Source organism: Corvus hawaiiensis, chromosome 1 (genome assembly GCF_020740725.1).
Source record: "Corvus hawaiiensis isolate bCorHaw1 chromosome 1, bCorHaw1.pri.cur, whole genome shotgun sequence".
Classification (NCBI taxonomy): Eukaryota; Metazoa; Chordata; class Aves; order Passeriformes; family Corvidae; genus Corvus; species Corvus hawaiiensis.
In genome coordinates, this window is record NC_063213.1 from 92,532,522 (window position 1) to 92,672,682 (window position 140,161).

At 50.3% G+C, this 140,161-nt stretch overlaps 5 protein-coding genes, 2 long non-coding RNA genes and 6 pseudogenes across 10 annotated transcripts in view; 6 read left to right on the top strand and 7 right to left on the bottom strand.

Annotated features, from left to right (window-relative positions):
- Positions 1 to 2,551: 2,551 nt before the first annotated feature.
- On the bottom strand, positions 2,552 to 3,764 carry LOC125330582 (annotated as a pseudogene).
- Positions 3,765 to 5,965: 2,201 nt separating this feature from the next.
- On the top strand, positions 5,966 to 6,866 carry LOC125334618 (annotated as a pseudogene).
- A 2,942-nt stretch (positions 6,867 to 9,808) lies between these two features.
- On the bottom strand, positions 9,809 to 11,021 carry LOC125330575 (annotated as a pseudogene).
- A 2,201-nt stretch (positions 11,022 to 13,222) lies between these two features.
- Positions 13,223 to 14,123, top strand: LOC125334623 (annotated as a pseudogene).
- Positions 14,124 to 17,052: 2,929 nt separating this feature from the next.
- On the bottom strand, positions 17,053 to 18,245 carry LOC125330572 (annotated as a pseudogene).
- A 1,179-nt stretch (positions 18,246 to 19,424) lies between these two features.
- LOC125334628 lies at positions 19,425 to 20,261 on the top strand (annotated as a pseudogene).
- Positions 20,262 to 23,119: 2,858 nt separating this feature from the next.
- Positions 23,120 to 24,009, bottom strand: LOC125330563 (feather keratin 1-like). Its single transcript, XM_048313783.1, has 2 exons — positions 23,917 to 24,009; positions 23,120 to 23,563 (listed from the first exon to the last, which is right to left on the bottom strand). The coding sequence occupies exons 1-2, from the start codon at positions 23,992 to 23,994 to the stop codon at positions 23,237 to 23,239; spliced, it is 405 nt and encodes a 134-aa protein (XP_048169740.1). The 5' UTR covers positions 23,995 to 24,009; the 3' UTR covers positions 23,120 to 23,236.
- A 6,314-nt stretch (positions 24,010 to 30,323) lies between these two features.
- On the top strand, positions 30,324 to 39,152 carry LOC125330542 (gametocyte-specific factor 1-like). The gene is made up of 7 exons (XM_048313752.1): positions 30,324 to 30,552; positions 32,607 to 32,704; positions 34,011 to 34,137; positions 34,790 to 34,876; positions 35,564 to 35,624; positions 36,469 to 36,549; positions 37,370 to 39,152. Exons 1-7 carry the CDS (start codon positions 30,531 to 30,533, stop codon positions 37,419 to 37,421), a joined length of 528 nt encoding a protein of 175 aa, XP_048169709.1. The 5' UTR covers positions 30,324 to 30,530; the 3' UTR covers positions 37,422 to 39,152.
- A 6,450-nt stretch (positions 39,153 to 45,602) lies between these two features.
- GOSR2 (golgi SNAP receptor complex member 2) lies at positions 45,603 to 58,872 on the bottom strand. Of its 3 annotated transcripts, none has more exons than XM_048313742.1 (6): positions 58,791 to 58,872; positions 57,130 to 57,194; positions 55,515 to 55,623; positions 54,088 to 54,220; positions 51,244 to 51,384; positions 45,603 to 47,286 (listed from the first exon to the last, which is right to left on the bottom strand). In XM_048313742.1, exons 1-6 carry the CDS (start codon positions 58,817 to 58,819, stop codon positions 47,125 to 47,127), a joined length of 639 nt encoding a protein of 212 aa, XP_048169699.1. In that variant the 5' UTR covers positions 58,820 to 58,872; the 3' UTR covers positions 45,603 to 47,124. The 3 variants fall into 3 exon arrangements, with proteins under 3 accessions (XP_048169699.1, XP_048169707.1, XP_048169708.1); XM_048313750.1 differs by lacking the exon at positions 58,791 to 58,872 and adding an exon at positions 58,644 to 58,698; XM_048313751.1 differs by lacking the exon at positions 51,244 to 51,384.
- Positions 58,873 to 59,519: 647 nt separating this feature from the next.
- Positions 59,520 to 60,728, top strand: LOC125330607. Of its 2 annotated transcripts, none has more exons than XR_007205639.1 (3): positions 59,520 to 59,806; positions 59,919 to 60,080; positions 60,554 to 60,728. It is a non-coding gene; the product is annotated as an uncharacterized LOC125330607 (long non-coding RNA). The 2 variants fall into 2 exon arrangements; XR_007205638.1 differs by having other exon boundaries at positions 59,520 to 59,700; positions 59,916 to 60,080.
- A 35,114-nt stretch (positions 60,729 to 95,842) lies between these two features.
- WNT9B (Wnt family member 9B) lies at positions 95,843 to 115,809 on the bottom strand. Its single transcript, XM_048313651.1, has 4 exons — positions 115,724 to 115,809; positions 106,996 to 107,252; positions 101,124 to 101,389; positions 95,843 to 100,242 (listed from the first exon to the last, which is right to left on the bottom strand). The coding sequence occupies exons 1-4, from the start codon at positions 115,801 to 115,803 to the stop codon at positions 99,766 to 99,768; spliced, it is 1,080 nt and encodes a 359-aa protein (XP_048169608.1). The 5' UTR covers positions 115,804 to 115,809; the 3' UTR covers positions 95,843 to 99,765.
- Positions 115,810 to 132,287: 16,478 nt separating this feature from the next.
- Positions 132,288 to 137,264, bottom strand: LOC125330615. Its single transcript, XR_007205640.1, has 2 exons — positions 137,101 to 137,264; positions 132,288 to 133,679 (listed from the first exon to the last, which is right to left on the bottom strand). It is a non-coding gene; the product is annotated as an uncharacterized LOC125330615 (long non-coding RNA).
- A 235-nt stretch (positions 137,265 to 137,499) lies between these two features.
- The window catches only part of WNT3 (Wnt family member 3), a 44,428-nt gene continuing 41,766 nt past the window's right edge, over positions 137,500 to 140,161 (top strand). Inside the window, exon 1 of the mRNA XM_048313662.1 lies at positions 137,500 to 137,708. Within this exon, the coding sequence (XP_048169619.1) occupies positions 137,629 to 137,708 (80 nt within the window). The 5' untranslated portion in view covers positions 137,500 to 137,628. The remainder of the gene's footprint in view (positions 137,709 to 140,161) is intronic.

A 140,161-nucleotide genomic window follows, 5' to 3' on the forward strand; every position in this document is an offset into this window, starting at 1 on the left:
AGAATAGAATAGAATAGAATAACCCTAGAACAGAATAAAATTTCCCTACATAGTCCAGGGACAGCCATGCACCTCTTTTCCCTTTCCTCTTTAAGCTGAACAGTTGACACAAGGACTCAGCAGTCAATGTGGCACTGACAAGATGGAGGCACCAGCTTCCCTCAGACTCCAGGAGATCCCATCCTAACCACAGGATTCCCAAAATGAGGGACACAGAGCAGTGGGCTGCCTTCACACAGACTCCTGTTACCATGGAATCACAGAATGGGTTTGATTGTGTTGCCCACAAAATCAGATTTGTTGCCCACTGTGCAATAACTCAATAATCACACACTCCAAAGAGAACCTGATTATTTATGTCAGAGTTGCACAAGCCTGGGTTCTCGGTGGAATTCCCCAAATCAAGCATACCCACCAGACTCTTCATACCATTATTTGTACCCAGAAATTCAGAGGTAGAAGCTTTCCAAGTGCAGCCCCTCTATTGGGGTTGGTTACTGAGTTCCATACAAGATGTCTGGGAGGAAGACATGCTAACTGCAATCTGCTCCACTGGCGCACAACATCTTGATTTACTACTGTTGTGTTTTAGGAATGGTATTCTCCAATTTAGTAGTCCCGCTAAAAAAAACTCCAGGCCAACACTCCCTTCCCCTTCCCCTCCAGATGGAAGCACAAATGTCAAAGGTCACGGGTTGAGATAAGAACAATTTACTGGAAACAGCAACGAGATAAGAAAACTAACAGTAACTGCCACAATATTAAAAACAAAAGGTGTAAGACAAAGAAAATATTTACAGGAAAGTTAAACAAGTCCAGATGGTTTCATCCCCCAGGCTTTTTCCCAATGGAAGGAACACCCTTCTTCCTGGAAGCCAGAGGGTCCCTCTCCCTCTCCCCCCTCCACCTCGTCCAGGTACCAACATGGGCTGGTATCAATTCACATGAGTCTTGCCCATGCCCCCTCCTGCTTACCTGGGCCAAACCAGGACAGCTACATCTTTAAGCCTTGTTAGTTCCCAGATGTCCTTGACTAGGGGAGGCAGCCACTGCCTGTTCCAATCATTAGATCCCCTTTCTTGTTGATTAGGCTGGCAAGTAGAGAAAGATCTTTGTCCTGGTTTAACAGTGGTATTCTCCACTTTAGTGCTCCAAATCCAACCACGTGCTGCTCTGTTCCCTTCCCTTCCTTCTCCACTGTGGAGGGCAGGAGAGGAGAATTGGAGGCACAAAAAGCAAAGATCACAGGCTGAGATAGGTACACTTTACTGGAAGCAGCAATGAGATAAGAAAATGAACTATAATCACAGCAATATTAATAACAAAAGTGTACAAGAGAGAGAGTGAATCACATGCCAAAATGTGACCGTGGAGCTCCCAACCCAACTGCAGCCACAACTGCCCCGACCCCAAGAGAGCCCTTCCTTCCTGAAGAGACTCCCTTCCCTCTCCCGGCCCCAGCAATGACCTGAAGTGGTATAGAAATACCTCCAAGTCCTGGCCGTGCCCTCTCCTGGCTGCTGCAAAAATTGAGCCTGTCCTGGCTGGAACCAGAACTAGCTGACATCAGAGATGATCCCGAATTGAGATAATCTTGACATATTACACATTCTTCAGGAGCTGGAAGAATCCAGTAAAGGTCATCTAGTCCAACCCCTTTCCATGGACAGGGATATCTGTCACTACATTAGCTTAATCAAAAGTCCTTTAAGCCTGACCTTGGATCCTTCCCAGGATGGGGCACCACATCATTCTATAAGTAATATTTTCCAGTGCCTCACCACACTCATCATCATAAATTTCTATCTTTTGTGCCTTCTACATCTACCCTATTTCACATTGAATATCTTGCTCCGTCTCCAATCACTGCAGGCCTTGATATAATGTCTGTCTCCAACTTCCTTAAATGTCGCCTTTCCTGGGTTTTCTCTTTTTGGCCCTTTCTTTCTTAAATCTATTTCAACCAAAAAGTCTGTCTGTCTGTCTGTCTCTCTCTCTCTCTCTCTCTCTCTTGCTCTCCCTGACACTGAGGGCGGTCACCACCATCCTGGGCTGTGTGAGCAGGAGTGGAACCAGGAGAAGGGTGGGAGCGACGATGTCGTGCTGCTCAGCACTCGCCTGCTGCCATCCCCGGTGTTGGGCACAGGCTGCAATGCAAGAACCACCTGGACCAAGTGCAGCGAGTTTGGTGTAAGGTGGCCAGGACAGTGAGGAGGTTGGAGCACTTGGCTGGAGAGGAGATGCTGAAGGCCCAGGGCTTGCTGAGTGTAGGGAAGAGAAAGCTTATGGGGAGACCAAAAATCATCTCTCTTGTCATTATGATCATTGAAGAGCATCCAGCCATGCTCTCCAGCCCCAAGTCAGTAGAGAAAATTAAAAAACAGAGTTACCCATTGCATGACTAAGAATATTTAAATTGAGCCTTTCTTAACATCCTGTGCAAAATCATCCCCCCACAAGGCCCTCCCACAACCAGCCCTGAGCAACATCTCTCTTTCTGGGCATGTTGGGAGAGGATCTTCAGGGGAATAAATGAGAGAAAGACATGGGCTGCAATGCACAAGAACTTTAATGAGTCTAAACAGGAAAATTAGGTCAATCCAAGCTGAGATGCCAATGCAGAGAGCACCAGGGGCAAACAACAGTCCATTGTTTTCCAAGGGGTGCTTTCCAAGCAGGTGCCCACACAGGCGGTGGAGCCAGCAGCTCCTCCCCAGGATGGCTGAGTGCGGCTCACAGCCCAGGGGAGCACAAGGCAACAAGGACACAGGAGGGAAAGGAGAGAGTGGCAGAGGGCACAGGCAGGGATGGGCCGTGCTTCCCGAGAGCCCAGGCTGGCCCTGTCCTTCTGCAAGGCATGGGCTGGGCTGGCTCAGTCCCTCAGGAAGCAACAAGCCGATGCTGCGTCCCCAGGGCGGTTCCACCCTGTGCATCCCTGGCTTCCTTCCCCAGGGCCATCGCCAGCAGCTTTAGCAGGGGAAGCACCTCGTGCCACAGAGGCCACTGCCCAAGCCTGAGAGGCCAAAGCCCCCGGAGCTGATGGGCACTCCCTGAGAGCTGAGGATGCTGCCAACAGCAGCCGAGGTGGAGGATCCCACCACGGTGTTCTGTGGGAAGGAGCTGAGGATGGGCCCGGGCAGCGTCACCACCACAGGAGAGGGTTCGATGATGACGGTGGAGTCCTGGCACTGCCGGACACAGGGCTCATTGCAGCTGTTGGCCAGCGGGGTGGGGCCGCAGGGCTGGCAGGGCCGGCACGGGGTGTAGCAGGACATGTCTTGGGGCTGCAGGTGCACCTGGCAGACAGGACATTGAGGAGCAGAGTGCAAGGAAGGGCTATATCAGAGCAGTCTGTTGGCACACCACGATGAAGAAAAGCAAAGAGAAGGAGAAGACCACAGGAGGCTGCTCAGACAGGCCCAACAGCCTCACTCTTTGCTCAAGCCCCCAAGAATCTCCCAAAGAGCAACCAAGCCCAGACACTTCCACACCTGGGCCAGAACTCAGGAGAAACTTCAGCCAAAACCCAGCCTCTCTCCATGCACAACTTCTGCCCCTTCCCTCTCCCATGACAAGCAGTTCTCAAGAGCCCACATGGGATTAAAGCAAAGAAGGGGATCAGAAAGCTCAAAGGAGCAAGAAAAGAAAGGGCTTCAGACTCACCTTGATCCCAAGGAAATGGAGGTGAGAGGAGTGGATGAGAGAGCGAGGAGAAGGTGCCCCTTTTATACTGCTCCTGCACCGCCCCAGGCCCACAGGCACTGCACAAGGGCAGTAATTTTCCAACACATTCACCTCCAAAGAAAAATATCCTCCCTAACGCCACACGTTGTGGTTTGATTTCCATAAACACTGCCATTTCATTTCCTCATTTCTCACGTGCTTGCTCTGTGTTGCAGCTCCTTTCACGTGTGCCATGCGAGGCCTGAGGATACCCGGGGTCAGAGCGTGTCCATGCAGGCACAGGATGTGCCCCCCGTGCCAGAGGGTCCCGTGCACGCAGGGGATGTTGGCTGGGGGCAGTGCCTTGCCACTGTTGGCAGCTGCTTCTGCGGGGACAGGCCCAGCTCTGCCCTGCCCCGCACAGAGCAGCAGAGCATCCAGAGCCTCCTCTCCTGGCACCACGTCCTGCCTGCTGCTCTCTCCCCGCTCTCACCTCACTCCAATGCCCACTGGCCACTGCTTCTCCACGGAAATGCTTTCCTCTCCCTTCGTCCTGATGCCCTTTGCTGATGCAGAACATTAGCTGGGCTGTCTGAGTATTCCAGGGGCTGGATTTACCAAAGCCAAGGCCCACCTGGAGCAGAATCAGCAAAGCTGGTGGTGGGAAACAAGAAGATCTTCCACACAGGGCAGCAGCAAAAGGGAGGCTTGAGCCAAGGCTGACTGGGGCAGCTTCGCTGGGGACAGGGGTTATGGGAAAGGGGAAGGCTCCCCAGGGCTTCTGGGCTTTGGTCTTCACTGGCAACATTTCTTGTCACAGGCTCAGGATCCTGATATTCCTCAGAAAGAGCAGAATAAGGAGACCTTCCCCACAGTAGAGGAGGAACAACATTCAGACTGGACCGACATGAATGTGTGCAACCTCGTGACAGGCACACAAGTGCTGGAGTCAAAGAAAACACCTCCAAACACCCTTTGGCTAGTGCCAGCAGTCAGGGAATGCAGCTGAGGACAGGGAGGAAGAGATGGTCAGGACGTATATGAGTACCAATGTACAGACCCTGGACTTCAAACATGACAACTTCCATCCAGTCAGGCATCTGGCAGGTCAGATGTGCCTTCACAGGCACCTGCGACGACCAAAAGAGATTGGAAAAGCCAGCAGCACCAGAGGGGCACCTCATGGTCCAAGGAACATGAAAGGTCCAGGCAAAACACAGGATAAAAAGAGAACACTCTGATGGGGGGCAGCAATGGACACAGGGAACTCATCTTCCAGGTCAAAGACATCTGGCTGTGGAGGGGAGCTCTCCTGGATGTTCTGGAGACAAAAGAAGGGGTTTCAGAAAATACCTCCCCACTGCTTGGGACACATCCTGGGCTCCAAAGCTCTATGGCTTCTGCTGGGCATTGGGACTTAAATCCACTCCTTTCCCATGCCCCAAATGCCTCCTCAGCCTAGACAACAACCCAGCACCACTGGATAGGGCAGGAAACCTCCTCCATTTCCACAACACACAAAATCTCTGGGGAAACTGCAGTGCCACATGCCTGGGGATGCTCAGCGAGGGGATGTGCTCCGAAGCGCCCTGGGTACAAAACCAGCTCTCAAAACACACCAAGGAGCACTGCACTTCCCTGCCCTCCAGACATGGAGGCAGCTGGGATGCGACCCAGGAGGGAAAGGGAATGCCTTCAGTAGGCAAATTTCCAGGGAGAGACTCTCCCTACCAGTGACAAGTCACGCTCTAATATTGGGTTGGCCGTGTGTCAGCCTTTTGGTGGGAGGCCAAGGCAGGAGGGTGGGATGTCTGCAGGCTTTGTTCCAGGCAGGGCTGAATTCCCCTTCAGCAAGGGCAGCTCCATCCAGGCACTGGGAAAAGGGTGCTTGGCAGCTCTCTCACATGTCACACGTGTTCTCAGCACTGACAGCACGTATTGGAAAAGTGGCCTGTGCTTGTGTGTCATCCAGGTCAGGCTCCACATTGTGCAGCCAAAGGACATCACAGGTGAGGAGAGAGAGGGAGGAACAAGGAATGGTCCAGACACCCAACACCTCCCCCGGATATTGAGAAGCCCAATGGCACAGGGCTCTGCTTGAGACTTGATTCCTGCCAATGATCAGGGAATTATTGACTCAGAGAATCATGAGGATTGGCAAGGACCTCCAAGATCATTGAGTCCAACCATTCCTCATGTGTTCCTGCAAGTCAAATCCTTGGGCTTCTCATCCTTTAACATGAAAGGGATCCCCATGACCTAGTGGGGATGTCAGAAAGGAGGAAATGAAAAGGCAGCGTTGATGGAAACCAAAACATGCCCTGTGGCATTAGGGAGGATATTGTGCTTGGGAGATGAGTCTGTAGGAAAATTGTTGCCCCTGTGCAGTGACTGTGGGCCTGGGGCAGTTCAGGAGCAATATAAAAGCAGCTCCTTCGCCTCACTCTCTCATCCACTCTTCCTGTCTCCAGCTCCTTGGGAATAAGGTGAGTCTGGAGCATTTCTCCTCCTCCTTGTCCTCCACCAAATGCATTTCTAAGCACATTACTTGTGTTCAGCTGAGCACTGGGGCTCCTTGCCATGGGTGAGGGAAGGAGGCAGAAGGTGTGGCAGAGACAGACACTGGGGCTTGGCTGAGGTGTCTCCTGAGCTACTGGTCAGGTGGGGATCTCCATAGACTTTGTCATGATTTGGGGAGTCTTTGGCACTGAGAGAAACAGGGTCATCCTCATGGTGGGCTGAAAGGCTGCTTCACACCCACTCCTTGTACTCTGCTCCTCTCTGTCCTCTCTGCCAGGTGCACCTGCAGCCCCAAGACATGTCCTGCTACACCCCGTGCCGGCCCTGCCAGCCCTGCGGCCCCACCCCGCTGGCCAACAGCTGCAATGAGCCCTGTGTCCGGCAGTGCCAGGACTCCACCGTGGCCATCCAGCCCTCCCCAGTTGTGGTGACCCTGCCCGGGCCCATCCTCAGCTCCTTCCCACAGAACACCGCCGTGGGATCCTCCACCTCCGCTGCTGTTGGCAGCATCCTCAGCTCTCAGGGAGTGCCCATCAGCTCCGGGGGCTTTGGCCTCTCAGGCTTGGGCAGTGGCCTCTGTGGCACGAGGTGCTTCCCCTGCTAATGCTGCTCCCTGCACGGGAGCCTCCACCTCGATCCCCCTCTTTTCCCTCTTTTGACTCATTAAATTCTGCTGCATCCCAGCCCATGCCTTTGTGTCATCCTTTGCCCTGCAGACCCTCTCCCAAGGCAGAGAGGCTGCCCTGGGGTGTTTCTGGGAGGGGGTTGTTGGGCTGGTTTTGCACTGGCTGTCAACACAGGCTGGCATTGGCTGTGCTCAGTGTGCACTGAGTGACTCTCTGGGTTCTCAGTTTCCCTGAATCCCTCCCTTGTCCAGCTGCCCAAGATGGTTTTGATGTAGCCCAGGACACAGTTGGCTTTCTGGGCTGCCAGAGCACAGTTCTGGTTTGTGACAAGCCTATCATCCCACAGGCACCCCCAAGTCTTCCTTGGCAGGGCTGCATGGAATGGAATGGAATGGAATGGAATGGAATGGAATGGCATGGAATAGAATAGAATAGAATAGAATAGAATAGAATAGAATAGAATAGAATAACCCTAGAACAGAATAAAATTTCCCTACATAGTCCAGGGACAGCCATGCACCTCTTTTCCCTTTCCTCTTTAAGCTGAACAGTTGACACAAGGACTCAGCAGTCAATGTGGCACTGACAAGATGGAGGCACCAGCTTCCCTCAGACTCCAGGAGATCCCATCCTAACCACAGGATTCCCAAAATGAGGGACACAGAGCAGTGGGCTGCCTTCACACAGACTCCTGTTACCATGGAATCACAGAATGGGTTTGATTGTGTTGCCCACAAAATCAGATTTGTTGCCCACTGTGCAATAACTCAATAATCACACACTCCAAAGAGAACCTGATTATTTATGTCAGAGTTGCACAAGCCTGGGTTCTCGGTGGAATTCCCCAAATCAAGCATACCCACCAGACTCTTCATACCATTATTTGTACCCAGAAATTCAGAGGTAGAAGCTTTCCAAGTGCAGCCCCTCTATTGGGGTTGGTTACTGAGTTCCATACAAGATGTCTGGGAGGAAGACATGCTAACTGCAATCTGCTCCACTGGCGCACAACATCTTGATTTACTACTGTTGTGTTTTAGGAATGGTATTCTCCAATTTAGTAGTCCCGCTAAAAAAAACTCCAGGCCAACACTCCCTTCCCCTTCCCCTCCAGATGGAAGCACAAATGTCAAAGGTCACGGGTTGAGATAAGAACAATTTACTGGAAACAGCAACGAGATAAGAAAACTAACAGTAACTGCCACAATATTAAAAACAAAAGGTGTAAGACAAAGAAAATATTTACAGGAAAGTTAAACAAGTCCAGATGGTTTCATCCCCCAGGCTTTTTCCCAATGGAAGGAACACCCTTCTTCCTGGAAGCCAGAGGGTCCCTCTCCCTCTCCCCCCTCCACCTCGTCCAGGTACCAACATGGGCTGGTATCAATTCACATGAGTCTTGCCCATGCCCCCTCCTGCTTACCTGGGCCAAACCAGGACAGCTACATCTTTAAGCCTTGTTAGTTCCCAGATGTCCTTGACTAGGGGAGGCAGCCACTGCCTGTTCCAATCATTAGATCCCCTTTCTTGTTGATTAGGCTGGCAAGTAGAGAAAGATCTTTGTCCTGGTTTAACAGTGGTATTCTCCACTTTAGTGCTCCAAATCCAACCACGTGCTGCTCTGTTCCCTTCCCTTCCTTCTCCACTGTGGAGGGCAGGAGAGGAGAATTGGAGGCACAAAAAGCAAAGATCACAGGCTGAGATAGGTACACTTTACTGGAAGCAGCAATGAGATAAGAAAATGAACTATAATCACAGCAATATTAATAACAAAAGTGTACAAGAGAGAGAGTGAATCACATGCCAAAATGTGACCGTGGAGCTCCCAACCCAACTGCAGCCACAACTGCCCCGACCCCAAGAGAGCCCTTCCTTCCTGAAGAGACTCCCTTCCCTCTCCCGGCCCCAGCAATGACCTGAAGTGGTATAGAAATACCTCCAAGTCCTGGCCGTGCCCTCTCCTGGCTGCTGCAAAAATTGAGCCTGTCCTGGCTGGAACCAGAACTAGCTGACATCAGAGATGATCCCGAATTGAGATAATCTTGACATATTACACATTCTTCAGGAGCTGGAAGAATCCAGTAAAGGTCATCTAGTCCAACCCCTTTCCATGGACAGGGATATCTGTCACTACATTAGCTTAATCAAAAGTCCTTTAAGCCTGACCTTGGATCCTTCCCAGGATGGGGCACCACATCATTCTATAAGTAATATTTTCCAGTGCCTCACCACACTCATCATCATAAATTTCTATCTTTTGTGCCTTCTACATCTACCCTATTTCACATTGAATATCTTGCTCCGTCTCCAATCACTGCAGGCCTTGATATAATGTCTGTCTCCAACTTCCTTAAATGTCGCCTTTCCTGGGTTTTCTCTTTTTGGCCCTTTCTTTCTTAAATCTATTTCAACCAAAAAGTCTGTCTGTCTGTCTGTCTCTCTCTCTCTCTCTCTCTCTCTTGCTCTCCCTGACACTGAGGGCGGTCACCACCATCCTGGGCTGTGTGAGCAGGAGTGGAACCAGGAGAAGGGTGGGAGCGACGATGTCGTGCTGCTCAGCACTCGCCTGCTGCCATCCCCGGTGTTGGGCACAGGCTGCAATGCAAGAACCACCTGGACCAAGTGCAGCGAGTTTGGTGTAAGGTGGCCAGGACAGTGAGGAGGTTGGAGCACTTGGCTGGAGAGGAGATGCTGAAGGCCCAGGGCTTGCTGAGTGTAGGGAAGAGAAAGCTTATGGGGAGACCAAAAATCATCTCTCTTGTCATTATGATCATTGAAGAGCATCCAGCCATGCTCTCCAGCCCCAAGTCAGTAGAGAAAATTAAAAAACAGAGTTACCCATTGCATGACTAAGAATATTTAAATTGAGCCTTTCTTAACATCCTGTGCAAAATCATCCCCCCACAAGGCCCTCCCACAACCAGCCCTGAGCAACATCTCTCTTTCTGGGCATGTTGGGAGAGGATCTTCAGGGGAATAAATGAGAGAAAGACATGGGCTGCAATGCACAAGAACTTTAATGAGTCTAAACAGGAAAATTAGGTCAATCCAAGCTGAGATGCCAATGCAGAGAGCACCAGGGGCAAACAACAGTCCATTGTTTTCCAAGGGGTGCTTTCCAAGCAGGTGCCCACACAGGCGGTGGAGCCAGCAGCTCCTCCCCAGGATGGCTGAGTGCGGCTCACAGCCCAGGGGAGCACAAGGCAACAAGGACACAGGAGGGAAAGGAGAGAGTGGCAGAGGGCACAGGCAGGGATGGGCCGTGCTTCCCGAGAGCCCAGGCTGGCCCTGTCCTTCTGCAAGGCATGGGCTGGGCTGGCTCAGTCCCTCAGGAAGCAACAAGCCGATGCTGCGTCCCCAGGGCGGTTCCACCCTGTGCATCCCTGGCTTCCTTCCCCAGGGCCATCGCCAGCAGCTTTAGCAGGGGAAGCACCTCGTGCCACAGAGGCCACTGCCCAAGCCTGAGAGGCCAAAGCCCCCGGAGCTGATGGGCACTCCCTGAGAGCTGAGGATGCTGCCAACAGCAGCCGAGGTGGAGGATCCCACCACGGTGTTCTGTGGGAAGGAGCTGAGGATGGGCCCGGGCAGCGTCACCACCACAGGAGAGGGTTCGATGATGACGGTGGAGTCCTGGCACTGCCGGACACAGGGCTCATTGCAGCTGTTGGCCAGCGGGGTGGGGCCGCAGGGCTGGCAGGGCCGGCACGGGGTGTAGCAGGACATGTCTTGGGGCTGCAGGTGCACCTGGCAGACAGGACATTGAGGAGCAGAGTGCAAGGAAGGGCTATATCAGAGCAGTCTGTTGGCACACCACGATGAAGAAAAGCAAAGAGAAGGAGAAGACCACAGGAGGCTGCTCAGACAGGCCCAACAGCCTCACTCTTTGCTCAAGCCCCCAAGAATCTCCCAAAGAGCAACCAAGCCCAGACACTTCCACACCTGGGCCAGAACTCAGGAGAAACTTCAGCCAAAACCCAGCCTCTCTCCATGCACAACTTCTGCCCCTTCCCTCTCCCATGACAAGCAGTTCTCAAGAGCCCACATGGGATTAAAGCAAAGAAGGGGATCAGAAAGCTCAAAGGAGCAAGAAAAGAAAGGGCTTCAGACTCACCTTGATCCCAAGGAAATGGAGGTGAGAGGAGTGGATGAGAGAGCGAGGAGAAGGTGCCCCTTTTATACTGCTCCTGCACCGCCCCAGGCCCACAGGCACTGCACAAGGGCAGTAATTTTCCAACACATTCACCTCCAAAGAAAAATATCCTCCCTAACGCCACACGTTGTGGTTTGATTTCCATAAACACTGCCATTTCATTTCCTCATTTCTCACGTGCTTGCTCTGTGTTGCAGCTCCTTTCACGTGTGCCATGCGAGGCCTGAGGATACCCGGGGTCAGAGCGTGTCCATGCAGGCACAGGATGTGCCCCCCGTGCCAGAGGGTCCCGTGCACGCAGGGGATGTTGGCTGGGGGCAGTGCCTTGCCACTGTTGGCAGCTGCTTCTGCGGGGACAGGCCCAGCTCTGCCCTGCCCCGCACAGAGCAGCAGAGCATCCAGAGCCTCCTCTCCTGGCACCACGTCCTGCCTGCTGCTCTCTCCCCGCTCTCACCTCACTCCAATGCCCACTGGCCACTGCTTCTCCACGGAAATGCTTTCCTCTCCCTTCGTCCTGATGCCCTTTGCTGATGCAGAACATTAGCTGGGCTGTCTGAGTATTCCAGGGGCTGGATTTACCAAAGCCAAGGCCCACCTGGAGCAGAATCAGCAAAGCTGGTGGTGGGAAACAAGAAGATCTTCCACACAGGGCAGCAGCAAAAGGGAGGCTTGAGCCAAGGCTGACTGGGGCAGCTTCGCTGGGGACAGGGGTTATGGGAAAGGGGAAGGCTCCCCAGGGCTTCTGGGCTTTGGTCTTCACTGGCAACATTTCTTGTCACAGGCTCAGGATCCTGATATTCCTCAGAAAGAGCAGAATAAGGAGACCTTCCCCACAGTAGAGGAGGAACAACATTCAGACTGGACCGACATGAATGTGTGCAACCTCGTGACAGGCACACAAGTGCTGGAGTCAAAGAAAACACCTCCAAACACCCTTTGGCTAGTGCCAGCAGTCAGGGAATGCAGCTGAGGACAGGGAGGAAGAGATGGTCAGGACGTATATGAGTACCAATGTACAGACCCTGGACTTCAAACATGACAACTTCCATCCAGTCAGGCATCTGGCAGGTCAGATGTGCCTTCACAGGCACCTGCGACGACCAAAAGAGATTGGAAAAGCCAGCAGCACCAGAGGGGCACCTCATGGTCCAAGGAACATGAAAGGTCCAGGCAAAACACAGGATAAAAAGAGAACACTCTGATGGGGGGCAGCAATGGACACAGGGAACTCATCTTCCAGGTCAAAGACATCTGGCTGTGGAGGGGAGCTCTCCTGGATGTTCTGGAGACAAAAGAAGGGGTTTCAGAAAATACCTCCCCACTGCTTGGGACACATCCTGGGCTCCAAAGCTCTATGGCTTCTGCTGGGCATTGGGACTTAAATCCACTCCTTTCCCATGCCCCAAATGCCTCCTCAGCCTAGACAACAACCCAGCACCACTGGATAGGGCAGGAAACCTCCTCCATTTCCACAACACACAAAATCTCTGGGGAAACTGCAGTGCCACATGCCTGGGGATGCTCAGCGAGGGGATGTGCTCCGAAGCGCCCTGGGTACAAAACCAGCTCTCAAAACACACCAAGGAGCACTGCACTTCCCTGCCCTCCAGACATGGAGGCAGCTGGGATGCGTCCCAGGAGGGCAAGGGAATGCCTTCAGTAGGCAAATTTCCAGGGAGAGACTCTCCCTACCAGTGACAAGTCACGCTCTAATATTGGGTTGGCCGTGTGTCAGCCTTTTGGTGGGAGGCCAAGGCAGGAGGGTGGGATGTCTGCAGGCTTTGTTCCAGGCAGGGCTGAATTCCCCTTCAGCAAGGGCAGCTCCATCCAGGCACTGGGAAAAGGGTGCTTGGCAGCTCTCTCACATGTCACACGTGTTCTCAGCACTGACAGCACGTATTGGAAAAGTGGCCTGTGCTTGTGTGTCATCCAGGTCAGGCTCCACATTGTGCAGCCAAAGGACATCACAGGTGAGGAGAGAGAGGGAGGAACAAGGAATGGTCCAGACACCCAACACCTCCCCCGGATATTGAGAAGCCCAATGGCACAGGGCTCTGCTTGAGACTTGATTCCTGCCAATGATCAGGGAATTATTGACTCAGAGAATCATGAGGATTGGCAAGGACCTCCAAGATCATTGAGTCCAACCATTCCTCATGTGTTCCTGCAAGTCAAATCCTTGGGCTTCTCATCCTTTAACATGAAAGGGATCCCCATGACCTAGTGGGGATGTCAGAAAGGAGGAAATGAAAAGGCAGCGTTGATGGAAACCAAAACATGCCCTGTGGCATTAGGGAGGATATTGTGCTTGGGAGATGAGTCTGTAGGAAAATTGTTGCCCCTGTGCAGTGACTGTGGGCCTGGGGCAGTTCAGGAGCAATATAAAAGCAGCTCCTTCGCCTCACTCTCTCATCCACTCTTCCTGTCTCCAGCTCCTTGGGAATAAGGTGAGTCTGGAGCATTTCTCCTCCTCCTTGTCCTCCACCAAATGCATTTCTAAGCACATTACTTGTGTTCAGCTGAGCACTGGGGCTCCTTGCCATGGGTGAGGGAAGGAGGCAGAAGGTGTGGCAGAGACAGACACTGGGGCTTGGCTGAGGTGTCTCCTGAGCTACTGGTCAGGTGGGGATCTCCATAGACTTTGTCATGATTTGGGGAGTCTTTGGCACTGAGAGAAACAGGGTCATCCTCATGGTGGGCTGAAAGGCTGCTTCACACCCACTCCTTGTACTCTGCTCCTCTCTGTCCTCTCTGCCAGGTGCACCTGCAGCCCCAAGACATGTCCTGCTACACCCCGTGCCGGCCCTGCCAGCCCTGCGGCCCCACCCCGCTGGCCAACAGCTGCAATGAGCCCTGTGTCCGGCAGTGCCAGGACTCCACCGTCGCCATCCAGCCCTCCCCAGTCGTGGTGACCCTGCCCGGGCCCATCCTCAGCTCCTTCCCACAGAACACCGCCGTGGGATCCTCCACCTCCGCTGCTGTTGGCAGCATCCTCAGCTCTCAGGGAGTGCCCATCAGCTCCGGGGGCTTTGGCCTCTCAGGCTTGGGCAGTGGCCTCTGTGGCACGAGGTGCTTCCCCTGCTAATGCTGCTCCCTGCACGGGAGCCTCCACCTCGATCCCCCTCTTTTCCCTCTTTTGACTCATTAAATTCTGCTGCATCCCAGCCCATGCCTTTGTGTCATCCTTTGCCCTGCAGACCCTCTCCCAAGGCAGAGAGGCTGCCCTGGGGTGTTTCTGGGAGGGGGTTGTTGGGCTGGTTTTGCACTGGCTGTCAACACAGGCTGGCATTGGCTGTGCTCAGTGTGCACTGAGTGACTCTCTGGGTTCTCAGTTTCCCTGAATCCCTCCCTTGTCCAGCTGCCCAAGATGGTTTTGATGTAGCCCAGGACACAGTTGGCTTTCTGGGCTGCCAGAGCACAGTTCTGGTTTGTGACAAGCCTATCATCCCACAGGCACCCCCAAGTCTTCCTTGGCAGGGCTGCATGGAATGGAATGGAATGGAATGGAATGGAATGGAATGGCATGGAATAGAATAGAATAGAATAGAATAGAATAGAATAGAATAGAATAGAATAGAATAGAATAACCCTAGAACAGAATAAAATTTCCCTACATAGTCCAGGGACAGCCATGCACCTCTTTTCCCTTTCCTCTTTAAGCTGAACAGTTGACACAAGGACTCAGCAGTCAATGTGGCACTGACAAGATGGAGGCACCAGCTTCCCTCAGACTCCAGGAGATCCCATCCTAACCACAGGATTCCCAAAATGAGGGACACAGAGCAGTGGGCTGCCTTCACACAGACTCCTGTTACCATGGAATCACAGAATGGGTTTGATTGTGTTGCCCACAAAATCAGATTTGTTGCCCACTGTGCAATAACTCAATAATCACACACTCCAAAGAGAACCTGATTATTTATGTCAGAGTTGCACAAGCCTGGGTTCTCGGTGGAATTCCCCAAATCAAGCATACCCACCAGACTCTTCATACCATTATTTGTACCCAGAAATTCAGAGGTAGAAGCTTTCCAAGTGCAGCCCCTCTATTGGGGTTGGTTACTGAGTTCCATACAAGATGTCTGGGAGGAAGACATGCTAACTGCAATCTGCTCCACTGGCGCACAACATCTTGATTTACTACTGTTGTGTTTTAGGAATGGTATTCTCCAATTTAGTAGTCCCGCTAAAAAAAACTCCAGGCCAACACTCCCTTCCCCTTCCCCTCCAGATGGAAGCACAAATGTCAAAGGTCATGGGTTGAGATAAGAACAATTTACTGGAAACAGCAACGAGATAAGAAAACTAACAGTAACTGCCACAATATTAAAAACAAAAGGTGTAAGACAAAGAAAATATTTACAGGAAAGTTAAACAAGTCCAGATGGTTTCATCCCCCAGGCTTTTTCCCAATGGAAGGAACACCCTTCTTCCTGGAAGCCAGAGGGTCCCTCTCCCTCTCCCCCCTCCACCTCGTCCAGGTACCAACATGGGCTGGTATCAATTCACATGAGTCTTGCCCATGCCCCCTCCTGCTTACCTGGGCCAAACCAGGACAGCTACATCTTTAAGCCTTGTTAGTTCCCAGATGTCCTTGACTAGGGGAGGCAGCCACTGCCTGTTCCAATCATTAGATCCCCTTTCTTGTTGATTAGGCTGGCAAGTAGAGAAAGATCTTTGTCCTGGTTTAACAGTGGTATTCTCCACTTTAGTGCTCCAAATCCAACCACGTGCTGCTCTGTTCCCTTCCCTTCCTTCTCCACTGTGGAGGGCAGGAGAGGAGAATTGGAGGCACAAAAAGTAAAGATCACAGGCTGAGATAGGTACACTTTACTGGAAGCAGCAATGAGATAAGAAAATGAACTATAATCACAGCAATATTAATAACAAAAGTGTACAAGAGAGAGAGTGAATCACATGCCAAAATGTGACCGTGGAGCTCCCAACCCAACTGCAGCCACAACTGCCCCGACCCCAAGAGAGCCCTTCCTTCCTGAAGAGACTCCCTTCCCTCTCCCGGCCCCAGCAATGACCTGAAGTGGTATAGAAATACCTCCAAGTCCTGGCCGTGCCCTCTCCTGGCTGCTGCAAAAATTGAGCCTGTCCTGGCTGGAACCAGAACTAGCTGACATCAGAGATGATCCCGAATTGAGATAATCTTGACATATTACACATTCTTCAGGAGCTGGAAGAATCCAGTAAAGGTCATCTAGTCCAACCCCTTTCCATGGACAGGGATATCTGTCACTACATCAGGTTAATCAAAACTCCTTTAAGCCTGACCTTGGATCCTTCCCAGGATGGGGCACCACATCATTCTATAAGTAATATTTTCCAGTGCCTCACCACACTCATCATCATAAATTTCTATCTTTTGTGCCTTCTACATCTACCCTATTTCACATTGAATATCTTGCTCCGTCTCCAATCACTGCAGGCCTTGATATAATGTCTGTCTCCAACTTCCTTAAATGTTGCCTTTCCTGGGTTTTCTCTTTTGGCCCTTTCTTTCTTAAATCTATTTCAACCAAAAAGTCTCTCTCTCTCTCTCTCTTGCTCTCCCTGACACCAGGGGCTGTCACCACCATCCTGGGCTGTGTGAGCAGGAGTGGAACCAGGAGAAGGGTGGGAGTGACGATGTCGTGCTGCTCAGCACTCGCCTGCTGCCATCCCCGGTGTTGGGCACAGGCTGCAATGCAAGAACCACCTGGACCAAGTGCAGCGAGTTTGGTGTAAGGTGGCCAGGACAATGAGGAGGTTGGAGCACTTGGCTGGAGAGGAGATGCTGAAGGCCCAGGGCTTGCTGAGTGTAGGGAAGAGAAAGCTTATGGGGAGACCAAAAATCATCTCTCTTGTCATTATGATCATTGAAGAGCATCCGGCCATGCTCTCCAGCCCCGGGTCAGTAGAGAAAATTAAAAAACAGAGTTACCCATTGCATGACTAAGAATATTTAAATTGAGCTTTTCTTAACATCCTGTGCAAAATCATCCCCCCACAAGGCCCTCCCACAACCAGCCCTGAGCAACATCTCTCTTTTGGGGTGTGTTGGGAGAGGATCTTCAGGGAAATAAATGAGAGAAAGACATGGGCTGCAATGCACAAGAACTTTAATGAGTCTAAACAGGAAAATTAGGTCAATCCAAGCTGAGATAACAATGCAGAGAGCACCAGAGGCAAACAATAGTCCATTGTTTTCCAAGGGGTGCTTTCCAAGCAGGTGCCCACACAGGCGGTGGAGCCAGCAGCTCCTCCCCAGGATGGCTGAGTGTGGCTCACAGCCCAGGGGAGCACAAGGCAACAAGGACACAGGAGGGAAAGGAGAGAGTGGCAGAGGGCACAGGCAGGGATGGGCCGTGCTTCCCGAGAGCCCAGGCTGGCCCTGTCCTTCTGCAAGGCATGGGCTGGGCTGGCTCAGTCCCTCAGGAAGCAACAAGCCGATGCTTCGTCCCCAGGGCGGTTCCACCCTCTGCATCCCTGGCTTCCTTCCCCAGGGCCATCGCCAGCAGCTTTAGCAGGGAAGGCCCCTCGTGCCACAGAGGCCACTGCCCAAGCCTGAGAGGCCAAAGCCCCCGGAGCTGATGGGCACTCCCTGAGAGCTGAGGATGCTGCCAACAGCAGCCGAGGTGGAGGATCCCACCACGGTGTTCTGTGGGAAGGAGCTGAGGATGGGCCCGGGCAGGGTCACCACCACAGGAGAGGGTTCGATGACGACGGTGGAATCCTGGCACTGCCGGACACAGGGCTCATTGCAGCTGTTGGCCAGCGGGGTGGGGCCGCAGGGCTGGCAGGGCCGGCACGGGGTGAAGCAGGACATGTCTTGGGGCTGCAGGTGCACCTGGCAGACAAGACATTGAGGAGCAGAGTGCAAGGAAGGGCTATGTCAGAGCAGTCTGTTGGCACACCACGATGAAGAAAAGCAAAGAGAAGGAGAAGACCACAGGAGGCTGCTCAGACAGGCCCAACAGCCTCACTCTTTGCTCAAGGCCCCAAAAATCTCCCAAAGAGCGACCAAGCCCAGACACTTCCACACCTGGGCCAGAACTCAGGAGAAACTTCAGCCAAAACCCAGCCTCTCTGCATGCACAACTTCTGCCCCTTCCCTCTCCCATGACAAGCAGTTCTCAAGAGCCCACATGGGATTAAAGCAAAGAAGGGGATCAGAAAGCTCAAAGGAGCAAGAAAAGAAAGGGCTTCAGACTCACCTTGATCCCAAGGAAATGGAGGTGAGAGGAGTGGATGAGAGAGCGAGGAGAAGGTGCCCCTTTTATACTGCTCCTGCACCGCCCCAGGCCCACAGGCACTGCACAAGGGCAGTAATTTTCCAACACATTCACCTCCAAAGAAAAATATCCTCCCTAATGCCACACGTTGTGGTTTGATTTCCATAAACACTGCCATTTCATTTCCTCATTTCTCACGTGCTTGCTCTGTGTTGCAGCTCCTTTCACGTGTGCCAAGAGAGGCCTGAGGATACCCGGGGTCAGAGCGTGTCCATGCAGGCACAGGATGTGCCCCCCGTGCCAGAGGGTCCCGTGCACGCAGGGGATGTTGGCTGGGGGCAGTGCCTTGCCACTGTTGGCAGCTGCTTCTGCGGGGACAGGCCCAGCTCTGCCCTGCCCCGCACAGAGCAGCAGAGCATCCAGAGCCTCCTCTCCTGGCACCACGTCCTGCCTGCTGCTCTCTCCCCGCTCTCACCTCACTCCAATGCCCACTGGCCACTGCTTCTCCACGGAAATGCTTTCCTCTCCCTTCGTCCTGATGCCCTTTGCTCATGCAGAACATTAGCTGGGCTGTCTGAGTATTCCAGGGTTGGGTTTACAAAAGCCAAGGCCCAAGGAAGGACAAGGGAATGCCTTCAGTAGGCAAATTTCCAGGGAGAGACTCTCCCTACCAGTGACAAGTCACGCTCTAATATTGGGTTGGCCGTGTGTCAGCCTTTTGGTGGGAGGCCAAGGCAGGAGGGTGGGATGTCTGCAGGCTTTGTTCCAGGCAGGGCTGAATTCCCCTTCAGCAAGGGCAGCTCCATCCAAGCACTGGGAAAAGGGTGCTTGGCAGCTCTCTCACATGTCACACGTGTTCTCAGCACTGACAGCACGTATTGGAAAAGTGGCCTGTGCTTGTGTGTCATCCAGGTCAGGCTCCACATTGTGCAGCCAAAGGACATCACAGGTGAGGAGAGAGAGGGAGGAACAAGGAATGGTCCAGACACCCAACACCTCCCCCGGATATTGAGAAGCCCAATGGCACAGGGCTCTGCTTGAGACTTGATTCCTGCCAATGATCAGGGAATTATTGACTCAGAGAATCATGAGGATTGGCAAGGACCTCCAAGATCATTGAGTCCAACCATTCCTCATGTGTTCCTGCAAGTCAAATCCTTGGGCTTCTCATCCTTTAACATGAAAGGGATCCCCATGACCTAGTGGGGATGTCAGAAAGGAGGAAATGAAAAGGCAGCGTTGATGGAAACCAAAACATGCCCTGTGGCATTAGGGAGGATATTGTGCTTGGGAGATGAGTCTGTAGGAAAATTGTTGCCCCTGTGCAGTGACTGTGGGCCTGGGGCAGTTCAGGAGCAATATAAAAGCAGCTCCTTCGCCTCACTCTCTCATCCACTCTTCCTGTCTCCAGCTCCTTGGGAATAAGGTGAGTCTGGAGCATTTCTCCTCCTCCTTGTCCTCCACCAAATGCATTTCTAAGCACATTACTTGTGTTCAGCTGAGCACTGGGGCTCCTTGCCATGGGTGAGGGAAGGAGGCAGAAGGTGTGGCAGAGACAGACACTGGGGCTTGGCTGAGGTGTCTCCTGAGCTACTGGTCAGGTGGGGATCTCCATAGACTTTGTCATGATTTGGGGAGTCTTTGGCACTGAGAGAAACAGGGTCATCCTCATGGTGGGCTGAAAGGCTGCTTCACACCCACTCCTTGTACTCTGCTCCTCTCTGTCCTCTCTGCCAGGTGCACCTGCAGCCCCAAGACATGTCCTGCTACACCCCGTGCCGGCCCTGCCAGCCCTGCGGCCCCACCCCGCTGGCCAACAGCTGCAATGAGCCCTGTGTCCGGCAGTGCCAGGACTCCACCGTCGCCATCCAGCCCTCCCCAGTCGTGGTGACCCTGCCCGGGCCCATCCTCAGCTCCTTCCCACAGAACACCGCCGTGGGATCCTCCACCTCCGCTGCTGTTGGCAGCATCCTCAGCTCTCAGGGAGTGCCCATCAGCTCCGGGGGCTTTGGCCTCTCAGGCTTGGGCAGTGGCCTCTGTGGCACGAGGTGCTTCCCCTGCTAATGCTGCTCCCTGCATGGGAGCCTCCACCTCGATCCCCCTCTTTTCCCTCTTTTGACTCATTAAATTCTGCTGCATCCCAGCCCATGCCTTTGTGTCATCCTTTGCCCTGCAGACCCTCTCCCAAGGCAGAGAGGCTGCCCTGGGGTGTTTCTGGGAGGGGGTTGTTGGGCTGGTTTTGCACTGGCTGTCAACACAGGCTGGCATTGGCTGTGCTCAGTGTGCACTGAGTGACTCTCTCGGTTCTCAGTTTCTCTGCCTTTTTGGGTGAGGATAGAGCTTCCCCACACATTCCAGGGACAAACATTCACTTTGTTTGCACTTCTTTTTCTTTTCCTTTCTCAGCTCAACACTGTGACATAAGTACTCCGCAGTGAATATGTTACTAACCAGACAGAGGTACTGGATTCCCTTCAGACTCCAGGAGATCACACGGATCCGAAAGGTTTCTGAAAGGGAAGGACACAGTGCCATGGTCTGCCTTCTCACAGACCCATGTTATCATGGGATCATAGAATGGGTTTGATTGGAAGAGATTGTTAAAGATCATCTCGTCCAAACCTCCTGCCATGGGCATGGGTACCTCAGCTCCAGCTAGCCTATTCCAGTTTATAACTCCTGCCCCTTGTCCAATCACTTGATATAATGTCTGTCTCCAACTTCCTTACACCACCCCTTGATGTACTGAAAGGCTGCAATAAGGTCCCCCAGACCCTGCTCTTTTCCTGACTGAAAAACCTCAACTGCTTCAGCTGCCCTTCAGAGCAGGGGTGATGCATCTGTGTGACCATTTTTGCAGCCCTACTCTGCGGGGCAGCTCTCCATCCATGCACCCCACAGTCCCTATTGATTTCCAGGATTGCCCAAAGCAGTGGCAGGACCTTGCACTTGGCTTTGTTGAAGTTCCCATGTTCCACATGGGACCATTCCTCAAGTCTGTCAAGATCCCTCAAGTCTGTCAAGAGGATTTAAACCCTCCCCTCTAGTGTAGCTGTTGCTCCCCTCAGCTTCGTGTCATTGTTGAGAGTCACAAATCATTAAGGTTGGAAAAGACCTCCAAGATCATCACCTTGGCCGAATACCCCTATGGCAAATAAACCACATCTGAAAGTGCTACGAGGGTGTACCTAATGCCATTGTCTGTGTCACTGATGATCACAGACACTGAGGGCTGTCACCAGCATCTTGGGCTGTGTGAGCAGGAGTGGAACCAGGAGAAGGGTGGGAGCAATGATGCTGCTCTGCTCAGCACTCGCCTGCTGCCATCCCCCGTGTTGGGCACAGGCTGCAATGCAAGAACCACCAGGACCAAGAGGCGCAAGTTCACTGCAGGGTGGCTGGGAGGAGATCAGACCATTTGACTTAGGCAGAGGCACTGCTGAGCATGAAGACAAGAATGGTTTGGTCAGAGAGATAATATTCTTGGAGTAGACAGGGTCAGTGGAGAGGTTTGGTTCATTCTATCCACCTGTGAGACACTGAACTCTTAAGGGATAATGACTCAAAACATTCCCCCATTTGTGGAGACCAGGGTGCTTTGGTGAACTGGGGGAGGTGAGCTTTGGATGGCCAACCTCTGATCTAATAAGACAGAGGGTGAATGATGGGCTTCAAACAAGATAGGAGGTGGATGCTGGTGCCTCCTGTCACTCTAAGTTGCCCTCCCTTGCACAGACCACTGGGTTGTGGGGGTCCATCTCCTCCCGCAGGGGAAGCACCAGGACATTCGTGTGTGGCCTGACTGTTCATCTCTGCTGATGAGCCATATTGGGCCAAAAACAATGCAACTGAGCTGGGTGTGATGGGCAGCTGTGTTGTCTTAGAAGTGTCAAGGGCTCCTGAACATTACATGATGCAGTGTGAAGTTCCCTGCTCCAGGGGAGGAACCTGGGCATATCTGAAACAGAGTGAATATAAACCCAATAGAAACCCAATAGATTTTGTGTTCTGTGGATTTTCCCAGGGACTTTTCCGCACCACTTCTTTGAGACTTCCCCCACAACCTGACAGGTCCAGTCTGCAACCACTTTGACCAAGACTGCGCAGCAACCAAGTCTCATCACAGGGCCTATGGTTGCAGAGATTTTCACAAGCTTGCCCTTTATCTCTCTTCCTTTATTTTGCCTTGTGCACGTCCCTGGGTGATGTGGTTGCATTTTCATCTTGCAGTGCTTTCATGTTGTTGTGTTGCTATAGAGAATAATAACCAAAATGGCTACAGACGTGTCTTCCTGTGCAATCACATTGTTCTACAATAAACCCTCCATGTGTGAACTTACAAACACGGAGCATTCAGTATTGGTTCTCTCTAATCAATCTCAAGGGATGTATTAGCAAGAACCTGCGTTACCCCCCACCTTCTGCAGTGGGTCGTAACACAGACACATGGAGAAGGTTAGAAAGCAGCAATACTGTGATAAAGCACATTTAACTCTCCTGTCCTAAAAGGCACTGAGACACCTTCTCCTGAATCTGTCTCACAGAACCATTCCAGAGCAACACTTCTCTCCCTGGGAATCTTGGGAGACCAATAACAGGGAAAGGATGACACAGAGGCATGGGCTGGGATGCAACAGAAATTTAATGAGTCAAAAGAGAACAAACAAGGTCACTCTGAGTGGAAGCCTCAGTGCAGACAACACCAGGGTCACCTAAGAATCTCTATCACATGTCTGTGGCAGAGATCCCAGCAGAGATCTGCCTGATCCAGAGAGGGAGCAGGGCCAGCAGCTCCTCCCCAGGATGGCTGAGTGCGGCTCACAGCCCAGGGGAGCACAAGGCAACAAGGACACAGGAGGGAAAGGAGAGAGTGGCAGAGGGCACAGGCAGGGATGGGCCGTGCTTCCCGAGAGCCCAGGCTGGCCCTGTCCTTCTGCAAGGCATGGGCTGGGCTGGCTCAGTCCCTCAGGAAGCAACAAGCCGATGCTTCGTCCCCAGGGCGGTTCCACCCTCTGCATCCCTGGCTTCCTTCCCCAGGGCCATCGCCAGCAGCTTTAGCAGGGGAGACACCTCGTGCCACAGAGGCCACTGCCCAAGCCTGAGAGGCCAAAGCCCCCGGAGCTGATGGGCACTCCCTGAGAGCTGAGGATGCTGCCAACAGCAGCGGAGGTGGAGGATCCCACCACGGTGTTCTGTGGGAAGGAGCTGAGGATGGGGCCAGGCAGGGTCACCACCACAGGAGAGGGTTCGATGATGACGGTGGAGTCCTGGCACTGCCGGACACAGGGCTCATTGCAGCTGTTGGCCAGCGGGGTGGGGCCGCAGGGCTGGCAGGGCCGGCACGGGGTGTAGCAGGACATGTCTTGGGGCTGCAGGTGCACCTGGAACAGAGAGCAGAGAGGACCAGAGTACAAGGAGTGCGTAAGGATCCAACTGTCATCACACCATGAGGGAGCAAAGGCATGAGCTGGGAATAAGAGCTGGAGGCTGTTTGTGGAGGCACATGAGCTCTTCCCCTCACACAAACCCCATCAAGAGCTCAAGCCCAGGGACATCCCCAACCAGCCCAAAGCTGGGGCAATACTTCTGCTAAGACCCAGCAGTCACACACCTCCCCCTCCTTTCCTCCCCTCACAAAAAGCATCTCCAAGATCCCGCATGGGACAAAGTCACAGGTATGTGTAGAGAAATCGCAGAGAAGAAGGAGAAAATGAAGTATGGGCTTCAAACTCACCTTGTTCCAAGGAGATGGAGGTGAGTGGAGTGAATGTGAGAGTGCGGAGAAGACCCTGCTTTTATACAGCTCTTGCATTGCCCCAGGCCCACAGTCCTGCACAAGGGCAGTAATTTTTCAACAGACTCATCTTCAAAGGAAAATACCCCACACAGTGGTAGTGATTCACCTTTGTTTCCATCTACGCTGCCATTTCATTTCCTCATTTCTGACATTCCTGCCCTGCATTGCAGGATCCTTTCATGTTCTGTGATGAGAAGCCAAAGGATATCCCAGGCAGAGTCATGTCAGTGGGGGCACATCACCCAAGTGCTGGAAGGGTCCCACGAAGGCAGGGAATGTTGGTCTTGGGCAGTGAAAAGCAACTCTTTGCAATATCCCTTGCAGGAAGAGGCCCTGTCTTGCACCGCATGTTAGAGAGCATCCAAATACTGCGCTTTTTATGGACATTTCACTTGCTTCTGTCTTTTCCCTCTCTCTCTGCTCTCTTCAAGGGTCACAAGCTGCAGCATCTCTAGGCAGCCAGGCCATGCCAATGTTTCATCTCTCTTCCTCTTGATGCCCTTTGCTCTGGAGGGGATGTTTGCCAGGCGTTAGGAAAGCCAAAGCCCACCTGGAGTTGAAACAGGCAAAGGAGGGGCAATAAGAAGGTCTTCTCCAGACAGGTCATCAGTAAAGGGAGCCTTGGCCAAAGGCAGCCCCAGTATTCAACAGGGCAGCTTCCCTGAGGGCAGGGGATACAGGAAAGGTGGAGATCCTCAAAGGTTCCTGTCCTTGGTTTTTACCATCAGGAATTGCTGTCAGGAATTGAGGCTCCTGATACTCCTTGGAACATCTAGAACAGAAAAGGCTTCCTCAAGCAGAACAGAATCCGATGGGGGAACATTCAAATACACTGGTCTGAAATGAGTGTCTGTGAATTGATGTTATGTGTTCACTGGTTCCAGTACAAAGCCTTTCTCAACTCCCTTTGAAAGTCACAGCAACCATGGAATGCACCTGAGAACTGGAAGAAAGCCAGTGAGTGTCTTGTCTTCACGAGGGGCATGAAAGAGGAGTCAGGGAATAACAGGCCAGTCAGACTTGCCTCGATATCTGGAAAGGTGATAGAAAAAATCACTACGAAATCCAACATGAAGTGCTCAGGGACATGTGCGCAGCAGAAGCACCCTGGATGCAAATCCGGCTTTCAAACTACACCAAGGACTGATGCACTTCCCTGCCCTGCAGACATGGAGGCAGCTGGGACGCTACCCAGGAGGGAAAGGGAATGCCTTCAGTAGGCAAATTTCCAAAGAGAGACTCTCCTGACCCATGGTGAGTCAGGCTCTAATTTTGGTGTGAGGCCAAGCCAGGAAGGTGTGATGTCTGCAGGCTTTGTCCCAGGCAGGGCTGAATTCCCCTTCAGCAAGGGCAGCTCCATCCTAGCCCTGGAAAACCATCTTCAAGCACTGGGCTGTGCCCAGACCCACAGCTCCAGGCAGCCCAAAGGCCATTGTCCTCAGCCTGACCTGCTCGGCAGCACTGCCACAGCTCAGGGTGTTCTCAGAATTGACAATGTGTGGCAGGACTTTCTGTGTCCTCTACGTCACGGTGCAAAGAGTGCAGCCAAAGTGCATCATGGGGTGAAGAGAGGGGGAAGAGAAGGTGCTGTCTCAGAGCCAACACATCCCTCAGGCAGTGAGGAAGTACAGAACTCCACATGGGTCAACTTGAGCCTTGATTCCTGCCCATACCGATGTGTTCCTGCACAAGAAATCCTTGGACTTGTCATTCCACTACATGATAGAAGCCTCCATAATTTAGTGGGAATGTCAGAAATGAGGAAATGAAATGGCAACATAGATGGAATCCAAACTACAACCTGTGCCATTGGGCAGAATGTTTTGCTTTGAGGTGAGTCTGTAGGAAAATTACTGTCCTTGTGCAGTGACTGTGGGCCTGGGGCAGTGCAGGAGAAGTATAAAAATGGGCCCTTCTCCTCACTCTCTCATCCATTCGTCTCGCCTCCATCTCCTTGAGAACAAGGTGAGTCTGAAGCTTTTTCTCATCCTTCTCCTCCTCCCATGGGATTTCTCAGCCATGCATGCTTTTTTATCCTATATAGATTCTTGCCATGGGAATGGGAAGGGGGCAGAAGGTGCGACATGGGGAAAGCTGGGGCTTGTCTGAGGTGTTTCCAGAGCTATGGGCCAGGCAGGGATTTTCCTTGGTAGCTCTTGGCAGGGCTCTTCTGAGGAAAAGGAGAAGCCTGTGGGTCTCTCTATACAGCCCCCAGGGCTTGTCTCCTGTTCATGCCTTTTGTCCCCCATTGTGGAGTGACAGGTTGATCCTTACGCCCACTCCTTGTACTCTGCTCCTCTCTGTCCTCTCTGCCAGGTGCACCTGCAGCCCCAAGACATGTCCTGCTACACCCCGTGCCGGCCCTGCCAGCCCTGCGGCCCCACCCCGCTGGCCAACAGCTGCAATGAGCCCTGTGTCCGGCAGTGCCAGGACTCCACCGTCGTCATCGAACCCTCTCCTGTGGTGGTGACCCTGCCCGGGCCCATCCTCAGCTCCTTCCCACAGAACACCGCTGTGGGATCCTCCACCTCGGCTGCTGTTGGCAGCATCCTCAGCTCTCAGGGAGTGCCCATCAGCTCCGGGGGCTTTGGCCTCTCAGGCTTGGGCAGTGGCCTCTGTGGCACGAGGTGTCTCCCCTGCTAAAGCTGCTGGCGATGGCCCTGGGGAAGGAAGCCAGGGATGCAGAGGGTGGAACCGCCCTGGGGACGCAGCATCGGCTTGTTGCTTCCTGAGGGACTGAGCCAGCCCAGCCCATGCCTTGCAGAAGGACAGGGCCAGCCTGGGCTCTCGGGAAGCACGGCCCATCCCTGCCTGTGCCCTCTGCCACTCTCTCCTTTCCCTCCTGTGTCCTTGTTGCCTTGTGCTCCCCTGGGCTGTGAGCTGCACTCAGCCAGCCTGGGGAGGAGCTGCTGGCACTGCTCCCTCTCTGGATCAGGCAGATCTCTGCTGGGATCTCTGCCACAGACATGGGACACAAACTCATCTGCCCCTGGTGCTTCCTGCACTGGATTCCTCTTTTGGATTGACCTGTTTATCTCTTTTGACACATTAAAGTTCTTCTGCATCCAAGCCCACATCTCTGTGTCATCCTTTCCCCTACAGATATGATCCCAAGATGCCCAAGCAGAGCAGTGTTGACCAGGGGTGGTTTTGGGAGGGTATTTCAGGGATGTTCGTGCAGGGATTGTTCACATGACGATTGTTAACTCTCCATGCAGGGTCCCTGCCTCTTGGACACTCCAGACACACAGAGTCAGGAGGAAGGGTGTTTGGGAAGGTTAGGGGTGCATGGGGCACATGGAGAGCCTTCACTATTCCCAGAGGGAAGGATGGAAGAGTGTACTGAGCCCTTTTCAGCCTTCGCAAATGAGTAAAGCACCACTGCAGATCATGTGTGCAGGAAGACACAATCCTTTGATAGATCTAGTCCATCTTAGGCTTCTGGAAACAGTTTTTTACATATTTTTTGCAGACAGGACAGGAAGAGACAAGCTTCTCTGTGCTTGAAAAAATCTTTTGTTTATATTTCCACTCAAGAGAAGCCTACACTGTTCTCCTGATGTACAGTTATGATTCTAAGGTACACTATCTCTTGTACCTTAAGATGATTCTGCTCTTGCTGCTACCAGAGAGCACTAGTAAGTTTTCAATCACCTGCTGGAATTAAATTAGGCAACTTTCAGGTGAGCTCAAGCTGGTGCAAAGAAATCCCCAGGCAATGATGTCCCTGTGACTTGGGCACCTGCCCCCCACATGTGCTCACACACACCTCTTGGTTCAAGTTTTGGTCCAGGGTCTTCTAACACCTTGCTGAGTTCCTTCTCCAAGTCAGTGCAGGGGGACATCCGGAGCTTACAGAGGTGCAGCTTCTGCTGAGGCTGCAGCCTCTTGATCTCCTGCTCTGGCTTCTGGCGCACCGGGGGGCTAAAACAGCCCCAGACACAGGATAAACACAACTGAGCACCCAAACCATCACTGTGTTATTGTTGCAAAATGTGGAGTATATAAAATTTTCTTAAGAAATGATGTTCTTTGATGTGTGATCTTTGTATACTTTCAAGCCTAATCGACAAAAAGAGAGATTTAGTCTGTGAAACAAAGAGCAGCCAGCAAGCTGTAAGTGACATCCAGGTGTTAGAAAGACCACTTGTTCCTAGAATTGCCTTGCTAAGGTTTAGAGTTGGACAGGCTTCACTGATCTCATACCTAGGGAGAGGTTAACAAAGCTTGTGAAGGAGGACGAACCACTGATAGCGGGCACAAGGAATGCAGAATTTACGGCCTTCAAGGACATCTGGCAGAACTCCCAAAGTAAGGAAGAAACCAACAAAGCCAACTCAGCAATTGTGTTGAAATCAGCTCCAAGTCAGTAAAAGGTAATTCTGGCAGGGGCAGATCATGGCCACCAATGCACGGACCACTGACCCAAGAAACCCCCTGACCCAAAGGAAGAGAAAGACTGAGCATGTGGACTAATTAGCATGAGAAACGAGAGAATCATTAACCAATGGAAGAGAGAATGCTAATTAATAAGAGAACTGTGTTACATGTAGCCAATGAACACTAATTACTTTGTTTGCTAAAACGTATAAAAAGTTCTGATTTTTGGTGTGCTTGTTCTGTGGAATTCCACCGAGCATCCAGGCTTGTGCAACTCTGAAATAAATAATCAATGTCTCCCTCAAGTGTGTAATTATTGGCTGGTTACACACCAGGTAATGAACGCAATATTTGTGGACAACATTACCAATGTTCCTGTCAGGAAAATCACAAACGCCAGAGGTTTATGTCCAAAAAGGAGACAGAGAAGTCCTTGAACTTTATTCGAATAAAGGGAGAGAGGCCACTGGGGCACACGCCCGCGGGCTTTTCTCTCTCGAGGTTTCTGAGGGCACGGCCTCCCTTTTATCCCAACTCCCGGCCGCACGTTGCCCTCTTCCTTTCCCCGTCGGCTGAGGCACCAGGCAGGTACAGCCTTCCCGAGCCGCCTACCACAGATCCCCCCTTGAACCTACTGTTTTACCCCAAAGCTCAGAGGTTCAGCCTCGTGCAGACCCTCGCCTATTTCCGGAGCCAAGCTGTCCGGGCCCGGTAATGAACCTGCTGCCCAAAGTCTGCAGAGACATGAAGACCCATTTCAAAGACCTTAACACCCATCAAACTGTTTGTAAAGGCATTAGCACACATCTTTACTCTCATTCCCATACTAAAGTCAAAGCACAGCACTGTGACAGCTACTGGGAAATTACTGAGGGAATCAACTCCATTCCAGCCGAAATAAATTGTATTATGAGGAAGGGCTGAGGGAGGGGGGTTTGTTTAGCCAGGAGAGAAGGTTCCGGGGGACTTTGTCACTCTCTACGACTCCCTGAAAAGTTGTGGTGAGGCGGGGTCAGTCTCTTTTGCTGTGCCTGCAGTGAGAGGACCAGGGGAAACGGCCTTGAGCTGAGACAGGAGAGATTCAGATTAGATCAGGGTGGTCAGGCACTGGAAGGGGCTGCCCAGGGAGGTGGTGGAGTCACCACCCCTGGGGGTGCTCAGGAGGTGTCAGGATCTGGCGCTGGGTGATGTGGTTTAGGGGTTTAAGGGTCACAGTGGGAGGACAGCTGGACTGGATGACCTCGATGATCTCAAAGGTCTCTTCCAAACTTGACAATTCTGATTCTCTGTCTGGGGTCAGTCCATAACCAGTGCCTGAGCCTGCAGCAGGCCCAGTCACAAACACCAGAATGAGCCTAAGTCTGGCTCGTTCTACCTAAATTGGTTTATTTTGGCTGTTATAAATGTATTGTGATGTTGGCTTTTTGCATGTTACTTAATGCTAGAAAAACTTTACCTAGGTTCTGTAATGTACTATATGAAATAGAATGTCTATTGCTTAGGTATTCAATTTAGAAAAGATAGGCAGAGAAAAGTCTTCACATTCCTGGAAGATCTTATCAGAGGAGAAGACCCGAAAACAAACGGAATGGAGCCAAGGAGAAGGATAAGGCTGATGGGATGATACTTAGCAACTCCAAAGAATTAATGAATTATGCATGATGATAATGAATATGCAATAAGCGATGTACTTTTAAAGACGATCTTTGGGATGTACAGGTGTGCCTTTGGATCTCTGCCAAAGCACCCGGCCGCAATACTTTTTTTTTTTTTTTTTTGCTGTTGTCTCCTAATTGTCCCTTTTATTAAATTTTTCTTAAAATTTTACAAAGAGTGAACCTCGTTTTTCACACGGCCGAACATTCCCCAGCACCTCAGGGTGGTTTAAGGGGCCCGGCCCGGCCGCGCTCGATGGCGCCGCGCCCGCGGCTCTGGCCCGCCAACCGCGGCTGGGCGGGAAGGGCGGAGCCGGACCGGCCCCACAGCCAACCCCACAGCCGGCCCCGGACCGGCCCCACAGCCGGCCTCGAGGCGGTGGTGGACCAGTCCCACACCCAATCCCACAGCCGGCCCCGAGGCAGATCCGGCCTTGCCCGGTCTCACCCCATATCCCGCTCCGGAGCAGACCCGGCTCAGCCAGTCCCACACCCGACCCCAGGCCCAGCGCCGCCATGGAGTTCGAGGAGGACTTGGGTGAGGCTTGGGGTTGGTTGGGGAGAGACGGGGAAAGCGCTCGTCGGCTGCGGGCAGGGCCCGGGCCTGACCCGCGCTATCGGGGTCTGTTCCGTCTCGGGCCGGGTTTGTTGCTCCCCTCGGGCCGGGCCCCGTCCCTTCTCGGGCCGGGTCAGTCCCCGTGCCCAGTGCCGAAGCCGGGCGGGCCCCCGCGGGCCCTCTCTCGGTGGTTCGAGCCCAGGTTGGCACAACAGGGGCAGCTGGTGCGGGTGGGGTCCGGCCTGCAGGATTTACCTGAATAAAGCGACTTTGTTTAGTTCGAGCGTGGCTTCCACCCGTGTCTCCCGGCTCAGCCGCTCCAGGCGGTTTTGGGATCCGTTTCCACGCAGTGTGGACAGGGACAGGTACAAGGATCTCCCTGCACGTGGCATTGTTGTGGTGCCTTTGGTGGTTTCAGCCGTGTATAAATTGCAGCTTCTCGGCTGCCCGAGCCGCTCCTGTGCTGTTGGTGTTTGGTGCTGAGGGCTCTGCTCCTCCTCTGGTGCTCGACATCTGTCCCCTTCCCTTCATTGGCAACGTACTTGATCTTGTGCGGAGCCAGTTCCGAGAGAGAGAAGCTTTTGGAAAAACCTCTAACAAATAGTGTTTAGTCTCGTGAATTCCTTAAACAGATAGTGCTTAATTTTGTATTTACATATATCAGTGATTAATGTGCACAAGTGGGTAACTTAGCCGTGAGAATAAAGACTGTGTGCCTGATAAAATCTCAAGATACATCTTGGCCAGACCCCGTAGTTGGAATGCATTAAAGGATAAGAAACCCTCCTCGGGGGGAGGAGGGGTCGTTAGGAGGAGCATCCCCCGTGCACCCAGTGCCAAAATAAAGTAATGCTGCTTTTTAATACTAAAATTATAGTGTTAGAGAGTTTTATTTTTCACAGCGTTTTTGGTGGCAAAACCACTTGTGATTGCTCTTCAAGGGCCAGCTGGAACAGTGCAAAGCCAGGTGGGTTTTCAGCTGCTCTAATGCCCTGCCTGGGCTGTTGAGGTGAGAGGTGCTCAGAGGCAGCAGCACTGCACAGCCCAGATGGCAAAGAGGATCCTGCCTGTCCTTTTTCTTTCCAAGTGGCTTTCAGCATGAATTCTGCTCGTTGGGACTTCTGGAACAGCATTTTAACAACTGCCAGCCTGGGGCCTGATGGAGCCACACATGTGAGAGAGGAGGACAGAGGCAGCAACAGCCAGTGCCTAGACCTGGTTTAACTCCTGTCTAATCAAATCCTAAAGTGCTGAAAGCCTGGGCAACAAGAGTGGCTGAGCAGAAAGGATGGGAGCAGTCCAGGCTCCCTGGTGTGTACCCCACAGACAGACCCACAGGCAGTAGTGGGGCCTTGTGTCTCCTCCTGGCTGCCTCTCATCCTCACTGAGAATATGCGTATTTATCAATATTTATATTTTAATATATTTTAAAGACAAATATTATGTATGCATGGATTCACACTGCTTCACTGTTCAGTATATTTGTTCCTCAGTGTTTTTCCTGGTTTAGTAATGCCTCAGCTCCTAAATAACTACATGATTAAAAGCTTCATTTAGAGTCTCATGCACCATGTTAGGCACACTGCTACCTCCAGAGTGTAATTCAGTTCCCTCACATTCTGCCTCCAGCAAAACAAGCTGTTGATGGAAAAATGATTTGGTTCAGCTTCTGAAGGCTCTGGTGGGTGTGACAGGATCCCATTGATCCTCCTCCAGGAGAGCTGGAAAGCGCTGCTGGCTTTCCCTTGGAGTAAGGGTGGTTTTCTCCCTAATAAGGTAACCTAAAGAGTTATTACACTCAGTGGTACTGACTCTCCTCTGTTTTAAGTAATGTCCCAGTTATGAGAACTTCAAGTTTAATTAATTTGGTTATGCAAAGCAGGTGCCTGCCTTAATGAATGGTTTCAAACTAAGAGCAACTGGTTTAACTCCCTCAGACCACAGCCCTGATGTGGTGGTGTGGGGTTTTCCCCATTGCACTGTGTGATTCTTGCCTTTCTAACCAGGTGCTTTTCTCTGTTCTCCTGTTCTCTCAGATACATTGGATCCAGAGAGGTTGATCCAGTGTCCGTTGGTTAAACACCATCGGATCAGAGCACGGCGGTTTCCCTATCACCTGGTGAAGTGTAAGGAGGTGAGCTGGACAGGCAGTGATTGAGTGACTCTGTGCATGCAAGTGCACCCTGTGTTCCTGACAAATAGCCCTGTTTAGCCTTTATTTCATATAACTTTGTGATTTGTTTAGTAATAGTTCCAGGCACACATGAATTCACCCAAGATGGGTGTGGCTCTGTTGGAAGGAGACAGAGATCTTTCTTGGTTAGTTCAGGGAGGAGACTCCAGTCTCTTCCAGCAGCTCACAGGGAGGTCGGATTCATTTTTCCACTTTCAGCTGAAGAGAGGACTCTGTTGGAGTTCTGAGCACCCCTCTGGGCCCCTCAGAGCAGAAGTGCTTTGATGTTGCAGTTTATTCTTTAACTGCAGGGTGCTGGGCAGTTTTGTTTTGTCAACAGCTGTTTAATGGGCATCTGGCAGAAACTGCACATCCTGGGCTCAGCATGTTTGGGAGAGGTTTACTCCCCTCTCCATCTTTAATCAAGAATTTGATTACAAGTCATTTCATAGGACACACTTCCTCTCTTCTCCACTGTTGCCCTCATGATTTGGTTTCTTTAAACCTTCTGAGCTTTGGGTTTTTTCTGAGACTTTTGAAAACCTGATTGTCCCCTTTTTAAGTTTGCCAGTGTGTTTTTAAAACAGTCCAGCATTGCTGTGCCTTCCACTTAAGATGCAGTTGTAGACAGTGTGTCCTGGCATCAGTACAATAAATTCATTTTGGTGGAACTGAAGCTTTAAAAATATTAATTAGCTAGTGAAAGTGGGGGCCAGAGCTAAGTGGCAAGTACCAAATATTCAAGAGGGCTGAAATTTTCTGTGTTGAGCCCCTGCACGTTTTGGTAGGAGTGTGCATGTAAGCTGGGTGAACAGTGTTAGTAAGTAAACCTTTAAGCATGTTGGTTTTGTCCTGGTGTCCTGCTGAAAGGTTTACAGAATTTCTCTGCCTTTGTGCCCACTTTAGTTAAAATATATCTGAAGGGTTTAGATTTGCCTGATGTCTCTCCCCTATTGGTTTGAAAATGGTTTCATTTGTGCTTTAAGCCATGCAGTCGTATCAGCAGCACTACAGGGAACTGTAGGGAGTTTGCTGAGGGTCTGTTTCACTTCAGTCAAGGGTGGCTCAGTGTCTGTGATTTGTGTCTGGAAGTTCATTTCCCCTTTTGTTTTTAGTGATTGTCTGATCAATACGTTGCAATTTCTTGTTTATTATTGTATTTTTTAAAGCAACACCACAAATATCCCAGTGTTTTTTGCCTTTTTATCAACAAGAGATAAGTGAACTTGAGAGATGTGGCACATAATTTTGGTTTTCCCTTGTCTAGAGCAACCCTGAAATTGCAAAGAAATTGGCCACGTGCCCCTTCAACGCTCGTCACCTGGTTCCTCAGGCTGACCTCAGTGACCACATCACAAAGTGCAACGACAAAGCCTTCATGGAGCAAGATGTGGGTAAGAGAACCCCTGTGCTCCCAGGTGTCAGTGCACCCTGGGGACTGAGGTCTCCTCTCGTGAGGATGGATCATGGAATAACCCAAAAGTGGGAGGCAACATGTTGTCTGTAGTTTTGTGTGACACAGCAGCTTCAGGAAAACTTGATCTCATTTGCTTGGCTTTATTGGGCATTTTCTTGAGAATATGGCAGGTGCTCTGGGTAGGCCTTGCACGTATTTTGTTACCGGGCTTGTTGAATAGAAAGGTTGTACCCAACACCATGCAGGAAGTGCCTCTGGAAGGAGGGGTGGGATGCATTAATGTCCACAAGGATGGGCCACTCCTCTTGCAGAGCTGATCTCCCTTTAACTCTTGCACACCACAGAGCACACAGTTTTTTCTCTTCTGTAGAGGTGCACAGGCAGTGATGCCTGCAACCATGTCAGCAAGTTTCCTCTTCACTCCAGCATTCCTGCTCAAAGTTCCAGGGAGCAGAGTCTTCTCTTTTTCATTGAAAAAGGCAAATTTGAAGTTGCTGGATTTCAGCTGTCCCCAACCTGTTTGCATCGGGCAGGGCTTCCTCTGAAGCCCAGAGATGTTTTACAGCTTGAGCCAAAGTGTTCAAGGGATTTAAGGACTGCTGGTCACTGTGTTTTCTCTCTTCCTGAAGTGAGCCAGTCCTGTGAGCCCCCAAAGGAGCAGTTGAATAATGGGAGCACATGGCAGGCACCTCCATGTGATGAAGACTGGGAAACAGGTGAGGAACTTCCCCATCTGCTGCCTTCTCCCTGGCCATGTCCTCCAGTTCCTCTTGGGACAGTGTGAGGCCAGGGGTGCTGTTCACTCAGGGCTGCCTTGTAAGACACTTTGCTTATGCTTGTTCCTAAGAACATGGATCTCTCCCCCCAGCAGGCTTGGCTTGGTATAGAGAACAATCCAAAATGCCTGCCAGAATGAGGATGGGGAGAGATTTCCAAGCATCCCTTCATCCCATATGAGCTTTTGTACCTTATGTGCAGTGACAGCAATGGAAACATGTTCCTCACTGGAGCACACACATTCATCATAGGTCAGCTTTTCCTCCCTCTTGAGCATGTGAAAATATGACAGAGATACAGATCATAGAATTACAGAATCCCTGAATGGTTTGGCTTGGGTAGAACCTTAAAGTTCATCTCATTCCATGGGCAGCGACACCTTCCACTATCCCAGGTGGCTCCCAGCCCTGTCCAAGCTGACCTTGGACACTTCCAGGGATCCAGGGGCAGCCCCAGCTTCTCTGGGCACCCTGTGCCAGGGCCTCCCCACCCTCACAGGGAGAATTCCTGCCCAGTATCCCATCTAACCCTGCCCTCTGGAAGTGGGGAGCCATTTAAGCCACTGATCTGATGGTGGTTTCTGGGGTTTCTTAGTTCTGAGCCACAACATCTGCTTTCTTTCACAGAGCTGCTGGAGGGATCTGAGTCTCCTTTTGTGTGGGGTGTGATCAACTCTGCCATAAACAGGTAGGGAATGCAAGTTTGATTCTTTACACCAGTGTTTGTTTAAACAAATATTGCAGCCTTCTCTCAGCCTCACCTTGATGGCTGCACAGGAGCTGCCTTTGCTGCTGTACAACCCTGGGAGGAGAGATGCTGCTGGTGCAGTGTGACCTGCTTCCTCATGTGGCCTGGACCAGAGAAGGAAACCCTCAGGAGCACAGATACTGCTCCTGTATGCCTGTGGCAGGCTGCTCTTCCTGCCCATGGCCTGTGTTCAGGGACTGATGGATGTCTGGACAATGTGCAGGGGAGAAAGGTGGTCACACCTCGTGATCCCTGTGACTCCTTGGGAGATCCCTTGTGAGCTCCTGCCTCCTGGGGCATGGCAGATGTGCTGGAGTTGGGCCCTGTGTCAGCAGAATCCTCCCGTTGTGCCTCTTCCAAATTATGGTCACAGTTTGGGGCAGGGGGAGTGAGGAGCTCAGTGCCCAGCTGTGAACTGGAAGGGGCTGCCCTGGCTGGTTTCACTGATTGTGGGCTGGCTACAGGATGTGATGGCACCACCAGAGCTGCCCAAGGTGTTTTAAGGTTTATCTAATGGGTTCATTCAGGGTTCAGCAACACTCCTGCCCATGGCAGCTCCGAGTTCTGTGTGAGCTCTTCCACGGGGGCTGACAGCAGCACTGCCTGGTTCCACCTGTAAGACTCTTTAAAAGATCTTTTAGTGTTCAGAGCACATCCAGCTCTCCTCAGCACCACCACCACCACCATGGTGGCACAGCACCATCCCCCAGGGCCCTGCTGCAGTAAAATGCATGAATGTGAGCCAGTGCATTTGCCAGAAGTAACCAAAGTCATTTAATTCCAGCACCATCAGTCACCGGAACGACTCCCTGCCCTCAGAGATGCGGCTCCCCGGGACCTTCCCGTACACCGTGTCTGCAGGACCGTGAGTACTGAGCATGGGGCTTTGGCACTGTCAGTCCAGAGCTGGGGACAGCTCCTAAAATCTCTGGCTGCAGCAGCACTTTGTGGCTCCCACTGCACGGACAGGAGGGGTTGTATTGAGCACTTGCTCTTGAGAGCAGCTTCTGAGGGAATCTGCTGCTCAGATCATCCGCTTTGTCCATCCTTTGAAGCCTCTTCTATTCTTTTCTTGCTCCATTCCTGTGGCCCAGGTTAGGCAGAGCTGCATCCTGGCCACATTGGCTCAGTCTCGCTAACCAGGCCCTTCCACAGCATCCCCATTACCCCTTTCACCCAACATCCTCCCCCTGACTTAAACCAAATTGTTTCTTTGCTTTCTGCTCTGTTCACTGTCAGGCCCAGCTAAATCAGAGCTGGGGTGAAATGGGCTCCTTAAACCAGCACCACTGGGAGAAGAAGCCATCAAATTCCATCTGGGGGAGGGATGGAGCTCCCCATGGGAAAGCATCTAATGCTGAAATCAAAGACTATTGTTTGTCTTTAGCAGCAAAGCAACAGCTTGAAGATGCTTTGAGGAATGACTGTCCTGATTCCCACTGGGAGCAACTAAACCTGGTGCTCTCAGGGCACTGCAGACACAGCTCCTGCACAGACAGGGACTGTGCAATTGCCACAGTGTTGAGCTGAATCTGCCAAACCAAACTGAAATGTTAGTTGTAGACAGGCCTTGTTGCCAAGGGGACAAGTGCTGCCTCTGCAGAGGCCACTGTCCCTTGGGGCAGTGGGAGAAGTTGTTGTATCTTTGTCCATCTCAAGCAAAAATTATATCTTTTCCTTTTCAGAATTCGGAGTATTAGTTCCTCCCCCTGGAACTTGGTTTTGCCCCAGCAGTAAGTGTCTCCCTGTTTTGGACAGGAGAGCTCCTGCAGATGACAGACACGCTCTGGACCTGATGGGAGGACTCCTTTACACTTGGCTTTTGTTGCATTATGTGTTTCTTGCAACATTTGAATATGTGGAACTGTCCTTGGTTGCCAGATGTTTCCCCCAAGCAGTTGTTTTAGAAGTTACCCTCACCTTTACTTGGTGAATTTTGTTACTGTTCTTGAAAAAATAGACTGATAAATTTACAGACTCAGAAACCTTCCCTGCCCAGCCCTGGATCCTGATAACTCCCCGTGAACAGGAAAAACACAGGAATTGGCAAGACTCTGTTGTTTAACTTGTCAAATGGCAGGTGATGAATTGTGAGGCTGTTCTGTGTGCTCCAGAGACTGGGAAACAGCAAGAGACCCTTCAGAAGGCTTTTAAGGAGTGGGGACTGAGGGAGTGATTTTAAGCAGGGGAAGCAGGGTCTGGTTAGGTTTCTAATTAGAGAGGAGACAGTGGGAAACAGAACAGTTTGGGGGGCTGAAAATACCCCCCAGAATCTTGTCCCTTCACTTGATGCTTTAAAACAAGTGTGTGCATGTGGAGGTGCCCCTTGGGAGCTGGGTGCTCATGGTCAGTGCTAACTGTGAACAGCAGATGCAGGAATGGGAGGGGGAATGTCCTGCAGGAATGGCAGATTTGGGAGAGTTCAGGCCTGGCATAGCAGAAATTGTTACAGTCCCATTTCAGTAGAAGTCAGGAACCACCCAACAGTTACTTCCAGGAATTTCTACCATATGCCTTAAGCATCTTGTTGTTCTCAGGAAGCCTGGAGGGATTATGGAACTTCTGCTGGACATTTGGGAGAAGTTTTGGCTATTTGCTGGGGAGCTGCTGCAAACTCCCTGCCACTGAGGCTTCAGGAGTTGTGTTTGAGGGCCTGTTACAGCCTGGAGAGCACAAAGTGCTGAGTTTCTCCAGGCTGTCAAGAGGCTGAGATTAAAATCATCTAGAGCAGCCAAACTTAAAAGTATTTTTTCTGTGCATGCACTTTTTGTTTCTATCTTGTTGGAGTCTGACTGGACTCTGTCCACTCAGAGTGTGGAGAATGTTCAGGTTGGGTTTTAAACTGTGTTGTCATTTACAGAGACTGTTTTGAGAGCATTCTGACCTTAACTTTTGCAGCTTCACACCTTCAGCCTTGCCTTTGTCACCTTAGGCCTTACCTTTGCCTCCTGTGTGTGAGGGGCTTCCCCAGGCAGACCTTAACAGAGAATCCTCTGCATTCACAACTCCAAACAGGGGAAGTTTCAGGAGGACACTGAAGTGCTCGTCTAGTTTCCATTAGAGTTTTGCAGTTTTCTAATGCTTAAAACATGTTTGAGAGCTCTCAGGTACCTGTTCTGTATTGGGGGAGGGGAGGAAGGGAGTAGGAATGGTTTAAATCAGTAAAAATATGTGTTTAGGCCTGAAAATGTTAAGATCAAGCAGTAAATTTCTAAACATACCAAGTACAAAATGGGATCCAAATACACAACCATAAACAATTAAGAAGCCAGACATGGTGTTTGTCTAGAAAGAGATTAATGCCTTCATATTGTCCTCTAAAAACTGGATTCCCACCATCTGTATACTACCACTAGAAAGTAATACATGTTGACTGGAATGTGCAAAATTAGGATTCTTTTAAAATTCTGTCAATTTATGTCAAGGTTCTTGTTGGCAGTTTAGAATAAAAATGTTGTAAATGCCCTACAACTGCTTTTCTTTGAAGTCAGCCAGTGCTGACATGAAGTTCTCCTTTCCACTTTCATTTATTTTTTGTCACTTGGGATGAAAGTGGTGACAAACACCAGCTGTGATTGTTTCTGGTTTGACAGCAGCAGCTCATTTGCAGGTGTTGTGGGCCAGAGCACTACAATTTTACAGGTAAATGCCATAATTGGGCTCCATTAGCCTGAGCTCTTTTAACTGGCAGTGGGTGAAAGCTGCTCCTCACTGAGGCTCTTATGTGTCTGCAGTCTGGAGGAGGAGAGCTCCTCCACGTTATTAACACTGGGGGGAACATTATTCCCCCAGTCTGGGGTGAATCCAGTACCCCGGCCTTTCTGGAAAGGACCAGGCTTGGAAAGTTGTGGTTGTGACTTCAAACACCCCCAGGCCACAAGAACTGAGGGTAGGGTCCATGAGAAGGGGGTTTGTTTTGTAGGGTGGTGTTGGGGTGGGTCACTCTGCTCTCTGGCTGAAAGCATCAAATGTCAGTCACCAGAAGAGATCACTGAGATCTGGGTTACCTGCCCCTGGGTGGCTCCCAATCCTAAATTACCTCCCCCTGTTCCAGAAAGTTCTCCCTTTTTTAGTTATTAATTGGTTCCCTGTTATGACTCCTGCCTCCCTGTTTTCCCCATTTGTTCTGAAAAATTGTATCCTCCCCTCTGCTTGTACCCCATTGGTTGTTTTCCCTTTCCCTGCCTTGCTCCACCCCCCCATAAAGGGGTGAGTCCGCGTCTCCTCGAGGCTTTTTCTCTGGTTCTGGGACTTTCGTGCAAATGAACCTGTTGGAACTCACACCAGAAGCCCCTCCCGCCTTCTTTGCCTCCGGGCAAACACCAGCCGGATCATCGGCCACCCGACGTGTTTCCTCTGAGGAGGAGCCAGGCACGCACCCATCCCACGCCGATTCCACTGAGCCGTGCAGCGAGGACGCTGTGGAGGCCAACACTGCGTCCCCTCTGCCCGAGGGCACGCCGAGCCTTGCGGCTACAAGCCCCCGGTTGCGTTAGGGTGGGTGCAGCCCACCTGTGATTGACATCTGAGATCTCACATCCCAGAGATCTGAAACCCCATATCCTTCTGGACAAGGTCTTCAACATCCTCAATGTCATCACATCCTGCACGTGCCACCTCCTGTGAAGGGCAGAGAGGCCGTGGCTCTGCTGCTCCTGCAGTGCTTTGGGAATGCTGGGTGAGAGGCTGGCAGGGTGACCCTCCCCCAGCATCGGGAATGTTTCCGAGGCTCTCGGCTCCCTCTGCTTGTTTTGTATTTACCACAGGACACAGAATATTTTTTAAAGCGTATCACAGGGCACCTCCATCCTGGTGACAGAGTGAGGACTTTGGTGTGACAATTCCTATGTTAAATCCTCAATCTCTTGTGCTGGGCAGGTTGTGCAGTGCCAGAGCCTTCACCCCATTCCCTGGAGGCTGGATGTCCTTGCCAGGAGCTGATGGGATGTAGAGTCAAAATCACAGACTCCTTTGGGCTGGAAGAGACCTTAAAGCCCATCCAGTCCCACCCCCTGCCATGGGCAGGGACACCTTCCACTATTCCAGGTTGCTCCAAGCCCCATCCAGCCTGGCCTTGGACACTCGCAGGGATCCAGGGGCAGCCCCAGCTGCTCTGGGCACCCTGTGCCAGGGCCTCCCCACCCTCACAGAGAAGAATTTCTTCCTGATATCTAATCTAAATCTCTCCTCTTTTAGTTAAAAACTGTTCCCTTTGTCCTATCACTGCCTGTGTAAGAAGTCCCTTTCCCTCTTTTTTATAAGCCCCCTTTAGGCACTGGGAGGGGCTCTAGGGTCTCCTGGGAGCCCTCTCTTCTCCCGGCTGGACACCCCCAGCTCACTGTCCATTGCCACCATTTCTCCCTTCAGTTCCATCAGGAGGGTACACTCTCCTTGGCCCTTCTGTTCTGACCTATGTCCCTTGCCAAGTCCCATTCCATGTGTGCCTTGGCTTTCCTGACTCCCTCCCTACACACCCAATACAGACATCCCATAATGGCCCCGGGCAGCAGCTCCCTGTTGCTGTGTCCAGCACAGCCAAGGGCTCTGACAGTACTCCTGCCCTATATGTTGCAACTCCAGTATCATTTACAGTTCTGCTGGGCTTTATTTTCTCCTGCCCCTTTCCAGGACATTGACATGACTTGGCTCCCTTATTCCCCTCTACCCCTTCCTTTCTCTTGGCCCTTCCCCTCCCTAAGCAAAGGCACAAAGATATCCAAGAGTGGTGGAACAGGAGCCCAACGATGCCTGGTGGGTAAGAAGGAAACTCCCTGCCAGGAATCCCCCGGGACTGGTGCAGGGAGAGCTCAGGGGGCTGGGAAGGGAAGGGCTCCATCACCTGCAGGCCTTTGGGAGAGAAAGTGAGGCAGGAGCAGGGAGCTGACAGAGCTTTCCCTTTACACGGGGCCGGGAAACCAGGACACCTTCACCTGTGATGGCCCAGGAAAAGACATTTTCCTCCTCCTGAGACTTCCAGCCCTGGGCAGTGTTACCATGGGCTGTGTGTTGCACTGTAGGAGGTTGATTTTTAACACAGCCCCTTGTGCTCGGACATTCCAGGGTCAACCTGAGGAGGAGTGAACAGCGAGAGGCACACACAGAGCAGGCTTTTGTTCCCGGCCGAGTACAGACATCCTCTGGTACTTATCTACACTGTCTTCCTTCTAAATTAATTCTGTCCCACCCAATCATCATCGCTTATCACTCATTATCTCCCCCTCTATTCTGCACATACCTTACCCCAATTGCACTGGTTTTAAGTGCTCAAATGGTTTAGTCTCTTTGTTTAAAAACTTTTCCCTCTCAGATCATCACAGATCGCTGCCCTCCAGGCAGGGAGATGAGGGAATCAGGGGGGGAAAAAGTAAAACTTGTGGGTTGAGATAAGAACAGTTTAATAATTGAAACAAAGTTAGAGATTATCAATAATTAAAAAAAAAAAAAAAGAGAGAGAAGGGGAGACATAAACAAGACAGACAAGTGCTGGCCTGTACAGTTGTTCACCACCCTCTGACTCCTCCCAGTGTATATACTCGGAATGACTCTGTGGTGTGGAATATCCCTTTGGCCACTCTGGGTCACCTGTCCTGGCCCTGTTCCCTCCCAGCTTCTTGAGCCTCTGCTCACTGGCAGAGGCTGGGAAACTGAAAATCCTTGATTTAAAGTGAACACAAACCATCCGTCTGTTATCAACATTATTCCCATACTGAATCCCAAACACAGCCCTGGACCAGCTGCTGGGGAGAAAATTAACTCAATCCCAGGTGAAACCAGGACATAAAATCTTTCCTGGATTTCTTCCCCGTGCTCAGTCCCGCTCAAACACGCTCCTGAAGCATCAGTCCCATTTCCAGCTGCTGCTCACAGTATCAAAGCCCCTCAGGGGTCCACCCTGGACAGGAACTTGCAGCAGCTTGGAAAAAAACAGAGACCACTGCTTCTTCTAGCAGGATCCATCTTTATTACACACACTTCAGTATTTATGTGTTTCTACCATCGGAAAGTTTTAAGAAAGTTTTTGGAACGTGCAGAGGGAAAGACAAAACAGCTGCACCGCCGAACACCTGGCAGGGCAGACTTTGGTGTCCCTTAGCAGCCACTCACGCAAACATGCCAGTCCCAGCGTTCTGGGAGATAAAGGAGAAACATTCACACCTGGTGCTTATAGCTGTGGTCATTTCCCTGGTATGCATCTTCCCGAGAGAACAAAAGGCCTTGTTATAAATGAAGTCTGTAATTCGTGCTGTTACGTATAAAAATGAACTGTAATAAAACTATACAGAGCCAGAGTTTCAACCCCCCCCGCCAGCCTGGCTGAGAGGAAAATTTTACAACACTGGAGCAGTTGAAAAGGAAGTTCTTTCAGCACAGATGTAATCAATAGGTGAGAATTCCACCCCAGGTGGGATTGGATCTTATCACCGGGACATTCACACTATGATGACTTGATCGCTATCTTCTGATATCTACGTCTCAGCTGATAAGGAATTGGACATTCCGGGAACTAAAAAGAACTGTTCCAGAAACCAGAGATGGACCATTCATCATCCAGGATGGACAATTCATCAGACCCAGGAAAGGCTTTGTGCAGTCCAACTTCAGGACAAGAAAACATCATGAATATGCTAAATTGCGAGAAGAATAGAATTAATTCGGACTCTGCCCAAAAGCTGTATGAGAAGGAACCAGCCGAAGCAGCACCCGTGAACTTGGGAGCTCTGGTGCGATAGAGATCAGATCTGTGCGTGTTCACCCAGCTCCGACCCCGGGCTCGGGGCTGCTTTTCTCCATCGTGGCTTTCTGTGTGACCGATCCTTCAGCCGTGGAATAAAATCTATTTCTTTATTAAATTTAATTTGGCTGAATTTTCTTTACTTCAGCCTTTATCAAAGGTAACATAAACAAGTTGCTCTCTACACGGGGTTCTCGTTAAGGGCAGGGTGGCTGCCGCAGGCCTCTGCAGAACTGCTGCAGCCCCATCCCAGCACTGCCACAGGCTGCTCCCACCTCTGCATCAAGCTCCTACGTACAGCACTGACAAGTTTCGGCATTCTTTGCCGGGTATTTTCTGATTTAATAAGTGTTTTGTAGCTGTGGGGACTGGAATGACTTCAAAACAGAACATAAAAACAAGAGGAAGATAATCCAACCCCTTGCTCTCACATTTTAATTTCACAATCTCTTTATCAAGAGACACATTTCCATCTTTCTTCACTACTCTTAATTAGAGCCCTTTCACCTGCATCACTGGCTGGTAGAGAGGGAGAGGAAGGTCTGGCCCGTCCAAGGGCCTAAGGGGAGGTGGGCAGAGCACAGCAAGGGCCTGGATGTGCCCCCAGCTCCTCCCCACTCCTGTTCCATCACCCACCCATTTCTAGCCCCTTTTCTGAACCCCCACCAGCTCTGGGGCTGTCCCAGCCAGCCACATCCCACCAGTCTGACCAGTGAGGTCTGGTACAGACAGCACAGGCTCCCACTCCTTCCAACCCCAGTGCAGTGGGACCCATTTCCTACTGTGACCCAAATGGGAGCCCCCCACAGCAGCCCCGTGGCCCCCTCCCCCACAGACCCCTCCTCCATCCACACTGAACCAGGATCAATCCTGGAACTGGTCCTGCTTGTTTATTTTGGCCCCAACATGGTGGTAAAGGTGAAAAAAAAACCTCAATTTTGGTTGAAAAAAATCTTTATTCACAGAACATCACATGAATCACCTCCCACCCTTGCTCCTTTATGTATAAAATACTGGTAAAAAGTTTTATTCCAGAGGCAAATGAATTCCCACAGAGTCCCCTCTTGAGAGAGCAGCTCCTCCCAGAGCTGGAACTCGTGCCACAGTTTGGAAGCAGAAGTGAGGTGTTCAGTGAGGAAGGAAACACCACCGAGTTACAGCAGCAAAGCCTCCTGGCCTCCAGTTCACTTCCTTTGGCAGGGCCCACAATCCCACCAGGGCTCCAGCTCATCTCCCACTGCATCCAAAGGGGAGAGGTGGGGCTTGAAGGAACCACAAATGTCCCTGCCCTGTCCCACTGCAATGGAGGCTTTTGGAGTTTCACACAAACCACCTGAGAGCACGGATGCTCTTGGAAATCTCTTTGGATTTCACAGGCACTGCAAACATGTTTGATGTCACACATCCTCAAATCCAGTTCCCCAGGTGGTTCCTTCAAGCCTCACGTGTCACCTTTGGATGCCATGGGTAGCAAGGACACTTGGCTCACCAAGGGGAAATCAGCCTGTGCAGGGACAAGGAGAAGGCAGAATAAATCAAGAGGAAAATGTCTATTAAAATGCCAAGCTAGGCTCAGAAACAGAAAAAAAATCCAGTTCCAAGTATGTTATGGCTCCTACTGCAGCCCAGAAGATTGGCCAGAGTCCCAGCCTGGTGTAAGATAAACCCTGCTACACCAGGTCACAGCTACAGAAACTTTAAACAATAACAGCTTTAAACTCTAAACACCAACACTGTAAAATCAAGTGGAATTGGATCAGTTCATTGGAACTGAGATTTGCCAGGGACCCCCTGTAAGTGCTCAGCTGCCCTCTCAAGGGCTGAATCCATCAGATTTCATATCCAAAATACATTTCAGGCAAATTTGGATTTATGATTTCTATTACAGACACAGCAACACAGATGCTCCATCACTGCAGATTCCCTCTTTTCCTTTAATTCCTTACTCCCTTGGGCTCAAATGAAAACCAGTTCTGTATTTGCTCTGCTACAGTATTTCCTTGGAAAACCTGGACAAATAGGGAACTCCAAGAGCAGGAAACACTCCAGAAGTATCAAATACATGGAGAAGTCCATGGACAGGGGCCACTGGTCACACTGGGGGTCTGGCTGGGCCCCACCCCAGCTCTGGTCACCAGCATGGCCCCGTCTCATGGTCCACATTCCCTAAAATTCCTTCTAAAATTCTTTCAGTTATTAAAACCCTTTCTCCCAGTTTGCAACAAGCCACATAATGAAAGCAAAGCTCAGTGCAGTGAGGACAGAATGCAGAACTTGTGATTAGTTACTAATCCAGAGACCCACAACCATTCCAGACAGAAAACAAGGAAGGAATTGCCAGCATGAGGCCACATCATCTGGATATGACACATCTGGGCCACTGTCAGACATCAGGGAATGCTCCAGACTTGCTGCACATTGGGATGGGAATGGCTCTGTAGGGTGACAGAAATGGATGATGCCCAAAATCCCAGGATGGCCCCTCTGTCAGACATGCCCAGTCTGCAGGGAAAGCAGTGCTGGATTGAGACAAGGATCTCACAGCTCCAGTGTTTCACTGAGACAGGGAATGACCCCAAGGAGACGAGTCCCAGCCAGCACCACCCCCGGCAGGTGACATGTCCCAGTGTCTTTCACAGTAACTCCACAGGTGCAAAGGGTACCACAGGGAACACCCTTCCCAAGGATGGGGACATCACCATCCCAAGGCACAAACTTGAGGGAACTCCCCATACCAAGCTGATTTTCAGTGCCAGGCCTGTTGTGCTGATCCCACCATTCCTCCGGTGTGAAGAACCTGTTCCAGCTCTGTGAACAATCCCACACCTCCAGGCAGTACAGGGGGACTCACCTGCTCTATCCACGTAAGTTCCAGCTCCAGAGCCCCAAACCCAACCAGCACCTCAGGAAATGAACGCAGCTCCCCAAATCTCTGTGCTTCAGCATTAGAAATGTCAGTTTAGGAGGCTGGATTTGGCAGGAGACCCAGGGAGATGCCACAGGCCTGATGTGCATCCCAGTGGAAGCAGGAGGGAGCACAGCACTCGGCATCCCCTGGGAAGCAGCAGGGCAGAGAGAGGTACCAGAACATCCCTCAGATGAGCAGAGCAGCATTTCAGCCTAAACCAGAGAGATCTGTGCTGGTTAATACTGTGTGTGAAGTTAACTGAGGTTATAACCGTGCTCTAAGACTCTTCCCCACACATCCTCCTCCTCCAAGCAAATGGAACCGCAGATGGGAGCCCTTCACCTCCCAACTCTTTTTGCACACTCAGTCCCACAGGCTGAACTCAGGCCCATGAACACTGTGAAATTCTCTGTGCGAAGTGCAGGGGTCAGGTCAGTGCTGGCCAGCACAGGAATGACTCGCTGCATCCTATGCTGTGCCTTTGCATCCTCCCATCCCTGTGTGCCCAAAGGGACATTCCTGCCTTGCTACAACTGGGCACAATGTTCACTTCTGCTTCCTATTAACCAGACTGTTCAACCTGCAGGCTTGAGGTGAGAGCAGTAAAGGCCAGGGGTTATTTTCACAGGGCCATTCTCAAGCACAGCATCCCCGGACACATCCATTTCCCGACGTGCTTTCCACGTGACACTGTCCGAGTGGGATTTGTAAACTCTGAAGTCCACGGGAAGGGCTCATCCAAAGCAGCACCCAGAGGAAAGTCAGTCCTGGAGACACTCCTCTTGCAGGAGTTCAGCAGCTCATGTCAGGTACTGCACGACGAGGAACATGATGAGGCAGGTCACGGCCATCCCCCCCAGCATGAGGAACTTGTCCTGGAAGGCGCGTTTCTCAATCAGCCGCATCACCGTGTTGGACAGGCCCAGCATGTTGGCAACGTCCAGGATCTTCTTGTGAGTGCCCTGAAGACAACACAGCAATGACACAATTACACTCATGCTCTGAGCCTTCTTATTCCACAGTCCACACATATTTCTGCGTGGATTCTAGTCCACGGACTTCTCCCAGCCAACCATCCCTACCATTCCACAGGAGGTGGCCACAGGACCCTGGAAACAACTGGATGTTTGACTAATTAATTCATACACATGAACAGGAACATGGTTAAAGACACAAAACAATCTGTCTGGACAGAGACAAGATAAAAAGTGTCTCAGAAAAATGCACTCCCTAAGCAAGAGTAAGAATTTTCCTGGTCCTGTTCTAGTCACAGTCTAAAAAGAACTTCAAGCTCTGACCAGGCAAGGTTTTGTGCAGAGCTCCCCTTGCTGAAGTACAGTTCATACCAACAGAGATTGACTGAGAAGGTCCAGACACTTGCAAGGTAAATGGCAGAAAAAAGGAAGATAAATGTGTAATTAATGCCATTTGCTGAAATCCTTGCACAGAAAAGCGCAGGGTGCTGCAGGCAGGACACTTAGAATTAGGAATGTGGATCCCACGATTACATCAGCAGCAGGGACACAACAGGAATGCTGCTTTATTTCAGGGCAGTGGTTGGAGGAAACAGTATGAAATACTGGCACATAGACGTGCTCCAGGCACAGGTCAGGGTGGGATATTGTCCCGAGTGGGGAGAAGGGAGAGGACTCAGGGCTGCAGAGTCCCAATGGCACAGGAGGTGAGAAGGACCCTTCCAGGAAAGCTGTACACACCTGTGGGCAGGCAGAGCACTGAGCCACAGCCAGACACAGGCCAGGACCCTCCTCACACCCACGTGTGCTCAGGGCAACTGCCAGGAGGGGCCCTGCCAGGCCAGGGATAATGGACAGTCCCTCACGGTGACATCTGGGCTGTCCCTGACAGAACACCCCACTACAGGATGCTGTAACACTGGGTTCATCTCTGAGCCAAGTCAACAGCACAGATTCCCATCACAGTGCTGAATTCCATGCTTTGACTTTGAAATAAAATCTTTAGCCTCCCTTCTTCAGTCCACGTTATTTTTGGTCTCAAAAGGGTGAAAATGCGGAAATTGGGAACTGTCTTGAGTATAAACTTGACTCAAGATCAGGAAGGCTCTCCAAGGAGAGAATTTAGATCAACTATATTAGACCCACATGGAAAAGTGTCTCAGTTCATAAAACACAGACTTGCAGTGCTGAACTACATCATCAGTGTTCAAGGCAGTTCAGGCCCTTCACTGGTCAGGTTGTGTCTCTGCTAGTTCCACATAATCTGTTTTCTCCATTTCCCACACCTCTCATTAACCTCTTGTGCACTGCTCTCAGGCTCAGCACCTTCCTGTCTCCGCAGAATCCTTTCACACTGCTTCAGAACAAAACCAAACCGTGCTGGGAGAACAGAAACCAAATATGAAGCTTTAAAATGAAAGCAAACCATAGACAGGGAAAGCTCTTCAATTCCTGCAGTCACAGAACAGTGAAATTGTAGAACCGGATCAGTTCTGGGAATACTCATTCCATACCTGTCTATTTATACCCAAAATGCACAAAGTTACAGAGAATAAAGCTATTAGTGTCCAGAGGAGGGACACGAGGGTGGGGAAGGGTCTGGAGGGGCCACAGGAGGAGCAGCAGAGGTCACTTGTTCAGCTGGAGCAGAGGAGACTGAGGGCAGAGCTCAGTGGGGGCTGCAGCTCCAATCTCTGCTCTGTGACAGGGACAGGACCCCAGGGAACAGCTGGAGCTGTGTCAGGGGGGATTTGGGATGGAGATCAGGGAAAGGATCTGTCCCCAGAGGGTGTTGGGCACTGCCCAGGCTCCCCAGGGAATGGTCCCGGCCCCGAGGCTGCCAGAGCTGCAGGAGCGCTGGGACAGCGCTGCCAGGGATGCCCAGGGTGGGGCTGTTGGGGGGGTCTGTGCCCGGAGTTGGACTCAGTGATCCTTGGGAGGCCCTTCCAACATGGGATATTCCATGATTCCACATTAACCCATTTCTCTTTGTAGGCTGTCTCTACACCAGCTGCTTCTGCCAGATGTTCTCAGTGTAAGAAAAACTGAGTAAGGGGAAAAGGAACATAAACAGACATTTCCTCACCTGCGAGGGAGAAGCAACATCCCCCAGGAACACGATGGCCCCAAAAGCACAGACTGTGTGTATGAGCAGCCATAGACAAGACACCCAGCAATTCCCTGCTGCAGGGCTGGCCCAGAGCTCACGTGCCTGGCAAAGGCTGGAGGAGAGCCAGGAGGCCCAGAGAGATCCAGCAGGAACCAGGCAGTCACTGCCAGCCAGCCAGCAAAAGCAGCCACGCAGGACTGGTGGTGCTACAAGAAACAGCATTTCCTTATCTCTGCAGGGCACCAGGTCCTGCCAGGGCTTCTCTATGGCACTGGCCAGCTGTGGTTGAGCTCTCCTGACCTGTGATGGGATGCACCTCCTTCTCTGGGACCCTCCAGAATCCATGTGCTTCATCTAGTCCCTCATCAGAGATTACCTTGGATCAGTGATATCCCAGCTTGGAGAATCAACTCCAATTCCCTGTGTGCAGCACAGGAACACTGATGATTGGATGCCCCAGGCCAATGTGATCAGCCACCAAAGCAACCCAGTGCTCAACACCGAGGACAAATGTCCACAATCCTCTCAGGAATGCAGGAACTTCAAGGAAGGTGCTCTTTCCAAAAAGCATTCACAAACCCCAGTCCTCTCCCAGCACTAGTAATGAGTCCTTCCAGCCCTTTCCTCATGAACTGGCAGCAGAACCCCTCCCTGTCCCCACCAGTCCTGTGGCCAGACTGCTCAGCAACACCATTCCTCTGCAATGAACACTGAACTACCCACTGAGGTTTTTCTAGTAATGGGCCTTGTCTTAAAACAAATCCATATTCACCAGGTCAGTGAACAATTGACCTGAACCAAGAAGCTAAACCTCATCTTGGAAAGAACTCAGCTTTAAACTCTGCTTTAATGTCTCTGTGTAACATCTGTGGGTGCAGGGCCTGGACACCAGACTAGGGAGCAGAAAAGGAGCTGCAGCCCTGCTTTGGACCCTGTGCTGGTCCTGTGCAGGGCTCAGGGAACACCAGGCAGCCAAGAACCCTGAGATCAGGGCAGCAAAGTGCCTGTGCACATCCAGCTCAGCTCCCCATGTGCCAGCTGGAGTGCAGACCAGGCTTACACTGCCTGCCACACCATGGAGCTGCAGGTGTGACAGACCTGACCAAATCTGGGATTTATGTCATTAAAAATGCCTAAATCTGGCAAATACATCCCAAAACAAAGCAGTGTCACAAAACTGACAACAGTGGTTATCCCCATCAGAAGATGGATACAACACAGGCATTCCCCTGCATTTTTCAAAAGTCCAATTTCTCCCCACACGCTTCTTATTAAAAAGCTTTTTGTATCCCTGAGCTTTTCACTCAAAATTTACCATCACTTTGAGCAGTCTGTAAAATAAAAGACAAATATTTGCTATGAAGAGACATGCAGCAATGCATACCAGCAGGGAAGGAGGGACTGTTGAGGTGCAATATCTTTATTACTAATCTTAACCCCAAGTGCTCTACACCAACTTTGTGGCTGCTCCAAGGGATGTTCATCTGAACCAACATTTCCCTGCCAGCCAGCTACTGCCGCTCCTGAACCTGAACTAAAAAACAACAATCAACCAAAGAAAAACAAACATAATGGAATAAAACATAACACTCAGCACTCCAGATGCTGCCCTGCAGGTGAAGGCCAGCCAGCCCCAAGAGATCTTAAGGGTATTAAAGGTATTAAAGGATGATAAAATGTAAAGATTTCTGGTTGTTTAAATGAATTTTGGGCCTTTCCAGCATCCTCAGCTCGGAGCAATGTACTGAAACAACACATATATTGATTTTACTTAGCCTGATCAGCATAAACACAGAAAAACGTGGGGTCTTTCTGGTAAAAAATGATGCCCCCACCTTTAATGTGACTCTCTGGTCCCTCAGGCCCTGCAGGATGTTGGTGCCACTGCCAATAAGCTCATCCATGCCACGGTGGGCACTCTGCAGGGATTCATTAAACTGCAAGGTTTCGTCGATCGGGATGGTGGTGTCAGAGTCCTGTGGGGAAAGCAGGGACTCGGTTACCTGCTCACTCAGAAACACAACATGCACCAGCAGACACTGCAAAAACCCAACAGGACTTGGAGGACTGCGCTTAAACATTTTTTTTCATAATGATTTTAAATACAGCATTGATGTTTGAGTGAAAAGAGTCATTTAGAGAAGACAGGGAGGAAGCGAAAAGGCAAAGCTGAGCAGATGCTCAGCTGCAATGAGATCTCAAGGACGAAAAGAGCAAAAGCAGAGAATTTTTATAATCTCAGTAGGAAAGGGGACTGCAAGAGAGAACATCAAAGCTAACAGAAGGTGTTTAACAAGGTGTTAAACACCAAGAAGGTGCTTAGTCACTGATCACTGCAAATGAAAGACTTGTGGAAGATTTCACACCACATTTCTGAGCAACAAAAGGCCTGAAAAACAAAATGTTGGAGATGACATCTAAACATTTACAAAATAGCGCGAATTTCTGGCAGTGAGGGCAAACAGACATGGGCCTGGTTCCCTGAGCTCTGGCTCACTCATCACCCAGGGACCTCATTTAAAAAAAAAAAAATTATTAAAAATTAGTATTGTTCAAGTTTTTCCAGAAAAGATGCATTCAACTAGGAACTAGGAATCTTGAAATGGAAATAACAGGGTAAAACTCTAATCTGGACTGCACAAGAGGCCAGGGATGGGATCACCCCTGTCTGCCAAAGGCCTCCAGGTCTCTGTTTTCTGGACACCACTCCTTCCAGAGGGGCAAGGAAATGGCTCACTGCTCCCACATGGTTTAGAGCAGGAATTGGGATACTGGTAAGGGAGAAGTGTTGGGAACACTGATCACCTGCTCCAGGTATTCAGAACAAGAACCACCCAAAGGCAGAAATCAGTGAGAGATGATGAACACCCTCCCTGTGCCCAGCAGCTGCAGGTGACACACAGACACAGCAGAACGTGCTCTGAACAGACTCTTTGGTAATAACCCCAAATGTTCATCTGAAAATGCCACGTAGGACCCAGAGTCTGGGCAGGGGTTCTGCTCACTGTGGAAGAAGGAAGAATCAGGGACAGAGCTCTCAAAGGCCCTGGATGAAGGGGCTGTGGCAGAACACACAACCCTGGCCCACTGTGAACGCAGCACCAAGGCTCACGCACGTCTCTGAGCAGAAGCACTGAGATTTCCAAGTGAATGGCTCTTATTCCAGAGATTTAACAACCTCCAAACCAGCAGATTCCATTTCTGTACAAGGTTTTTTTTTATCCACTATAAGGCAGCAATTAAAATAGAGAAGTAGATTTGTGACCCCCCTCCCGAGGAGATGAGATGGCACCACAGCTCTGTTTTGCTGCTTGTGATTTTCTCCAGGTACAAGGAAAGGCTTTAAAGATAAAGACCATTTAAAACTCTGAATTAAGCAAACTGTTCAGAACACTGCTACAAGCTTCAAAAAGCTGTTCTGGATGTTCCACTGATTTACACACTCAGCTGACATCTCTGGTAGAATAGGGGAGTACATGAATAGGAACTGTGTAAACCTGTAACCAAGAGAGGCTGATAACTGACAAATAAATCATCATTTTCCTATTAAATGATCATTTTAAAGCCACATTCTTGTAGCAAGCTAAAAAGAAATACAAAATAATCGTGTCTTTTTTTATCTGTGATACCTTTCAATATCTGAAGGATAAAATAACCCATTTGCTCTATACTTTGCATCTGTAAGCCTGCTACTGCTCTTTAAAACTGTTCCACTTACACACCTTTTGTTTCTGAACAGCAAATTTTCCTGTAGGAAAAACCTGTCCCGACTTGCAGGGAAACACCACAATGTTTCAAAAACAACAAACTGCAGTGTTCCTTTCAAGCCTTGTTTATAATTTTGAAATAGCCAACACAATACCAGACATTATCTTTCTGGCAGGCTTTGAGAAATGCATCGAACTGCCCAAATCTCAGTTCATTAGGACTGCACACTTTCTTTCTTTCTTGCCCTGACAGTGACTGACAACACAGATAACGAATGTTAGGTGAGATGCCTTTAAAAAGGGGAAAAAAAGGAGAATATTTTTTTTTAAATAAAGAACAGTAGTATAAAAAAAGCCCCAACAACAACAAGACTAACTTTCTAGTTGCAGAAAAGTAAAATCTGAAAGCAAAGCTGCATTATTCAGAGCAAAATTCCTCCAGGAATTTGCACTGGGGGGGCTTCCCAATGCAAGAACTAAGAATTAACAAGAACAGGTGGAATACATTCATGTTATTACAAACTTTTTGACTCATTTCCAGGCAAAAAGCAGGCCTTCGATCCAGCTGTGTGCTTTGTGTTTGGCTAAACTGAAGTTTGCTGACACCTGCTGCCAGTGGGGTGTGTAAAGCCAGGCTTTTCACAGCTCTCAGGATCTGGCAAACATTTAACACAAATCCAAGTAAATGTACACTTTGGTACCTACCTCACTGACCCTTTTACAACTGCTATGTAAACCCAGGTGGAACTGCACTGGATAAAACAGGAGCAGCAGCTTCTGAAGCCTTTCCCTGCTGCCTTAAGAGCCCAGCTTTTCCTCATGAGAGCTGTACTTGATCCCCACATTTTTTGACTCTTCTCTACCTTTACTCACACTCACAGCAGCTCCCAACAGTCCTGTTTACATCCTGCCTGACACCCCCCTGATGGATTTGAGCTGTGGAGCACTGGGAGCCCAAGCACAGATATTTACGTTGGTGGTGAAGGTGCGAGCCAGCAGCTCCTCCCGCTGCCGCTCCTGCTGCTCCCGCAGGTACCGGCGGTGCTGGAAGTTCCTCAGGGCTGTCTGCAGGTGCTGCACATCGTATTTCAGCTGGTCAACTCGCCTGCAAAGGACCAGCAACATAAAAACACTCTTCTTTTCTGGTGGTTTTTGTATCAGCAAAGGAGCATCATAAATTAACAGTGATGAACAACAAGGAATGACGGGTTCTACTTCTCTAGAAAATGCAGGGCATCCAATGCTAGGCCGAATTCCACACTTACATCTTCCCTGTCTCATTTTTCTACTACACAGGTGATTCTTTCATGGGTGATTATTTATTTTAATCAATTATTTAGCTTCCAGGCTAATGACAGAATGTGAAGCAGAACTCCTGAGCTCTCTTGGACATCCTATCCCACGGACTGTCTCCTGAGGAGTTATATAACAGTATCTGTTCCTCATTTAACACAGATTTGGGAAGATGGTAGGATTTGTACAGGTTCTATTTAATGACCCCTCTTCACAAAGAAGATGAAGCTTTCCAGTTTCTTTAATTAGCACCATGTTCTTAAGTTTGAGGGTTTATTAAAAGGAGCTCAAAAGTCAGTGGGCGATACAAGAGACATCTCAGACATCTCCACTGGGCTGAAACAAATCATGTCCAGAACTCCACTGGCCCTGATTAAATGATTGGTTAAGTTTAATATTTGATTACCCGATTATCCTGACCTAGTGGAAGGTGTCCCTGCCCGTGGCAGGGGTTGGAACTGATCTTTAAGGCCCCTTCCAACCCAAACCATTCCAGGATTCTATAAAGAAATCAATGAGTATTTCAGATACTGACCTCTTTCTTTAATACAGGTGACATGAAATCCACCCCTACTATCTACAATGGGATTTTGGACTAAACATTAATAACTGAGTCACAGAATTAATTAAGAACAGCAAGTCCTGATGTTTGTGGTCCAAGCTCCTTGCTCAAAATATTGCTCACTTCAGAAACCTCTTTGTTTCTGTCACCAACAGCTTGGAAAATAGCCCAGAAAAAATGACACCAACTGAAGGAATTTTACTCTCTACCTCCACAAATGCCATTAAAAGCAAGTGAGAGAGAGAGAGCATCCAAGTGCATGTTCTGCTCATCTGAGAACAGAGCCAAGAATCCAGCTGCATCACCAGTCTGACTTGATGATCTTTGAGGTCTTTTCCAACCTTAGTGATTCTCATTATCCTGTGGTTAAACAGAGGAAAGCAATTTTGCCTCTGTGCCTCAATTTTGCTATTGTAGAGCACAGAGATAAGTTATGCAAAATACAAAGATTTCACACAAATCAAAAGGCAAAGGGCTTCAATAAATTTAATTAAAATAATTACAAAGACTACCCTGCATAATCAAAGCAAAGCAGTGAACTCACAGTTTGGCATTCTGCCGCTTGTTGGGAGGTTCTTTGCTGGACAGGATTTCCAGACGTTCCAAGTTGCTGAATATGTTGTCTATTCTTGCCTGAATCTCATTTTCTACCACTGCAAGGAAATAAAAAGAGAATTTGATTTGAATTAAAGAACTACAATCTGATGAAGGTAAAAGATCAAAAGCATTCAAGGCAGTATGTAAAACCTGACATCCTTACTGGATGAAAATAATCAGGTAACTGGGAACTATAAATATCATGAAATGTCACTTCTTTAGCTCAGTAATTTGACACTCTCACCTTTCCCTCCTGCTCTGAGGAAAGCCCCTGCTCTTTTCATACATCTGAGCCTCTTTCCCCATCAGGTCCATGAATTAGGATTTCAAGCCCCTACATTCCCCCTGCAGCCCCCTTCCTGCTCCCTCGGCAGGATTTGCTCTCACAAGAACACAGAGAAGCATCATCAACCACCTGCCAACCACTCCACATACCAGGACTTCCCAGAAAACCACATTCAGCAGTCTGGGAAGTATGGCATTGTAGGAGGAGTAGTATAACCACCACAAAACCCACAACCTGGATTAGTAAGTCATTCTTTTTTGATAGGAAATTTATCACAGCCCTTTCTACAGCCCAGACGTGGTTCACAAATGTGTTCAAGGTAAGAGAAGTCAGTGAACCTGTGCAGAAATGCATCCAGTCAATGCAGTGTCCTTTCACCTCAGAAGTTCCTGATGAAACCCATTATTAGTGACTCATGCAGGAATTAAGGGTTCAAGCACAGGTCCAAAATACACGTGCCAATTCTGCACTGGGGTAAAAAGTCCTGCCACACATATCAGAGCATCTTCTTATTAGTCATTTATGAGCACAGGGTTATAGTCCAAATTTACTGAGGCAATTTCAGACCTAATGGTTCTACACATTTCCCATAAGCAGGTGGAATTACAGGTTCTGACTCTGCTGCAGCAGCAATTGTCAGGATCATCCTGCTTAAGTTCCTGCACACAAAATCACACAGCATGTTCCCCAGAAACTACACTGAGCATCTTTAGGGGAAAGCTGCCAGCTGGTGGATGCTGAGGGGATAACAACACAGCAGGGCAGGCACAGTCACATCTCTCAGCTTTCTGAGCTTCTAACAAACTGGCCCAGAGATGCTCTCAATTTGCAGTTCCATCCACACCAAGCTGTTCATTAATTCAAAGTGTCCAAAAAACCTCCATCGATGTGGGGATTTTGATCTCTCTGTGCCGAAGGCCTGCACAGACACCCCGAGCATGAGTTCGAAAACCTAACAGCACCAAAAATCTGGCATTCTACCACGACATTAAAGAAGCATCCACAGCAAGCACTCTCTGTCAGTTAAAGGATTATAACAGGAAGATGAGGTAAATTCTTGTCCTGTCTTTTCTGCTCTGTCCTCATACAGAACATCACCTTATTGAGGTTAGACAGTACAATGATTTCAGTGCATTCTGAATTGGTGATGTGTCTCAGCAGCTGATCACAATGACTCAGGAGCTAAATTTGTTACAATAATGACTGTAAATATGAGAAAGCATATAAGGTTAAAGATGCAAACTAAATCAACCTCCCTCACTCACTCATTACTTACAGTGCACTGACTCTTTGTCTGAAGTCTCCAGGCGCCCCATGTAAGACTGGACCTCATGGACCTGCCTGTCAGGAGAGAAAGAGAAAGAGAAAAGGAACAGAGAAGTCACTTAACAGCTATAAAATCATTTCTCAGTACCTCACTTTTCAGCTTTTTTTTCTGAAATGTACTTTTTAGAACAGCACAGGAATCAGCAACACAGTGTTAAGAGCAGACAGCCCATCCCTGACCACCAACCCAGGTCCTCAGCAGGAAGCAAACTGTGCTCTCACTTCATAACCACCTACAAAGTAACTTTATTTAAAAACAGAAATCAACATGAAGATTATGAAAAGCACAGAACAACTCTTCTACAAGAAACAGCTGTTCAGCCTGGTCTGGAGATGACAGCGGGGAGACATCCAAGAGGAAAAGATGAATAAGGAATGATTTTGACTCTCAACAACATGTGAATTCACAGGCATCAAGTGAAATTAAAAGCTTTTAATTATAAAAAAGTACTGTTGCTGGACAAGCAGTGGCAAAGAAAAACAAAACAAAATACTGATGGTTGTTAAATTTTTCTGGAACTGGATGGGCTTTAAGGCCCATTTCAACCTGAACCATTTGATGATCATAAGGCACTACAGAAACGGGAACAGGACAAGATCATTCTCCATATCTGTAACAGCTGCCTCCAGCAGGATGTCCTGCTCTTCCCTACAGGGTCACTCTGCATCACTATTCAATGATAGAGAAATGATGATTCAATACAAGATCTAACTCAAGTCTCTTACCACCCCACCTCCCTGAACACAGCTCCACAAAGAAGCAAATTACCATGGAAGTTCAGAATATTAGATTAACCATGTCCTTTGGCCCCTTTCCCGTGAGTTACTCCATATGTTGTAATAACAGAACCGCGAGGTTTTTTGCCTTATTTTGCAATTCCCACACCACTCCTCTCCTCTCTCCCCAGACCAGCACTACCTGTCAAATGTGGGACTAATCCTTAAGGAGCCACACGCCTCCAGAGGTGGTTTAAACTGCGGCAGCCGGACCCCTCAAACTCTGCTGCCGCAGAAATCCTTATAAACGGGCACGCTTTAAATAAATCTACAACAACAAACGGGAATCATCGCCAAGCCCTCGGGGCTGACGTGGCACACGCGGCCCGGGGCTCTGCTCCCGCCGCGGCCCCGCTCCGGGATGGGGTTTTATGGGGGAAACGCTTTTAAAGAGCGCTGAGATCTGTGGGGTGTCGGCCCTGGGCTCCCGCACACCCGGCCCCGGCCTCACACTCGGCGTGCGGGTACAGCCCCTCACACCCAGATCCCTCACACACCAGCTGGATTGAGGGTACAGCCCCTCACACCCAGATCCCTCACACACCAGCTGGTTTGAGGGTACAGCCCCTCACACCCAGATCCCTCACACACCAGCTGGTTTGAGGGTACAGCCCCTCACACCCAGATCCCTCACACACCAGCTGGATTGAGGGTACAGCCCCTCACACCCCCCGAGCCCTCACGCACTTGTTGGTTTGCTGGTACAGCCCCTCACACCCCCCGAGCCCTCACGCACTTGTTGGTTTGCTGGTACAGCCCCTCACACCCCCCGAGCCCTCACGCACTTGTTGGTTTGCTGGTACAGCCCCTCACACCCCCCGAGCCCTCACGCACTTGTTGGTTTGCTGGTACAGCCCCTCCATTCCGCCCCAGCTCCGCTCCGCTCCGCACACGTCGCCTCCGGCCACTTCCGGCTCCGCCGCCTCTCGCTGCTTCCGCTTCCGCCTCCCTGGCCGCGGTCCCGCCCCTACGCCGCCGCCAGGGGGCGCTGCAGGACAGGCGTGGCGGGGCCGTGAGGGGCCGTGGCCGGGGCCGTGAGGGGCCGTGGCCGGGCGGCCCTTTCCACAGGGATCGTGCCGTGGCTCCCTCCGTTCGCAGCATGGAAATAGTGGCTGCGGCTTCTCGGTACCGTCAGCGAAGGTGGTGTCAGCTACGAAAGCCGCCTGGGTTCGCGGAACTGCATCCCCTGCACCGGAGCATGGAATTGAGTCATGGTATAGTCCCACCCGTGCCATGGGCAGGGACACCTTCCACTATCCCAGGTTCCTCCAAGCCCTGTCCAGCCTGGCCTTGGACACTTCCAGTGATCCAGGGGCAGCCACAGCAGCTCTGGGCAACCTGTGCCAGGGCCTGCCCACCCTCTCAGGGAACAATTCCTTCCCAATATCCCATCTATTCCTGCCCTCTGGCACTGGGAAGCCATTCCCTGTGTCCTGTCCCTCCAGGCCCTTGTCCAAAGTCCCCCTCCAGCTCTCTTGGAGCCCCTTTAGGCCCTGGAAGGGGCTCCGAGGTCTCCCTGTAGCCTTCTCTTGTCCAGGTGAACACCCGCAGCTCTCCCAGCCTGGCTCCATGGCAGGCCCTCTGTGGCCTCCTCCCCTGAGCAGCTCCACATCCTGATGCCGAGGAAGGGCTGGACACAACCCCAGAGGTCAGGTCACCTCTAGAAGTCCAGGTGACCAACACACCTGGAGATGCAGATACCAAGCAGATACCTTCTTCCTCGTAGGATGAATCCTTCATCAAGGTATCCCTTCTAAAACAGCTCTTTCATCATCATTACACCTGTCCTGCCCCATACCTTGCTGTCCCATTCAGTGTTTCATTGCCAGAGAACTGCCTTAACTTCACAGGTTTGTTTGCACATGATCACGGTCAGTTTAGGGCATCCTGCAAATAGTTTTGCTTTCTTAATAATCCTGGTTTTTCTCCCTGCTTAGAGATACACTACATTCTCTCCAGCAGGATATCACCCATTCACGGTGGAGCTGCAGGTTCCTGTCCTATCTCACACAGCCTTGCTCTGGGGCTCGATGAGAGACTGCTTTTCAGTTCACTCTTCTGAACATGGTTTCTTCATTGTTTGGACTAGATAATACACTACAGTTGAAGCCAGAACTCTTCCTTGTATGTACTGGGCCACAAAACCCAATATCTTTATGGTCAGAGTCTGCTGAACCACCTGAACTCCTGTCACCTTTTAACTTCATGGGAAAAGCAAGGAGAAGGTGGATTATTAAAAAAAAAAAAAAAAAAAGGGGGGAGGTATAGCCCAGTTAGTCAGGGCAGCAGGATGTCAGAGGCACAGGTACAACTGCACAGGTACAATCACTGATTGATTAAACAGCTCAAATTAGGACCATGACTCTGTCTTGTCACTGTGGTATAATGGAAAACAGTTCTTGTCAACAAATGTAACTTCATGCTAATAAGAGCTTGATTGGGGAAAATCGGGAAAAGCTTGTATTCTTTAAAGCATTCAACTCTATACCACAAGATCAATCATTTAAAAGTCTCATGGCCCTGACAAGCACTCAGCTCTCTCCTTCTCCACTATCTCTTCCCTCTAATAATGTTTTCATTTTTCACTTGTTCCTCAGGCTTTGAATTCCCCTGATGTTGAGCTGATTCTGCCCTTTTCTGGGTGTGTGATGCCTGTCCCACCTCTGGTGTAAAGGGAAACCTGCTTTATCAACAAGAATAATGTCTTAAACTGGGTCCATCCCGATAAAATGCTCTAATACAGTTGAATAAAATACAATTATTTAAATCCTAGACTTTCTTCAGCAGCCTCAGCCTTGTCCTGCACTTTACTTAGGTAAAACCTAAATAACTGTGCAGCAAAAATTCAGGCTACTGAAGGATGACAAACGTTGGAGGAAAAGTGAGAAATTATTTTCAGAGGTGGGGAAGCTGAAGGCAGACACCTCCTGATGTGAGACTGGGCGAATTGGGAAACCTGGAGGCTGGAACAGTCTCCAAAGTGTTGGGTTCTTTCTGTTGTTGCTCATTTGCAGTTCAGGGTGAGCACCTGAAGAATGCAGCCTTGTCACAGGAGAACACATTCCTGAGCATCACACAGCTATAAAAGAGGGAAACAAGAACGCATCTTTAATTAATGAGAGATTCTGTCCCTGTGGGTCCATCTCTTGCGTTTCAGATGATGCATCAAACTTAGTCTGCCCTGCCCTGCCATGCAGCCAGCCAGGCCTCTGGCAAGAGATTATCCCCTGGATGTCAAACAGCAGCTCAAGCCCCAGAAATCACATCAGCCCAAGGATAAACAGCACATCAACAAAACCATTAACTGCAGCAGTAACAAACACATTCGCTCCCCGGCCTTTGCTCTCCCTTCCCTGAGCCATTAGACCCCAGTTTCAGACATTTTCTGGAAATAAGTTGAATGGCAATAGACCCTAGGATTTCCCTCCTGGCCAGGGCTGTGAGAGGTATCACAGGAGCCCTGATGAAATGGCAAGCACTGAAATACAAGAACAGATTTCTGTTCTTTTGTGAAGAAATTGATTTTTGCCAGAAACAACATGCTGCAACCCAGCGTCTGTTCTTGTTAGACTTCAAGGCCTTCCAGGAGGAGTCCTTCAGCAAATTGGCTCATTTAGACACAACAGCCAGGAGCACGGAGAGGAAAAAAAGGGTTTTGTTCAAGGAAAGCCTCTGTATTGTAAACAGGATAAAAGGGGATGGAGAGAGTCACTTATCACTGTCTCTCATGTCCCCAGGTCATTCCTGTGTAGCATCTACTGGAGAAAAAGGAATTCATATTCCCTGCTCTCCCAGAAACCCAGCTGGGGGATTTTCTCTATCACACCATCTCCAGACCCCATGTGCATTCAGCAGCAGTTTTCGAACCCCGTTGCTGTGTTCCCCATTGCTCTCCTCTGCCTTGTGAAGCCTGGCAGCACCCAAGGGAGAGCTGGATCCTCACAGGGTCTCCTTTGCTCTGCCTGCACCAGCCCCTGTCCCCCTCACAGCCACGGGACTTGGGGCTCTCTCCAAAAACACTGATGCTCTGTTTAATACCAGACTCCAATAATGCATCTCTCCCTCTTTCTCTGAGCATGATCCCATCAAGCACAGAAACTCTCTGCCCCCCTCTCTCTTTCTCTTCCCCCTCCCTCTCTTTTTGGGGCACTCTTTGCATGCTTTGCTGATACAAATAACTGTGGCTTTCAAAACAAAGGAGTGCCGAACCCCAGGGCATTCCGCCGGGGAGAGACGTTTGGATGAGTGCTTGATGGAGACTCCTCTGAGTCCAGCTGCAGGCCATGGGCTGTGTGTCCCAGCTCTGACAGGCTCACGGACACAAGGCAGACCTCACAGCATGCCTCTCAGCACTTCCAGCCCGGGGAAGGGGGCAAAACAAGAAGGGGAGACATGACAAGAATGTTGGAGACTCATCTATCAAATTTCTCGGGCTCTTGGGTGATGTGCTGGACCCAGGTCTCCCTGGGCAAGGAGCTTTTTAAAGACACATTGCACCTTCCTGCTCATCTTCCCAAATTAAGAACATTTCTGCACGACTGTCACAATCAGCTTTGAGACTGATCAGTGGCCACGAGAGTCACAAACACTCAGACCATCATTCCCTTATGCATAAATATCCCAGGGAAACGGATATGGAAAGGATGGGGAAGGCCAGGCCAAGGGAAGAAAGAGTCAAGGAGCATCTCTGCAAATTCATTCCCTCCCTCCCTTCTGTAACGATGCCAGGGAAATATGGCAGAAATAGAAAAAGGAATAGGAATAGAAGGAAAAACAAAGATGTACCCGGTGGCAAGGAACACTGCAGCATCCCCCAGCCTGAGGGATCTTTGAGACACAAACGGCTGAAGGTTTGGAGAATATCCTGGGCAAGTGTATTTTCTTCATGCTTTCATCCTTCCCTGGTGGCAGCCACACGGGGCTGCTGGAGGTGAAATACTGACTTTGATGGATTTTTGGTGCAGGCACTGCATGGCTCTGTTGGTAACCCCACACCTCCACTGCACTATAAATGTTATATTATCATAATAATGATTAAACACAACTCAGTTCTCCATGCAGGACTGAGTTCCTCATGCCTTTTTCCTGCTGATCCTGCCTGTTTGACCTTATCAATGAAATTCAGGAATCAGGAACAAAGAGCCTCCTCCAACAGAGCCAAGGAGGCAGAAGGGGCAAGAAATAACATTGCCTTCTCCAGACAGTGAAGAACTGAAATTCCAATAACCCTGCCACTACTCCTTCCTTTTGCCCAGCATCAGGAACCTGTTAGGAGCCTCAGCTGCCTTCAACTGAAATGGCATCCCCCCTCAATTCCAAATCCCACAGAAATCTCTGAGTTTCAGCCTTAAAAGCTCTGGCTTTGAAAATATTTTGAATTGATTTACTGGGCAGCCCTGTTTGATACATAAATGTATTAGGGCAGATTCTGTCTGGGCACTATTAACCCTGGACTGGATGCATAATGTAACACTTACATAAGAAAATCTTAAAACCTGTGAGCAAAACCATGTGCCATTATCCTGATTTTTCCAGGGGTCAGTTCCCTGACAGTCAGTCTCTCTGAAATGCGTCAGGTTAAGAATTCCATCGGAATTAGACAACATCATTGATGCCTGAAGAGGCCTCCTAGAAACAGAGACTGGACAGGAGTAAGGGAATAAAGGCAGGTATTTATTTGAAGGGCCTTCAAAGGTACCCCTGGGGAGCCAGAGGCCACTGCCGAGATGGACCCCAAGATGGACAACAGTCACGAGTTCTTCACACTTTTATAGGTTTGGTTCATTTACATAGCAGGGTTAATTCTCCAATTAAAGCTTCAGTTTAATGATGTGATTTCCCCTCCACTTGCCCCCCTTAGAGGCTCTTTGGTTTGTACTTTTTGGGCCTAGGACAGTCTGGGTGTCCTTGAAGAGCAGGCCTGGAGAGGTTTTGTTATGTCTCCCTAGCACAAGAGAGCAGAAGTGAACAGGCTACAAGGAACTTCAGAGTTACACACTAAGCGGTACAGAATTTGAAAAATATAAAAGTTAAAACCTAAGGCATCATCATCAGCTGCTTTGGCAAATTTTAGGGACAGACCTTTTATATTCTCTTTCCCACTGAATAAACAGCCATTTCCTGGGTCTAATTTTGGCAAACCAATCCGGATAACTGGAGTTCATTAGCTGAATAGGTTAATGCTGAACTGCTTCCCAAGTCAAATCTGGGTGTCAATCTGCCTCATACTCACATTTTGTCAATATGGGGGATCTTAAAATGGAAAAGAAAAAAAAAAATCTATTTCATCTGCATTTCATCCACAGGGTAATCCAGGCATGAGGAGCTGGCCGTGCCGGGCCTCTCTCCCCATGTCTCCCTGGCTGGATGGGATGCTGCAGGGGCTGTGCTCTGTTTGTTGTTAAAGCAGCCTGACGCAAAGAGGCCCCAGGAGCTGCGTGCACCCACAGGATGGATGTCGTCTCCTGTCAATCCAGCCCGAGTCCCCCAAGAGGGAAAATGGGATTGTCTGCAGTGGTGAGAGGGAGAGTTTTCTCAAGAATGCCATAGAGGAATTTTCCTAAAACCTTCCCCGGTAATCTGAACAAAACCTTCCCAAGGCTCTTGTGTTAATGGAGACCAGGAGAAAGTGTGGGGACTGGATGGAGGCATAAAACATGGAATTCACCATTCAGTCCAGCCTGGCAGCTCCTGTGCCAGAGTCACAGAATCATGGAACGGTTTGGCTGGGAAGGGTCTTTAAAGCCCATCCATTTCCACCCCCTGCCATGGACAGGGAACACCTTCCACTATCCCAGGTGGCTCCAAGCCTGGTCCAGCCTTGGCCTTGGACACTTCCAGGGATGGAGCTTCTCTGGGCAACTACTGTGAGCCAGCCTGGTGTTGCTCAGTTTAACAACAGCAGGCTGGTGTTTTCCAGGCCATTTCCCAATGCCCAGGTAAGTCAGGTGCTCTGTGAGAGGGGTCCCAGGAGTTTCTGATAGCCCAGGAAGCTCTGGACTGCAGTGGCACTCAGAAATGCACAGCACAGGCATCCCTTAGGAGGAGTTCTCCTTACCAAGCTTGCACACAGTACCCAACACACCCCACTGAAGAGAAAATCCATCTCTAGCACTGACTCTCCTGGTGCTTTTACAAACTTTTTTCCTCAGGAATTCAATTTTGCCATCTTCCCACAAGATGGTTTTGGTACCTGTGGGTAACATGAATCGTATTTCCTTGGGGCTGGAAAACACCTGCCAAGGGATGGAGAGGCAGATTGTGTCTCAAGAGCTTTTATATTCCCTAAGATTGAGGCTCCCACCAGAGGCTGAGGAGCGTTGTTGGCAGTGGTTTGGCTCAGCCTCCTCGGCAGCAGGGCTGCACCAGGCACTGCTGCCCCAGCTGGAGCTGCACATGTCCCCTCTGACGTGAGGTCACTCCTTGGTGCAGCGGCATTTCCCCACCTGCCGGGATGTCTGCAGGGACAGGGACGGTGCCACAGCGGGGGCTGGGAGCGTGCCTGTGTTGGAGATCTTATCTCCAGTGATTAGCTGGCCCTGTTGCACTGCTCCTGCTATCCTGAGCCATCTGTCAATTTGCTGCTTCTATTTCAAATTCAGAGAAGGGCTTGTTTTCCCTCAAGCTTATCTGCTTTTTCTGACCAGACTAAATGGTCTAATCACAAAAAAATCTACCTCCAGCAGCCAGCCTTGCAAATCTTACCTCACACTTCAGACTCCTCCCAGGTCCAGTTGCATTGCCCACTCCAGTCACCGATTCCACTGGCAGCAGGGTTTTATCTGCCCCACTACAAGGCAGGTGGGTTTAACACCAAATGAAATCTGCAAAATTACATCTACCACTCTTCCTTGTTTTAATGAAATGGATTTCCTTTATTGCTCCTTCAAGTTTGCCAACACTGTCCCACTGCACCAAGCATGATGAGGCAGCAGCTGGGGACATGAGAAGTGGCACAGGAGCTCCAGGATTTATTGCTCTCTCCAAGTGTTTTGGATTATCCCATAATCACTTTAGTCCCTGGTAAACCAATGTGTGCTCAGCCTACTCAGGTGTGCTCACCTCCCTGCCCACAGCCAGGGCAGCCCCACTGACAGCAAAGTGACCATGCATCATGAAGAGATTAATTTTTTTTTAACATAGTCCTTATAATTTTTTCTTCTTAGTTTTGGAAAAATATCTGAAATTCAAGAACACTTTCTGTTGGTCACATCCACCACTGAATTTGCTATAGCTTACTATCCTTGTGGATCTGAATTTTCTAAGATCAAATTTTAACTCCTGCTGGACAATTTTATGAATTATAAAAAATATATAATATTATAAAATCATATGCTATAAATATATTATTTTAGAATATCATGAATGTGTGTTGGTAACAGGCACTCACAGCTTATCCCTACCTGTTCGGTCACAGATTTTTCTGCATCACTTCCCTGCAGCCTCCAAACCAAATAAGACCTTTGTTCACAGCAAGTGATGCAAAATCAGCTCATCTCCACTGATTTCAAAAGACCTTGGTGCATTTCCACCTGCCAATACCCTTTTTCAGTGTCCATAGCACAAGCTGAAGAACCACTCTTGCTTCCCCCAGTCACTTTTCTGGTACAGCTGTTTTAAAACACTGCATTTTTGAGCATTTCGGATGCCACAACCTTCACTTGCATGGCTATGAGTTAAAATTAGAACTATCACATGTATTTTTAGGGAATTTTTATATTGAAAATAAAAATATCATTTGCATTGCAGGTTAATTCCTCTGGCCTGTGTCAGTGAGGTGATGCCTCAAATCTGTGTGAGAAATGCCATTATCTGAGTTGTCAGGCTGAATGCAAGGATGCTCACAAAGTCCCCACTTTGAATCACCAACCCTCTGTCTGAAGGGAGACAGAAGAACAGCAGAGAGAAATGTGCCAATCTTATGTAATTACCAAGCACATCACCCTCAGCAAGGAGAGCTGGGTTTGCCAAGACCACAATAATGATTTTGCTGGCCCCGGGTGCTTGAGCTCAGCCTTGCGTGGATTTGCAATGTAAATCCCTGCCCCTGCTCCTGCCAGCCCAGCCTCCCTGGGATCCACAGCAGCAGCAGCAGGGCCATTCCTGCATTCTGGCAGCTCTGCTTTCCCCGTGCCCCAGCTGACACTGCTCGTGCCCACACTGCAGGGCTGGGCACAGAGGGGCTTGGCAGGCACAGCAAGCTCTGTCTGCCTGGGCTCTGCCATGAGCAGGCAGGACATGGCTGAAGGTGATTCAGTGTGGGGTCCCTCACTGTCCAGGGTGGAGTGGAGCTCACCTTGGGGTCCCCTTGTGGAGCAGAGCTCCCCTTGGGATTCCCCACTGCCCATGGACAAGGCTCAGTGAGGCTCAGCAGGAGCCCACCATGGCAAACCATTCATGCCTCAAACTGGTCACGAGGCTGGGCAGGGACAGCACACCTTCCCTTCTCCATTCCCGTCTTGGGAAGCGGGGATGCTCTTCTCACCACGCAGCCCCAGAGTGGGAGGTTGCTGGAGTGGAGGGCTGGAGGTGGAGCTGGTCAGCAGTGTCCTGACCTGGGTGGCACAGTCACCTTCTCCCCAGTGTCAGCCCTGGGGGTGCTGCAGCACGTAAGAGAGAGGGACAAACAGAGCAAGCACAAGGGCAAGGGGAAGCCTTTGAGAGGGGAAGCTGGGACCATCAGCTCTGTGAACAACTGGAGACCAGTGGTGGGCTTGGGGCTGAGGGGTTCAGCACAGGTCTCCAGCTCTTCTTCAGCTGCTGACAGCTCCTGAATGTAACCAGGGAAAGGCAGAATCACAGAGTCATAGAATCACAGAATTATTTATGTTGGAAGGGACCTTTTAAGCTCATCTAGTTCCAATCCCCTGCCATGGGCAGGGACATCTTCCAGTAGAAAAAAATCCAGATTGCTCCAAGCCCCATCCAACTTGGCCTTGAACAGATCCAGGGATGGGGCATCCACAACTTGTCTGGGCCTAGTTTTGGACTGCTGGTTAAGGCCTGCCTGTACTGGGTGGGAAGAACTCAGGAAAGTGAGGGAGATGGGACTTCACATGCTGCCCAGAGCACAGGAACATCTCTGCAGTGTTCCCACTGCCTTTTCCTGCTGTGCTCCTGCCGCCAGTGTCCATGAATGCTCCTGCACAGCTACACCTCCTCTCATCTTTACACTGCCCACAGCTATCCAAGTGCTCTCCCACAGATAGCAAAGTTCTATCAATTTCTTTGCTGGAGGTTTTGAGGCAGAAGGAGATCCCAGTTGCCCAATAGTAGATTTGAGGAAAGACTTGAGCACAACTCTCTTGGCCCTGCTGCTCTGACCACTGATCCCCACTGGTGTCTCCTCCTCTCATCCCTGAGGTGCTGAGTGTACCTGCAGCCCTGACTGGGATGTTTTGCCCAGTTGCAGACTGGGGAGAGCAGCACTGCAGGTCCTCCCAGGGAGCTCAAGGAGCGGCAGTGCCTTGGGGCACTCGGTAAATGAATAAAAAAACAGTCAGAACTGATTAGGGAGCTCAGGTTTTGGCTCGGACTCTCTAGAGCCTCCAAGGCATTGCAGAGGCTCAGAACCTCATTACTTCTATAAAGTGAATTCAGTAATTAGCTCAGGTCAAAAGTTTACAGCTTGGAGGCTGCTGCTAGGGAATGGTTCCTCCTGGACATGAGAAACCAAACTGCAGAAAGCAGGAATTGGCATCAAGGCAAAACACTTAATCAGGGGTCTTTTGGATGAGATTGTCTTGCTGTATAGGCTGATTGGACAGTGATGTCCCCTCAGAAGGAGAGACATTGCACTGGAGAAGCAGACAGGACATTGCCACAAATCTTTGTGAAGCTGGGAATTGCCTCCCTGGGTGTATCCTGGGTTAGCTAAGCCAAAATCCTCCCATGGCCAGAGCAAGGTTTTTCAGGCAGGCTGCAGGAAGCTGCTGCAGGCTCAGTCCTGTCCTGTTCCCTCCACACAGCCCAGCTGAAGAGCAGCCGAGACCTAAAGCAGGAACTCATCCCAGTGGGACAGGGTTGGCATCAGTTTAAGTAGCCAATCTCTGCTTAAATGTTTCAATGTTCCTGATTTCAAATATACCCCAAAGCAGCAATTCCACATTCTCGATTCATCCTACATACAAAAGCCTTCCAGTGACTGACAATTTTTTATTTTCCAATTTCATATAATGTCCCTCACTAATATGTTATGAGACAGGAAAGCCCAGCACCATTTGCTGTTCAATCATTTTGATTCTGTTTTAAATGATTCACCTGACTCACAGACAATTCATTTTCCTTGTAATGATCAGACCTCCAGGTCTCATCCCACTCTTAGTGGCTTCTGCACCTCTGCTACGTCCCATGGGATGCCAAGTCCAAACTTCCAGCAGCCAGAGCTGTGCTCTGGCATAGAACTGGGGAATTTTCCATCCCTGCCTTTCCCAGGACTCCCACATCCTGCCCACCTGGAGACCAGGACCCAGAGACTGCCACAGTGCCCAGCAGGACACCCTGCCTGCTGTCCCCTCTTCCTGACTGTGCCAGAGAGAAAGTGGGACAGGGAGGAGGGAAGGGAGGGGCCGAAGGATTAAACAAGACAGACCAGAAAGCTTTGCATTTTTCCCCTAATACTCAGCTATTTAATGACTAGTTTGATGATAAGCATGAAATTAAATAGACAAAGAAAATTCTCTCATGTCTAAGAAGTCAGCAGATAATTAGGCTTTGATGGGGACATTCTGAGGCAGTTTCTACTTGTTTTGTGAGGCTGATTTAATGCCGGGGCTGTCTCAGTTGTCCCTGCAGTCAAGCTCTGCTGATCTCTCCTGGCCAGAGCTCTGAGATGCTCGTGCTGGCTGACACCTCCTTATCCAGGAGGTGCTGATCCCCTGGAAGAGCCTTCCTCAACAGGAAAAAGCTTTCTGCCCCTCTCAGTTTCCATTTCCCATGTTCATCCTCTTTTAAACTCCATAGAGCTCACTTCATCCAGAGCAATAGTAACAGAAAGCTGTACAAAGAATTTGGAATGCAGATTTGTCTTCTCTCCTTGTGAGGATAACAGCAGCAGCAGCAGTGTGAGGAGCAGTCCTTCAGCAACTTTAAACCCAAATTCATTCCTTTTGTACCTATTCACACATGTAAGTGCTTCATTTCAAGTCCAAAAGTTTTGAAATCCAGACAGTAATCAGCTCAAAGTTTCAGACCCAAACCCACCAGATCTGAGAGCCTGAGGACCTAAATAAGAAAACCATTGCACATCAGACAGTGGGAATGCACAGTACCCTGGTTCCTCCAAAAGCAGCCAGAATTTGAGCACTCCTAAATGTCAGGAAAAAAAATCCCTTTTCTCCAATGCAAACACTCCTAAGGACATATTATGCTTTATTTTCAGGCAGATACTGGCTCATTTTGGCAACACTTCAAGCCAAAATCACAAATGCAAACTGGTTCCAAAGTAGGAGCCATGAAATCAGAGGTGGCCAGGGCTGCCAGCAAAGCGAGACTCATCAGGTGTCTGCCAGGAGCATCTCTCAAACCTTGAGGTAGGACAGAGGTGGTTAAAGGAGGGAAAACTGGAAAACAGGGGAGAAAGGAGAGGAAGGGGGAAACGTAAGAAATCCCTTTTGTGAAGCGAAAGGGAGCAGTGTGCCTTTACACATGGGACTTAAAAAACAAAGCAAAGCTGAGAGCATGAGAGAGTGAACCAGGGCTGCTGCTTCTGCACTGTAAACTTCGGGGTTGGGGAAAAGGAAGAGGATTCTTAGCTCTGGAACCCAGCACTGACAGCCAAGGGTCATCTGAGAGTGTAGATGGCACAAGCTGTGATAAAATCACTGTCCTTAGAGCAACATCTCCCCAGGTTTTGAGAAGAAGTTGTTATCATTCCAGTTAAAATGTTGGAATTGGATCCAATTCAGTGTTAAATTCTTAATTCTGGCTGTCCACAAGGTTTCTTTGTTTTTACAGGTTAGACATTAGCATGTATTTTAATTCAACTATGTGCCTATTTCCACTGATATACAATAATAATCACAATAACATTAATAACAATCATAGCAACAAATTGTTGTTTATATTGTTATTGTTTTTCTGCCTCTCTTCAGGCCTTAAAGTGAAGCCTCTGCTTTGTTGCCATATCCAATCCCATACAGTAAAAGGCTTTAATGGAGCCATAAGCCTAATCTTAAACGTTTAACTCCGTTACTGAGTCAGATCTTGAGCTTCTTGTTCAGTCTCGAGTGAGGCAAAGCTTTCCCTGAGCTCTCTGCAGCTTTGTCAAATCCTTTAGGATCTTTCTCACAAGCATTTTCCTTTTCTCTCTTTCTCCCTGCCGGACATAAAGCACCGTCCTGATGTGCTTACCATCCACCAAGTTAGATTTAAATGACAAATCTGATAGACCCCCCTGAAAAATCAAACTGACACTCCACGATTTCAGCTTTGATCACAATATATGATGGGAAAAATTCCAAATCTTTGAAAACCTGCCTCTCAAATGAAAGAAAACCATTTAAAACTATTTCCTACTAAGCTCTGATCTCAAATACATTTTGCTGCTTATTTTTGGAGGGAGAAGACCAGCAAACTTGACAGTGCCCACAAGGAATGTCCAGCTGCCAGCAAGCTGTTCACGGCTCTCAGGCTGCTGGACGAGTGATGGGAGGCGGAGGGAGCATCCACTCCTGGAATGCCGCCCTCCCGGCACGGGCGGAGCGGGGTTGGACATCGAGAGACCCCCGGAGAGGCAGCGAGCCCTGTGCATCGCCTGCAGCTATCCAGGGACTCAAAGCTCAAACATCCCGTGGAAAGGTTAGCTTTTAATGGATGGTAAATGTTTGGGGAGACCTTTGACCAGCGCTAATACTGCAGCTGACCGGGCAGGAGTGGGGAATGAATGACCCGCATTAGGCCGGGCTGCTCACTTTAATGAACAATAACTGTCAAACCTCCTGCTAAACCCCCTCCCTGGGCCCTCCTGCCCCTCAGGTGCTCCCTGAACAGGTATCGAGGGGGTGAGACCTGGCTTTGTGTTGCCCTTGTTCTGTACAACCATCAAACCAGCCCAGAGCACCATGCTGAGTTGGAGAAGATGCAGGAATACCTTCAGATGCCTCCAAAAATTCTTTTTACCTTATTCTTCAAAGCATCCAAATTTGTTTCAGCCCTGGACATTGTTAGTAGCTTCATCTGCTCTGGCAAAGATAAGAAGGCAGTGAGTATGGAGGACTTGGATCCCAACTGGGTCGTTCTGAGGAAGGCAAGAAAGAAGACATTTTGCTTTCCATGTCCTTAGCATACACTACTGGGCTCAAATTCCCCTGAGAATCTCACACTTTAGGATGTTCAGCGTTCCCTGAAAATATTCACAGTATTCTCTGCAGAAATTCCCACAACCATTTTTTTGTCAAACTGGAAACTCCTGGACCCCCCGAGTAGGACATTACTCACAGTAGCCCTATCTTGGTGCTCTGTTCACTACTTTTCCATGTCAGACATTTCAATTTTTCCCTCTTTAAAATTTTAAACTCTTTCAAGAGACTTTCAGCTTGGCAAAAATCATTTGGATGATCTGGGGCAAAGCTATTGATGCAAAATGAGTGTCCTCATCCCCACTGCTGAGCAGTGTCCACAGGGCAAGAAGGGCTCCAGTTGTAGTCCTGTGGCTGTGAGGACTGGCAGGACAGCAGCTTCCATGGCTTTCTGCCCAGTGTCTTCCACTGGGAATTTCAGGGGAAAATATTTCCCAGAAAGGGAGTTGTGACTGGCTCATTAGGAATGAGTGGGAAAGAAGGCACCATATTCCATGATGATGTATTGTGGAGGAAATGTGATTAAAATGAATATGAAACAGCAGAACCAAGGCTTCAGGCCTTGGGCCAGTTCCTCAAGAGCCCCTTGAAGCAAATCCTGGATTTGCCCTCTCTCTGTGGTTACAGATCATTGTGTGGGTTCATGATCCTGTTGCCAGTTTTCCATGGTCCTGTTGCCTTGGGAATAGGAGAGAGACTCTGTGCGTCTTCTGAAGTACCACCATGGGAGCAAAAAGAAGAGGCTGGATTAGGGTCAGGGAGCTCACCCAAAACTCCCAGCAACTACACGAGCTATTGTTGAGTGACCCTGGTTTGAGAACAGGGAAGGAAAATCATCATGACTGATTTACAGAGACACCCTGATGAATGCTGCCATAGCCTGACATTTTGCATGGAGCGAACAGAAACAGTAAACTTGTGATTTTGCTACATTTCTTATTGTCAGGTGCTATTTTCCCCTGCAGGCCCCTGGATCAACCCTGCAGGTTCTGCCAACCAAGTCCTTGTGACTTTTCAAATCCCAGTCACAGAAATAATCTTAATTCTCATGAGAATGGAAGTATTTTCTGTCATGGCAGTGCTAGAACCAAAGCTATGCCCAGAAGTTGACTGGAGGGGAGAAAAGAGCCTGAAGGGTCACTCTGCAAGAGTCACTGCCATGAATGCACAGAGCTTTGTGGTGGTTGACTTTGTTTTCTGAGCCCAAGCCAGATCTGACTGTAGAAGGCACATGATGGGAGGGGTGATGGTCCTATGGAAATACCCCATATCAGGCTGTATCATAGTCAGAGGCCAAGCTGAGTCTGATTCAAACAGCTCTGAAATGCTTCACCTTTCCAGAAGGGCATAGCCTCCCCTTCCCATGGACTCGCCATCACAGGTAGCTTCTTCCTTACTCCAGAGGTTCTCCACACAGGCTGTGCATCCACTCTGGGACAGTGCATCCCTATCCCCAGGAGTCCAGCCACAGGTGTCACTGATCTTTAGCAAGAGAATGAAAGTGGTCACCAGAGTCTTCATAGCTTGGGAAACGAATCTTTCCTCCAGGTAGTCAACAGATCTCTCATCATGACCTTCTTTGTTCTGTTTCCAGCTATGGTGGTAGCAGGTCCTATTTGGATGTCCCTGAAATGAGTAAACTTTGGTCACATATGGGAAAGTCTGTACCTGGCCTGGACCTCGGACCTGTGCTTGCAGGATGAGTGCTGGGATGGATCCTTGGTGGGACACAGATGTCACCACACACCCACGGCCCTGCCCTGACACCTCTGCTGCTCAGGGAGCCCCAGGGGCTGGATGCCATGGCTCTGGTCCAAACTAACCTCCAGCATGGTGAATAGATGACAAGTATAAGAATATGTCTTGTCCCAGGAATCCTGTGGGCATTGCTCCTGGGCATTGCTGCTGGACACTTCACAGCTGGTTTGGGTTTCTTTTAGGCAAGAGAAGGATCCAGGGAGACCTTAGAGCTCCTTCCGGTGCCTAAAGGGGCTCCACGGGAGCTGGAGAAGGAATTTGGACAGGGACAGGACAAAGGTGTATGGCTTCCCACTGACAGATAGCAGGGTTAGGTGGGATATTAGGAAGAAACTCTTGCCTGTGAGGGTGGGGAGGCCCTGGCACAGGGTGCCCAGAGCAGCTGTGGCTGCCCCATCCCTGGGAGTGTCCAAGGCCAGGCTGGATGGGGCTTGGAACAACCTGGGACAGTGGAAGGTGTCCCTGCCCATGGAATGGGGGTTGGAGTGAGATGACCTTTAAGGTCCCTTCCCACCCAAACCATTCTATGGTGTGATACGTGCCTGTGCCTGTGTGTGTGAGTGACTGCACATGTGCAGGTGTGTGGGGTGTGTGTGTAAATACGTGTGCAGACACATGTGTGAGTGTGTGAGTGTGTGTGGCTGTGCCTACATCTGTGCATAGGCATTGATGGGCACATTTTGGACAAGAAAGGAGAAGCTTTTCTGGGAAAAGGGTGAAAAGTAAAGCTCCCGGCAGAGGTCTCAGTGCTCTCAGTCTGGAATTGCTCACTGTGGTGGGAGGCAGTGGGATGTGTCACAGCCCTAACCAAAGCCTGGACAGGAGCAGAAGCCCAGTCTCCAGCCTGACACAGGCCCTGGGAGCAGCAAAGCACACAAAGATCTGGAAAGTGCTTGCAGAATGATGGAACAGGAGAACACATCTGGCTGGGAACAACTAAAGAGACTTTTGCATCATCATTCCCAACAGTGTCGGTGGCAGGCTGGGAAAATCTGGGCAGGAAAAGCAGAAAACTCAGCTGAACCTGGAGCAGACTGGCTGAGCTGCAATCCTGCTGCCAAAGGCTGCTGGTGATGGTGGATGCCAGCGTGAAGATGAGCTGGCAGTCACTCACTGCAAACAAGACAAGCTGCCTACTGCAGTCTGTGTGGAGAACAGCTGAAAGCAGGAGGAAGTCCTTGTCAGTGCTCAGTGCCCCTGGAACACTGCGTTCAGTTGGGAGCTGCCAGTTCAGAAACAATGGGGAGAAACTGGAGAGGGACCAGGCAAGGCAACCAAGATGGTCAAAGCCTGGGGCACATGGTCTGCCCAGAGAGGTGGAGGCAGAGGCTGCTTTGGCAGAGAGGTGGAGGGAAGGTCTCACCTCTACTGCTGGGTGAAAGGAGACTGAGAATATCTTAGAGCAGCCTGGGACCTTTTGAAAGGCCAATATACAAGGATGACAGAGCCAAACTCTTGTCACTGATGCCAGACAGTATAGGAAGGGTCAACAAATACAAACTGGAGCTTAGGAGGTTCAGGTTAGGCATTAGGAAACACTCACTGTCCAGGAGGGTGGTGCAGCCTTGAGCCCATTGCCAGGAGAGTCTTTATCCCCTGGCGTTTGCAGGGTTCAGCTGCACAAAGCCCTGGTTATCCTGATCTGGTCCTGGGCTCATCCTGCTCCAGGGAAGGCTGGGCTGGAGACTTCCAAGGGTCTCTTTCCACCAGCACTGTTTTGATTCCTATGGCTCAGTTTCTTTGAGAGTTGCTTTCCCGTGGATGCACACTCCTCCCCAGGCTGCCACTCTTTCACAGAGGGGAAGGAGTTCTGTTAACACTCTTGAAAGGCTTCCCACACACTCTCCATGCACGCCTGTCACAAATTCCATCTAAGATCCTTGTTGTGCAGACAGTAATGAGGGGCCACCAGTATCCTTGTCCTTCCTATAGGCTTTTCCCAGGGGTTTCACCTTGGTCCTACACTTCTCCAATGTGGCCCCACAGCAGCACCCACACATGAGACTCTGCCTGGATGTCGTCAGTGAGCAGAATCCTGTCTGCAGGAGGTGAAAGATGTTTTGCTCACAGTGGGACTCACTGTGGCTGGGAATCTGGCTTGGGGAGGACATGGTGTGGGAAGGTCGGTGTTGTTGTGACAGTGGAGGTGATGCGGGAGCACCAAGGCAGGCAAGGCCAGTGTGAAGGTCCATGACAAGGACAAGGAAGGTCCATGACAAGAAGTTGAATATGCAAAGTGGAAAGAAACACAGAAGGCTGTGATCTGCATCTGGGGGGGTGTGATGATGTGTGGAGGCAGCGACTTGAAAGCTCTGTGGGTGGGAGGAGAGCACCAAGGGCTGATGGAAAGACCCCCAGACAGGCCGAGCAAGGTTCAACAAAACTCTGCTTCTCTTTGCATGCTGATGGCACGTCTGACATGAAACAGGCTGGCACAAAGTTAGCCAATCAGCCCTATTTGAGCAAAACGGAGCTGGCACGAGAAGTTTATTCCAGCTCAGCTCCCTGAGTCGGGAGGCTGGATCACGGAGAGCCCTCAAGTCAGATTTAGCTATCACTGAACTGCAGTTGTAAATCACAACCTCCCATGTACGCCTTCCTTTCAGAAAAAACAAGCATCAAAGGACTCTCTTAGGAGCTTCCCCTCCTACTCCTTCTATCTCATTTTTCGATTTGAGGGAAATCATTGTATGGTAATTTCACCTCCCTCCTCTCAGTCTCTTCCATTCGGCTGATGCCTTTGGACACTGCTCCAGTGACAGTGAATATGCAAATGCCACTTTGTTTGTCTTGCCCTGGGACAATGAAGGCTTTGAAATGTAGATGTGGGAGCTTCAATTTGTCTTGCTAAGAACCTACTTTCCCTTTAGCTCTTATGTCTTTATACAATTCAATAGAAGGACTCTTTCGATCTCACTCCCAACTAAGCCGTTCACTCTCATTTAGGCACAGGAGAATATATTTCATCTGGTCACTGGTTTTGTTCGCTGAACTACATCACAAATTAGATGTTTTTAAAAGCTATTTCATTCAATCCTGAGCAGCATGACAGCTGCCTGGTTTTTCCCAGAATTACATGAAGTGTGTACATTACACCTAAATATAGCTGAGAGATGCACAGCGTGTACAGAGCCCTCCTGGTTTAGACATGAGGACATAGGATTGTCAAATCTAAATCAAGCACAAGATCCTTTTAGCTCAGTGCTGTGTCCCTGGCTGTGCCCAGGTGAAATCCCTAAGGAAGGTGACAGGAGCAAGTTGATTAGAGAATGAAGCCCAGTCAAAGAAGTGCCAGGGCGCTTAAGTAGCAGGAGGTACCTGTGTTGTGCTTTAACCCCAGACAGCAAATAAACACCCCAGAGCCTCCCACTCACCCCACACACACCCCCAGAGGGCAGGAGAATCGAAAAAAGTAAAACTCATGGGTTGAGATAAGAACAGATTAATAACTGAAACAAAATAAATGTAATCAATAATGATGATGATAACAATAATAGTAATGAAAAGGGGACAAAGGTATAAAACCCAAGAAAAACCAGTGATGCACAACACATTACTCATCACCTGCTACCCACTGCCCAGCCCGTCACCCACAGCAATCATCAGCTCCTGGGCAGCTCCCCCAGTTTATATCCTGGGAATGGCATTCTGTGGTGTGGAATATCCCTTTGGCCAGTTCAGGTCACCTGTCCCAGCTCCGCTCCTTCCCAGTTTCTTAGCACCTTCTTGCTGGCAGAGCCTGGGAAACAGAAAAGACTTTGATTTAAGGTAAGCACTGCTCAGGAACAGCTCAAACATCGGTGTGTAATGAACATTGCTCTCACAGCAAATCCCAAACACAGCACTAAGGGGAGAATCAAATCCATCACAGCTGAAACCAGGAGGACCTGTAGGTTTGGTGCCTCCATAAATGCAGTGAGTGTGTAACTGAGAAAGGACCAGTGCAGAACAGGGCCCCAGGTGTCAGCAGAGACCTGACCCTGATGGCAGCGCCTCATCCCTCCAGAAACACCCACGTGGAAGAACTGTCAATCCCTGTGGTGTGAACCACGCCCCACCGTGTGTGGGTGTGGGATACAGCCCAGTGCCCTCTGGACAGTGCTTACAGTCCTGTTTGAATTAACAGTGAGAGCCGGATGGCCGCACTGAGATTGAAGTCCCTGTGGCCATACCATGAGTCTCTCCCACATTTTCATGCGGCTCTTTCCAGGAAGGACAATCCCTCTGTGCTGAGACAGTCTCCTGGTGAGGCACCTCGGTGTGGTGGAGGTTCAGGATGAGGAGCTGCTCTGGCAGCTGCCACCTCAAGAATGAAGCCACAGTGTCGTGACTGCCCTGATCCAACCCTTCAGTCCCACCCAAAGCCTGCCCGGTGACACAACTCCAGTGACCCAGGCCTGCCCTCCTCCTCTGCTTCTACAAGTGCAGAACAACTTGCTACAAACCATCTCCACTGTACCCTCCTCCACAGCCACCCTGACCACCACCAATGAATAATTCAGTCCTTAACATTAACCTTCACAGGCGGTTTCACCCTACCTGCCCATGTCTGATTGTTGTGATCTATTTTTACTCTTAAATGACAAGGTTTCAGTTACTCCAGAAATGTTTTCCTCCTTGAGCTCCTCAACTGGAAGTTGTGGAGACTGGAAATCAACCTGTGGCAGTCTCCTACCTGCTTGCCCTGCTCACATATTCATTCCTGAAATCTTCAGGTGTTCTTTCAGTCCAATATAACTGTTAGGCCCTTGTCTGCTTGGTTAACTCACAAAACTTATTCTGACAAGCACATGTACAGGTTGTTTTTAGTCCTTGGGGAAAAATTTGTCTGTATCTCATCATCCATGCAGAATCATTGTAAATTGGGTTAATTAAAGAATGTCACAGATTGAATTCTTAGTCGAGTTCTAGCTGGATTTTTTTATAAGTGCATTCCTCTGTGTGGCAAACCAGGTTTTATTTCAAGTGCGAGTTTTACCTGTGGGTTCCAATGTTCTAAGGCAAGCTTTCGTGCTTCTGCTTATGTGATGAAGTGTTTGAGGAGGCTGGGGGAACTCAGACATGGGCCAGGCAGGGCTGCAAAAAATACATAGATTGAGATCCACAGCATTTATTATGGTTTGACTGCCAGAACTGAAGTTCACTCCCAAAAGCTCCAATAGGCTACTCTCCACCATGTAGATCCATCATAAAATTTTAGGTTAAAAAAGAACCTCTCACCCTTGATTCCTCCAGGAAGATGTACCTAAATTGAATTGTTCAAACCTCCCATGGTAAGCCTTGGCCCACACAACTGACTCCCCCACCCAGACCTCTGAGTGATCCAGCCTTGGAAGAACTCTTTTGATTGACCTGAGAAAAAAAATTACACAAATGACAGTGTGTGATTGAGCAGGATGAGCCCAGAGTCAGAAGTGGCCATTCAAGCCCCTGTGGAAGAGCTGGGTGCAGATGTGATGGAAGAATCTCCCCACATGTGTGGCCCTTCCACATCTTCACTCTGAGGCTCTCAGAGGGTCCCAGCAGAGCCAGTGGAGCTTCTGAGGGCTCAGGGTTGTACAGGGCACAGCTCTGCCATTTGTGCCGCTCCATCTCCTCACTGATAAATGGATGCCTGCTGCAGGGCCATTTCTGCTGCTAATTCACAACAACCTACTGGGAAATGCTGAGACAATTTGTGGTTTCACTCTTGGCTTTCAACCCCCTTCCCAATTCCTGTCCCAACTTGGCTCATGGTTTCAGTGCTGGCCCCACGGCCTATGACCCCACAGAGACAGAATTCAGCCTCACTTCTTTGCCCTACCATTGCCTGATTCATCACCCCACGATATCCTGTTTTGTGGGTAACTCCTCGAAAATGCTGGATTTGGGATTGTGAGTGACGGAAAACCCCAAATCACACATTGCACAGTTCGGTCACCACTGCTTGAACCCCTCACAAATCTCACCAGAAGTTTATAAAAAGACCCATGAGTGGATTTCCAGCACAAGTCAGGACTGGAGGAAACAAAGACTACAACAGGAAGCAGAAAACAAAATCTGGCAAGTAAAAAGCGCTTAAAATTAACATACAATAGCAGATTCTTTTCAAAGATAATTTAGGGAAAGTTTTCATGAGGTTGTTATCTTTTAATTTCTTGATACGTTTGTTCATTGTTGCTCCAAGTTCTCCAGGATTTAAGGATGCTTGGAACACATTCCTTAGAAGAAAAGGAAATGCTCTGTATCTCACAGTGAAATTACAAAACCTCTTAAATATACTTTCAAGAATAGAAACAGCCTTGTTAAAAGAATGAACTGCCAGTGCACTGAAGGGTGAAATGCAATAGGAAACTGACTTGATAAAAGGATAATTCCAGTAAATGAATAACACTTCCCTTGTATCACACAAAATACATAATGCTCAGTTGATAAAAATAGCAACGGCAGCCCATGTTCTGAGCAGCTTTTCTGGCAAACTTGGGTGGGAGCCTGTTGAGAGGAAGCTTCACAATCAGTCCAGATGAGGAGTAAGAAGTCTCGTGATCCAAAGCAATCCTAGATGATCAGCAGAGCTAAAAATTGTTTCAATTAATGTCATTCTTGCCATTGAAAACACCATCCCCAGTAGCAAGGGAAGGGTGCAGGTGAGTGTCCAGGGCCTGACACTGCGTGGATGGGATTCAGCTCCTTTCTGGAGCTTGGAAGTCAAGGATCAGCCAGCCACCTGGCTGCTCATGCTCAGAGAAGGAAAAAGGCTTAGGGCAACTCACGTGGCCCTTCTTAGAGAGTGTTCCTCCTTTGTGGGCCTGATTCTTCCACTGGCCAGAAAGGGAGCGCAGAGCTCAGGTGGGGCATTGAATGAGCTGAGGAAGCTCTGATTAAGAACCCTCACTCTGTCACACAATCACAGAAACACAGAATGTCCTGAGTTGGACAGGATCCACAAGGATCATCCAGTCCAACTCCTGGCACAGACACCCCAACAACCCCACCCTGGGCATCCCTGGCAGCGCTGTCCCAGCGCTCCTGCAGCTCTGGCAGCCTCGGGGCCGGGACCATTCCCTGGGGAGCCTGGGCAGTGCCCAGCACCCTCTGGGGGAAGAACCTTTCCCTGATATCCAGCCTAAGCCTGCCCTGGCACAGCTTCATGTCAGGACTCCTCGGGAAGGATCCCCGACTAAATGGCAAGTCTTGAAATGGATTATCCTTGAAGTTCTTGCCAGAAGGAATGGGGAGTGCCACCTTTGCTTCATGGCTGTAACTCTGATCTAGCACTGTACTCTATTTGTATTCCAGTGAGGACCAGAGTTGCAGTGTACTGATTTTAGAGGCTGGAGACATTAGGAATGAGCACGGCAAGCAAGGGGACCATTTAATCCTCCCATCTTGGAAGAGGTGTCCAGGTCCTACAGTAAATCTCCATGGCCTGGTGCTGGCAGGTGACAGGCACTCCTGGGACAGAGCCAACACTCTGCCACACTGTGTGAGCACTTAGGCTGAAGGGGGAGCGAGGAAGAAGAAGGCTCTGTCCTGCCAGGCCCTTTGAAGAAATGGGCTTCTCTTTCAGCATGGCCAACCTCTGAAAAACTCTTCTTCGAGCTGCTCCGTTGGTGGCAGAAGCAGCTGGAGCCCTTCTGAGGTCAGATAGTGGAATTTTAGCTAGAGGCATTTTTTGTCTCAACAGAGATGCCGCCAGTTTGTTCGGCTGAAAGATCTAAAGTCGGGGCCGCTGCAGCAGAAATCCACTTGCTTGGGCCAACCACTGCCCACCCACCCTGGAATGACTCCAGCACACTCCCTAGACCCCCCAGCTCTTGTTTAATCTTTAATGCACCTCCAGTCGCCCTGGGCTGGACAGCACAGCGAGATAGCAGTGATGATTAGCTGCTGACCCCTGGGCTGTGCTGGGCACTGGGAAATGCTGCTGACCCTCCATCGATCCCGGCCGTGTCCTCCGGGCAGGAGGAATCATTAGTGGCAGCTCCCAATGGAGGGGCCTGCGGTGCCTCTCACTCTGCTGGGTGCAGGCACACGGAAAAGCCACAGGCACGGCAGACCCGTCCTACCTGTTCCTGCTGCCCTGACTCTCAGCTGGACTGTTCCGAGGTGTCTGCTGGAGTAAGGGATGGGGGAGGGATTGGGGAGAGTGCCCTGCACGCAGCCCCTGCGATGAGTCCCTGTGTCCTGCTCTCCCTGTGCCACCCGTCCTATGCCGAGGGGAGCCAGCACAGATGGAACTGTCCCATCGACAGCGGGTCTGTCGTGGGGACCACACCTCGGGGATTCCTGGAGACCACTGCACTACCCAACCCCTGCTATCTGCACTCAGCTTTGGTGCTGGAATGGAAACACACACAGGGAGGGAAAAGGATCAGGAGAGGCGTGGCCCCACCAAAGAGGAAGTTCTCCAAAACTGGAGAAACCCAAGATCTAAGGTCAAGCATCATTATATATGACAAAAGGTGGGGTTGACAATGACAGTAAGGGAACTCAGATCAGAAAAGGCAACAGAAAATAGAAAAAGTAATAGATGTTATGGCCAACACATGAAATAAGGGAACTTCTACCAGTGAAAAAAAGGAACATTTGGGACAACAAGAGAAGGGATTGAGAACCCAACTGTAGAAGAAGGAAGTAGAAAGAAAATTAAGAGATGAGGGAGCTTAAAGATAACTGGGTAACTCCACTGTGATCATGTTCCATGGGCTGGACACCAACAGGGCAAAGGCTTCCCCTTTTTTTCGTTCATCCTTAGATAATTGAAAAAAAAAGTTTTATGATAATAAATAATTATTATTTATAATATTAAATAATTTATATTTTTAAATGACATCCTAAATAAGTTAAAGGCAAATTCCCCTAAGGGAAATAATTTCCCTGAGGGAAAGCAACTGGTTAAGCAATACTGAGAATGTGTTTTGTGCAGGCTCTACCCAGGGTCCATCTGGGGGTACTGCTCTGGGTAGGGATCACGCCTCAGTGGTGATATGAGAATAGACTAACATGGCAGGAAGAAATTCCCCAACTGAAAATATCATTCCAAATTCCAGTGCAGGAGCCTGGAGGAACAAGGACTTTGTTGTGAGAGATTTACTGAAGTCGTGTGCGGCAGAACCAAGATAAGTAACACATGAATCAATTAATTGGCTGCTGAAAGAGAAATGAATACCTGGAAATGGTCCTGCCCAAAGCAGCCTCAGGCAGACAGGCCTGGCATGGGGAGGGGGACGTTTGCAGCAGGTGTCAGACCCAGGAGAGGACATGTCCTACGAGCTGAGTGCCCATCCCAGGGCAGTGACTGAGCCCCTGAGGATATGCAGGGCATGGCCTCTGATTTACTCTATAATCTTGGGGTTCTCCACACTCGCTTCTGGTCAGATCAATGTCACACCTGCTCCTCTGTTCCTCCTCCGTGTGAAAAAGGATGGCTGGGGATGGCTGGGCCCTTATTTGTCATCCAGCAACACACAGAGAATTACCAAGGGTCAGCCATGCTTGATTGAAAATATTTATCAGCAGTGTGTTCAGAAAACTTCCTTCAGGGTTATAGTCCTCTCCTTGTACAGAGAACATAAGAAATTACCCTCCTCAGTCCCACCAAGGACAACAAACTTACTGACCACAAGGCACAGCCAGACTGGAGCAACCTGACGGTGACAAAACTTCTACATCTGTGCGGTTCCTCTCTTCTTTCTCCTCCCCTACTCTTCCCACCCTCTGAAAATCTCCCTTCTGGATTTCATGGCTGCAGCATGATCTGTTCAGTAGCTCACTATACTCATAAGCTTTTCTTCCCCCCGATGCTTTCCAGACACAGACTCCAAATTGACAGCAGAATGGGGTGTTAGGAGCTTGTAAAGGTGCATCATGCATCCTCTACTCCAGAATTACAGCTCTTTGCTATTACACGCTGTCAGGGACACGGAGAGATGCCCCAGGATATCACTATTGCTTCTGTCTTGGCAATGCCTCCCAGCTTTGGGCGATTCATATAAAGATACAGCCTACGTGGATTTTTCAAGAAGCGATCCCACCGAAACTGCTCAGCTCCAGGGTGAGGGTTTTGTTACCTCTCTTACCTGGTGACTGTGAGAGAAGCAAGTGGATTTATAGATCTGGTTCTCACTTGAGTGACTGAAGTAGGTTAGAAAAACATAGGTTACCTCTGATAGGTATCACAAGGGAGTGATTATGAAGCTTCATTACAAATCTTCATGCACCATCCCTCATGTTCTGGTATTATGAGAATTTGAACGAGTTAATCATTAGGATCCTCAGATAAAGAATTCCTTTTCTGAATCGGTACGTGATGGAAGCCAAGGGGTCTTCTTCTCCATGTTAAAAGAGAAGAGGTCAAATTCATTTCAAATTAGTTTGGAATTCAGGGTTTTTAGGAAAAAAGTTGCTTTATCTAAGACTTTGATTCGTCTATGACAATTGTCCTTCTACAAATCAGTTTTAGCCCAATTCCACTTCTTCACTGACCTATTCCATCAAAATCCTTTGCTTAAATACAGAGATCAAATATCCAAACCTACAGCCACTCACATCATGTTTTTTCTCTTCGTTTTTATCCCAAGGCACCTATCCTCTCAAGGCATGCAGGACACTTTGATAGGAGCTGAATGGCAGTGTGATACAACCACCCAGAGTTTGCCTGATGTAGGACACCCAGTATGGGGAATTATAAGATAGAATTGGGTTGTGAGCTGTAAAACCTGCCTGCAGAGGCACATGGCAGCACAAAGGAGCACATGGTGGCACAGAGAAGCTTGTCTCCACCGGACCCTGAGGGGAGGAGGTGTCACAGGGCAGACCCCTATGGAGAGGAGCCTGCCAGGAGCTGATGGACGGGTGAACAGCGAGGGATCATCGGAATGTGTGTTGCTGATGTATAGAACATATAGAACACCATACAGAACAATACTGTGCCTTGGAGAAGTGTATAAAACCAACTCACTCCTTGGAATAAACGATTCCGTTTCCCTGCCGGTCTGGGTCCGTCATTCAATCACCGACAAACCAGCACAGCTCCATAATTCCCTCCAGGATGTGAATAATGCAGACAATGGAGTGAGGAGGAGCAAGGGCAGAGGCTCAGCTGCAGCTGAGAGAAGATCGAAGGACTGATACCTTGATGTCCACATCGCCCATGGCCCCAGGCTGTTCCCCAACAAGGAATTCTCTTTTTCTCCCCACCTGCTTGTCCAGATGATGTAATTATCCATTATTTTATCCTCCTTTACCTGACCATCTCTTCCAACCATGTAGTTCACACAAGAATCTCCCAACTTTCTCTTCCATCTCTTGCGTGTTTTGACATTTGTCCGAGTCACCCTGGGCTTTAGCTCAAAAGGATTCCCTGCACTTTGGTTTATCTACTGGGAGGAAACTGTTTTCAATAAATGCACTCTGAGGGTGGAGCACCAAAAACCATTTTCACATCATCAAGTCTGAAATCAGCTGTGGATTTTATTGGTGTGGTTTACCCTTCTTCCCAGAACTGGGACTTCTATTCATGGCCACCTCCATTTCTCTCTGGGTATGTCCTGCTTTGGCAGGAGATATTCACTCCATCCCAGCATTGCTGAGGACAATGATGGATACTTTTATACCCCACTACTACTTTAATCACCTTCAAATCCACATTTCGTATTTCATCCTTACTAGATGTAACACTTCTAAATTTTTTGAAACTTCTTTAAAGAATTACCAACTTGTCAAATTCCCAGTTAGAAATGAATCTCCAGTGCACAGAGACTGCAACAGAATTAATGCAGAGATATCAACTTAAATCAAGAGTGGGCTTGCTCTGTAAAATGCAGGTGCTCAGCCTAATCCAGTATCAAAGTCTGAGGCTGAGAAGTGGAACAATTGTTGTCTCAGTCAGCAAAGCAAACCCAAATGGAGTTACAACCAACACCCTTCATTTACAGGGAACACACATCTAGAGGGAAAGACAACACTTCAGATGAAAATATGTCTGAGACACAGAAATAATATTTTAAATAATCAGGAAATGAGGTTTTAACAAAGTAAATGCCACATCCATGTTGTCTCCCACAGGAAAGCCAGAAGGTATAAATCCCATGAGATAAATGTGGCGTGGGTGCTTCTCCAGATACGTGATTTACAACTGCTTCTGCTCCAAGTTGAGACAAGTTTGGGGTCTTATATTCTTCAGAAATTAGTTTCTGAGCTGCAGGAGTTGCAGTGGCAGCTGATATTGTGAAGTCAGGGCAGAAGCAAATGTGTTCCTCCAGCAGAAGTCAATCAGGATTTCTGTTCCCATGTCCAGTCACCCCATCACAGGAAATTTCTTCCTCTCACAAAGAGAGTGAGAGGCAAGGGACTTGCATTTCCATAAAGCAATTTCAGCAGGACATTCAGTTCTGTTTTAGGTGTTGGGTGGGGGTTCTTTTCTCTAACTGGAATGACAGAAATTGCCTAGATAACCGTAGAAACTCTTTCACTGTTATCTCTGCTCAAGCCACAGGCTTGTCTTATCTCTCCCACAATACCACACTACGCAGCTCCTATGAGCTCCCTGTTCCCCCCATACTGTTCACTCCCTCCCTATATTTGTGCTTTTCACTATGTCCTCAGGAATCCAATAAAGGCTCCTGCAGGAATCTGTAGCAACACATTCCTTTTCCATCATCATCTGCACTTTGAGCAAAGCTCTTCTCTTATATATCTCTTCTGACAGAATATGAAACCACAAGTATTTTAAGCTGAGACAAAGAAGGCAGAGGGCTGTAATCCAACCTGACAGCAACGTTATTAATTGGGGAAGAAGAGGTTGAGCAGAGCAGATTGCTCAGAGATCTAAGAAATGGCATTGTGTTGGGAGGGGGCTCCCAGGTAGTTCTGGGCACTGTGGATGGGCTGCAGAGCCTCTCACCCAGAGGACACACAGCAGTCCCCAAAGGCAGTGGTAGGAACAGAGATAGGAGACCACACAGGGCTGAAGTGCACCCAGTCCCACATCTGCTTTCCTTCAGAGCCTGCTCTGAGTGCTCTCGCTTTGATCAGGGGGAAAAGGGGGGCAGGCACTCTTTTCAGAATGTCTTTGTGGGATTTTTACCAGCACAGGGCCCTTTTCCTGACGGTGCTCAGCGCTCTCCTGTGTGCAGGTTTAGGATCTGGGTGCAGGTTGTGCCATCACTGCATCAACTGGGTCATGCTCCCTCTGGGAGCTGGGCTGAGCTGTGCTGAATCCACAGCTGGGAAGGGGATAAACACTGTCCACTGCATGGACTCACCCTTCACACTCCACACGCTCAAGCACTTGGATAAAACCCACTCCTAAATACTTGTTACAGGTGATGGAGAAATAAGGGAGTTGCATTCAAGAGGTGCTGGTTGGGGACCTGGTGAAGAAGCTCATGTTGAAGGGTCTGCAGGGTTCTGGCATGACATGGATGGTCCCCAACCATGCTATTCAAATAATTTGGTTGTGATGTAATCCAAACTGGCTTCTAGTTTTAATTACACATTTAATTACACAAGATTATTTGGGTCTTCTGCAACTTTTGCTGATAATAATTTATACCAGTCCGATCACCAGTAGGAACAAACCCTGCCATGAATGTCCCTATTAGAAAGTAATTCCTTTGCAATTCCTTTATCAGTCTCATGTATATTGATTCAGAATGGGCAATCTTTGTTTTGGATTTTTAAAACAGAATATATTCTGTCACTTCATCAAATGAATGACAGAAAGTATCCTTCATACCTAGAAAAAAGCAGCATATCCTTCTGAATTGATCAAAGAGGGAGATAAATGGCAGACCTGGAAGAAAGAGACTTCCGAGATCTGTTTATTCTAACAGGGAATGGATGATGTGAGGTAGCAGTTTGCAGCTGAGGCTACACAGATTTATATTCTATCTCCTGTCAGCTTTTCAATCATCTCCTGGGCATCAGTGAAACCAGCCCACGATTCCACAGGACCTTTTCCCCTCCTCCCCACTTTTCCAGTAACCCAAGGTTTGTTAAACATCATTGCTAATGACCCCAAGCTTCCCAGACATCTCCTTTTAACTTCACAGCAGCAAATTACTTGACCCAGTCACTACAAAAAGACAGGAGACCTTGCGTGCAGCCCAAAGGGACTGGGAGGAGCTGGGTGTTGCAGATGAAGGAAACTGCACCTTCACATCACTGGTTGCAACTCTGGCCTCAGAGAAGGCTGTCAAGTTATTGTATTTCCATTTATTAGCAGGGAGTTATTTCAATTGAGAAAAGAGTCACTCTACATTTACTTCTCTTCATATCACAGAAACAGAAAATTAAGTACAGGACAATTAAGGAGCTGCTTCCAGTCACTACAAACCTCTTTGTTCTTGCACTTTAGAACCTCTATTTTTCTTTTTTTGCACTTGATTGCTTTTTAAAAGACCAAATTCATCCCTTGGGATGAGTGATGTGGACAAGGTGGTTACCTGAACAGTCTGTAAGCGACTGTGTGACAGGTTTTACCTTCTCAGGGGCTGCCTTGGAGGACCATGGGGACATGACATGGTGGGCCCTGCAGCCAAGCCAGACCAGCCAGAGTTAAACTTCCAGGCCAAATGAGGTTGGAAAGTTGTGCCTGGTTCACAGCTGAGGCGCTGGCTCAGAGCACAGTGACAGCTGATGGGTGAGGCAATGAGGGTGGTCTCCTTTCCCTTCAGAATCCCTTCAGTCACTGTGGAAGTTGAGCTTTTTTGAGGTTTACATGAATTCTTACTGAAATTATGGAAAACACTCCATGGCAATGGTAGACAGCCCAGCATCAAGTGCTCCTACAGTGTTCATTACCCTTCCCAAGCCCCAGGGTGCTCTTAGGCCAAACTGAATTCCACCTGCACACAGATGTAGACTGGGACAACATCACTCCTTCAGCTGGAATTCAGACTTATCCTCCAAAACTTCCACAGGAATGCACATGCCCTCACTTATTAATGCTAAAGGCAATTGATACCTGTGTTATGTGAGCATCTGGAGGCCTCCTATGAGCCGGGACACCTTTGTGCTGCACTGCCCAAAACACAGCAGGGCCTGGAGGAGCTGCCCGCGGTCTCAGACACATCAACAGCAGAGCTGGGGAGGTGACATTGGAGTTTTGCCTCAGAGGACATGAGGGTGGCCCATCCTGCCCATCCCCAAAACCTCTGCTTGGGTGCCGGGGGCTGAGGCTCGGGGAGGGCGTTGGGCTATCTCTGTCAAAGCAGCCCAAAGGTGGGACATGTCACTGTCTGTCTCACAGAAATCTCATTTGACCTTGGGCTACGAGCCCCAGACTAAACCTCCTGTTCAAACCTGACCCAGCTCCCTCCACAGCCGAAACGTGAGACCTGGCGCTGGCAGCTCCGGTTCCTGACGTGTGTCACCCCCTCCAGCAGCCCCCCCATCCCTCCAGGAGCCGGGCTGGGAGCAGAGCCCTCCGTCCTCCCAACACCTGCGCGGGCTGCGGCTCCTGGAGCCCCTGGGCACTCGTGGGGAGCAGCTCAGCACAGGGGAGGGAAATGCGCTTAAGGAGGGTTTTAAAAAAAAGAAAATGTGCTGGTTTCAGGTGACCTCAGGGTGTTTTTGGATAGCAGGCAGGGGATCCTTCTCCCCCTCTTCCAAGTCAGTAACACAAAAGTCACAGCCTGGATCAGTACAAGCTACTGATCTTTATTTCCGTGTCTTCCATGCTGCTGGGCTTGTCCAGGGAAACAGGCAAGCCTGTCCTGGCAAATGTGGTTGGGAAAGGCTTTCCCACCTCACCTGCACTTGTGCCCTGGCTCCTGCTCTCCCTGTGGATCTTTTGTCTCCTTAGCTGGGTGATGCTGCAGTTCCTTAGCCAAGAGGAACTTGCTGCTCTTTTTCTTTTCCTCTGTTTCCTTCTCTCCATCTCATGACCAGCAGTATTCAGGGAGTGGATTAAACACCAGGAGAACTTGTCCCAGAACTGAAAGAGAGGAAAACCAAAACAAGCTTGATTTTAGACTGCAGCTGAGATACTCAGAAGGGGACAAGTACCTGTTTCCATCTCCCAGCTCTGACACCAGGTGACTCTGGTGGGAACAAGAGTGCCTGTGTGAGTACTGACATCAGCCCTGCTGATAGCTCTTCTCACGACAAGCACAAGTCCCAAAACATGGAGAGAAGGGCCCTGCAGATGAGTGTGAACCATAGCTGTGGCCACACCAGGAGCTGGCAGACCCCCAGCAGTCCTCTGTCTCCACACGAGGCCTTTTTCCAGCCGCCTGTGTGCAAGATCTGGCTGTGGCCCTGCCTGCCCTGCTCACCCCAGCCATGCCCCCGTGCTCCCAAGGTATTTTTGTGCTGGAGTTTGCCTGGGGCAGTGCAATGCCATGAATAACTTCCCTGCTAAAAGCAAGAGGGGATGGAGAAATGGAAGAGGCAGGTGGGTTTTGGCAAGAGCAGCACAGAGGGAAAGATAAAGAATTTGGGTTGAGTCAGGGGTGGGGGAGGGAACAGAAACTGGATAAAAAACAAAGGGTGGTAAAAGACATTGGAGGAAAGCCAAATCAGGCCAGGCAGCAGGCAAGGAGAAGGTGGTATTGAGGCAACTCCAGGGCATGGATTTGTGTCTCTACAACAGGATCAGGCAGGATCAGATCCCCAGCAGAGCCTTCCAAGGGCCAACAGGTGACTCAGAATAACTGATTTATCGAGCAAGAGCTGAATCCAAGATCTCTTTATGGAGACATTTCAGCAGCGTAGGGTTGCCTTGCCCAATTCTCCATCCTGCCCATCCACGGAGTTGTGTCTCCAGACCAACCAGGGTTGGGTGGAGAACTCTGCAGAGGAAACACCTGGAGCAGTGGATGCAGCTGGGGAGGTGTGGGGTGGGATGGGGGAGACACAGCAGAGCTGTTCAGCAGAGTTCTGCACAGCCATCTACAATTTCTCTCCATAAGCACAGGTCTATCGAGGTGCCAAGCAGCGGAAATGTGAGAACTCTCATTCCCCAGCACATGATACTGCACCTGGTGCTGCAGCAAATGTCTTCTGGCTCAGCACATGCTGGGCCTGGGATCCAACAGCCAAAATCCATTCCCAGCTGCTTGTAGGGCTGTAGGAAAGCAGTTGGCAGCAGATGGAGCAAAGGTGACAAAATCTAAGGACCGTGTTGTACATTCAGCTAAAAGCATCCCTGTAGGAGAATATCTGCAAGGGCTCTGAACAGGGCCAGGGCTGAGCACTTCTAATGTGCCATTTGGGACCTTTCCCATGGAGTCTTGGGAATTATTTCTGCATCCAAAATATTTCACCAACAGGTACTGACAACATCATCAAGATCTGGTAGATCCAAGGCATCAGATTCTACAGACCTGATATCTACTAACCAAGACAAAAGGGAGAAGAATCTCCAAAATTCTCTGGAAAACATTTGCAACCCTGGGTTTAAAAAAGAGCAGAGAAATGTCATTTCAGTGGGAAAATACCTTACTAGGAAATGAAGATTATCAGTAAGTACAGAAGTCTTGGGATATGCCTCTATCCGTGGACAAAAGGGATACAAAGATTTCAGCAATTTATATTTTGATGGGTAGTTTCTGTCTAGTGTGGCTGCCAAGATGCCTTGTCTGTAGCCATTAATAGTTCAGATTCCTGTGTCACGGGGGATGCTGACAGGAACAGATCATTTGGCTGGGAGCTGGCAGAGGTGATCCCTGCAAACACACGTCCCAGGTCTCTGATCAAACCTTGGGACAAGGTGCATGCTGGAAGTCAGAGCTAGGCCAGGCCCAGCAAAGCTGGCAGAAGGTCTCATGCATTTCAAAAATGAGGCCTGGCAGAAACTTTTCCCCAAAGCCTTTCAGACAAGTGCAAAAGAAAGGCACTAGCAAACACAGCACAGGCTGCAGAGGCCACTGTCCCAGGCATGGCTGTGGGATTTAAAACCTGTATAAGCTGGGAAAAGTAGAGTGGAGTTCACTTGTCCTAAACCTTTAATAGAGATGCCCTGCTTGGGAGATGCCTCCTTCTTTTTCTGGGCTCACTCAGATTTTCAGCTTGAGTTTGAGACAGGCAAAGTTAGGCTGGAAGCCACTGACGTGATCAGTTTTAGAAAAGTAGAGCCTGGAGCACACACAGACACGTGGCCAGGGACATGTCCTGGCTTTGCCACTGCACAAACCAGGGCACAGAAAGAGGTTCTGCAGGGGCAGTACAGGGAGCAAAGGCTCTGAGTGGGCACAGGGATCTCAGCCAGCCATCACCCCCACGGGTCAGAGCAAACGCTGGCCCTGAACAGCCTTGGGTGGGGTTTCAGCAGCCAGGTTGAGAATGGGGACAGTGGTGAGTCCACGTGAAGGACACAGAGCTCACACTTTGCTGCTGTCTCTGTAGGGGATGTTGGATTTACACAATTGTTTAGATGCAGTTGTGGAGGAGAGGGGAAAATTGCTTGACTGGGAATTGCCAGAGGTCCCCAGTGATGGTACCACCCTGGACAATAAACAGGATTGTGACCTGTGCTATTTATTAAATGTTTCCATTGAGCTGCTTGCTCCCAAAGCAATGGTACTTTGGTCATCCATGATGCTGCTTAGAGAAGGAACCTGGCTGGGAAGACACTGATGTGTCAATAAAAGCTATTTCCAGCATTTCCTATATTTAAGGTGTGACTTGCAAACTACCCTGTGTTTTCTCACAGGATCACAGGAATGTTTTGGTTGGAAGGGACCTTAAAACCCTTTTTGTGTCCAGGATCCTGCTGCTCTCCTGTGACTTCAAAGACCTTCCTGGAGTCACCACTGCCCAGGAATGGCTGGGAGCTGCCACAGCATGTCTGCCCCAGCCCAGCACAGGACCCGAACCTGAAGGTCTGCACCCAGCCAGGCCAGGGATTTTCAGCATGGCCGCACAAAGGAGCAGGGATCCCACTGGCCTGCTTTGCCAGGAGCTCTTTCCCATGACATTTTAATCCCACTGTGACAGTAACAAGCAGCACGAGGAGGTTTCACTGCACCCACCCAGCGCTCACACAACCCCTCCACTCAACACCGTGAAGAAAACAAATTCCTCACATCACCATTCTCCCAGGAACAGATGATCTCAGGAAAGCTATCCCCCTGATAACACTGGGCTGGCCCCTTGTGTGCCCAGGCTCTGTGTTGTGGCACTGCTGAGGAAGGGTGGGACACCTCCCCATGTTCTACCACCCAGGTCCCCACCTTTCCTTCCAGGACCTTTCCCTCTCACAGCAAGACCTGACTTTTCTGTTTAGTCCTTGGACCTAAAGTACTGCTGCCTTTTGGTGCCCTGGAAGAGCTGAGAGGCAAAAATAGCCTGGGAGGTTGTGCTGAAGGTGACACTGGGACAGTTGGGCCCCAGCAGGGAAGTAAAGCCTGTCCCTCCAAAGCCCAGCTCATGTTTGCCTCGTGCTGTGCCCTGACACCCAGGAGAGCCTGGAGCCACTGCTGCTTCCCAGGGCAGCAGACCCAGGCTGGGTGGGGGCTCTTAATGCACCCTGGCACCATCTGTCCCCAAAAAGCACCCCAGTCAGCACCCTTCCTCCACCCAGGAGGTCCTGCAGGTACCGCTGCCACACTGGGGCAGGAGAAGCATTGACTGGGGATAACTGAGGATACAAAAAAAGCCCAATGCTCATCCATGAAGCAGCTGAAGAGACTGTTACCCAGGACCTGTGTGGCTTCCCTGAACCTCCAGGGATGGAGGTGACCCCATTTCAGTTGTGATGGTTTGGGGGAGAAGGGACAGTCCTGGGGACCCCAGGCTGACCCAAGCCTGAGCTGTGCTGGTGCCTGTGACAGACAACATTCCTGGTGCCTGTGACAGACACACACTGCAAGGTCTGCTCCCCTTGGCCTCATCCAGTCCCCAAGAAAATGCCACTGACCCAGCTTAGCCTGTCCAGAGAGTTCTACTGCTGCTTTAGCTTACCAGGGAAGCAGATGTTTCACGAACTGCACCACTCTGGGGGACAAGCTGGGCAGACCTTAGAAAACAACAGGGAAAAGTAGAGTAGAGCCTCAAGAGTCAGGTGTGGGAAGAGGGTTAGAGAGGACCTGTGCGTGTTTTGAAATATTGATCATGCCCAGTTCACTGGGATGCTTTAGCCAGGAGAACCCAACCACTTGGAGGGGTAATTCTGACACAGTACAGGCCAAAGAGCTGGACAGCCACGTGCTGACATTTAGGGCTGGCAACACCCTTCTAACAGGCCAGAAGTGAAATTCTGTGCAGAGGATCCAACTGGTGGTGGGGAAAGAGAGACGGAGTAACAGGATCCCAACCAGAAGGAAAACCACAGTGTGAAGTGGCTCTGGTGTGGCCGCGATTGGCAGCTCTGGACCTGGCACACGTTGGCTGTGGATGTGCCCTTAACCACGCTGAGCTGCGCCTGGGCATCGGCCACAGCCGTGGCCAAGGCCCTTCCTCTGGCCTTGTGGTGATGTTGAGCACCACAGTGTGAGATGTCACCATGCCATGGTGGCCTGGTGCCAAACCAAGGTCTGGAGGAGCTATTTGGGACCACCTGGTTAAAGTCATTCTCAGCCGCGGCCGGAGCCAGCAGCTCCTGTGTGCCCAAGATGAAGGGCAAGGAGCCACTGGTCTGGCATGGTCACTGCAGCACGAGGCCAGCCCATCATCCCTCCCTGCAAAGACCGAGCTGGGGCTCCACAGCTTCCCTGAGCCAACCTTCCCAGGGAGACCCTGCAGAGCACAGGGCACCTTGCAGTCATGTCTCTGAGGCTCAACAAATCTGCCCCAGTTCCATCAGCCCAGTTCCCAAGTTGCACAAGTTGTCACATCCAAACATGTGGCACAGAGTCACCAGGCAAAGGTGCCTCATTTGTTTTGCTGCTCCAGGAAAGGTGCCACTGACATGTCCTGGATGAGGTTTGGCTCACTGGAGTCACATTTCCTCAGGGCAAACACACCTGAGCTCAGCCTGCCTGGGCAGCCCTTACGGTTGGGTGGGCAGGAATGGGCATTCCCAGTTATCTCCTGCACAGGGTGTGGGGAAAGGAGAACTACAGGAATGACATCACTGTGACTGTGGAGGAACGGGGTTATTCAAAGGTATGTCCCAGGGGTGTTCCTTGAAAGGCAGAAATGAACATTCTTAGAAAACAGCTGGTATTTATTGCCTGACAAGAATACAGCAAAGCAGACACTTGTGCAACACTGGACAACACAAATATGCACATTATAAAAAGGAATATCTAAAAATTAACACAAGGTACAAGCAGGACTGCAATGCAACTTAAACCCCGTAGCACCATTTTCTTTCTAGAGGAAATACAAGAAATATAAATAACATCCATACTTCTTGTCACACAAATTGTACATCTTGAGGTAGACAAAAGTTTTGTTTCCCTTAAAGCACAGACTTTTTTTCCAAGTGACATCTTTATTATATTGCTGCAAATTGGCCTCCAGGTCTGACACGGGGTGTAGAGTGACTCTTGCAGAGTGGGGTTTGTCACCCCCCTCATTGGTGGGTTTTGGTTTACATGGCTCTTTTTGTTGATCTAACAAAGCCCCCCCCGCCCTGCCCTGCCCTTCCAGCAGAGCAGCAGCTGCACGGATCCCTGGATCAGCCTCCAGGAATTGCTGGGGTATAACCATTAGATGGGGCAGCCTCCCGAGATGAGATTCCTTCCCAAGCAGGTTCAGCTCCTCTCTTAGGGATGGTGGGATCCATAAACATCAGAAATGGTTCAGTAAAACTTTTTCTAGAATCCCAGAATGGTTTGGCTGGGAAGGGACCATAAAGCCCATCCAGTGCCACCCCCTGCCATGGGCAGGGACACCTTCCACTATCCCAGGCTGCTCCAAGCCCCGTCCAGCCTGGACTTGGACACTCCCAGGGATGGGGCAGCCAGAGCTGCTCTGGGCACCCTGTGCCATGGCCTCCCCACCCTCACAGGGGGGAATTCCTTCCCAGTATTCCATCTAACCTTGCTCTCTGGTGCTGGGAAGCCATTCCTCCTTGTCCTGTCACTCCATGCCCTTGTCAAAAGGGAAGGATGGATGGATGGATGGATGGATGGATGGATGGATGGATGGATGGATGGATGGATGGATGGATGATGGATTTCTATTTCCCCCCTGCAACAAGCATGCTGGACCCATGACTACCAAGCCCAGCACCACAGCACACCAGGAAAGGTAATAAAAGCTGGACTAGGAAGTCCACAGCAGGACAGGGCCTGGGCCAGGGACTGACCTGTGTGAGCACTGTAGCCCCTCTGTGGGCAGTGAGGACCTTGGTTAGGGGTATTGGAGCTATGGCTATTCCCAGGTTATTTGAATTTTAGGTGCAGAGGAAAAGATTCAGTCCAAACCAAACCACTCCCAGCAAAGCCTGTGCAGCTCAGACTTTGACCATCAGTAGCCACTGAGGTACATTTGCACTTGGAAAATGTTTTTTTTTAATAGGCAGGGTATGAGCTTTCAACTTTGCTGCCAAGAAGATTTTTGTCAAGACTTAAATGTGATCTCCTTGTATCTCCAGCCTGTCATTCCAGTAATTTACACATCTAACCAAACCCACAGGATTTATAGTACATTGTAAGATGTGTGGCATGACTAAAAAGCTCTCCCAGGTCCAAATGGACTCCCAGGTCCTCACAGCCCAGATCTCCAGGAGGTGGCAGAAGAGCTTTGCTCAAGATGATGCTTGGTCTTGGTTCAGAGGAAAATACAATTCAAGCCTAAGAATATCAAGGGCCAAACACAGGTTTTGCTCCCTGCTCCCACTGCTGTCAGTTGAATTAAATCCCATTTTGGAATATCAACCCAGTAAAACCCCCCTGGGCAACTGAATGAAAAAAAAACCCCAAAGCCACCAAGGTATCTCTCCCAAGCAAACTTTGTCCCTCCCTTATCCATAGCACCACCTCTAAAAACCTTGGTGCTGAAGGACACCAAAAGGACTGTCATCAGTGTTGCCTCAAACTCAAACTACGCTCAAGTCTTTCCCCCCACTCCTCAAATCAGACATTGAAATTACTTCTTTCCCATCAGTGTTCATCATTTGGCTTCCAGTGCCTGAGGCTGTGCTGCCTGGCAGGGGTTGGACAGGAAGGTTTGCAGTGGTGTCAGGAGGGGCAGAAAAGGGCTCTGAGTTAACCAGAGCAAAGCTGGGGGACATCAGATGTCCTTGTCCAGACCTGGCTTAACAGTGAACAAACCAAATTCACTCCAGCCCGATGCCAAACCTCCACATCCCACTGAGCCCAAACCCACCCCAGGGTACCAGAGAATGAACCATCCCTTCCTCAGATCTTCTCCAGCAGCTCTGAGCCACACAGGACAAAGGATTTCTAGAAGTTCCCTTTGGTACCTGAAGAAACTTAATTTTCCCTGAAATACAGTTTTGTCCAGTTCTTATTCAGCAATTCCTGCGCAGCTTTGATAAAAGCAAGAGGACAGAGTGGTGTCTTCTCCACTTGCTTCCCAAGGAATGGGATCCAGCTGTGCTCCCACCTCCTTCCACAGAGCCCCAGTCCATGTTTAAATGGGAATGATCCATGTAATTGGATGGGACCCAAAGGACCCTCCTGGGATGGGGTATTCCCTTCCCCTCTGATGCTAGACAAGGCTGGAGGTCAGTGGGGCAGAGGTTTTGGGATCAATAGTTCAGCCAGAGTGAGTTCCCTGCTCACTTCACCCACGATGCCAATTTTAGCTTATTTGGAAGCTTTTTCATTGAGAGCTCAAAATTGAGACTCGTGGGAAGATTTCAACTCCAAAAGGATTAGAAGCAACATAAAAATAATGGTCTCCTCTTGGGTATTTAGGAGGTAAAAAAAATAAGGCTAATTAAGCCTATTTGCAGTATTATGTCTGTCATAAACTCTTTAATTCAGTTCAAGTCAATTTGAGCCAGAAAAGGGATGAAAAGGAATAAGCCCTTTAAAAGACCTGTAGCTGGTGAGAGGGAAGCTCTGAGCGGCCTCCAAACAGCCAGTTAATGGCTTGATCTGCTCTGAGACTGTTCTGTGCCAGCCCTGGAGGGAGCAAGAGTCAAAAATAGTTGTAAAAACCAAAAGGGCAACAAAGTCAGGGTAAAGAGAGCATGAGCTGACACTCCTCACTGCGGGGGAATTGCTCGGAGCAGATGGAAAGGAGCGGCTGAGCTGCCCAGCTCCAGCAGATCCACACTGCAGAGCTGAGCACACAGGGCACATCCCACACCTCTGAGGAGAACTCCATCCCATTGGAATTCAGCACAATTCTGCCTGTGGATGAGCCTGTCTAGCAACCCAAACCAGCATCTTCACCCCGTACCTTGCCACTGAATTTTGAATTGAGCTTAAGGATTCCCATATTCTTTGCAGCACCAGCCCATCTCCACTCTGGCTGGTTTGTGCCCATTGCCAAGACTGAGTAAATACAGCAGATTTTTTACCTCAGGGACGATCCAGAGCTGCTGCAGGATTAACCAAGAAAACCCCTGGAGCAGGAAAATACACTGTCACATATACACTGTGAGCTGAACACCCACAGAGGTTGTGCCACACACACCTGCATTTACCTGGTGGCCAGGTCAGGGGGTGCCTCACTGCCATTCCCAAAACTGCTCTCTAAATCACAGCCAGAGGAACTAAACAGGCTGTGTCTGGCGTGTTCAGCTAAAAGCCCACTGGAAAAACAAGGCTCAAAGTCAGGGGCTCATGACTCCAAAGTGGCCTGTGCTCTTTCCCCAGGTGACCTTCCCTCACACCTGCAGGGGCTGCTTATACCCAGCTCCTCAGGGCAGGGATTGTCACTCATGACCTGCACATATTTCAGACAGCCCAGTTCCCGTGGTTCCTAATTCCCTTTCAGAAGCTTTACCTGTCACTGGCACAGGGCAGGATGTGGGATGTCACACACCTAGGGCACCAGGTAGAGTATGCTGCACATAGGACAAAAAGGTGATTGATTGATTGATTGATTGATTGACTGGGGGAAAGGAGGGAGAGAGATGCATAACTGGCACCATCACCCTGGATCACCACCCATAAATACCCCTCTGTGAGGCCACGTGCTGCAGAGGGGTGACTTCACAGCCCTCAGCTGAGTTCCTGTGGCTCAAACAGGCTGTTCCATGTGACCTGGAACAGCAAGGTTAAAACGTGGTGAAAATGCACCTGGAGTCCAACATCCGAACTACAGACCTGGGAGGTGATGGACGTGAGCTCCCTTTGTTTGTAAACTGGTACTTCTGAGGCACAATTTCTGTGTCAAAATGAGATTATTCGGCAGTGTGTCTGTGAGCTCACAGCTCCCAGGGAATGGCGCTGGGAATCCCCCACTGCCAGAGTCCTTCTGTGCCTTGGTGCGGGAGCACGGCTGTCCCTGCTACGTCTGGAGCCAGTCTCTCTCTGGTTGTGGCCTCCCCAGTCCCTCAATTCTCTTCTCTCCAGGAGCCAGGGCACAAGCCCTCAGAGTCCCAATGTCACCACCCTGATGCATTTCCAGGACTGCACCTGAGGGATGGAGGAGGAGGATATTGCTGTAGAGATGAGTACAAGTTTGAACTTGAGGGATATTTGTGGCTGCATCAGGGTTTCTGCAGTCCCCACATTCCCCCTGCTCTCTGTCCCTCCTTCCTGACCCGATACCCCACAAAGCCTCTGCTTTTCCCCCCTCACGCAGGGGCTCTCCCCAGGCTGGAGCATCTCAACAGCGAGGCGAGAGGAGCACAGCACGCGTTTGGTGCTGGCCTTTGCCCTCTCCCCGCAGCAGAGAGTCGTGTCCCTGTCCCCCTGCTGCTTCCCTGCACTTGCCTCGCCCCTCGGGCGCTGTCCCTACTGCTTGCAGCTGTAGACCACCTCCTCCTGCATGCACTGCTGGCACTCCACGTAGCAGCACCACTGCACCTGGCAGTGGCACGAGAAGGTCACCAGCCGGCTCTGGGTGTTGTAGCCCCTCCCGCAGCACATGCTGTCGCAGTTGCCCTCCCGGGAGCAGGTCCTCCCCGCGGTGCCCAGGGAGTATTTGCTGGGCCGGCAGAAGCTGGGGGAGTCCTCCACGTACACCAGGTCCGTGGGGCGGGGCAGGGCGGGGTGCTTGGCGGAGTGGCCGTGCCTGTGCGGCCCCGCCAGCTCCGAGTGTCCCACGGCGTCGTTGCTGGTGCTGAAGACCTTGACGGCGTCGTCGTAGCGCAGCTTCAGGAGCCGCCCGATCTCGTGGAAAGGCGAGAGCTGCTTCCAGCACGTCCGGACGGCGCAGGAGCCGGACACGCCGTGGCACTTGCACGTGGTTTTGAGGCCGTTCTTCACCGCCTGATGAGGAAGAGGAGTGGTGGTTATTTACCTGCCAGGACCTAGATCTGGTAGAGGCAACAGCTCAGGTCGCAGACAGCTGCAAGCACTTCAGTTTTATTGGCATTATTTCTATTCCATGGAGGGAAAAGTGTTAATAATTTTTAAAAAACCAGAGGAATGGCTACAGAGTTGACTGGTGAGCCAGGGAGTGAATAGCCTGAGGATAACCAGCTGAACACCAAGTAAGTTCTTAAATAAGTTCTTATTAATTCTATTTGGCATAGTAGGAGCAGTCAGCCATAAAACCGAGTATCTCCAGCATGGTGGACTCCTTTTGGTATATTCAAAGGAAGACAGTGCTCTAATTAAACAGTAATCGGACTCAGTAAATGGGAGACAATGTAAGTCAGTAGCCTGTAACCTACAGGTCAAAATGCTCAATCTGATGGTCTCCCTGACCCAAAGCTGTGACATGACTCGTTCCATAGCAGGTCACCAGCAGACTCATAACTGATCTCAAGAGTTTCAGTCCATAATCTGCTTCACACATGCCACCAGCTCTAAGCTCCAGCTGTTTTGAGAACCCCCTGTGGCCCTGGCGTAACCCCTGGAGTCATTCAGCTGTGGAGTTTCACAGCTGTCACTGTGCCGTGTGTCCCTGGCACCCACCCTGGGACCACTGGAGGACACAGGATGCTCCTCTGCCACTCAACACACAACTCCTCACACCAGAGCTCAGGAGACTTCCCAGAGACTCTCAGCGCCACAAGGCCGAGGACACACAGGTGAACAGGTCTGGTTTGTGAGCAGGGCAGCGAATCCCCTCTCACACCCAGGATGGGTTGGAAGACTTGCGCTGAGTCCAAAGTTCATCCCAAGCCTGCCAGTGCAGCTCCTACCTTGATGCCCACGTTGGTGTTGTGGATGTCCACCTTGGCCCGCAGGTCTTTGCCGATCCTCTTCTGCCCCAGGAACTTTTTCAGGAACTTGGTGCTGTACTTGAGGTTGTCCCCGCAGACGCCCCACTGCCAGGCCTTGCGGTTCTCCAGGCCCGGGGAGTCGTCGCAGGTGCAGCGCTCCATGCGCCCCGCGCTGCACGCCCGCGCCAGGGAGTGCGTCAGCGCGGCCGAGGACACGGCGTACAGGAAGGCTGTTTCCTTAAAACCTGCGCAGGAGAAGGATTGGGAGATGGGAGGAGCAGGAAAGGCACCTCCCTGGCCCTCCTGCCTGCCCATGGACCAAACCCAAGCACAATAATTAGAAGTACAAAGAGACAAAATTCCTCTGGTGTTCCCGCACCATCCCCCGCAGAGGAACACAGATTGAAGTGACCGGTGTAGTGACACCCCAGTCTCACCCATGACTGGTTCAGTATGGACAAGGGGGGGTGGCAACAGACAAACAGTCCTGGGAAAATACCCAACTGCAAAAAGTGATTGCCACCAAGCTGTTTGTGCCTGGCACGGAGCTGATTGGTGCAATTAGAGACCATCATTGAAATCATGTTGTGGCATAAAATCAGGAAGTCTGTAGTAGAGACTCAAAAAAAGTGTCTTAAAATCCAAGGTGTTATTTAAAAATGTTTTTAATTGGGGCTGTACTAGTATTTTCTATGAAAAGACCACATGTAGTTGGAATGGGAAGGGTTCCGTGTTGAAGGACATCTTGGCAAGAAGGAAAGCTCACACACGTCTGTGGGTTTTCTGAATTCCCTGGAAATTGTCTACTCCCGGGGACTGTGGGGGTGTGTTCTGAAGCTGTTCTCCTCCCCAAAGCAGGATTCCCAGCTTGGCTACAATCCCTGAGGTCATGGTGTGACTATGACACTTTAACCAGGAAACGAAGTACAGTGACTGAATGAAAATTCAGTGTGGAGACATGAGATCACACAGGAATAGGAATGTTGATACCCACAAGATTCACAGAAGTTTCAGAAACTCTGATTGACACAAACCTGACCCAAACCACAAAATATTTTTTTAATTTATTTATATTTACCTCCTCTCCTATTCAATCCTGGGGAAAATCTTAATATTTCCTCTAGAGTTCATTTGCAGAAAAAAAACCACAAACTACTAATGGGAAATTGCTTAACAAGTCCACAATTTAGGAATTAGTGCAAGGAAGAGAGGGACAGGTGACTGATCAATAGCTCTGAGGGCAGGAATGGGCAAGACTGGCCAAAATAGAAAAAATTTGGTTTATGGAAGAGAGAGCACTTATACATTGCATGGAAGAAAACACAATGAAGCAAACAAATATTCCACATGCGAAAATTCCAAATGTCCTTCCACATGAGAAGGAAAATCTGTTTCCCCCAGTAACAGAAGAGACAACCAGAGAGACTTGATCTAGATTTGCTCTAAGCCCTGCCTGGAGCAGAGGTTGGAAGCCACCTCTAGAATTCACCAAGTCCAACCTCAAATCTCTCCATCATTCTGTTCCTTCAGAGAACTCCCATCCAGCTGTAATAATAGACCACAACACTGAGTGCTGAGATCTGAGTGATGTCCACCATAAACATGACCAGAGAGCAGGACAAAGAGTTCTCCTGATGGCTGCCAGCAAGAAGAACAAAAAATGTGACTAATCATGAGCATAATGGAGAGGCTTCATTAGCAACTTCAACAGACTTCACAGGAGCTCTTTGGAATTGCAGAATTTTAGGTAAAGATCTACCAGCAGCATGGACATGAGGGGAGAGTCAGGAAAACATGGAGGGGATCAAGGAGGTCAACCAACAGACTGCTTCCTGCCTCACCATTTTGGTTGCTGTAACCACTGGGGCAATAATTTGCAATTCATCTCTCTGGTTGATGATCCTCAATAAAATTTCTCAGGGTACTCTAAAAATAATGGAAGAATATCACCAAATCCACCAAAAGTTTTGTAAAAGCTGGTATGGGACGTGGTCAGTGCAGACTGTGGTGGCAGCACGATGCTCACATTTTCAAACAGTGTCTAACCTACTCCAAAGGAGCTAAGAGAGGGTAACTGATACTTGAGATCCTAAATCTGCTAAATCATTCCAGCAGCCAATCTCCAGATGCTCACCAGATTCCCAACATCCCCTCTGACACACTGATCCCAGAAGAGAGGAGGGCATTCCGGAGGCCCTTTCCCATGCCATGAGGAGCCAGCAGGCCCCGGCGGCTCCACAGCCCCTGCTAAATCTGACTCTGTGGATCACCACATTGCTCCTGCTATTTCTGATGCTTTGGTTTCCCCATGTAAGTCCTGGCCAGTTTTCAGCCCACTGGAAATCGGAGGCCGCTGCTGTGGTCAGGCCACTGCAGACAGCAGCAACTGCAGAGACCCAGCAGACTTTGAAACGTCTCCTTCTCCTTCAAACAAAGCTTCAACATCGCCAGGCTGCCAAATGCTTGTCTGAAAAGTCTAAGATGATTCCCTCTACTTCATCATGAGGACTCAATCACCATTTCATTGCTAATTCACAAAACAAGTGAGGGAAGTTAAAGCTGTCCTTCAGCCCTTGTGGAATGTGGGGCAGAGCAGCTGCTGGAGCTGGATTTTCAGGAGGACACACCACAGATGGCAGCAATCAGCTCCAAGGAGCACAATTTGGGATCTGAACAGAGGTTTCTCCCTGTGCCCTGGTATCTCTCCTCCCACAGTGACAGCAGAGCTCCTATCACCACAGGCAGGGAGGCCTGGAGCCGATTCCCGGCTCTCAGGGCCCAGGTTGGGGATGGGTCACTCCCCTGACCCCACTGAGTGTGTTGTGAGGAACAAAATGGAATCTGAAACTCAGTGCAAGGGAAACATCTGAGTGCAGATGTCTCTGCTGGGCAGTTTGGCTGCAAACATCCAGCGCAGAGATGAATTTCAGGAGGCTGCAGCAAAGCAGCTCCTGCTGGTAGGACCTTCCATGTGTCCAAGCCTTGCCCTGAGCTCTCCAGAAGCATTTCTTAGCTCAGCAGCCTATAAATACAGGAGGACTTTAGCTGTGATGGCAGCACTGTTGTGTGCTGTGGTGTGCTCCAGACCACAGGGAGAATTGTAACAGGAGGAGTTTGGCTATGGGGTGACTCTGCCAAAGGAAAGGTGCTCAGGGTCAGAGGCTTTTCAACGCTGTAGTGAAGGAGTGTGAGCATTTCAGAGCAGGTGGAGGAGGCATCTCTCTGGAAACAACAACAGCAAAACCAACCAACCAAAAAAAGCTATAGAAGTATAGAAAGATTTAGGGTGGAAGGACTCCCAAGGTCTTTAGAACAAACTCCTGCTCAAAGCAGGGCTGGCTCCAATGCCAGCTGCCCAGGGCTTTGTCCAACTGACTTCTCCAAATCTCCCATCATGGAAATTCCATGTCTGTGAGTCACCACTCCTCTGTTGTACCATTCCTGGATTCCTCGTGACATCAGTGAAACCACTGCTGGAAGGTCAGAGTCCAACCAGCAGGAGGCAAAGAAATGGATTACGGGGTGGAAGGATTGAGCAGGAAATGAGCAGAGAGCTCATTTCTCAAGAAGCATTTTGAGAGTGGCTGGCTCTGACCTCTTCACTAAAGGTATTTATTTCCCCAGATCACTGAGTGCTGGGTGAAATCCTGCTTTACCTGACTTCCAGCAGCCCTTAATGGCACACCCAGGACACCAAAAGGCCATCACTGCTTTGCATGTTTTTATAAAGACACCAAGTGCCCCCATGTAACAAGGTGGCTTGAAATCACTTAAAATCTAACCCTTTCCATGGATCTTTAAAGAAGTGGAGAAGGAATGCAGGAGGACTTTGCGTGGAGAAGGAATGCAGGAGGATTTTGCATGGATCACTGAGGAGTAGTAGCTGTCATAAGTGACAATGGCCACAGAAAGGTTGCAGATTATGCAAAAGGAGTTTCCCAGTTGTACCCAGAGAAGTATCAAGAGCATCAAATGGTGCAGACTGGTAAAATAAATCTGGCATTTCAAGAACCAGAAAACTCTTGGCTCATTTTTTGTTTGTTTGTTTGGCATCTCTAGAAGCAGGAAAAGCACTGATGATCCAGATCAGTCACAGCAGTTTGTCAGTGGTGATTGCAAATTGAGTGTGGCTTTTCACCTCTTACAAAAATGCCCCATCCCACTGGGAAGGATCTTTTTCACTCTCTTGCACTCTTAAGACCATTTAGGACTGCTAAAAATGGGTATTTTTCTTTATGGTTTCTCTCAGAGCATGGAGATAGCAAATGATTTAAACGTTTCGAAAACGCTTCGTCGCTACCTGGGTGACAGGGGAGAGTTGCATGACCAACAATCTCCAAGAAAATTCCAAGAAATGTCACAAACAGATCAAAAGTGGCAGCTGAAAGCGTTTGTGTTCTTTATGAAAGAAACAAACCCCTTTGCAAGCTAAAGGAAAATGAGAACTGATAATTGCTCCCAGCCAAGTGTCCTGTCACACAGGGGCTGCACACAGCATACCTGGCTGTATTAAATCATCACTTGATCCTTAAGATTCTGTAATAAAAGTTTTCAAACACTTATCCCCATCTGCCAAAACAGGTTTGAAATTACAGGTGATATTTTATTTTGTCAGTCAGGAGCCCATGGAAATGCTAAGGCATGCCACTGCCAGATAATTAAATGTTTTCCAGCTATTTGAAGATGAGGATTATTCAATTGTCATTTTTAAGTTCTTTGAGGTTGATGAAGGTGCAGATGTCAGAAAGACACTCAAAATGATCGTGAACAGCTCCTTCCACCGCCTGCTAAAAAACTCACAGTTGAGCCTTGCAATGAAGAAAATCTGATCTTGTATGTGCTGACTTAATAAAATATTAAGCTGATACTTAATGTAATAAAAATTGATAATTTTTAAAGGAAATATTAAAAAGTTTCGATCCCAATGTTAGTTAAAATTAGCATTGATTTTCATCAAAATTAATATTGGCTTCTTCAGGCCCTTTTTTTAAAAAACATTAAGTTGCTAAGTATTATCAAAGGACTGAAACTCAAATCTGAAGTCTGAAGTTTAGCAAGTGCTAATAGAAGTTATTGAAGGGCTGAAACTCTGTAACAGTCAGGTTTTGGTTGGAGCAGGACAGGTTTGGCAAACCCTATATGCACTCTCTGGGAACTTTTATTAAGAAATAATTTCGGTGTCCATCTTCATTGTATTTTTCTCAAGCATTGGAAGGATTTATTATGTTCCCTTCTACCTCAAAGCCAGACCTTATGGGACAATTCTTTCATCTAAAGCATTTTGGGAAACAAGAAACCAGTGGGTCTTCTGTCCACTCTGCCCAAATGTCTCCAAATTTATGTAAAAGAGGAGAGATTCGTCAACGTGCACTGAGATGTCTGCATGCAGATAAATAGCTTTTTCAAACAGTAAATAGGTTTAAATTTTGGATTTGAGAATTACAGAGGTTTACACACACGAATACCCAAGGAACTAAAAGGATTCCTTTCTTAGGCTGCCCCCTGACATCAAGCACTGACCCTGCTTTCCCACAGCATCACCCCAGCTGAGGAGGGTGCTCAGGGTAAGGAACTCTGCTCTCAGAGAAGAAGCCACCAGCCAAGGATGTGAACCTCCTCCCACCTTCCAAACCCTCCTCCCGCTTTCCAATCCGTGACAAACCGTGCTGGGAAGATGTGGACAAAGCTTATTTTGTGGTAAAGGAGCCCAAACTGCCCAGCTCCCACTGCTGGGTGAAACAGAGATCTCGGCACTCCCCGTTCGCCGCCTCTCTTTGCTCCACGTGAGGTTTAATTTGGGACATCCCGGGGGCTGCAGCGAGAGTTTCCCCTCAAACCAACTACCTTGTACCTCTCTTGAGCAGGCTGGGCCGGCCCTCCAGGCTGCAGTTCCAGCGCTCGCTGCGGAACTGGAACTGGCACTCCAGGATCCCGAGGCGGATCGCGTCCCGCAGCGTCTCCGCCAGCCCCGGCTCCCTCCGGCACAGCCGCTTCTGCTTGCGGGACAGCTGGAGCAGCTCGCACTGCTTCACGTGCCCCTTCCCCGGAGCAGAGCCCCCCGGGGCGCCCAGCGAGGGGAAGTGGGTCAGAGCTTCTTTCCCGGTCAAGCTGGAAGGAGAGAAGCAGGAGAAGCGGTGAGTTATGGAAGAGATCCCTGGGATCATTCAAGGTCACGTTGGACAGGAGCTCTGAGCCACCCTGAGGTGTCCCTGCCCATGGCACAGGGTGGTCTTTAAAGGTCCATTCCAACCCACAGCAGTTTGGGATTCTGTGATGATTCTGAGATCAGAGTCATGGAAAAGGTGAAGAAGGGAAGGATATTTAGGAAGCTGCAGGTCGGGGCATTTTAGCAGCTCGGAAGATTAATCAATACAGATTGGTTAGATCTGGTATCCTATTCCCATCACCCACCAGGGCAAAGTCCCAGACTGATGCCATGGGGAGGAGGAGAAACCCACGTCTGTTGTCATCAGCAGCACCGTGGGAATTTCTCTTGGCTCCATGGAGAGAACATGACAACACTCATTCGTGGCTCAGAGGTCAGCAAAAGTCTGGCTTAGGGAAGTTCAGACTGCACCCAGCTCAGTGGGACAGTGCTGGTTATGTCAGTGGTCAATGTTGCTGTTATGTCAGAATAACAACCCTCACCCAGAACCTGGACTTTGCCTGGCAGTGGGATTCCAGCACTGACATCCCAGGAAATGTGATTCCTCTCCCTTTGCCATGCAGTGTCTGTGCTCCCAGGCACCAAAGTTTCCCAAGCTCCTGGCTCAGAGAGAGGAAATAAGGAAGTGGGAGCTGGCACTGAAGAGTTTAAGAGCCTGATGTAATAACACAAATCACTCACTGAAAGCACAGCTGCAACATTCCCAAACTCATGTACCAAACTACTGACTGTCCACATGCCGACAGACCTGCCACCCATGCCAGGCATCCTACCTCCCCAAAATCCCTTCCTTCCAGGCTCCATCCTCATTTTAGTGCCCTCCATCCCAGCTAAACCATCATTCATCCCTTGTCAGATATTTGAGACAGCAGCAGTGGCTTCACTCACTATTTAGACCAATCATCTCCTTCCTAGGAAAGGTGTGATCAGCTCTGAGCCCTTCCCTTTCACAGGGGTTCAGAAGCAGCAGGAGCTCAGTGCAGAGGCTCGCTGGCTCTGACTCCAGAGGAGTCCCAGGGTATGACCTCAACTGGGAAAAAACAGAGAACTGCAAGATAACTGCTCTCTGTTTGTTCTTGCCGTTACAATTCCATATCCCAAGGGCACAGGATATTGGCCAAAAATCCATGAATCCCTTCTCCTGGGGGACAGAGAGAGCAGGCAGTGCTTTAGTCCAGTGGCAAACAGCAAAGCAGGAGCCGTAGGGTGAACACTGAAGTCAGAAATTCAGCCCTTGAGCAGACACAGTTTCACTAAAGGCTGTTGAGCTCCCCCAGATTTGTTGGGGGGGTTGATGAATTTCAAATGGCAGCTGTAAAGCCAAGACTGTGAAGCTCTTTTGTAGCCCAGGGGTGTCTGATTCACATCCAGGTGCTGACTCAGGAAGGAGAACGTGGTGCAAAGGTGTTGCTGAAACCTGTGTGAAAGGGAGAAAAGGTGGCAAAGGGATCTTCAAGATTTACAGGAGATGTGATGAATGACACGACCCAGGGAAGAGCTGTCCTGGGCAAGCTCAGAGGAACTCTAAAACCAGAGTGGAATTGGTGGGCAAAGGTTAAATACAGAACTGTGGAGAAGAGTCAACACAACTTCTGTGGAAGGTGGTCAGGCCTCTTAAACCTGAAGGAGTCACTGAACAGGCAGACCAAGGACAAGCCAGATGTTACTGTCTGCTTGGACAGGTACAGGTGACAGATTTCCAAAATTGCTTGTGTAAGAACACAGGCTGGATACCTTCCACAGTTCCCACCAGGAGAAGAAGGGATACCAGGAGAACACAGGGCTGTGGAAGCGGGACTGGCCTCCAAGTGAGTAAAGATTATTCCAACCTCTATTATAAAAGAACCAGGGGAAATGACAATAATTTATTAATTGATAGACTTAAAATAAATGAGGCTGTAGTTAAACTTGCAGCCCTTCTCAATGCAGAGCACCAGGAATGCTAAAATATCCATATATTCATACAAACCATGGAAGACAAGTCATAAGGGGACCATTAAACACAAAGATACTTTGCCAAAGGAAATTCTGGATGTGCAGACTGCCAGAAGCTGGAAAAGATTCTGACGGAGCATCTCGGTCTGCCACCCTACTCCTGTTTATGCTTTTGCCTTGGCGTTTGTTATTATCCAGGGCTGGTGAAGGTGGTGAAGCCACATAAACCCTGAGTTCTACAGTCCTGGACAGGGATTATCTCAAGGATGTCCTTTGGCCCAGCAGTGGCCAGTGGGAATTGGGAGAAGGTGGCTTTGCCATTCTCCAGGCTCTGAAGGATGTTGGGTGTTGATATTTGTGGAAGAAAGGCACCAAAAAAACCCCTGAAGAATTTGATTCCACTTCCAGAGCAATCTCAATAGTGTAAATACAGCCTGGGACCACACACAGAGATACCGAGTCTAATTCATCATTTTCACCATTCAAAGCAAAAGCTTCACAGGAAAAACACTTCCTAAAACTGGATCCAGCAACACTTTAAATTCTGAAAGAGGTAATGCAGCACCCTGCACAGATAGTTGGTTGCACAGGCAAACTTACTAAATATTTATTATTATTTTTATTATTATTGCTGTTGTTGTTGTTGAATTTCTGAAGTTGCAACATATGGAGTATCTTGCTTTTTCTCTAGAAATGGAGGGCAGAAATAACCAGTTGGAGAGAACAAAGTTAATGAAGTAAGCAGCCAATTAATCCAAGGTTAATCCGAGTGACTAAAGGTACCCAGAACACAGCTGTCTGTGATAGTCTCCCTCGTGCAAACTCTCACACTTGTCACCTGAGGCAGGGCAATGTCAGCAGGAAATAATTATATAAATGACATAAATTATGTAAATAATTCCACCACTGTGTTTGAGGCTCCCAGGATCAGGAGTCACACAGTCAGAGCACAGACACAGCTCCCAAAACTCCTCTCTGACACAACTTTCAATTTAGACAAGCAGAAAGGAATTCAAGGAGGTGCCCAAGGCCATGCAAGTGACAGTGGCACAGCTGGGAGCAGGAGCCACTCTCTGAGCCAGGACAGCCACAGCGATTGCCCGTGTGAGTGGAGGCTCTGCAGGCTCCCACCACAACTGTGTTTTATCAGGGCAGAGCCAACACAGGATCTGATCAAGATCAGAGTACGCAAACATTTGTACAAGATTAAATATAAATATGCAGATATCTGCAGTCAGGCAAACTGCATCGTTTTAGATGATTTAGAGTTTATTATCTACAGATCATACAGCAAAGAAAGTGAACTCTTTGAATTAATGCACACCTGCTCGCAATCTGAAAGAACAATAAGGATCTCCAACTTTATTTCTCTCTCCTTTTCTGTCTAAGCACTTTGCTAAATTCATCTATTTCCTTTAATCTCCTTCCAGCCACATTCCAGCTGCTTAAGAGACTTTTAATGAGAGCCTGTTCCTGTGCAATGCCCAATGTCCTCTGGATCTGAAAGGTCTTAAAAACCAGTAAAAATATGCCTTTCCTACCTCTCCCAACTAAGGAGAAAAATCAAAGCAGCCCACAACAGGACTCCATATCTGATTTCAGGCGCCTTTCATGTTCCACAGGAATATCTACACCCCACGGAGAGCTGCAAGAAGCCTTCAGGAAAGGCTGAGAGAATGTGGGACACGACAGATGGAACCAAGGCCTGTGCAGGGCACAAAGGTCCCCAGCTCTCCTCTGTCCCCGGCAGCTCTGTGAAACAGAGTTTTCATCCTTTCACAAACAGCACAGTTTAATCCTCCCCATTTGTCCCTGGATGAAAGGATGGCCTGTGAGTGCTGTGCTGTTGTGACTTATCAGGATGGTTCCTCTGCTTTGTACCCCCACTGCCTGCAAAGGAGGTGCCAGAAATCCCCAGAACATCTGAACTATAAATCTCAAGAATCAATATTGAGATTTAGCAGTTGATATCAAAGCTTTTTACTTTCCTCCGTCAGAGTTGTCATTTCAGCCCCTTGGGCAGGTGTCTCTCTACCTGCTATCCTCCAGGTTTTCTATCAAGTTTCTGCTCCTCACAAAGAGAAAAAGCTTGAATTAAAACCTCAGGTGAGTTCACATGACATTGTGAGTCAGAATCCTTTGAGATGGATTGTTTGCTGTTTGCTGCCAGCCCTGCCTGGGAGCAGTAACAGATGATGTGTCCAGATCCAGACTCATTTTTTAAAAAGAATTCTCACGAAGCTCCACAGAGAACAGGATATAAAATTCCTTCATCACAAGAGCTGCCAGTTTGGGAGGAGAGGCAGTAACCAGGTCAGGCTTCTGCACAGGGTTCTCCATCCTCACCTGCTCTGGGCTCCCACAGTCTGGACATCCTTGGTTTGGCTCCTTCCACCTCCCAGCTCAACCACATGAAATATCTCCATGTGGATCCCGACTCCAGGGCAGTTCCAGGGCTGACAAGTCCCCAGCCCAGGGCAGCAACGGGGCAGTTGTTACAGGGGAGAGCAGATTTTCAGTCTAACTCTGGACTGGCCACATTCCCCAGAACCTTCCTGGCATGAAACACTCAACACCCAGTGGGATGGGTTTTTAGAACCTGTGATACACTGAGATAGTGACTGAAGAGATTCTGGGAGCTGAAGAGAATCAAAAAGCATCCATGAAAAGCTTTTCCCTCTGCAATGCGTCTGCAGCCCCACAGCCCCTCTGCTGTTTCACCACAGACTCCATCCTCAGTCTTCCCAAATCTCAGCTGAAAGTTTCCTTCCCTCTCCATTTCTGCTCTTTCTCTCTCTTTTTTAATACCCCAGTATTCTGTGTGACCAAAAATGACAAAAATGATGCTGTAACAAACCCTCCTGAAAGAGGATTTGTCCTTTGAGGAACAACAATGCAGCCTGTAAATAATATCAGCATTTAATTATCGGCTCAACAGGAAGAGAAATATCCTCAGAAACCTTTCCAGGTGCACTCAGAACTGGACAGCAGAGTTGCTATTTGAGGTGCATTTGGTCCATTAGATGTATCAGGGAAATGCTGCAATAAAACAGTGCCAAAGAAAGCAATGGAATGTGGGTAACTGGGCTTGCTGGACTTCTCCAGAAGGATACAGGGGATGTGAGGACAGCTTTTTAACGATGATCATATTTACTTTAAGGTATCATTTAACACATTATTCTGTTTCCAAACCTGTGCAAGGCCCAGGTTCAATAGCCCTGCAAGTCACATGCTGTTTTTACTCTCTAACAGCCCCAAAAAAATCCTTCCATGAGAAAATGAACAATCGTGGCTCTGGCTTTGATGGAGCAGAACCAGCACTAAAGACAGAGGGCACAGGTAGGGCTGAATCAAGAGCAGCTGTGAGCCCAGCCAGCAACATCCTGTGGGATCCCAGGCACCTCGGCAGCCACCAGAGGCATTTCAGGATGAGTTATGAGGAGCAGGGACCAGCCCCAGTCATGGAGCAGGGGCCAGCCTGGCCCATGGATGAGACATGTCCCAGCGTGTTCCACAAAGCCAGGAGAAGGCTTTGATCAGGTTTGGTGCTTCCACCTTCCCACCGACCTCCTACCTGGGGTGGGTCTGTTCTGGATTCTGCCCCGGGAGAAGCTCTTTGCCCTCCAGCACATCCTAAATGACTTTTCACCTTGTGAAACACGAACAAGAAGACAACAGGAGGCTTAGAGCTTTTAATGAGGTCTGGAGACATTCCCACCACCTGAGGAGCAGAACATCCTGAGAGGAAAAGCACGAAAAGGAGGGGAAGCTTTACAGGAGGCTGCAGGGTGGGGGAGGATTGAAGCAAAGGTGGAAGCAAAACCAGCACAAAGGGAGTCAGGAGGTGAGGACTGGACACTCCTGGATTCCTGCATCCAGAGAGCCAGGCAAGCCCAACACAGTCCCAACAACAGCCGGGCCACGTTTCACACAGAGCTTGTTTTCGCTGCCTCTCCTAAAAGCAAGTTTTAATTTACCCCCTGTGGACCCAGCACCAGGAGTTCAGGATCTGCTCAAGCACAGCCAGTGCACAGACACCAGTGAGCCAACAGCTCCAGGTACTGGGAATGGGGTCAGAGCTCTGCTGGACAGGGCTTGGAGCAACCTGGTCGAGTGGAAGATGTCCCTGCCCATTGCAGGGGGTGGGACTGGGTGATCTTTAAAGGTCCCTTCCAACCCAGCCCATTCTAGGTTTCTCTGAATTTGTCCATTGTAATGCTGTCTTCACTCTGGCAAAACTTTGTTTTCTGTATTTAAAGGTGAGCTGCGTCTTTGCCAGGCCCTTGGACCATTTTTGCTGGACTATCCCATACACTTCATGCTTTACCTTTGTCCTGATGGAATCAAACTTGGCATTTCCTTCACCCTTTGAACCAGCAATAATTCACCTCTGCCACTTCCACAGCAGAAAGGGCTCAGGTTGCCACCCAAAAGCCTCCTTCACTTTTTCTTGCATCTTTGCAGGTTTTCTCCATTAAGTGTTTGGAAAGCCAAGATTTGGCTCTCGTGCCTAAGCCTCTCCTATTTGGCTAAACTTAGACCACTGATCCAGGGTCCCCAGTCCCTTCCAGTTCAGTAATAATTTAGGTGTGAGGTTGCTTTTCTCCCAAACCAAGCCACATCAGACCACATTCACTTCTAAAATATTCAAGTTCCTCCCAAGTCTATCAACTCAATTTTGTATCTGAAAGCACCCATGTATCACACTGCTCATCACCACCAAACTCCCTGAGTTCTTAGGCTTGGGTTTCTTCTTTTGACTTTCAGATGAAGAGGTTCAGAATTCAGAATACGCAGGACACACCTGTGTCAGACCCCTCGAGGAAAAAAACCACACTGAAAACTGAACCTACAGCCTGAGATCCTGAGCTGGGCAAGGTCCAGAGGCAGCACACACAGATTTCATGTGCCCAGAAAGCTGCTCGTACCACTTAGATCATTGACACGGAGCAAAGGATCACCCAGGTCGCTTTAACAGAGTCCAGCTTGAGCAATGGTCAGTGACAGCTCTGTGTTGTTATCTGGAAGGGCAGCACAAATTCATTCACTTCCCCTGGCACAGCCACGTGCACATCCCTGTGGCTGGAAAGCCAAACTGTCCGTGCAGCCCAGCCCCTTCATGGAGTGACTGCTGACACAGGCTCTGAGTGACTGAGAAAGGGGAGCCCCCGCCCAGCACGGGCTTAGGTGTGGATTAGGCTGAATGATACTGAATTAGGCTGAATTTAAAATCCAGATGATTGAAGGAAGCTTCGCAGCAGAAATGAAATACCAGTCATGTCCTAGGTGAGAAGTGGCAAGCCAGCAGACACTTCCCAGCAAATATAGGAAGAAGCATCTGGCATGTGGTGGAAGGATCAGTGGAGAGGGGACAAGACCCTCCACGTGGGTAAGGCAGCCCAGACCAGTCCTGAGTGCTACAACCACTGATTTACGAATGCTTGTGTCTGTTCTACCCTCACTGATATGGGCACCAACAGCTCTGGTTACCATAAGGGTCTGAAAATCCTTCCTGAGGAGCAGCTCACACAGAAAACCAGACAGAAACCCCCAGAACACCGCATGGGAAATTCTGCGTTGACCCAACCTGTTCCAAACCCATCTTTGCCTTTATCCCAAGCAAACTAAAACGCGAGGGGAAGACACACACCCAGGGACAGCTGTGCCCAAGTGATCCTGATCCTGCCCCCCGGGCTGGAGCAGCAGCTCTGCCTCTCTGTGCCCGAGCACACCCTCTGTTCCTGGGCTGGCTTTAAGCCATGGAGCCCCGCAGCACCTTCATGTCCCCATCCTTGCCTGCTGAGCCCTGGCTCCCTGTGTCAGCCCCGTCCTCCCACCTTGTCCCCCCAGGGAAGCAGCCTGCAGGGAGGGATCAATGCCAGCCGCTGCCGGAGCTAATTCGCACCCCGAGAGACCCGGAGCACACTTCAGGGGTATAAATCCAGTTTTCCTCCCTCTTGCTCCCAGCCAACAGAATCTCCCACCCATTTCCACATCCCGCTCTTGCACGGTTGATCGTCCCCTGGTCCCCTCTATCCCGCGGGGGCTCCTGCGACCCCAGCACAGGGCGTCCCCTTCCCTCACCCCCTGCCCCGCATCGCCCCGCCGGCACGGTCCCCTCGGCGCCAGCGCTGCCCGGGGCAGTGCGGGGGATGCGCGGGGCGCTGCAGGTGCGCGGCTCGGCGGGGACCCCCTCGCAGCCACGGGGACGTGCCCGGGGACCGAGCAGCCCCGCGGAGCCCCCGCGGCCCCTCCGCAGAGCATCCGCGAGGAACGGCGCTCGCACGGTGCCGGCGCTGTCCCAAGGACGCTCCGAGCTGCCTGCGGACACTCGCGCTCGTCCCCTGGTCCCGGTGCTGCCCCACGGACACTCCGAACTGCCCCACGGACACCCCGAGCTGCCCCACGGACCCTCGAGCTCCCCCCGGGTCCCGGCGCGGAGGCAGCGCCGGGGCCGGACCCCGCGGGCGGTGCTGACCCGAAGTAGGCGGCGGCGGGCGGCGGCGGCAGGAGGAGGAGGAGGAGGAGGATGCGGCTGAGTTTGGCGGCGGAGCGCATGGTGCGGGCGGTGCCGGTCCCAGCTCGCTGCGGGCCGCCCGGCGCCGCGGCTCTTTAAGCGGGAGGCGGGGCGGCCCCGTCCCGTCCCGTCCCGTCCCGTCCCGTCCCGTCCCGTCCCGTCCCACCGCCGCCGGACACCCCCGGGGCTCCCTGGGGACCCGCCGCCCCCCCAGCCCTCGGGGACACCGCGCCGAGTCGCGCCCCGCCGGGTCCCTCCATCTCCTCGGAGATCTTCAGTCCCGGCGGGATCCCTTCATCCCCGCTGGGCCTCTCTGTCCCCGTGGGATCCCTCCATCCCCGTGGGATCCCTCCATCCCCGCCCGCTGCCTCCTTCCCCGCGGGATCCCAAGGCGACCCCCGGGGCTCTGCGCTCCCAGACCGCGGCGGGACACAGCGGGGCTCAGCGCCAGGCTCCGGGATGCCCGGCAGTGCCCCGTGGAACGATAGCTGTGGGTGCAGCAGGGGAACATATCGTTTCCAAGCCTCAGCACTGCCTTCGAGCAGTTGTTTGGGCACGGAAGAATCAGAGAAGAGGTGAAGAGGCACCTGCTGGGGCACCCAGCAGCCCCAGCACATCCCTCCTTCTGCTCGGGCTCACTGCTCTGCTGTTCATGGATGTCCCGGAGCACGGAGCAGCTCCCACAGACACGTGTAACCAAACATGCACTGCACAGGTGACATCTCCCAGAAATGCTGGGGGGAAGGACCCTTTGGAGGTGTCCAGACCAACCTTCTGTCCCAAGACAGGCTGCTGTCAGATCTAGACAAGGACGGCTGTGTCTTTGGCCAGAGCCCCAAGGATGCCTGTCCCCACACCTCTCCAGGCACTCATCCTACAGATGCACATCCCTCCAGGGAAAGGGGGTTTAACACCCAGCCTGACCCTCCCAAGTGCAATCACACAAACTTTCACAGAGGAGCTCAGAAGCAAATTTCCAGAACCCAGGAGTGGCCATGGGGACAAAGGTGCAATGCCTGCCCTCTGAGAACACTCCCAGGACCGTGGAGCCACACGTGTAGAAGGGTCTGGACAGGTACATGAAACCAGCCCCCCCAGGCAATGAATGAAGGGCTCTGTGCCGAGCTGGAGGTGCCCTGATGCACGTCCCACCCTCCTCCAAATGCCTTTGGAGGTGCTTTGCAAACAGCACAGAGGTGTGTGTGAGGCTGAGAAACCCAGCACTTCCTAGAGACAAAGAATCCCAGCAGGATCCTCAGGTGCCTCAGGATGGGGAGGGTAAAGGCCTGCTCTCTGCTACTGGGACCAGTGCTGTTCTCCAGTCTGTACCTGGGCTTGTCCTTTTTGTTTCCCTTCTCCCCAGGGCAGACATCCCTCAGCTCTGTCCCTGCCTGGCTGGCAGAGATGGGCTGTCAGGGACTGGTGGTTTCAGGAGAGGGATTGAGGTCAGTAGGGATGACAGGAGCAGTTGCCATCTCACACCAGTCCTACTACAGCGAGAAGAGGAAGCCCTGCTCTCCTCCCGTGCCCTGTCCTAAGCTGGGCTATGCCCCCCAGCCCTGGTGGCACAGGAGGTTGAGCAGGGCTGTGGTTTGGGAAGGGAAGCAGAGGAAGGTGTGTGGCTGAGTGTCACAGACGTCTGTGGCTTCATGAAGGGGGTGAGATGGGAGCATCAGATACCATGGAAAATGGGGTGAAGAAGGGCGATGTAACTGTTTCAGCCCTTTCAGAGCTCCCCAGCACCCAGTGCTGTCCTAGGACCCTGCTGACTCCCCATGAACTGCTCAGCTGCAGCCTCAGCTCAACCTTGTTGCCCAAATATTCAAGGAGCAGCAAAGTTCCATCTCCCTGCCCCTCTGAAAAGCTCTTCTTTCCTGCTCTTGGCAGGGCTAATCAGATGAGACAGAGACTTGCTGATTTTGTCACCCCTGTTCAGAGGTGTTTGCACAGGAAATGCTTTTATGGCTATTTTCCAAAGAATCACAGAATGGTTTGGGTTGAAAAGGACCTTACAGACCACCTCATCCATGCAGGGACACCTTCCACTATCCCAGGGTGCTCCAAGCCCTGTCCAACCTGGCCTTGGACACTTCCAGGGATGAAACATCCACATTTCCTCACAAATTGTATAGGAATGACTGGGAGAGGGGGTTGTTTTTGATAACCCTCTCATTTTTTGACTCACTTCCTGCATCCACAGCATTATGCAGAGGATACAAGCCTGAGCATCAAGGAATTATGGACATCAGCATTTTCTGAGAGCACGTCAGGGAATATTTTTCAGCCCCAGTGCCAAGATGTCCCCAGCCAGATCCTGGGAGCAGCTCAGGAAGAGTGCAGCCCCCTGCCCCCAGCTCTGAGAGTAGAACCACGTGGAGAGCACCATGCCATGGTCCCCAGTGTCACATCCAGGCTTTGGTGTCTTTGGCAAGGAAGGTCACAGTGCCACCTCTGCAGTTCTGCTGGGACTTGCTCTCCTGACTCACATGCTCTGGTGCACCACAGCCCCAGTCCTTCGGGTTCTAGAGCAGCCCAGGTCCCTTTTCTCAGACTCTGGGAGAAGCTGTCACTTCCTTAAGCCCCTCCTGGGTGCTCAGCACCTCAGTGTGTCAGGGAGCTGCCTGGATGTGTTTTCCCCATCCTGCCTGGGGAAGGGAGCACTGCTGGGCAGGGCAGAGTTCCCACAGCACCTCTGCCAAGGGACCAGAGGGAATGGGAGGGGTGGTGGCTCCTGGGCAAAGCTGTGGCAGGTGAGGGGCTTCCAGTAGTTCTGGAAATTCTTGGAAGTCCAGTGCTGCTCTGCCCAACTCAGGTGGGCAGGTTCCCAGGAGAGCCATGAAGCCTCGTAGAGGAAGGAAAGAGCACTGGACCCCACAGAGCTGTGCAGCTCCACCCAGACCTGCTGAGGAAGGGACTGGCCAGGGCCCAGGTGGTGAAGTGACCGCAGAGGATAATCTTGTGCTGATGTTTCAACCCTTCAGTCCCAGAAAGGGAATTCCAAGGACAGAGCAGCTCACCGGGGGCTGCTGAGGCAGGCAGTTCAGCAGGGGTGGGGCAGAGGGCCCGGACACCTCTGTGGTGCCTCCTGGGAAGTGTCTCTGATGTGAGGAAGGTGCCTTCCCATCCAGTTTGGAGGGCACATTTTCACACCTCTGGCAGTATCTGTTTATATCAGAAGAGTTATGGTTGGCAGGACACGTTTTCCCTTCTGGCTGGGGTGAGGGAGAGAATTCCAAACAGTGTGGAAGTGTCTGGGTAGAGGTGGGAGCTATAGGGCAGGTGGAGGAGCAGCCACACTCCCTGGTGTTACAGCTGGGGCTGGCTGTGCCCATCAGGCAGTGTCTACACTGAAGAGCTGCCAGCAGAAGGGGCTGAGCTGCTGGGCAAGCTGAGCACACCCTGAGGCCATGGAGGGGGTCTGCGACCTGCCCTTCTTGGTGCTGGTTCCTTCTGCCAGAAAAGGGGAGCCTGGGAGAGGCGTTGGGCTGAGGAAGGACAGCCCTGGCTGTGCCTTCTGCTCTGCTCATGGCAGGACAATGTAGACGAGTCTTCAGCAGGAGGTGTCCAAGGGACAGCGTGTGGGACAATGTGAGTGCTCTTCTTGTTCCCAGACCTCTCTTCCTTCTTGGGTTATTGGGCAGCTGCTGTAGCAGGGCCTGTCCCTGTAAGTCCTGCCTGGCACGAGGTGTGAGAGAGCCCAGCGTTGGAGGGGAGGTGTCCGAGCAAGGAGGGAGGAGCACAGTCCTGGAGCTGCTCTTGGGGAAAATGCAATGAACCTCAGGAGTTTGGCTGGCCACTGAAGAGCTGGGTCAGAAGGAGGATGAAGGGAAGATGAGTTGGTGTCTGAAGAAAAGAAGGTGCCAGGAGAGGCACCGGACAGAGCTGGAGGAGGACAAGGCGGTGGAGCTGGGCATGAAGCAAGTCCAAGAGCAGGAATGTGAGTGGCTCTGTGCTGGCTCAGGACTTCGTTCCAACAGCACGAAAGGAAAAGGCTTTGCCAGAGGCAGGGCTGAGGACTCTGCAGAAGAAGGCTGTAATAGTATCAGGAGAAAGGAAAACTGACAAAAATAGGAAGGCAGCAGGAGTACCCAAGAACCCGGGTACCTGAGGGGGTCCCCCCGAATGGGGGAGGCTGCTCTCACTGTTCCACTGCCCAGTGCAAGGCCAAGGCTCAGGCTTTGCCATGGAGCTCCCAAGCCAGTAAAACCCGTGAGAGTCTGGAGGAAGAGCAGTTGTCTTCTGTCCTGGCAAGTTCCTACATCTCAGTTCCTGGGGTCATGCCCCAGGGCTTGTCATTGTGGATGCTTCTCCAGCTCAGTTATTTTATTTCAGAGCTGATTTGATCTGTGCTGGTTTGAAAGCAGTTTTAGAGGCATTTCCCAAGGCACAATGGCCATGTTTCCTCTAAAGCAGATCATTTCTGAGCCAGCTGCTTGCTGCTCTCTTCACTGTCCCATGGCCATCTGGGCAGGTACCTGTATCAGCAGTGATTTCTACAGTTCACATAGGGTTTTATCTAGGGCATTTCAAGGACATTTTAATCCAATTTCAGTTGCCACCTGGCTTCATTTGATTCACCACAAAGAGGCAAATATTGTGAGATTTTGGAGAAAAGGCATTTTATGGGATTCATGCAAATCCAAGAAAATTTCCCACTCAATGTTTATTTTATGCTGGATTTGACTTCACAGGAATTTCTGATACTTGGGTATTGATTAAATGTATTGGGCACAATACTCACATGTTCCCACCCAGGGCTTTGCAAAACCCACCCCTCTCCCCTGATCTGAGTTGTGAATTGGTCCATACAGCCCTGTCCTGCTCAGAGAGCTGGGCAGCAGGTCCCACGCTCCAGAGAGGGCGTCCAGGACCCCATGGAATCACCAGGGCTTGTACAGCCCACAAAAAGAAAGCCCCTTCCCTTCTCAGGAGAAGAAAGCTTTGGGATGGGCAGCAAAAGGCTTTCCAGCCCCTTCCTCAGGGACTGCCCAACGAGAGAGCAGAGAGGAGGAGGTGACAGGGAAGTGACACCACCATCCAGCTGTCCTCTCTAATTCAGATGCAGTTTCCTTTTGGCTCCTGTGGAGCACAGAGCAGACAGGTCCCATCCCCAAGAACTAAGGAATATTCCACGTTTCTGTCATGCTCGTAGAAGTTGTCCATCCCAAGGGACAGGGCACATCTGCTGCAGTGGTTCATAATCTCCTTCCTGCCACTGCAGCTCATGCCAGCAGCCCTGCCCGGGCACTGCCCTTCACAGGCACCACACAGGGCATGCATAGCAACAAAAACCAAAAGTCAGGAGCAAGGCCTAAGGTATCCCAACACCCTCAGACTCTGGGGTGTCACATGGCACTGCCTGATCCCAAAGACTTCTCCTGAGCTACCTCTGGCCAGGACATGATCCTCTTGCTTCTGCTGAGCTCATTCTCTCTCCCAGCAGTGTGAGAGACACACCTGGACTGCCCCAGAGTGTGGCTCCAGGCCATGGGGTGCCATGAATGTGCCTGGAGTGCCCAGGCTGGGAGAATCCTTCCCAAGGCTGTCAGGAATTACAGCCAGCCCAAGAAAGAATTGCATTCATCCTTTTGAGAGACCCCATCTGGGGCCCCAGCCCCCTTTCAGCCATCCCATCACTCAGTACCTTTGGTTCCCTTCACCACAGTTCCCAGCACCTGCCCTGGTTCTCCTGGGGCTTCATTGGCAATGAGGAGAACACAATGGCAGATATTCCCTCTATTTTTCCTGTTTTGGTCTCCTGATATCCTGTTCTCCTTGATGACCATCCAGGAGGTTTGAGATGATGTTTTTGTAGAAGGCTGTGCTTACTTAAGCACTTCTTGTATGTTGGAAACTCATTGTCCATAAAGAGATGATGAATTAGCTCAAATGTCAACGTTCCCATCACAGGCATGAGACAGATCCCTCCTCCCGTGTCCCACTGTGCTGCCTTACCCTGTGACAGTGGTGCTCATTCCACCAGCTTAGGCTGGGGAGGGAATCAACCCTCAGCTCATCACAGGGAATGCTCTGGAGCAATGCTGCTTCTCCACCCAAGCTCTGCTCTGTACCTTCCCCAGCACTCAGTGACCCTGTACCCAGATGGTTTGGGGTTTTCCTCAGCTCATCCCAGTGGGAATGGCAAGCAGCTGCTGCCTATGAGCAGCCTGATTTCATGATGCTTTAATGGAGATCCAGGCACAGCTCGGGCCCCCTCCCACCTAGCCAGGGGTGCTGTGGAACAGGGCAAGATGTGGAGAGCCAGCAACAGGGTCAGAGATCTGGAGAAGGAGCTGCAGGGCTGGGATCCCTCCATTTGGATGAGAGACAACAGAGCTCGTCCAGACCTCTCACTCTGATCGAGACTGGACAGGAATTTATAATTATTGTGACATCAAGTTAAGCCAACTGATAGTGTTGTAAATAAAACCCCCCACTGGATGCTGTCCTTCACACAGCCAGGATATTGTCACCAGGAGCTCTGGGACTGCAGGTGACACCAAGTCACAGAAGCCAAATGTTCACATGCAGCTGAAGGAGAAACCAGGTAGATTTATGGAAGGAAAAACCCCCACTGTTACTAAAGTCATCAACACTACCTTGGGCTGGGGAAGTCCCTAAGCTGCAAATTCTTGCTGTCTGGGAAATTTTTCAGGAGAAGTCTCGTTACGTGCACATTCTGTTCCTGTGATTTTCCCAAGGAATCTGCTTTTGCACAGTGTTGCTGCTGGGCTGGAGCCAAATTTCAAAATCTAAACAGAAAATTGGGGAAATTGTGAAACAGATCAAAAGAAAAATCAAATTACAAAGGTGGCGAAAATGAAAGCAGGGGACATGTCATGGATCAGAAACATGCAAACCTCGGGAAGATGAAAGGCAGAAGGAACATGATGAGACTCCTCTGGAAAAGCCCATTGCTCCTGACAGCATCCAAGTGCCTGATGGGGATTTCCTGGTGTTGTAGCTTTGTCTGGAGATGCAACAGGTCAGGGTTGGGTCCACAGCCTCCAGTGGGGGTGGGAAGTAGCCCCATGTTCCTGTCTGTGCCATGGGGAGCAGCTCAGCCAGGGCAGGGGATGCTGCTGAGGAGTCCCAGGGCCCTCAGGTGAGGTGGACAGAGATGAAAGGAGAAGCATCAGGAGTCTCCAGAGGACCTGAAGTCCAAGACTGAGAGTCTACACGTGTTCCCCAAGGTGTGCCTCTCACCACAAACAGAAGCTGAGTGAGGGGTGCCATGAACTGCACTGGGCACACCTGCACCATGCTGCGGGGGGGCTTCCAACCTAAACCCAGTCAGGACTGGAAAGAAATTGAAATCCTGGGTTTCCAACTTCCTTTGGCAGTGAAAGGTCCCTGCCTGTGCAGCAAGGCAGGACAGGGAGATGGAAGGATCAGATGCTCCTCAGGATATTTTGAAGTGAGCCATGGTGGTGTCACTTGTCCTCATAAAAAGGTGTCTTGGGCCACCCAGGAAGGTTGGTGAGGCTGCAGCCTGACAGTGAGGCATGAACAGGTCCCTGCCCACAGCATGGGGCTGGAACTTGATGATCTTCAAGGCCCCCTTCAGCCCAGACCGTTCTCTGGTCCTATGATGAAGAGCCAAAATGAGGAGGCAGCAGAGACTGCAGAGCTGCATCTCAGTAGGGCCTGTTGTGATCAGACAAGGGGTGATGGGTTTAAACCAAAAGAGGGGACATTCAGATCTAAAGAAAAAAATAAGGATGGTAAGGCCCTGACACAGGCTCCCCAGAGAAGCTGTGGCTGCCCCATCCCTGGAAGTGTCCAAGGCCAGGTCAGATGAGGGTTGGAGCACCCTGGTTTTGTTGAAGATGACCCTGCCCGTGGCAGGAGGTTGAAAATAGATGGTCTTTAAAGGTTCTTCCCAACACAAACCACTCTCAAGTGACTGCTCAGGACAGGATTGAGGAGCAGGGTCAGGATAGTCCTTTCACCCTGGAGAAAACAGGAGAACAGAGAGGAGCTCATCCATCCTGGTCAGGAAAAGGCCAACAACTCAGAGAGGCCTCCACGGAGGTCTCTTGGCTGGATGGAGAGGGACTGTTGATCACAATTAATACTCAATCAGTCCACGTGGAGCTGCTGGGCTGCAAGAAGAGAATCAATGACAAACTGAGCCAGTCTAAGAGCTCAGTGCTGCCTAAAGAGGAATCGCTCTCCCCCTCCTTTCTTCATCCCCTCTGCTCCCATCTGCAGTCCTGACCACTGTTTCACACCATATTCTGCATAATTCTGCATAATCAGGGATCTGAACTAGTCCATGGAGAGCTCTGTGGGCCCCCAGCTGGTTCCAGGTGGGATGTTTGGGTGGATACCCAGCCTTTGGTGGAGAGGCAGAGGAGACGTGGGGAGCAGCCCCTCCTTCTGCCCCTGCTGGGCTGGAGCTGAGCTCCCACCAGCTCAGGAGCTTCCCCTGAGGACATCGTGTCCCAAAAGTGTCCTGGTGGCCAAAGCCTGAGCCACAGTAGGGACTGGGCATGAGAACCCCCTCAGCCTGAGCCCTGCCCTGCCAGCCAGGCCCTCAGCTGAGCTCACCCAAAGCGTCTCCAGCTCAGCCCCAGGGTCTCCAGCTGGGTCCTTTCCCCAGTGAACCCAGCTGGGCCTGTGGCTCCAGGCGCTGCCCTGGGATGAGCTGATCGCTTTGCAGGGAGGAACAAACTGTGATTTCCAAAGCACTGAACACACACCTCCTCAGTCAGGTGCATTTTGGTAGATGAGTCAGGTTTAGGAGAACAAAACCCAGGGAGTGCAGCCAGGCAGGGCCTGTCTTGCCCCTTCTCCATCCTCAACCAGTGGGGCCACATTCCAAGAGTGGGACCAAGTCCTGGATCATTTTTGTACCCACATCACTTCACAAATGCTTTCGGGAGCTGTGTTTTGAGTCCTCTGGGTTTGCTGTCAACCACAGTTTCCTGGCCACAGTGTGTGGGCCAGTGGCTACGTGCTCTGAGCTTCCTCTTCAATGAGCTGCACCCTCCAGACACTGCTCTGTGAAACAGCCACGGAGAGGACAAACAGCCTCACTCAGGAGCAGGGAAGTGATTAAGAGGAAACCAAGTGGATGTGGATGCCAGACTGGAGGGTTCTGAGAGCGGGAATGAACTACAAACAGCCTCAAATCGATCATCTGCTATTGCTTCGGCAAATAAATGGAAGTGGGGTAGAGCCTGGGAGACTCGGAGGCGAAACACAGCACTGGGAGGAAAAGGAAAGGACAGAACAGGAATAAGCAGGGAGTGCTGATGTAATGCACACCCGGTAAAGAAGAGGTTAGGGGCTGAAGACATTAATATTTGAGGTGCAGATTAGTAAGAAACAGAGGAAAACATTATTATAAACCTTCCACACAGATTTGGCAAAGTGGGCTCTGTTTGGGGATTTTCTTTCCTTCCTTCTGCAGATGGAGAAACATCACAGCCTGAATTTGCCACTCCGACTGCCCGAGAGGGAAATCTCCCCCTTGCAGGGATGCGTCGAATTTGAGGTCTAAATTTGCAGCCGAAGGGTGTTAAATTGGCCTGAATTAACAGCAAATGCGGGTCCTGCTCTGACTCTGGGTGAAGCCGAGAGCCGGGCTGGGCTGCCCCGCGCCCACCCCCGGCTCCGCTGCCGCTGCGCTGCCAGCAGATGGTACTGTGCCCCCGAGGATCGCCGGCTTCTCCGGGAGAAATCCTTCCAAACGCTCGGGAAAGGTGTTTGCTGCTCTTCCCGACTCACCCCAGCACCCTGTTCTGCCCGAGGCACCCTGATCCCCGAGGTGAGGAGGGTCTGCTCTCGGGGACCCCCTCACTCCGCAGTGACACTGAGCGCACACCTGACAGGTGAGCTGGATTCTGCTTCCCCCCGTGACACCTGCAGCACTTCCATCCCACAGAGCTGGGGAAGGTGGCTCGCAATGGGATTGTCCTTCAGGTGTGGTTCTCCCAGACTGACTGTCCTCCTGCATCCTCAGAGCTGGGACACCCCAGTGATGGGCACTGCCGGGAGCCCAACGCCTTGGGGAAGGTGTTTTTGGGGACAGAACCTGTGCCTGTGCTTTGCTGGACAGCCCAGGTTTGTCTGTGGGGAGAATCAGTGACCCAGGGCTTCAACCCACACCACAAATGGACACAGAACAGGCTGCCCAAAGCAGCTGTGGCTGCCCCTGGATCCCTGGAAATGTCCAAGGCCAGGTTGGACGTTGGGGCTTGGAGCAACCTGGGATAATGGAAAGTGTCCCTGCCCATGGCAGGGGTGGGATGGGATGGTCTGTAGGGTCTGTGACTCTGTGGTGCCGGGGCAGCTGTCGCAGGCCCACTGGATGGCACTTGTGTCCCACTCTCCGAGCTCTCCTGGCAAGGCCCCCCTCCAGCCGAGCTTATTCCCCGGGCCAGGGAGCTCAGGTGGGAGGCAGCTCAGCAGGAGGGACTGCACCACCCTCACCGCGTCTTAGGAGAGTCTTCCTGTCAAATAAAGATGGTCTTTGAGAAACTCAGGTGATCGTGAGTCAGCCACCGGTTGCAAAAGTGTGAGCAGGACACAAGATGCTGCCCGTGCCAGTTCTGAATCACAAACACACACTGTTGTGATCACAGAGACATGGATTCTGCTCCAACACATAGGAACTCTCTCCTCTGAACACATTTTCCATCAAAAATGTGATGATAAAACAAATGGAGCAGTAGATAAAGGTGGCACTGATGTAACTAGAGATTTCCCCCCAATAAAGGTTATTTTTACAGCTGTGATTCACCACTCAGCCCCACAAACAGGACACCAGGGTAGCTGAGGGGGCAACCCCAGGGGGGGACATGCGGCTGTGATGACACAAGGACAGGGAGATTTAAGCCAGAGCAGTGACCAAGGAGAGCCTGAGGAGCCCTCCCCTGAGGAACCCTCTCCTCTCTCTGCACTGGGAACACTGGGATGGGCACAGAGAGGACCACACTGACTGGGGCATGCTCCAGTTGGCTTTTTTGCCTTCTTATGGAACAGAAGTGGATTTACAGGGATCAGAAGTGAAGCTCTGGTATCTTTTTAGCTCCACGAAGTTCCAGCTCCCCCTGCAATGAGTCCTCCAAGGGTGGCACACTTGTCAGGCTACATGACGGGCAGGATGATGCTCAGACACTCTGAGGGGTGCAGGTTTCTTTTATTTTTGTCTGAAGACAGCAGGCAAATCCCTGCAGAAGTGCCCAGCACAGAGCCTGGAAAGGATCAGCTGCTCTGCAAAGCAGGACCGTGGCAGGAGCTGAGGAATGAGGGCTGTTTGGGTGGGGGCAGGGTGGGATGCAGGGTTGTGTGTCCGCGGAGCACAGTGGGAACGGGAAATCCAGCTGCCCAGAACATGGAAATCTGTCAAAGGCAGCAAAAACCTGTCTGCAAACACTTGTCCAACTGAGTGTCAATTGAGGCAGCTGCTCTTCATTTAGAGGTATTAACCTGCCTTCATTAAAGGTCAGTTCTTCCTGAGCAGAGAGGTTCTCCACCGGGAATGGGGTGGCTGATGGGCATCATTCAGCTCCTGCTGAGCTGGCAGGGTCCGTGTCTGCATTTCTGCTGGGATGCCAGGGCTGTGCCCACGTTCAGGACAGCTTTTCAGAGGGTGTAACTCTGCTTGCCCCATGCACAGTCTGTCACTGCCTCACCCTCTGTGTGGAGCCCGGGAGGAGGATGGAGCAGGATCCTGGCTTTGCAGGAAGAGGATTCCTGTGAAGGTGTTCAGGACTATTTTCATGTTTTGTGTTGTTATCACACACAAAAACTGGACTAAATCAACACTTATAAAGCAATACAGCATCTTCTTCTCATGGAAGTGCTGGTGGGAAGGAGCCTTTGGAGGTCTCTAATCCATCAAAGCAAGACTAAGGCTGGAAGGTTCCCATGGTTTGGTCTGCCCAAGTCTCCAGAACCTGCAAGGATGGAGATCCCACAGACCCTCTGGGTAACAAGAACCCTTCAAACACAGCTCTGGGTTTAAAAAGAAACTCAAGAAGCTGATGGGAACAAACTGAGATCTGCACAGTCGTACCCTACACTGGCACTCAGACCCTCCAGCCCCGCTCAGCGCCTGGCTCTGCTCCCAGCAGCAGGCAGTGAGAGCCAGAGCAGGTCCCTGGCCTGGCCTCCCCCTCTGTCCCTCTGCCACGTTCAGGTCACAGCATCCAACACCTGAGCTCAGCACAAGGAGGGAAAGGGGCTCTGGAGCCAAGTCCTGAGGGCAGGGAGTGGGGGCAGGTCCCCGCCTCGGTCACCACCCCCGCATCCCAGCTGTGCTCTCTCACAGCTCACCACAACCCTCCGAGCACCAAAGGTCCAGGAAGGCCTGAATACCCCCAACGACCCAGGAAAAGGAGAACTGGGCTCTGCTGACCCAGCTGAGCCCAGCTGGCCAGGGCTGGGGCAAGCAGTGCTGTGCTGTGCTCCCAGTGCTGTCCTACCCCTGCAGGAGACTCATTTCCCTCGCTGGCACCTCGTCCTTCCCTCTGCCTGGGTGTCCCTCGTGTGTGACACCCCCTGGGCCTGAGCAGGACTTCCTGCAGCACATCCACCGCAGGTGTGAGCCCCCAGCTCGAACCCTGAGGTGAGGAGGACCCAAGAGCACAATCTGAGCTCTACCACACAACTTCGGGCCTTGAGTTATGCAACTGTCACTGGAGAAATCGGGGGAGGCAGCACAGAGCTGAATTTATCCCTTTCACTTCAATTCTTGGCACCTGGTCAGGCAGATCCCTCTGGAAAACCCAAGAGCTGTGACAAGCAAGAAAACTCTGTCCAGCTTCCCTGGAAGAGGCGTTCAGCTCCTTCCTCGTGGCTCCTGTTTGGGTGGAGGTGAGGGTGTGAGGACAGACAGTGTGAGCTGTTTGTCAGCTCCGAACACAGAAAAATTCCCCAAGTGCAGAGGATCCAGGGGGGGAGGGTTGTGCTGGGGGGAATAATGGGCTGGAAGAGGCAGCGATCTGCCCTGTGGGGATGGGTTCCCAGGGCAAAGGATGCACAGCTTGTCCTAGATTTTTTTTTCCCCCCTTTTTTTTCTTTCTGAGATCCGAATGTATAATTGCAGGAGGGGACAAGAGCGAAAATGAGCTGAAGACTCGTAACTGCAGAGGCCGGTCCCTGTGAGCAAAGGGCCACATGTCCCCTTTTATCGCCAGCCATAATTCCCTCCTTGGCTCAAAGGCGGCTGTGAAAAGAGCAGGACTGGTTCAAACTTCCTTGGGGTCTCCGTGGCAACCAGCCCTGCAGGAGCCTTTTCTTCCTTTCCCCTCCTTCCTCTTTTGTTGTTGTTGTTGTTGTGTCATTAAAACTTCCCGGATTGAATCCCCACCAGGCTGCTCCGCAGGCCCCTCTCCAGACCTCCTGCCTGCCTCCAGCCAGCTGCCCTTGCCTTTTCTCATCCCCTACACCAGCAAAGTTCAGCCCCAGCCCAGCAAAGCCCAGTCCAAACTCAGCCCCAGCTCAGCTTCCCATCGGGATATTTTTCCTGTCCCACGTTGTCCCCACACGGTATTTTAGCTTCTTCCAGTTCAGCCCAACATCCTCAGAGTGCTCAGACAAGACTGGGGATTCTCCAGTCCCTTCAGGCTGGGCTGTCTCAGGAGGGGCATGGGGCAGTCCAGCCCTGGCACCCCCATTCTGCAGCCCCAGGGCTGAGCAGAGCCCCTCGTGCACCGAGTGCTCGGGCACAGAAGGGGCTGCTGGGGACCTGCAGAGCCCCTGCCTTGGACAGCCAGTCCTGGGCAAGCACAGCAATGCCAGATCCAGCACCTCACACCCTCTGTGAGAGCAGGGGACAGCCCAGGATGTGAGATCTGTGATCTGTGTCACCCATCCCTCCCTGGCAGCGCCGGTGGCATGAGGAGAGCAGCGACTTGGAGCCCAGCAAACACCATGGATTAGAGCTGCTCCTGTGCTGTGCTGCCTGTGCCAGGCTGTGACACCTCCCCAGGGGCACAGCCAGGGCTGGGGTGGGAGCAGATCTGGACTCTGGGGAGTGAGGCTCCATCTCTGCTCCCTGTGACCAGGGACAGGACCCAGGGAATGGCTGGAGCTGTGTCAGGGGGATTTAGGACGGAGATCAGGAAAGCTTCTTCCCCCAGAGGGTGCTGGGCACTGCCCAGGCTCCTCAGGGAATGGTCCCGGCCCTGAGGCTGCCAGAGCTGCAGGAGCGCTGGGACAGCGCTGCCAGGGATGCCCAGGCTGGGGTTGTTGGGGGTGTCTGGGTGGGCTGTGAGCTGGACTGGGTGATCCTTGGGGATCCTGTCCAGCTCAGGACATTCTTTGAGTCTCATCCCGTGATTCCAGAGAGAAACATTTCCTATGGGCACAGCAGCCAGGGCAGGGCCAGGGGCCCAGCAGGGAGAAGGTCTCCAACGCTCACAGTGCTGCAGGGCACTCACACCCAGCCACAGCCCAGGGAAAGCACGGCACTGACGGAAATCCGTGAAGCTCCTTTTCCTCCAGCAGCACAGGCACTCACTCACATCAGAGGGCCCCACGATTTCCAGCTACAACATCGTGGAAAATCACAGCCTGCAGCAAAAAATAGCTGGTCTCATTCTTTTACCAATCTCCCAGATACTGCTGGGCTGGAGTCCTGGGGAAGGAGAGAAGGAAGGGGAGGAATGACTCTGCTCTGTCTGCTCTCCATCCCTCCCCCATCCCTGGGATGCATTCCTGCAGATGTCAAGGTAGACAGAGCTGCCTCAAACAAGCCCAGGACCTGGGGCGTAGTTTCTTCATGTGCTCAGCTCATCCAATTAGCCAGATTTACTGCAGCCCTGAGAGGCAGCTCAGCCTCTCCCGTGGATCCAGGCTGCCCCAAACATGAGGTGAAAACTTCACTTCCAGCTCGAGAGGGACAACACAAACTGGCCTTACAGTGCTTTGTGTGATGGAGCTGCTCCCAGGAGATCCCTGAGGCTGCTCCCCCACCAGCCAGACCTTCCACAGCTCTGGCACATCCTCACCCACCCTCACCCAGCCCTGCTCCATCCCATTCACCCACAGACCCCTCACACACACCCTGGCAGCTGGGGCTCTGCCCATCCCACTCACGCCTCCCCTGTATCCCCAGCTACTGCTTGAAATTGGTTAAAAAATCACATCCTTGTGCAAGAAAACCTTCTGAGACCTTCCCCACAGGCCTTAGACCGCCCTAAGTGGCTCAGGTGAAGACTGAACAGAGCCCTAAATGGCATCTGGAAATAATTTTCCCACTAAGAGCTCATGGCTGATGGGCAAAGTGTCCTACTGCACCAGACTTGGATTTTCCTTTCCTTCGGAAGAGAGTGGGGATGACTTGGAGCAGGGGTGACATGGACAGAAGAGCAGAAGGTGAACAGAGAACACTTCAAAGCTGTGTCCCGAGCTCTGTAAGCCCAGAGCAGTGACCCCACATGATGCCAACCCTATTTCAGGTAAATCTGTGCCAGTCCAACATAATAAACTCCTTCTATTTACTGAAGTTTGGGATGGGTTTCGTTGCTCGCTCTCTGTGCTCCACGTTGCCATAGCCACTAAAACCCACGTGTTAGGCCTTCATTAGGGGATTTTTTTTTTTTTCTGAACCTCTCCTTGGCAAAATAGAGGAAAGATCTGAAAACCGAATGGAGTTTGAAGTGTGAGGAGCAGAAGGAATTGAAGGAGATGACAGTGAAAGAAAGATGTTTTTATTGACAGTTTGTAACTGCTCCAGTTCATGGGCACCCAGGCACTGAGGGGAAGTGTCCTTGGAGGATTTCTGGCAGTGCTGGAGGAGCCAGCGCTTCCATCTCACTCATTGCCTGCGATTCCCCAGCCACAGAGCAGGATATTTGTGACTAGAAAGGAGGAGAACAACTGAACCTTGGGCAGCACCATTTATCCTCCTTCTGCCCTTCAAATACAAAATCTGGGATTCCAGTTCTGCTCCTCTCAATATTTATGAAGCCTGTGATTCACGGCTGTCCCTTGATGTTCCAGCTCAGGGCTGCACAGAGGGGGAGACAGCTCCTTCCTGGAGGAGCTAATGGGATACACACAGGAAATGTGATTTCCCCAGGTTTACAAGAAAGAAATCCAGGGACAGGTAAAGAACCTGGGCCAGCAAAATCCCGTGAGGCGTTCTTGGGAAAAGTTGAGAACACAACACAAGTTTCTTGATTTGGATCTCAGAACAGGTACTACAGCAGGTTACACTGCTGATCTTCTAAAATGCAACCTTTGGGTTTGAATAAAAATATACCTTTTGTTTTTGAAGAAAATCAAATTTTGAACAAAAACTTATCTGTTTTAATTTCCTTTTTAAAGGAAAAAAAAAAAAAACAAACCAGAAATCCCAGTGTCTTGGCTACAAGACTGGGATATTGCAGGAAATTGGCTGAAAAGAATTTCTACCATCACTGGAAAAGAAAAAATATCCCAAGTGGAGGAATTCTATGTCATCAGCTTAGAACAGTTTGTAAATAAATGGAGTGAGGTAAAGGCTATTTACAGAAAAAAAGAGCCATAAAGTTATTGCTAAAACAGTAAAAGCAGTGGCAAAGGGTTTTGCTAAACTCAGAGGTTTTTATTGCCATCACCTCAACAGCCACCAGACCTTCCTTTAAAGCCTGACTTCCCTCTGCTTTCCAGCCACATCTTTGGCAAAGGGAAACTTCAGGAAGAAACCATAAAGTAGAAGCTGCATCCTGGTGCTCAGCTGAGCAGGGGAAGGTCCCTTTTCCTACAGCTGTGGGTGCTTTTCCCTGTGGGCACTGAGAACTCCACACATCATCCGCAGGCAGGCACAGGTGAAAGGCAGCCTTGGCCCCACCCTGCTCTGGGCTCACTGGGACGTGGCACTGAAGCTGTGCTGGGGCAAACTGGGGGGTGAGGAATGTGGGGTGTGGGATGGCCACTGGTGTGGAGAACAGGGAGAAGATCCATGGGAACACACAACAGTGTCCCTGTCCAAAGGGAGGAACACCCCCCAAGAACCCTCCTGAGGCCGCCCTGCTCTGGTGTTATCACAGGATGGCTCTGTCCAGGTAAGACCTGGGTGAGCCCAGGAGGCACCAACTCACAGCATCCCCACCAGAGGTGAAGAGCCAGGAACAGCAGAGGAGCAAAGCCTGCAAGAGCCAGAGGGAACACAAGGATCCAGGAGAGAGGTCTGGCCAAGAAAAATGAGGAATAGGGAAGTTCAGAGGGAATGTTAATGTTACCTGTCACAGGTTAGCAGCAAACAGAGCCCCCAGAAACACTCAGGATTTCAGTAGTTTAAGGTGGAAGGAGTCAGACAGTTCATCAGCTTCGAGGAAAGATTTCCTCAGCTCTTTACAGATTTTCTGTAATTATTTACTTTAGGACTGATGACTAGAGCCATCAGAGTACTAATGTCCTATTTTACCTCCACTTTAGACTTTAAGACCAAAATTTAGGTCTTCAAACCAACAAACCCAGCTTGTTTTAGGACTTGAAACCCCTTTAAAGGCCATTGTCCAAGAGATCCACCTCCAGTTCCTGCTCCTGCCCATGCCCAGAAGTGAAATTCCACTTTTAGCACCCACTTTAGCACCCTTCACCTGTGACCTGGGGTGGACCTGCAGGTGAAGCCCTCTGAACCCTCTCACCACTTAGTGCTGCACCACAGGCCTTGCACATCCCCTGCCATCCCCAAAACTCCGAGCCAGGGGTCTAAACCCCCTCTGAGAGCTCATCCCAGTCACTCATCTCCTGCCCATGGCTGTGAGGTGTGCCTTGTCCTCTTCACATCAGCCTGACCATGGGGTGACTCTGCCAGGAGGGGTCTGAGCTCCCGGAGTCTCACACTCCTCGGGGGTTCCACACATTGAAATCCACACTGAGAACAAATCCAGGAGACTCCACGGTCCCATCACCTTCCCAGGCACTTGGGTTTCTTGCTGCTCGTAGATTCAGATGGAGAAAGGAAGAGAAGCTAAAAGAAGGCAAAGTTGCAAAGTTAGAGCCCAAGGGCAAGGGGAGGCACGTTTCCAACAGGATCACAATGCTCCTTTGCTGGAGTGCTGTTGGAATAAACCAAAGGATCCCTTTGGATGCCTTGGCCGAGTCTGCAGTGCCACAATGTCCCACAACACACGAGGACCTCTGTGCTGGCATTGTAAAGGCAGCAGGGCTTTTCTTGAGCAGCCAAACCTCTGACTTCCTCAATTCCTTTCATTTCTGGGCATATTGAAACTGGGCTATGAGAGTCAATATTGCCAAACTAGACAGAGTGATGTGATTGAAAAGACCCTCAGTTAATAAAACTGTCACTCAGCAGCACAAGGAGGTATCTATGAGTGAAATTTTGAAATTGTACTCTTTTGGGTAACTGTCATTTGCTCTTAGAAATTACATTTAAAATTAATGTTTGCTGTAGAACTTATAAATATTTGTTCAGGCTAGCATGAAATATGCCCAGGATAATTTTAGCATGTACGCATCAGATTTTCGTTTCACAGCAGAGAAGACTCAAAGTGAGTCTGTTCCCCTCACAGACAATGGAGTCTTCATCCCTGGGAGACAGGTCCTCCTCCCTGGGGAGCCATGCCTGCCATCCCAAGGCTTTGGGGATCAAGGCTGCTACAACCAAAGCCACAGCTGAGAACTGCCATTGTTTTTCTGCTCATTTTTCTGCTCATTTCTCTGGGAGAAACTCGGAGCCAGGAGTCTCTTGTAGTTAGGTTAGGGATGGGAAGGACCTTCTGCCCCCACGATCTCCAGTCCAAAGCAACCCCAGACACACTCCAAACACAGTCTCCTCACAAAAGGTGGGACAACACAAATGATGCTGGGACAAACAGATGCTCAGAGCAGAGAGAGCAGTGGAATGGAGAAGTTAAAGGAGTGGGGGGATGAGTAACTCCAGAAACACCCTCAGACACCTGTTGGAGCCATGGAGAGCATTCCCATGAATTCAGTGTGCTTGGGATCAACCCTTCACTGTGCATCTTTGAGAGCCTGCCTGTGGCCATGTCTGTTGGGTGCTGGGTGGGCACAGGGGTGGAGTGGGAGCTTTGTATCTCCGCCCTTGTTGTAACACAGCCCTTCCCGGGGCACACTGAGATCCCTTCCCAACCACAACAGCAAATAAAGCCTCTGAGTTTGGGTCTGGGGTCACTTTCCCTCCTGGTTCCTGCAGACGAAGCCCTTTGTACCTCATTATTGGCTTGGTTTATAAATCCCAGCACCAAGAATTGGATAAAAGAGCCTTTTGTGTTCCCCAGTGTCTGATGGACAGGGACATCTCAGCCACCACAGAATCATGAAGGTTGGAAAAAACCTTAAAGAACATCGGGCTCAACCATTAACCCAGCACTGCCAGGTCCACCAAGACCTTGATGATGGTCTCCAACCAGCAGCTCAATTCAGATTTCAAAAGCTTTCCCCGGCTGGATTTCCACAGTGCCTGAGGTTTTTGTCCTCTCCCCTGGGCTCAGCCACCTGCAGCATCACCTGAGACATCTCACTTCAGGCTCTCCATTTGCTGCCTCTCTAGCAGTGACACTTTAATGACAGAAATTCTGTCCCTTGGTACTTTTAATCCTTATTCTGTTTGTGCAGCTTCCAAACATCCACCAATACAAACCTGGGCAGCCCTTCAGTTCTGCTTTGGCCAGAGCAGCTCCCAGGCCCCTCAGTGCGTTTCACACAGCCCAGGGCTGTCTGGGCAGCAAGGGAAGACTGCCTGTGACCATTCCCTGGCCCTGGAATGACACAGACAGGGGCACCTTCATCCATCCTGCTGAACTCCCTTCAGCTCTAGAACAGGTGAGTCATATCTTAAGGGATTACTAGGAATAGTTCCTGCCCCACACTAACCCCAAACTGGGACTAAAATCTCTTCAGGGCTGGGTAAATTGTCTGGGCCAGCTCCGCACCAGGGTCCGTCTTCGTGGTTAAAAACATGGGCAGTAAATTTTGAGATCTGGGAAAGATTTATTGATAGTGTTTAATTTACTGGAGCAGATTAAATCCACGTGTCCCCAAACGTCATTTGACAATTGCTGCTTTCTTGGATCCAGGCAACTGAGTTCAATAAAACCCATCTGGGTTCCAGGAAGATTCACCAGGACAGACTACACCCAACATCCCCTTTGGGATTTGAAATCCCACAAGAGAACAAGAATATTTAATATCTATGGGGATCCACAGTCAGCTGGAAAACCCATCGGAGTAAGCCTGGAGAAATTTGGCCTCCCAGTCCTTGCAGCAGGCACAGGGAGTGATGGAGAGGGGAAGTGTGAGTAGCTGCTGAGTGTCCTCCCTTGAGCATGGATGGCCAGGACACAACCAGCACTCCTGAGAGCAGCCCTGCCCTAACTCAGCATCCAAACACACCAAAATCAGTGAGAACTGGGAATCAAGAACGGCAGAAGCAAGAGGCAGATGCATCACAGCATCATGGAATGGTTTGGGTTGGAAGGGATCATCTCATTCCACCCCTGCCATGGGCAGGGACACCTCCCACTGTCCCAGGCTGCTCCCAGCCCCAATGTCCAGCCTGGCCTGGGACACTGCCAGGGATCCAGGGGCAGCCCCAGCTGCTCTGGGCACCCTGTGCCAGTGTGGAATCAAACAACAATGAGGAATTTGTCTGAGCCCAGAGCCTTAAGATCAGGAGAAGGTCTAGAGCTTTCAAACCATGAGATGCATTGAGCTGCCCAAGACAGGACCTGGAATCTCCACTACTGCCATGGCTCTGAAATAAACTGGTTTGTTGGCTGCTCCTAAAGTACCTGATCTCAAGGTGGTTCCACCCCAGGCATCAGGGCAGCACCAGAGCTGTGGTTGCTGAGATGCTTTAGGAGCAAAAGCAACTTGTTTGGCTTCTCCCATTTCTTTGTCCTGTTCTGTCGAGTCATCCCCTCCGACTGCACAACAGCTCCAGTTAAAACAGGCTCTCTACCCAGTAACGAGGATTTTTATGGAAAATCTTTGTTGGGTCTATGTGCAAATCATGAAAGTGATTAGGGGATTTTTTTGTTACATGTGTGGGGTTTTGATATTTTCATCTCCCTGCATCCAGAGATGCACTTCACAAGCAATCCATTCGTGGGACACGTCCCCATCTGCCTGCTCCCCTCTCACCATGACATGGCATTTTTTTCTTAATAGAAGCCCAGGCTGCCTCTGCTCCCCCCTCCATCCATCACCCCCACACTCTGAAAACCTGGGCACTGCAGGTTTCGTTCCAAGTTTGTCACCAGTTTTGCCCACACCACCACATCCAGAGGGGTTTCTGCCCCTTGGTGCCCCCATCCCTCTCCATCTGAAGAACAAGTTCTGTCTCACTCCCGCTGTGAGATTAAGCTCGATCACAGCCACCCCTCAGCACAGCCACCCTTCATCCTTACCTTGCCGAGTCCTGGCATTCAGGGGCAGCACATCCTGGGCTCCAAGTGAAATTGGGGGGAAAAGAAAAATGGAAAAAAGAAATTTTTAATTGAAAATCCTCCCCCCCCCAGATCCCAGTGCCCCAGTGCAGTGTGGTGCACAGAGGGTTTGTCCGTGGCAGCGAGGGCTCGGAACAAAGTTGTGGGGTGGAGGGGGAGGAGAGGGTGATTGACAGCCCTGGGCTGAGCCTCATCCCTCACCTTGGGCCATGCGGTCTGATTGGCCGCCTGCTGACATCCCCGAGCCCTGCACTTTTTAATAGACGCTTTTGGATGATCTACGGGGGAAAGGCTTGGAGAGGTGTGTTTCTGACAAGCCAGAAAGTCACCCGAGCCACGAGGGACTTGGTTTCACTCTTTTTGCCCCCCCCCTCCTTTTTTTTTTTTTTTTTTTTTTTTTTTCCTGGGAGGAGGGGGATTCTTCATTTTGGCACTTCATGTTTTTCTGAAAACTTCGCAGCGATTTTCCCCTTGCACCAGCCTGGACTAATGGATTACCACCTGCTTGGACTAATTCTGTCTTTTCTCTTCAATGGCACAAAGGTCTTAGCCGGTTACCCAATTTGGTGGTAAGATTCCTTCCTCCCCTCGCCCTTCCTCTCCCTATGATTGATTAATGAATTCATTAATTATTAGCCATGGGAGCTGTGTGTTCCTTCCTTTTCACCCCTCGCCCTGCGGAGCTGCCCACGGCTGCATGGTGGAGTCGAAGCGTAATTTCGTCAGATTTGACCTCTAATTAATGAAATCAATGAAAAGTTTGGGGGTTATTTTGAAAGGGCCATGCCTGGGTTTCCCTTTGCGCAAATGGAGGCTTCCCCACCACTCTTAATTTCTCCATTTTCGGCACTGTAGCGGTGGGCTCTTGGTTCAGATGTGAAAGGATGCGGTTTTATTTCCTTGTGCAATGGGAATTTTGTCTCTCGCATGACTCTGCCACAGGGATTTTCTTCCTTTCCACGAAACTGCAATTGATCCTTTAAAAAACAAAAAAAAATTAATTCTATTTTCTGTTTGGTTGCTGCATTTTTTGGACTTCTTTCCCTTCTTTTGTTGTATTCTGTCGTGAATTTAGTCCGGCAAATAACGCAAATGGCACCTGAGAAAACATTCGTTAGTAAAATTGCTCAGAGGTGGATTTTGGTCATTTTAATTATGGAAATGTCACTAATTTCCTTGCACCAACCAGAAAAATAATTTTTAAAAGGATTGGTTGTATCTTATAATGAGGCTGATAAGTAACCTGAGTTACTTATTTTAAATAAATCTAACACTATACAAATAAATACAGTTACAAAATGCAATTGGAAGCCCTTTAGAACAAGAAACACAGAATTAAATATTCCAGGTCATTTAAATCCAGCAGACAGCAAGTTGCATAACAGAATATTTCCGTTTATTTCTGTCTTTATGTAGGATTTCTTGTTGGAATATCTCTTGTTAAGTTTCTGTATGTGTCAGGTAGGGGCTGTGAGCCTGATGATCCGTAGGGAAAAGAGGGAGATGGTGGAATTTGGTGCTACTGAGATTCTTGGGTTATTCTCGCCTTTCCAGAAAAGTCTCTTTTTTTTTATTACTGAATTAGATCCTTTCAGTGCCAACATGGAGATGGCAAGAAGTAGGTGGGAGTGAACTTGGGAATGGACTGCCATGTCTGGGAATATTTACAATTCAGAAGGGAAAAGACAAATTTTTTTTTAATAATCCATTTATTACTGTGGACTTTGGGAATGAGAATGTGCCATTCCAGAGGAGAAAGACTGAGAATACAATGAGAAGTCCCCGCACAGGAAGCGTTTCAAAGGTTCATGAAATGGCTAAATCACAGCAGGTTTTCCTGGAGAATTAAATTATTTCCTCGCCCTGAGCGTGCCTGCCGAACTTCAGGCCCTCAGCCCGGGGCAGGGGAGCCTCCTGAAATACAGACAGCAGCACTTTGATTCCTTCCCTCCCTTCTCTCCCCCATCTGGGCACCGTTGTGTGGGCACGGGGCGCACGGCGGGCTCTGGAACAGGTCAGGATGCCAGGGCTGGATCTGAAGGCAGGAGCTGCGTGGGGCAGGGACACCTGGCCATGACATCAGCTCTCAGCGTCCCACCAGCTCCTGACCTGCTTCAGGCTTTGATATAAATCAGGATTCAATGCCCAAATCAAGGAGGGTTTCAACTCTCAGAGCGAGGAACCGAAACCTTCTCGACAAAAAGGTCTCGTCTTCCCCTGTGAAGCAAAAATGTCCCCGTGAGCAAAATGTCTTCTGTCCCTGTTTTCAGGAGCAAACGCTGCAGACAGGTGTCTGCCCCACTCCCTTCTCCCAAACCCCTCCAAGTTCACCCCAGAGGAACAATACAGAGGATGTAGGGCACAGACACCAGGGGCATGGCAAGCAGCATCCCTGGGAAAGGAGGGAGTCGAACACACTCTCCACGGAATTTCATCCATAGATCCAGGTTTTGCATATTTTTTGTAGATTCTGGCAATGCCAAAGTGCCAGAGAGTCTCTGCTGTGCTGGAGGGACGTGAGGAGGTGCCCCGTGTAGGGTTGAGGCTGCAAATGCTGTGGGGTTTTAGAGGTTTCTTGAAGGCTGAGGGAGCAGGAGGGCAGAAATATCTGGGCCAGGGCTCCCTGGCTGCTCAGGCACAGACAATGCTCCCAGAGCACACAAACTGAGGTCTCCTTTGGTCCCACTGAAGGCTTTCAGTATCTGCTCTGTGGAGATGAGGTTTATGCAGTGGCATGGCATTATCTATGCTCTTAAAAAAACATCATTTTCCAATTGTCTTCCTGACCCTCTGATCTTTAGGCAGGCACAGAGCAGGCTTTGGTGGATGAGCCCCACTTGCAGGGCTCAGCACACCCCAAAACAGGGCAAGGGAAGCAAAGGTGGGGCACAGCCCCAGCCTGGTCCCCTGTGCTGGTGTCCTGCATCCCCAGGCCAGGCTGGACCAGGGCTCCCCTGGGCTTCCTTATCCCCAGCCAAAGCCATCTCTGCTAAATACGAGACTTTCAGGGGTACAGTTCATG

What these genes read in the sequence shown, in the direction of transcription:
- LOC125330563 (XM_048313783.1), bottom strand. Translation starts at nt 23,994, where the DNA reads ATGCAAGAGCTGTATAAAAGCAGGGTCTTCTCCGCACTCTCACATTCA. An exon ending in CTCCATCTCCTTGGAACAAG is followed by an intron (nt 23,564 to 23,916) that starts GTGAGTTTGAAG and finishes TCTCTGTTCCAG; the next exon opens with GTGCACCTGCAGCCCCAAGA.
- LOC125330542 (XM_048313752.1), top strand. Translation starts at nt 30,531, where the DNA reads ATGGAGTTCGAGGAGGACTTGG. An exon ending in TGATGAAGACTGGGAAACAG is followed by an intron (nt 34,877 to 35,563) that starts GTGAGGAACTTC and finishes TTTCTTTCACAG; the next exon opens with AGCTGCTGGAGGGATCTGAG. An exon ending in ATCAACTCTGCCATAAACAG is followed by an intron (nt 35,625 to 36,468) that starts GTAGGGAATGCA and finishes ATTTAATTCCAG; the next exon opens with CACCATCAGTCACCGGAACG.
- GOSR2 (XM_048313742.1), bottom strand. Translation starts at nt 58,819, where the DNA reads ATGGAGGGGCTGTACCAGCAAACCAACAA. An exon ending in CTCGCACCTTCACCACCAAC is followed by an intron (nt 51,385 to 54,087) that starts GTAAATATCTGT and finishes CTTTCCCCACAG; the next exon opens with GACTCTGACACCACCATCCC. An exon ending in ACCAGAGAGTCACATTAAAG is followed by an intron (nt 47,287 to 51,243) that starts GTGGGGGCATCA and finishes TGTTGTCTTCAG; the next exon opens with GGCACTCACAAGAAGATCCT.
- WNT9B (XM_048313651.1), bottom strand. Translation starts at nt 115,803, where the DNA reads ATGCGCTCCGCCGCCAAACTCAGCCGCATCCTCCTCCTCCTCCTCCTC. An exon ending in CCCGCCGCCGCCTACTTCGG is followed by an intron (nt 107,253 to 115,723) that starts GTCAGCACCGCC and finishes CTCTCCTTCCAG; the next exon opens with CTTGACCGGGAAAGAAGCTC. An exon ending in GCCCAGCCTGCTCAAGAGAG is followed by an intron (nt 101,390 to 106,995) that starts GTACAAGGTAGT and finishes TCTCCTGCGCAG; the next exon opens with GTTTTAAGGAAACAGCCTTC.